This window comes from Polyodon spathula, chromosome 8, assembly GCF_017654505.1.
Source record: "Polyodon spathula isolate WHYD16114869_AA chromosome 8, ASM1765450v1, whole genome shotgun sequence".
NCBI classification, from domain to species: domain Eukaryota; kingdom Metazoa; phylum Chordata; class Actinopteri; order Acipenseriformes; family Polyodontidae; genus Polyodon; species Polyodon spathula.
This window is the reverse complement of record NC_054541.1, coordinates 14,575,348-14,719,526: the sequence shown is the minus strand read 5'-3', so window position 1 is coordinate 14,719,526 and position 144,179 is coordinate 14,575,348. Positions and strand designations below refer to the sequence as shown.

The 144,179-nt window shown below is 41.3% G+C and overlaps 3 protein-coding genes across 14 annotated transcripts in view; all 3 read right to left on the bottom strand.

The window, feature by feature from the left end:
• Nucleotides 1–39,459: 39,459 nt before the first annotated feature.
• On the bottom strand, nt 39,460–105,293 carry LOC121319497 (non-muscle caldesmon-like). Of its 7 annotated transcripts, none has more exons than XM_041256966.1 (20): nt 105,096–105,293; nt 83,476–83,552; nt 74,124–74,236; nt 62,808–62,957; nt 58,316–58,694; nt 56,821–56,865; nt 56,596–56,640; nt 56,449–56,490; nt 55,802–55,926; nt 55,195–55,465; nt 54,024–54,170; nt 47,066–47,109; nt 46,341–46,425; nt 46,075–46,212; nt 45,633–45,725; nt 44,574–44,673; nt 43,873–43,959; nt 43,134–43,183; nt 41,571–41,608; nt 39,460–40,690 (listed from the first exon to the last, which is right to left on the bottom strand). In XM_041256966.1, the coding sequence occupies exons 3-17, from the start codon at nt 74,192–74,194 to the stop codon at nt 43,931–43,933; spliced, it is 1,764 nt and encodes a 587-aa protein (XP_041112900.1). In that variant the 5' UTR covers nt 74,195–74,236; nt 83,476–83,552; nt 105,096–105,293; the 3' UTR covers nt 39,460–40,690; nt 41,571–41,608; nt 43,134–43,183; nt 43,873–43,930. The 7 variants fall into 7 exon arrangements, with proteins under 7 accessions (XP_041112900.1, XP_041112903.1, XP_041112906.1 ...); XM_041256969.1 differs by having other exon boundaries at nt 46,341–46,422; XM_041256972.1 differs by lacking the exon at nt 56,821–56,865.
• A 28,962-nt stretch (nt 105,294–134,255) lies between these two features.
• LOC121319494 (bisphosphoglycerate mutase-like) lies at nt 134,256–139,525 on the bottom strand. Of its 2 annotated transcripts, XR_005950706.1 has the most exons (4): nt 139,419–139,525; nt 137,744–138,357; nt 135,326–135,444; nt 134,351–134,436 (listed from the first exon to the last, which is right to left on the bottom strand). XR_005950706.1 is itself a non-coding variant. In XM_041256960.1 (3 exons), the coding sequence occupies exons 2-3, from the start codon at nt 138,342–138,344 to the stop codon at nt 134,258–134,260; spliced, it is 780 nt and encodes a 259-aa protein (XP_041112894.1). In that variant the 5' UTR covers nt 138,345–138,357; nt 139,419–139,525; the 3' UTR covers nt 134,256–134,257. The 2 variants fall into 2 exon arrangements, 1 of the variants encoding a protein (XP_041112894.1); XM_041256960.1 differs by lacking the exon at nt 135,326–135,444 and having other exon boundaries at nt 134,256–134,436.
• Nucleotides 139,526–140,038: 513 nt separating this feature from the next.
• The window catches only part of LOC121319495 (troponin I, slow skeletal muscle-like), a 13,194-nt gene continuing 9,053 nt past the window's right edge, over nt 140,039–144,179 (bottom strand). For all 5 annotated transcript variants that reach the window (XM_041256961.1, XM_041256963.1, XM_041256965.1 and 2 more), the window contains exons 7-9: nt 143,468–143,641; nt 141,687–141,783; nt 140,039–140,995 (exon numbers count right to left, since the gene is read on the bottom strand). In XM_041256961.1, coding sequence (XP_041112895.1) covers nt 141,688–141,783; nt 143,468–143,641 — 270 coding nt within the window. In that variant the 3' untranslated portion in view covers nt 140,039–140,995; nt 141,687. The remainder of the gene's footprint in view (nt 140,996–141,686; nt 141,784–143,467; nt 143,642–144,179) is intronic.

The following is a 144,179-nucleotide window of genomic DNA, read 5'->3' as shown; positions in this document are numbered from 1 at the left end:
GTAGAGTTTCAACCATTAAAAAGCTACAGTTGACACCCGCACATTATCTGTGATTGGAGGACAGTTGGTTATCTTGTGTGTGTGTGTGTGTGACTCAGGGTTACTGTCTGTTCTGTTTGAATTGAGATTTTATTAGTCCTCTATTGAGCATTTTTCCCAGTTCTCTTAGAAAATGAAGCCTGTTTCTGTCTTGTCCTTAGCACAGGGGAGGGAAAACCCATCTGAAATCCTTTTCCATTCGACTCAGGCCTCCCCATCATCGTTCTAATCCCATTTCCCATTCTTTTCATCTTCCTAGTCCCGTTGACACCAAGTTGCGCTTCGTTATGCAAATGCCCTGTTTCAAGGACTGGCCTTGGTAGGTGCCTGGTGTGTCCTAATTAGGACTATCTGTATCTCAAAGCAAAGTCAAACAGTGCCTGCTGACAGGGGCATTTTATAATACAGCTGATAGTCCTATAATGCATCTAGTGTCCATTTCCATTCCTCTGTCCACTGAAAGAAGTTTAAGTAATCTTGCTGCAGATTTTTTGCAAGATCAGTGTTGTGTCTGCAGATGAACACAGGCTCTAAAACAGATTTCCTCCTCTTTGTCTAGCCTGCCTGGTTAAACACTTTGCCATGTCATCGCTGTGAAAGCTCTCTGTGTCAGGCACTACAGTGTGTAATATGAGCTATGCAGAACTGTTGGGAGTTGCTGGTGATTAGAATCTGTTTCACAAACCTGTTCCCATGTTAGCAGGGCTTATGCTCTAGTACTTAAGCACTAGAATCCTGGACATTGACTGTATGGAACAGGTGGCTCGGACAAAACCGAAAAGACAAGGTCATTTCATTCTGTGAGTTACAGGATTATTGACTTACAGGATTTGCAGTTAACTATTGAGTGATAGTGCTCTGTAAAGGTTTTTTTTTTTTTTTTTTTTTTTTTTAAATATAAATTTAGTCGTCTCCAATTTTTTACCCCGGTTTTCTCCCCAATTTAGTCTGCCCAATTATTATGTGTATCCTCAGCTCACTGCTCGCAACCCCCCTGCCAAATCGGGGAATGGAGGCTGGAGCGCGCGTCCTCCGAAACGCGCTCCTGCCAATCTGTCATTTTACACGCTGCGGATCCACACCGAGGCCGCCAGACCTATAGGACCGGAGAAAAACACAGACCTGGCGGCTCCACTGCAGAACCACAGGCGGCGTATCAGCTATTATATAATATATAATAATTATATAATATTGGCTATTCCCCTGCCAACCTAGGCCCTCCTTACCCGGGCAGCGCTCAGCCAATCGTGCGCTGCCCCCTAGGAACTCCCGGTCATGGTCAGCTGTGACATAGCCTGGACTCGAACCTGCGATCCTTGGACTATAGGGCACATCCTGCACTCCAAGTGGAGCGCCCGTAAAGGTAATTTTTTATAATAATAATAATAATAATAATATACACAAACCTCTGGTGGCCTGAGTTCGAATCCAGCTTAACCCCTAGTGGGAATTAGCGTATTCCTCATCGCAAAACAAACACCACACAGTTCGTCAATAAGAACTGAATAGCAGGCAGGGTGGTGCTCAGGCCAGGGCTGAGGGGTGTACTCTCTCCCTTCCAGAGCTGTGAGGATAGACTATGCCATTACCTCTCAAAAGCCTTGAAATTAGTCTCTTAAGCTGAGGGAACGCAAAACTAGCTCCCCTGGTGTGCCTTGCAGTGGCATAATAGTAATTAAATTAGAAAATGTAGAAAAAAATAACAGATTTGTGAAATTGATCTTTCTTTTACTGGACAGAGCAATCTTTAGTAGAAATATTTCTGATTGTTAATGCAGCTTGGTTGTGTTCAATCATTTACTGCAAGCAAACTAAACAGGCTATCAGGTCCCTGAACAGGTAGTGCGTCAATAAGACAAACGTCTGTTGTGTTTATTTTTAAGTGAAACAAACCTGTTTATTTATACTGTTCGTTCAGAAATGAAAATGTTTATAACCATGATAGCCTAGTTCTGAGTTTTTAAAGGCAGCGGTACTGTAGTTAAACCCAACATGGTTCATATCATAAAGCTCAGAGCCTGTATGGCTCACAGATTCCATGCCTGGAAATACATTATGTAAAATGTGAAAAAAATATTTAATGAACCATGCCAGGTTTTCAGGCTGCAGGGGTCTGATTTACATTTAGCAGGAGCAAGATGGATACAAGACTAAAAAGCTGGAACCAATCGGCTGAGATTGACTCCTTTTTTTTCTTCCAAACCATAAAGCCTGAAGTGGTTAACGCTGCCTGCCAACACTCAGTAAGAAATATAGCTCTCTGTATTACAACTTAAGGAAATCAACGTGGGAAAGCCTCATTAAAAATACAGCACTTGGTGGAGCGCCAAGGATCAAAGACGGTGCATTTGAAGATTAAAGGATTAGGCAATAAGAGAGTTGGGAAAAACAAAGCCAGGAGATGGACTTCCATTTCAGTCCGGACACCGAAAGTTCAAGCCCGTTAGTGCATCTGTGAGACTCTGACCATCTGAGTAGGACAGGCATTTTTTCTCCCTCTGTCATTTGTGTTGTTTTAGAGTAGATGTTTATGGAAGGGCTTTAGGTCAGCATTGGTGATGAATCAGTGAATAGTCAGACCATGCTTCAAAGCATAATTGAGAATTTAAAAGAAACAGGTAATTGAAATACAAAATAGACAGCTGTACCTTTAAATCTGAGCGCTCTTGCAATCGCTGTGTTCACAGAGGCGCCTATCCCCAACATGGTTCCCTTCCCTGGATTCTGCTGTCCTACAATCTCTGACATTGTTGGATCACACAGATTGAACCGCTTGTCAAATGATTTCTCAGGTATTTCAAACTGACCAATACATACCGTCGCACACCAGGGGTTCATTTGTGCTGGACTGCACCAAGAATTATACAGTTTGCAAATGGTAAACCGTATGAAAAAAACCAAACAAACATAATAATCACTTCTTTTTTGTTGCAAAAATAACGCTATATGCAAAACATGTACAATGAAAAAAACTCTTTCCTGATCCATGAATTGAATGACAAACCCTGTAAAGATTTATTTATTTATACACAAAACAGCAAGACACTAGTACTCTTAACAGCAGTGTCTTACTCTCCTCTTCATCAGATTAGTCGGCGCACCACTGATATTTTTCATCAATAAGGCACCCTGCGATCCACAAGCAGATGAGAACTTGAAGTATATAAGGGAGCTACTGGAAGTCAAGGTCATTATATTAGGTCTAGAAACAAAAATGCTCTTCATTAATTGTAAGGTGTGGTATCTTTTTGTTTACAAAGTAAGCTTTGCAGGTGGCATGGTGGTGTGGTGATTAGCGTTGCTGCCTCATAGCCCAGAGTCCTGGGTTCAATTCTAGCCTAGGGGTCTGTCTGTGTGGAGTTTGCATGATCTCCCTGTGTGTTCATACAGGTTTTGTCCAGGTACTCCAGTTTCCTGCCACAGTCCAAAGCCATGCTGATTGGTCACTCTAACTTGCCTGTGTGTGGGTATGGTGCCCTGTGATAGACTGGCATCCCATCCATAGTGTAGTCCTGCCTTGCACCCTATGTCTGCCAGGTTAGGCTCCAGATCACCACAACCCTGTAAAGCAATGGCTCTTAACCCTGGTCCTGCTGGTTTTTGTTCCAACCAAGCACTCAATTACATAATTGAACTAATAATTTGCCTAATCTGAGCTTTTTAAATACAGTAGCTTATAAAAAGTTTAAGAATTTATGTTCATTATACAATTTTATACCAAAAGTGAAATCTCCATCTATTTAAAAAAATTAAAAAGCTCAGATTAGGCAAATTATTAGTTCAATTAAGGGTTCAATTATGTAATTGAGTGCTTGGTTGGAACAAAAAACAGCAGGGCAGTGTTCCTCCAGGACCAGGGTTGAGAACCACTGCTGTAAAGGATTAAACAGTTAATGATAATGGATGGATGGAATTAAGCCTTGCCCTACACAGTAATCAAAAATAAAACTAAAACATCTAACAAAAGCAGCAATAAATTGGTAACTGTCACAATGAACAGGTCTTAAAAAATCAGTGTGGAACTATTCTGTCTCTGTCTGTTTATTCACTTTTCTCTCTGCTTCCCCTGTCTCACCCAATTAGTCCCACCCCGTGACACTTCACGGCCAATCACCAGCAGCTCCTGTGGTCCATGGCTGTACCTCATAGGCTGTTCGACCGATGTGACACACAGCCATTCCTACAATTCAGAGATCTCACATAGTATACGTTACAATATTATCTCTTTTGTATTTGTATTTGGGGTCCAGGGGCAGGTTCGTTATAATGAAGGGCGTTTTAACGAGGGTGTGCTGTACTTCAAAATATTAAACAACTGACAGCTAGCTACAATGCAATTATGCTAAATTGGTTAAAACGGCCATTAAATGGGCCTATTTATAACATTGATGTTCTTTTGATTTTCCATTCTGTTTGTTAATGTGTTTCAGTCTTGATTTGGCCGTTACATTATTTAATTTTTTTAGGAAAGGGGTGTGTGACAGCACATGGTTTTGACTTTGCGTATCTTTTTTGGTGGGCTGGCGATCGTTGCTTGTATTTACAGTTCTGTTAAAATATACAACAAAAATGTCCTGTGTGCTTTAAAATGCATTTATCTTTTTTTTATTTGCTGTTTTTCATTTGTATTTCTTATTTGCAAAATTATATATTGTTTATGTAACGAGTCCAGGGCCAGTGCTAGGATCCACTGGGCCCTGGTGCCAGAGAGTGAAGTAGACCCCCCCCCCCCCCCCCCCCCCCCCCCCCCAAAAAAAAACAAAAAACCTCAAACTAAAACATATCTAATTGAAATTTTACTCCAGAAATGTGTACAAATCAAGTGTGATTTTTGGGGAATTCAACGGCAGTTTATTTAGCTGCACAGGTTTATGTTTCATGATTTCAACTCTTAGCTCATTGGTACAGAAGTCAGGCCAAGCAGCTAAAAGAAGCTAAAAATCACATAAAGATGCATGACTGGGTACCAGGTTTACAATACATGATTCAGTACCTTGTATTTGCTGTTGTTGTACATTTCCAAAATCTGATGCCTCTGATTCACGTCTTTCCTCTGGCTCAACTGTTGTTTTTTTTTTCCTGTAAGGAGGAGGTTGGCAGTTCCTCTGCTGAACTATACATCCATCTGCTGTTGTCGGCCCACTTTTAAACCATTTACTGCACACTTTTTTTTCTTTTTTTAGCATTTTCTGCTTCTTTTTGGGAAATTTATAGCTGTCTTCTCTTTTCGCTTTGAACTATCCGACTTGTGTTTTGATGGCATATTCGATATACCGTACGTTATGTACTTAGTACCACAACTGTGGAAAAGTTAGCTTACTTCCACCAAGCGCTTTTTTTTAATTTACCAGACAAGTCTATTATGGAAAATTGGGGTGTGATGTAGGATTTTGCACAGAGAATTAAAGTTGGCTGATAGGCCTATGTGTTTATTTTTTTCAGAAGTATTTGTGATTATATACCTTGTTAGTAAACTTTTTGTTATAATCTCTATAAACAGCAGCTGTAAATGGCACAGTCTGTTGTTTTTTTAATCGACATTGACTTATTATAAAGTTTCACGCTGAGTCTCGCCTACGTAGCTCTGATTTGATAATATGTGTTTTGACTGACAGTACAACTTTACCACGGTTTTTGAACCACTGGGACACACACATAATCTTTGGGGCATGTTTCCAATAATATTGTTGTGGCTGAAGAATCTACTGTACATATCTGGATAAAAAGCAAACACAAGATCCTCTGCATAAGAGAGGGAAGGGGGTGGGGGGTGGGGGCCAGTGATAATGATCCCAGTGTTACAGGGTGGAGACTGGGCGTGAACCAGTTGCCTTGATTCCTGCAAGCGAGAGTCCAAACCACAATGCAAAAGAGCCATGGCTGCCTGTTTTCTCCCCGTAACCTCGCCAATCGTTAGCAAGTGTTTAATAAACCAGTCAGTAATTAGATGGGTGCCAGTGCACCAGTTATAAAGGGGCCCCTTAAAGTTTTGTTCCCTATATGATCTTGATCAGGCATCCTGACAAATATTCTAGACTTTGATGTAACTAAATTACTGTAACTTGCTTTGGACCCTAAAACTGAGGGAACACAAAGTCACTCTGTGGCGTCGAACTTGATTTCAGGAGACAAGGTTTCAGGACACTGCACGGCACACCAGAGGAGGCTTGGGTTGATACAACAAAGTTGTCTCCTGGAACCAGGTTTCAAGCCACTGGTACTGAAAAAGTGGCTTTGTGTTCCTTCAGTTTAAGACTATCAATAAACCTATGATACACAAAACACAGCTGACAACCATGACCTCAGCTTCTCGCCTAAGGACAATATTTTGTGTGCTTTTGTATGATTGTGAATTGTACTGACAGAATTCACTACATCAACAGTTTATCCTCATCTTATACAGTGACAGAGTTCCTGCAAAGAGGAGAATTAGCTATAACAAGAGGCAAGAAATTAGAAAAAAAGGCATTGTTTAAAAGAGCTTTGTTTTTAATCAAAAACTCAGAAATGTCCTAAAGTGCCTTCGTGACTTGGAAGGGGAGAGGAGAAGGAGGGAGAGTGGGGGTAAAGAATTGTAAAAAATTTGTCAAACGATTCTAGAGCATGATAAATACATGGTATTATATATATATATATATATATATATATATATATATATATATATATATATATATACTGCACATGCAGAGACTGTAATCAAGTGATACTGCGATGCACTGACAGGGCTAATCGGTGCAGTAGCCCCAGCTCCCGCAGGTGGGCTATCGTCACGCAAGACCTTGATGAATTACCACTCAGGAATTTACATGAACTGCTAAGCACTGGAACAGCAGTACAGCAGTACGAAACTATTAGTGCCACAAATAACTAAGAGCCGGCTATCAGCACTGTCGGGGGCTCAGTGTAAATGGTCCTCGTCCAGCTGGTATTTTGCAAAATCAGCGCAGGGACTAGAGTGCCCCGTTAATTAAACCCCATTCCTCACACTGTTACCATTGCAAAACAAATATACAAACTGCAATATTAATATTACAGATATCTAACAGACCACCAACCCCCACCCCACCCAAATAATCTATTTCACAATGATGAGAATAGTGGTAATATTTTAACACCAAACCAGCTGGGACAAGACCCTGCCTGTGCAGTTTAGCAGTCTGTTCGCAATCTGTGCCGTTCTGAGAAGCATGGTTCAGTCTTTGGTTTATGTTTTTAATACTTCTGTTTCATCAAATTATAACCCACTGAATAAGATGGTTGTAAATGTTTTTCAACACTCCTCATAGAACTATGACAGAGAAGTTTGTTTTTTATGATGTTTCATTATGAGGGCATGGTTTGGAGCAGGGGTTCATTATGAGGGCATGGTTTGGAGCAGGGGTTCACTTGAGGGCATGGTTTGGAGCAGGGGTTCATTATGAGGGCATGGTTTGGAGCAGGGGTTCATTATGAGGGCATGGTTTGCAGCAGGGGTTCATTATGAGGGCATGGTTTGGAGCAGGGGTTCATTTGAGGGGATGGTTTGGGGCAGGGGTTCATTTGAGGGCATGGTTTGGAGCAGGGGTTCATTTGAGGGCATGGTTTGGAGCAGGGGTTCATTATGAGGGCATGGTTTGGAGCAGGGGTTCATTATGAGGGCATGGTTTGGAGCAGGGGTTCATTTGTGCCGGATCCCAGATCCGGTGGTACCTTTTTGTCTGACAGCTATACAGTTTTCAAATTATCAAATTGTATTTGTTGTTGCAAAAATGAACTCTATATACATAATATGTATAATAATAATAATAAAAAAACTGAATTGAAAAATATTGCAGGATACTCCAGCTATGAGTAAGAAAATTACTAGTTTTTTTACACCCCAAATGCCGAAACACCAAAAAAAGGATCTCTCATAACAACAGTGTCGTCGCTCCTGTTCATCAGATTAGCCAGCCCACCACTGGTATTATTCAAGCCTGAATATTAAAACATGGCTAGACAAAGGTGGGCATGCAGCTACTGACATCAACAATAAGACACAAGCAGAGGAGAACTTGAAGCATATACAGGAGCTGCTGTAAATCAAGGGCTGGACATTAGGACTAGAAACAAATGCTACCCCTCTTTCTTTTTTATAGTATCCTGTACCGCTGATTTGGATAATGGTTCAGTTCAGACTTGCAGGGTTTGAATCAGGTAAAGGCATCTATACCTGAATCGGTAACACTTTTTGCACAATATATGTATATGTAAGTAGGCCTACACAACTGTATCAGAAAAGGGATAGGATTCAGTTCAGGTTAAGGTTGGGGATAGGGATAGGGCTATATCATGCAAAACAAGTTACACATTAAGTACATTGTAACTACACACTTGCCAACATTTGTAAACTGTTCAGCGGGATGCTCATCTCCGGGGGGTGGGGGGGTGGGTCATGCACATCATACACAAAGGAGGAGTCATACACAAAAAACACTCATCATATAATAGACGTATCCCCTAACTCAACACAACCATCATGACAGTAAAAATAGACATAATGAAGCATTCTTACCTTTGTATAAGTTATTGATCAGTAGATGTGTCAGTTGTATGAACAGCACAGCGTGTGTTTATCACTAACTCTACTGTGCAGAATATATTTATTTTCTATGGGCAAATATTGGGACTTTCTTCCTATGCATCGGGATGCTGGCCATTTGCTAGGAAATCGGGACTGTCCCGACCATATAGGGACTGTTGGCATGTATGCAACACTGCATAATAACATTTTAATTATGTGTAAGAGCACATGTATTTACTAAGTACCTACTATGTAAATATTCAGTAATTAGAGAGTTAAATTAGAGTGAAATTAGAGTTGCCACATTTTCTTACCTCTTACTAGCGATTCTGCCTCCTCTTTAAAATGAACTTCTTTGCTTATTCATAATTGAAGTATGGAAACACAGTCCGATACTAAGCTCAGAGCAAAGGTCCTGCTGCTGCTTCCTGGTACCACATCACTTCCTGCTCTGTACTTCAAACTCACTCCAGTGGTCTGGCTGCAACGAGTGTCATGGAAGTTCTATTGAGAGGAAGACTAGGGCAGGGGTGTCCAACGTCAGCCCTGTCACTCCTGGTCTTTGTTCCAACCCTGTATTAAATGATTTAATTGAACCCAATAAACTTCTATCCAGACCCTGAAGTAGTTAATTATCTCATGATCCTTGTTAAATCTGGAGTGGACTACCTCTCCAGGACTGGGATTGGACAGCCCTGATCTATAGTCCTGTGTTTGAAGTGTTTGCAAATATGAATTCATGTAAAAAAAAATAGATAAATAAAAAATAAAGGAATGATTCTCAGCACAAAAAAAAAACTGTAAAAATGTTAAGGGTACATTTTTTTTGTGTCTATAACTTTAAGCTCATCTGGAAAATCTTAAATGCCAAGACAGTCTTCCTCATTTCATCTAAATCGGCAAAGGCAAATTTAGATACAAATGGTAGGTATTCAATTTGGGAGAAACAGAACCCAGACCCACTCTGCATGATTGCAAACATGCATCCTGGCTGTGTGAAGCCATTAGTCTTCGCTGGGGATTCCTGAGGGAACGTTGTATTGTCTCTGGCGCTCCTGCAGGTTAGGGAGGCAAAACTGGTAGGGACTGTTTCTCCTCATCGCTCTACAGCGGCCCAGTGACCTCACAGTGGACACCTGCAGGGCTGGCCTTTGTCCTCCAGAGGCCGGTAGCTCGCTGACATCTGCTCTCGAGTTCCTGGGTGTAGAAGAGGAAGCTGGCTTGGTCATGGGATCGGAGGACGCCCACTGAACCTTCAGTTCTCCTGTGTGGGGAACTGCGAACTGCGAATTGCTGCGGTGAGGGGAAAATAATAATTGGAGAGTTTAAACTGGGGAGAAAATGGGGGGTAAACTCTTTAATAAAAACAATGAAGCACAACATTAAAAACAGTGACCTAATTTCTTCATATTAACCAATCCATCTTGCACGTCCCATTGACTTACCATAAATAATCTTCAATAACCACATACAGGGGTTTGTGAACTGAATCACTTGGAACCAGGGCACTTGGAACCAGAGTCTTTCTGAAATGCTGGCAAAAGATCACCTCAGTTATAACCAGGAGCCCCCCCCCCCCCCCCCCCCCCCCCCCCCCCCCCCCCCTGAAGAACCAGGACCCGTGACTGGAGAATTACAGTGGACAGTCAAGCAACTGTGAAAAAGGCACAGATCAGGGGATGGGTATAAAAAATATCAAAGACCTTGAATATCCCTTGGAGCACGGTTAAGATGATTATTAAAAAGTGGAAGGAGTTTGGCACCACTAAGACCCTGCCTAGATCAGGCCATCCCTCCAAACTAGTTGACCGAGCAAGAAGGAGACTGATCAGAGTGGCTACCAAGAGGCCAATGGCAACTTTGCAAGAGCTACAGGCTTTTATGGCCAAGACTGGTCAAAGTGTGCATGTGACAGCAATATCCCAGCACTCCACAAATCTGGCCTGTATGGTAGGGTGGCAAGAAGGAAGCCATTACTCAAGAAAGCCCACCTTGAATCCTGTTTGAAGTATGCAAAAAAAACACTCTGTAGATTCTGTAGCCATGTGGTAAAAAGTTTTGTGGTCTGATGAAACTAAAATGGAACTTTTTGGCCTAAATGCAAAGCTTATTGCTTGGCGCAAACCCAACACAGCGCATCACCCAAAGAACACCATCCCTACTGTGAAGCATGGTGATGGCAGCATCATGTTATGGGGATGTTTCTCATCGGCAGGGACTGGGGCACTTGTCAGGATAGAAGGGTAAATGAATGGAGCAAAGTAGAGAACTCCTTGAGGAAAACCTGCTGCCCTCTGCAAAAAAGTTGAAACTGGGACGGAAGTTCACCTTTCAGCATGACAATAACTCAAAGCACACAGCCAAAGCTACACTAGAGTGGCTAAGGAACAAAAAGGTAAATGTCCTTGAGTGGCCCAGTCAGAGCCCCGACCTAAATCCAATCGAAAATTTGTGGCATGACTTGAAGATTGCTGTCCATCAAATCTCCCCAAGGAATTTGACAGCGCTTGATCAGTTTTGTTAAGAAGAATGGTCAAATATTGCCAAATCTAGGTGTGCAAAGTTGATAGAGACCTATCCCAAAAGACTCATAGCTGTACTTGCTGCCAAAGGTGCTTCCACCAAGTATTAACTCAGGGGGGTGAAGACTTATTAAATTATGATCTTTCAGTTTTGTATTTTTAATATATAATTTTTTTCTCAATAAAAACTTTTTTCCCCTTAACAGTGTGGAATATGACGTGTAGATAAGTGGAAAAAAAATCCTCATTTAATGCATGAAACTCTGAGGCACTGACACAACAAAATGTGAAAAAAGTTCAAGGGGGTGTAGACTTTAGGCACTGTATGTAACTAGATTCCATTTCTTGAGTAAGACACTTTGTTATTTGTCCTATCTGGCAACACAATGACGTGCATATAAAATTTTTGGTCTTGTGAGAGTGGTTTAAAAAACAATAATAACACAGAAGGGAGGCCATTCGGCCCATCTTGCTTGTTTAGTTGTTAGTAGTTTTTAGATCCCAGAATCTCATCAAGAAGCTTCTTGAAGGATCCCAGGGTGTCAGCTTCAACAACATTATTGGGGAGTTGATTCCAGACCCTCACGATTTTCTGTGTAAAAAAGTGCCTCCTATTTTCTGTTCTGAATGCACCTTTGTCTAATCTCCATTTGTGACCCCTGGTCCTTGTTTCCTTTTTCAGGTCAAAAAAAAGTCCCTTGGATTGACATTGTCAATACCTTTTAGAATTTTGAATGCTTGAATTAGGTTGCTGCGTAGTCTTCTTTGTTCAAGACTGAATAGATTCAATTCTTTTAGCCTGTCTGCATATGACATGCCTTTTAAACCCGGAATAATTCTAGTCACTCTTCTTTGCACTCTTTCAAGAGCAGCAATATCCTTTTTGTAGCGGGGTGACCAGAATTGAACACAATATTCAAGATGAGGTCTTACTAATGCATTGTACGGTTTTAACAAAAACTTTAAGCAACAACTCCTAGGTCTTTTTCATAGAGTCCTTTTTTAATTTCAGTATCTCCCATATGATATTTATAACGTACATTTTTATTTCCTGCGTGCAGTACCTTACACTTTTCTCTATTAAATGCCATTTGCCACGTGTCTGCCCAGTTCTGAATCTTGTCTAGATCATTTTGAATGACCTTTGCTGCTGCAACAGTGTTTGCCACTCCTCCTATTTTTGTGTCGGCTGTGAATTTAACAAGTTTGCTTACTATACCAGAATCTAAATCATTAATGTATATTAAGAATAGCAGAGGACCTAATACTGATCCCTGTGGTACTCCACTGGTTACCACACTCCATTCTGAGGTTTCTCCTACAATCAGTGGCACAGAAATGGACATTGCAAGGTTAAAAATAGTACATTCTAAACTAGCATGTTGATCACATGATTTGATAACCCGATCCCACCTTGTTTAATGGTGAAGTACAGTTTATATGTCCACCTGCTGTCCGTTTCCCTAACCTGTCATTAATGTAACCTTAATTCTTATACGTTCTTTCCGACATGTTCCAAGTTTGTATTGTAATTATTGAATTTCTAAAAAATAAATAATTCAAAAGTGAATTGTTAGAAGTGAATTGCCATAGATTGCTACTCCAGTGCAAAGGTGAGGGAAGGACAGCTTATCTGGTTTTGAAATCAACACATTAGTGAATGGATTAATGTAATTAATTTTAATTCTTACCGATAAGTACTCCTGAAAGGAAATTACAATTACATCAGCACGCCCAAGACTTCAGACTGATGTCAGTCCAATGCGAGTGTGTCTGTTAGTCCAGTAATAGAAGAATATCCCTCATAACACAATAATAATTCTTGTAAGGGCTGGCTATCCAGTCTCGGAGCCAAAATAAATAAACTCTGCTTCAAGTTTGGAGGAATCTGAGGACTGGAAATAAATCTGTCCATTTCTAAGCACCAGAAATGGCTTTTCAGTTAATGCCCTAAAATGGAGAACCGCAAGAGTGAGATTGCATTTTGTGGTTAGTAGCAGGGCATTGTTTTAAAGTCTTAGGAATTGGAGACTGGCTGTACGCTGAAGTTGATAAATCTGGGGCTGTGGATCAAAGCTACTTATCCCCAGTGCATTCCGAGGTATACATTCTGTGGGTATGTGGGATATGAAAGAACCAAAAGGCTTGGATCTTCACAGATCCAAGTGTAAATCTCTCTCCCGCAGGCTCTGTTAGTTTTTGGCTGGCATAATCTGGATGAATGAGTGTAAATTCATTGTAAATCAAAGGCACTTTTGCCAGTTTAAATCTATAAGTAACACCATGTCTGCTCTGTCGATCTGGCATTGAAAGAATTTATATCCACTTTGTACCAGCGATTTAAAAAATGTGAAGCCTTGCCATTTGCTGTCAGCCTTTTGTTTTATTTCTCTTTTGCTCAGTTGAAGCTTACAGGTTCTTTCCCCATGAAACAGCAAGGCTAGCTGCATGATACAATGAGCTAGTACAAAATGTTAATGAAGATGCACTGAATGATGTACAGTCAAGATGTTTCTTTAATAAAATGTATGTAATCCCAGTTTTTTTATGATCCAGTATGCCTTCTACTTTCGGTTTAAATGTGAATGTGGAAATGTGTTGATAATGGTAAGCCAGTTTTCTGGAGATGACTTTGCCATAAGTAGTTGTAAATGTAACGTATGCTTAGAATGATTGAAGTGATAAAGTAAGTGCAAAAATGTACAGGAAAGGAGAAAATATGGTAAAGAATTAACCGCAATAACCTTGTAAACTAGGGTACCAGCAGGCACATCTGCCAGCCAATCCACACCTTCCCATCAGCTCACGCTGGGCGAGCGTCCCGCGTCCCAGCTGCACACATTTGCGCAGGAACCCTCTCCAGGGGTTCAGGTGATCAATTGCCTGTCTCTGTTAATACTAGCGGCACGTATTGTATCCAAACAATAAAGTTCAGTGTAGAATGCAATGTGGGGATTTGCAACTAATAAATTTTAAACATTGTTAAGATTTGAAACATGGTCTGGTCTCATCCTTATATCATATGTAGGTAATTCCTGAATTCAGAAACCTTACACTGTGATATCCACACAGCTTCCCCTTTTATAAACACTTTATTAATGTTTATAGATGCTTACCAGATGAGAGAAACCACAAAGATTTACAAGAACCTTGAAGAAACTTTATAGCAAGGTTGTAATGGGTACAAATCGCTTGCTTTTTAATCAGCGTCAATCTAAATCTTGGCTGAAAAAAAACAAATATAGAGCTAAGTTTGTGACGGATAGAAGCAATCAGCCATTTGGAAACTATTCTCGGAACAATCCTGCATTGCTGTGAGGAATTATTTCACATCTGAATGAAGTTTTTAGAGTAAACATGACAAGTGTGCACGCATACCTAATTAAATAATGTAGTAAAGGAAGTGCAAACCATCTCAGTTTACAGAAAGGCTTTCAAAAATGGAATCCCTGTAGATTACAGTTTTAAACAAAGATGACTTTTTCTGTCACACTATTAACAGAGTTGTCTTGTTCAGAGCAATCATTGGCTTAACTTTTCTTTCAACAGTGCAGACGCAGTGTCAGGTCTAGGAATGATAACTGTGAAAGTATTGGAAAGGTAAGTACACTGAAAACAACTGTATCTAAGCCTCCTCTATGTTTATTTCTTTTTATGAAAGACTTAACCCATTCAGTGCCATGTCTTCAAAAATATATATTTTTTTTAGTTTTTTTAACTGGCATCTACCTGTTATTTTAATTTTCTTTTTAACTATACTGTTATATTTACTCTAATTGTATTAACTGCAAAAAGTCAAGTCTAAAAGCCCTTCACATGCTTTTATGAGGCCTCAATATAAAGTAAGAACCTGAAGCCTCAAAGTCATCCATTTCCTTGTGGTTTTTTCCCTCCCCACAGTGATGATAAAGTGGCTCCATTTCTTATGTGCTGAGCTTCACAGCCAGTGTGAAATGTCACTGCTCTGATTAAGGGAATGTCTAACCTGACTGTCCTCAAAACAGGACATAGCAGTTTGTAGCCAAAACAAGGATTTCTTTTTTTTTGTCTTTTTTTTTTTTTTTTTTAAAATATTGATTTAGAATGTAGCAAATACATAAATATAGCTTGTGTTTAGATTTTTTTCAAATAATTTTATTTGGTACTTTACTGTGGGGAACATTTAGAAGGGTTAGTTTACTATGGTTTGTTTATTAATATGATTTCCCATAGCTCTCTGTGCTTTACAATGCTTCCCTATGCTTTACCATACCTCTCTGTGCTTTACAATGATTCACTGTGTTTTAACATACTTCCCTATGCTTTACAATGCTTCCCTATGCTTTACCATCCCTCTCTGTGCTTTACAATGCTTCCCTATGCTTTACCACACCTCTCTGTGCTTTATCATGCTTCCTGTGTGTTATTATATCTTGGCCTCTCTGTTAAGCAATGACTGCCCATGATAAACAAAGATGGATTAGGAGCCAGCAACCAGGGCAATTGCCCGGTGCCACCACTGGGCTAAATTAGGCCATATCTACAGAGTAGTGAAGTACATATGTTTAACGCAAAAATCCATAATATAGCACCACATATCTCACCTGAAAGTCTCCCAAGAAACACTTCTTAATTTGTGGCCATTAGAGTTTCTGACTGAGATAAAAGACTAATTAGTTGATACCTGGTGGAGCAGTCACGTTCCCCCAGTGAACAAGCTTAGCTTTCAGAGAGGTCTAACACCCTTAGAACTGCAAAAGATATTTGTCAAATCTCAAATAGTATGAATCAGATATAAAAGAGCCATTTATCATCGTTCCGGCTTGTTAAAACAAAAAACACTTAGGAGGCAGCTGTTGTAGGAGTAATGGATTGGTATAATGGTTCTGTGATGGATTAGCGCTCCACTCGGTTGCCAGGAGAAACTGATCACCCACCACGACGGCTATTCAAGCCAGAGGTTCTCAAACTGTTTGGAGAACCTTTATTTTAGAAACAATTTGGACCAGAACCCCAACCGAAAACTGGGGAAATGCCAAATCGTAAATGAGAAAGATGCACTGTACTGAAGTGAATGTAAATTATACTATAAACAGACAGATAGACAGATACAGACAGACAGACATATACAGTGCCGTGAAAAAGTATTTGCCCCGTCTAATCTTCTGCATTTTTGCACATTTTTCACATTGAATTTGGTCAGATCTTTTTAGGGTTGTAGTAGTATGTAGAGGGAGTCTGAGAGAAAAAAATGACACCAAAGTTTGGTGCTTCTTTCATTTGTTTGGTGTGCAAGGTAATCAAACATGCACGCTTCAGGTGTGAAAAAGTTATTGCTCCCCTAGTTAACTAAACCCAATTAAGTGGAGAAAGTTTGGGACATCAGTGAGTCTTCCCAGGAATGGTTGTCCTGCCAAAATCTCTCCAAGAGCAAGGCATAAAATCGTCCAGAAAATCACAAAGAACCCTAGAACAACATCCAGGGATCTGCAGGCCTCTCTCGCCTCAGCTGAGGTCAGTGTTCGTGACTCCACCTTCAGAAAGCCACTGGGCAAAAATGGGATTCATTGCAGAGTAGCAAGGCGGAAACCACTGCTCAGTAAGAAGAACATGAATGCTCCTCTCAAGTTTGCTAAAAAGCACCTGGATGATCCTCAGGAGTTCTGGAACAATGCTCTATGGACAGATGAGTCAAAAGTGGAACTTTTTGGCCAACATGGGCCCTGTTATGTCTGGCGAAAAACAAACACTGCATACCAAGAACATCATACTAACGGTCAAGCATGGTGGTGGTGGTGTCATGATTTGGGGATGCTTTCCTGCATCAGGACCTGGACGACTGGCCATCATTGAAGGAACCATTAATTCTGCTCTGTAGCAGAGAATTCTACAGGAGAATGTCAGGCCATCCGTCCGTGAGCAAGCGCAGCTGGGTCATGCAGCAAGACAATGATCCGAAACACACAAGTAAGTCTACATCAGAATGATTGAAGAACAAGAAATTTGAAGTTTTGGAATGGCCTAGTCAAAGTCCAGACCTAAACCCCATTGAGACGAAGCTCACTGAGTTGAAGCAGTTCTGCATGAAGGAGTGGCCAAAATTCCTCCACGGCGCTGTGAGAGACTGATCAACAACTACAGGAAGCGTTTGGTTGCAGTTATTGCTGCTAAAGGTGGCGTAACCAGTTACTGAGTCTAAGGGGGCGATTACTTTTTCACACGGGGGTATTGGGTTTTGCATAACTTTCTTTAATAAATAAATGAAATAAGTACCAAAATGTTGTGTATTTTTGTGTTAGATAGATAGATAGATAGATAGATAGATAGATAGATAGATAGATAGATAGATAGATAGATAGATAGATAGACAGACAGAAGTTGCACAAACCCTTCAGAAAGATTAAACAAATACAGAATACATGACTTAGCTTTGCACGCTGTTTAGGGTGAAATTAACTTTTACGTTTTAAAGATCATTTGTAATTTTAACCGCACCTTACCAATGGTATAAGTGTGGTGGTATATGCTTTATGGACACCCCCCATAGCCCCTGCAGCTGTCATTTCTGAACTCAACTCTAGGGATATTATTACCCTTACTTAGACCCCCTGGAACACATAGCAGCTTGTGGGGTCTTTTGGCCACAGAGAGCTGCTGGAGTCTGGATATCAATACAGATAACACAAGTAGCTGGATACTGACTCGACTCTGCTTTTGTTTATACTAGAGTAAAGGGAACACTAAAGTAATTTTCCAAACACAGATTATATTAGATATTGAGCTACTAAAAGCTTTACAAGACATTGTCATAACTGGGCAAATGCTGATGAGGTACAGGAGTGTGGTGAGCCAGACGAGAGAACAGTGATGACACGACCCCCCCCACCGGCCGGCTCAGGCAGAGACCAGGTCTACAAGATACAAGGCAAAAAGGAAATAATCACTGACTAACTACGCAAAACCAAATCAAGAAAATATAAGGTGAATAGAAATAGAAAAAACAATCCACGGGGACACTACACCCGTGCAAAATAAGGAGAACTAATTTAAAGCCCCACTGCCCACAACCCGGCACCATCAGCACAGAGGTGTGTTGGTAGATACTGTTCAAGTCAGTATGCATATAATTACAGCTATGTAATCGAGGGTTAAAATAAAATATTTAAAATAATCAGCACACAGGGGAGATGTTCAGTGATCACATATGCACTAAAAATAAAAGAAAACACGTTTAAAGCCAACCACTGAAAAATAGATTACTGTAGCGAAGAAAGAAAACTCAAAAAAGAAAACAGTAATCCTTTAGATGAGTCAAATCTTTTTTTGTCGACCCAAGTTAGAATCTAAACAGCTCCCTGTGCAAATACTCAATATGAAGATAACACATAAATAAATGAAACAGATAGGTACCAGTTAATATGAGGCTGTAATAATACGATGTAATCCGCTTCTTTTCCCCTTCTCGTACTACACTAGGGATCTTCTTTAAACCGATAAAAACAGCAACACGTGAAGTTTCTGTCTTTTCTTCTCTTTCTCACACTGGGGAAACCTGCAATCCCTCTGCTAACAGCTGGCTTCCTACTATCAAACTTTATACACTTGTTAATTTACGTTGATAATTACCGCACCAGATTACACAGTTAACTCATTTAGCTTTCCCAGGCTTTCACAGTCCCACCTGCTAGAATACTATCGATTAGGGCAAAGCCAACAACACAAGTGACACAAGACTGGGTGATGACAGACCTCTTGGTCTCTTAAGGCACTTCCAGGAAAAACACAGATTCTGTTTCAGTTCCTCTGCCTGAAAACTGCCGAACACACTGTGAAGTAGGAACCAACCTGCAGGGTTTTGCTTTATTTCATTTCCCTACCTCTCCCAGGGTGTGTTTAGAAACTTAGCCCAGATGATTTCAACACAGGCACGGGACAAAACAAGCAGAAACTTTTGCTGCAAGGTCTGTGGCCCACTTTTAATTTAACAGAGATGTCCCCTTCTAACTGTACCTTGCACACTGTTTAGTACATTTATAGTATTGATTGACTACTGATTGAACAGCACTACATTTATTGATTCCAAGTCTGAAAGCACACATGCATAAGAAGAGATTGGGAGTCACGTTGGGCATACCTCAGCATGATGTTCCAGGGGGAGAATGGAAGCTCTGACATGCGTGTCTCTGAGTGCTTGTGTGACTCCCAATTTATACAGACAGCTAAACAAGCTTGCAAGCTGTGCTAAAATGACCTCCTATGTCTACACTTTACTTCCTCTTTTCTCTGCACTCGTACCACCAGTTATTCCATTGCCTGCTGTCTCAAGCTCACAATATGCTCACAACATAGATTTTGTGCTTTCTAGCTAATGCAGCAGCACTGACCTCACAATATCAAGTCCGTTACTGTCGTAGGGATTTTGCAGTGTTTCTGGAACCACTGTTTTATATAGCATTAGCTTTTTAGGGTTGTGTGAGAATTCCCTTAAAAAAGATGCTTTCTAAATGCGAGATTTTTAAAAGTGTCTCTTCAATAAAGACATTCTTCAGCTGGAAATATTGAGCGTGCAGTGGTTTTATTCTGATCTAGTGGTTTTAGACTCAGCGAGTTTGGGAAACACTTTAGATGAAGTGTCTCTCTGGCAGCCAAACCTGGGGCGAGCCCATTTCCTCTTCCCCTTGCCCGACTTGCTCTCCTTCTTGCACTTGGTTTGCTTGTCTGTCGCTTCAAACTGAACTCTCGACCGCTGTTTAGCCAGGCCCAGTGGTGCAACCAGCATTACATTTTGGGGGGGGGGGGGGGGGGGGTGAAGACTAGGCAAGTCTGTCTGAAACGTAACTGAAAAAAATAAATAAAATAACCTTAGTCAGGTTTATAGACATGTGTGTTATACAAATTTAATAATAATAATAATAATAATAATAATAATAATAATAATAATAATAATAATAATTATTATTATTTTGGTTTACTTTTGCCAGTCTTACTTGACTTGAAAAACGTCTTAAATGGTGCAAGTAAATTCCTACTTGGTTTGATTGATTGAGCACAAAAAGCTTAATATGAAATCTTAATAAATTTTAATAAAGAACAACACGCTTTTAATAATAAAACCATTATAGCATACTTCACTAAAGTAAAACCATGATTTTGTTATTTTGAAATACCACTGCTTCAGATCTTAATAACAGTAACGTTAGTTTACCTACCATAAACCTGGTTTCCTGAAACATCATTATGGGATTTAACGGGTACCAGAGCCTTCGCGAGGGAGAGAAGAACGGCAGCATACGAGGGACGACCAACGGTCAGCAGTGAGAGCGTTCAACCTCAAGGACCCTTGTGCCCATTGAAGACAATGAGGGATCTATCACGGTTAGGCGATAGAACCTGGAAAAAGTAGTGCGGGGTAACCCAGCTAGCTGTATCACAAATCTCAGCCATGGAGGCAACTCGAAAGAGGGCCCATGATGTAGCCACACCTCTCGTGGAATGTGCGGCTACCCGCCCAGGTGGGGGTAAACCAGCACCATCATACGCAGTCTGGACTGTGTAGGCAATCCAATGCGACAGCCGCTACTTTGAAAGGGGCTGTCCCAGGGTCCGTGTCCCATGGCAGACGAAGAGCTGGTCAGACTTATGCAGCACTTTCATCCTATCCACATAACATCTCAATGCCCGAACCGGGCAGAGGAAGTTCAACTTCTTATCCTCCTCCAAAGTAAACGGTGGAGGATGAAAGGACTCCAGTTCCACAGATTGATTCATGTGGAAGGCTGTAACCACCTTGGGAAGGAAAGCAGGATTTGCACGCAGTGACACTCTGCTACTATCGTCCCAGCACGCATGCAGGAGCTATGCACAGACTTCAGCTCACTAACCAACTTTGCGGAGGTGATAGCCAATAGGAAGGCTGTCTTCATGGACAGATACTTCAACTCAATGGAGTATATAGGCTCAAATGGGGCCTGCGTGAGAGCCTCCAGTATAATCTCAAGGCTCCATTCGGGGAGAGTAGCCCTCCTAGGAGGGAGCAATCGCTGAGCGCCTCGGAGAAATCGGGTAGCCAGAAAATGCGTGCCTGGGGACACTCAGTATTCCTTCAGTGTGGAAGATGATCTACCAACCTCAAGCAGATCTTGCAGAAACTGCAAGATGACAGGCATGGGACAAGAGATTGGATCATGACCGCGAGTATGGCACCAATCTTGGAAATATTTCCACTTATAGATGTACAGCGTCCTGGTGGAATGTGCCCTTGCATTCTGCAATGCACCCACAACTGCGTCTAAGGCTGACCGGTGGTCCCTTCCAGGGGCCAGACCCATAAATGGAGCCTGCCTGGCTCCGGGTGCCAAAGCATGCCTCTCGTCTGACTGAGGAGAACCCGGTGAAGCGGGATCTCCCACGGCGGGCCGTTCAATAGCTGGCACAGGGTCGAGAACCAGATTCTCCTGGGCCACCTGGGGGCCACTAGGAGAACTGATGCCTTCTCTGACTTGACATTTTTCAGAAAGGCCAGGAGTAATGGCAGAGGCGGGAATGCAGAAAGGAGCGCTCTGGGCCATACGTGGGCTAGGGCGTCGACAGATGTGGACCGTCTAAGATGTGGAGGGAGTACCACAGGGGGCAATGAGTCGTCTCCCCAGAGGCGAAGAGATCAACCTGCGCCTTCCCGAACCATTTCCAAATGCGTTCCACCACCTGCGGGTGGAGCCGCCACTCCGACGGATGCGGACCCTCACTCGAGAGAAGGTCCGCAGCTCGATTGTCCACGCCTGAAGGGACAGCAAGTACCGCTGGGCCCAAGTCAGAAGCCTAGTGAGGCGGTGCAACCCTGGGGATCGAAGGCCACCCTGGTGGTTGACATACGCCACCACTGATGTGTTGTCCGTGGGGATCAACACATGCTTGTTCTGCACTACGGGTTGAGGGCTAAGCGCTGGAGGGCAAGGAACACCTCCTGCAGCTCCAGCATACTGATATGCAGGGACGTCCAGCAGCCCAAACAGGGCCCGCTGACTCCTCTGCCTTCACAGACTGTGCCCCAACCAAAGTTGGAGGCGTCAGTCGTCACCACCCTGTGGTTGTAGACCACTCCCATTTAGACTCCTTGGTGCAGGTGAGAGGGAATCCTCCACCAGCGCAGGGTCGCCGCACACAGGAGGCACACTGTCAGCCGACGGTGCCTGTAGCATTTGGGATGTAACCGGAACGCATTGAGCCACGCCTGTATCGGGTGCATGTGCAATAAACCCAGCTCGATGGCTGATACTGCTGCTGCCATCAGACCGAGTAGTTGCTGGCACAAAACAAGGGGCACCCTGTCAGCTGCTGCTACCCTGTCATCCGACAGGTATGCGAGCATTGTAGTGGACTCCAGCCGGAGCCCCACAGGCGATGTTGATGGTGAGGCCCAGCCTCACTAGATGCTCTGTCAATGGCACCGTGTGGGCCCCCGCTCCTTCCCACGACTGGGAAAAAACAGATCAACCAGTCGTCGAGGTAGTTCATCACTCTGACTCCTTGCAGCCGCAAGGGGGCGAGGATAGCGTCTACGTACTTTGAAAATGTACAGCGAGCTAGGGAGAGGCCAAACAACAGCATGGTAAACTCGTACACGCTGCCCTGAAAGGTGAAGCTCTGGACGAATGGGAATGTGAAAATACTCGTCCTGTAAGTCCACCGTGATAAACCAGTCACCCGGCCGGACAGACTGGAGTATGTGACGATGAGTCAGCATGTGGAACCCTTTCTGTTTCAGAAACCGGTTGAGAAAACGCAGGTACAGGATGGGGCGAAAGCCATCCCTCTTCGGTACCAGGAAGTATCTCGAGTAGAACCCCTCTCCGAGAGAGGCGGAATCTACGAGACGAATGGCACGCTTGTCCAGCAAGGCTGCCACTTCGGTCTGGAGCACCGAGGCCTGAAGTGGATCCGTCACGAAAGTAGTCGTGACGCCACAAAAAGGAGGGGGTCCCAAGCGAAACTGAAGCACGTAATCGTATTGTACTGTTGCAAGCACCCAACATAGGAGGTGCACTCATGCGAGTAGTGCAGCTGTTGTGCTGTAAATTGGGTCGGAGGCTGCCAGCCAGGGGCCCTGCTGGGGCAGCTGAGGCTTAGGCGGGGCTAGTGGTGGCGGTTGTCTAGGGCATAAACCCTGGAACCGCCTTCTAGGTTGTTGTTGCGTGGGCTGGCTACAGCCACATGCACCACGCTGAGGGAGGATCCTGCCTCTTGTCTGAGATGAGGCCTGTAGGCGATGCCTAAGCTCATCTGGCGGGGCTGTGGGAACTAGCACCGTCCGGGTGACTGTTTGCGTCGGGGTACAGTGCCAGCGGCTCGACCTGCCCCACGATGGAGTGGGGGGAGTGAGCAACGTGGCTACCTGTCACAACGCCTTACGTTCCTGATGAGACCGCTGCAGGATCTCCTCCACTGCCAGGCCAAAGGTGTGGCCTGGTGATATGGGCACGTCCAACAGCACGGCCTTATCAGTATCAGGCACCCGCTACTGCGACAGCCACAGCTGTCTGCACGTGACCGCTAGACCCGCCAGACTCCGGCTCACAGTCTGACACTGCAGGCCGGAGATCTGGAGCAGCATATGTGATAGCAATCACAACTCCATGGCCACAGGCTCTGGGATCAGGGCGTCAAGCAAAATCCCATCCAAGTATGCAACCAGCTTACTGGATGTATTTGCTAAGCAGGTACCCTGGGCTCCCGCCATGTAAGCCCTCCGGATGTGTGTCTCCGTCACCCTGCACTGCAGGTTCAGGCACACAGGGTCCCTGGGCAATCCTCCCACTGGAGGACCCTTAACCAAGGCTGAGATGGTGGAGTCCACTAGGGGATATCCAGCCAGGCCCAGCTTCTCTGCCCCCTCCAGCGAGGCCAGAGGAGAACTATGTCTCAACCTCGCCGGTGTTGTGGCTGGGTGGTTCCAAGAGGAACGCACCTCCTCTATAAAATCGGGGAAAACTGGGAAGGGTTGAACTCGGGGAGCCACGTCATGTGGTCAAAAAACGCTCTGCCTGCGCTGTCCAAGGGACCTGCAGGTACGCCGCCGCGCATACCATAAGCATGGGCACAGACCCTGCCAGTGGCGTCGCGCTAGTAACTGAGCCTCGGAACTAGGGGCCGTATCAGCCGGGAATTCAGGCTCCGCCTCGACCTCCACATCCGGAGGGAAAGCGGACCCCCCAAGAAGCGCTGATGGAGAGTGGCCTTCTCTCCCATCCGCTGGTCCTGCTCTCCTATGGAGAGGTTAGTGAGCAGTACAGAGACTGTGACCGGCACAGAGTGCGGGGTGGGGGACGCCACACGGGGGCCCATGCCGGGAGACAGTGGAGCCTGCCTCTCCAAAATCTCCATGATTCGAACAATCTGAGCTTTCATATCCATGATGTCCCGCGCCTGCTGGGACTTCTTCACCCGTCTAGCCGGAGGCGATGGGGAGCGGCTGCGGGTGGATACAGATGCCTGTGCACAGGGGATCTCCCTGAAGGGGCTCTGTGACGGTGTCGGGAGGTATAGCTGAGATGGGCCCACTGAGGGGGACGAGGAACGCCCCTGTGTGACTACACGCGGAACTGAAAAGCCGCACAGATGTCGCAGGAGCCTTTCAGGTCTGAAGGGGCGTGATCGGGGCATAGGCACTGAGTGCACGTCCGGATATTGGTCCCACAGGCCTCACAGGCATGGAAGCTAGCCCTGCCCGTCATAGCGCGGGGTAGAATGACCACCGTGAGCACCGAGCACCGTATGCACCGCATGCACCGAGCACCATGGTCATTAAGTGTCGTGTAGCACTGGGTCTAAGGAGCACCGAGTACCGCGTGCACCACGTTTACCGAGTATCGTACAACAATAGATACCGTGCACACCACGTGCACCGAGCACCGTGCTCACCGCTTGCACCGGGCACCGCGTGTACCGTGCAGCACCGGTGTAATATGCACCGATTGCACCGAGTACCGCGTGCACCAAGCACTGGGCAATCGCTTGCACCGAGTACAGTGCAGCACCGGCGCGCTAGCCTGTATTGGTACAGCAAGTCAATGAGCACCGTGTGCACCGTGGTACCAAAGTAGCACGGGCAGAGTCTTACGCACTGCAGTTTTAAAAAACACCGGGGCAGCTAGGCACGGTGCCTACCCTAACTGCGTGGTCACACACCTGAGCAGCACGTAATGTACAACAGGGGAACAGGGCAGAAGCTGCGGTGGGCGTTTGACTTTCACACACAGTAATACAAAACAGTCTTTAAATACAAAAAACAGGGGGAAAGCACACTGTCTGTTGATTGAGAGGCCTACACCAGAAGTGAAGGCCCGCAGCCCGCGTACATCTCAACCCAACAACGAGGGAAGCCTCGGTGAGGAGTATACAGCTGGCCCGGTTGAAGCAGCCATGCTGCAGCTAGTCCTCTGCGCAAGCATGGGGACGCGTAGCTACAATCAAAACAAAGCCCGACCTGCGGCCGGCAGATGGCTGGTGGGCTAACTCGACAACAGGGACAAGGCAAGCCCAGTCGCGTGGAATAACAGCACTCTCCGAAGCAAGAAAGGATGAAAAACACACACAATTCTTAACACTAATACTTACCGTACTAAGACAGACAAACAGAGAGAAGCAGTCTGACACTCGGAGCGAGCAGGTGCTGATAGTTAGAAAAAGAATAAATAGACTATGAATGTAAAACTACTGATTCTGGGAAAAGCTGCAAAGGCCGGCTTTCAGCACGAAATGCAGGGGAACCAGCAGTAACTTATGCAGCACTTTTTAGAAGAAAAAGGCTCAATGCAGCACAGAGAGGTCTTAATGAGAGGGTCACCGAGGGGAGAAGGCCTATCGTCAGCTTTGATGGAAAGAGCTCAGTGACACCTACCAATAGGCAGGAGTGTATCCCATAACAATGTTTTGGTGGCCATCTTCGAACTGAAAGGGAACGTATTATATCTCCAAACGTTTCTGCAACCCTGGGTCTACTGATGGTTTCAGTGGAGAAAAATGCATTTAAAAATGTGATGCGCCACAAAGACCATTCTGGTAGTTCTAGTGTTAATACATAATAACAACAAACTAAACTAACAGTTACCTAGCCTATATTATTTACTATATATCTGTTTTGTAGTCTCCAAACCAAAACTGCCCATCATCTTATCAGAGACACGCTGCTGCTTACGTCGCTGTAAACAGTGCAGTGCAGACTTGGGCCAAACCAATGTTTGTGCAGGGTGAGTTTGTTTTTTTTTTTTGTTTTTTTTTTTTTTATATCAATGTCAGACTTCTGGCGTCTTCTGAATGACTTTCAGTTTTTAGTTTTTTATTACATTTTAAGCCTTTTAAAAGGCATAACCAGAACGAAATAATAGTGTCTACTGAACAAAAAAAATAAAAGGGCAAAATGTATACCGGTATTGCCGCCTCTGTGCTCTATTGGTTAGGCGCCTACGGTCTCAATCAAGTTACAGCTACAAAAATCAAGTGCCTGCAAAAACATTTTTACAGTTTTCCACGACAAAAAATATATACCCCCTTCGCTTTTCTGGCAATGGCTAAGCAATGACATATATGCCTTCGGTGCCTAATTCTTTACTTAGCAATCACAGAAAATACAAATAAAACCCGCGGAAACAGCCAAGGAAAAAAACAGACAGAAAAAAACAAAACGGTAGTCATAAACATCACATAGTGTTATATTTTAGTCAGATGTGTGTTGTTACGTGTCCAGCGGCACCCCCCACTCCTCTCTCGTTTATAACGCTCTTCGGTTATAACTTTCATATTGTGTCCCCCCGTCCCCCCCGTCCCCCATAATTACAGTGATATTATGCATAGTTACTAGCTACTTAATGTGTACACTTTTTTGCATGACATAACCCTAATCCTGAACCTAAACCTAACCCTAACTCTAACTGTAACTATCTGCAACTCTAAACCTAACCCTTTTCTGATACAGTTGCGTACTTACATATATTGTGCAAAAAAAAAGAAAAAGAGAAACGTGTTAAGTGCATTGTAACTGTACATAATAATATTGCAATTATGGGTTAATGCACGTGTATTTACTAAGTAACCACCATGTAAATACACAGAAATTAGAGACACTCAATGTAAAGTGTTGCCTGAGTTTGATTTGATCCATTGTAAAGTTTGTATAAAAGAAAGCGGTGAGATACCTGACCTTCAAAGTAAAGCTGTTTAAAGTAGCTGATGCAGACTGACTTGAGCACGAGTTTATAGTAGCCCTGTACGTTAGCTACAGTACCACACTGCATCAAACATGGAATTAAAGGGCTTGGTATTAGGATATTACTTACAGTAGAAGCCCTATATAAAACAAAAAACAAACAAACAAAAACAATTAAACATGAAAGAGTACTGTTTAAATTAAGAAGCGATCCCGACTTCTGTCTGCCGACTGAAATGTCTGCTGTTTCTTGTTAAAGTGTTGCTCGTTGGCAGAGGCAGCATATCACACATAAACACTGCAGAGGGGAGAGCTGTGCCCTCCAATCACATCGCAAGAATGTATCGGAGCCCATCTGAGCGCGGGTAAAAAAGAGTGTAGCAATGGTGAATCCTTAAACATTAGCAGATGCAAAGAACAAAAGGTCCAAAAATCCTTTTAGAATAATTTTTTAGACTCTGTGTGTGTGTAAATAATATAATGGGTCAGAGTATATTACCACACAATAATGTCTTTAGTGGTTTTTGGCCGTAATACACGAGTGTCGCGTTTCTGCTACCTAAAAAAATATCCTGCTAATGACAATTTCCAGTAAATGTTTTTAGAATCCTTCCCTTTGTTACTTACAGGCGGCCCTGCTTGACTTCTGTGCTGTTAATCTGAGTTTTAATTCCGGAGATTACAGTGAACTAACATCCAAATAGTTTGTGAAATTCAAAATTAAACCGTGGTCGTCAGTCACACGAACTAGGAGCAAGCTACTGACCCCTAGTGGAAGACCTGAGTAACTGCAGGTTCAGTATCCCTAGTACTGAATCTGGGGTTGGTTATTTGATCACGGTAACCATGGCTATACCATGGTTTTCCCATAGTTCACAAGGGCTTGACATGTTTTTGTTGTTGTTCTCTTTTAATATGCATTGCCATACTTCTCTGGGCATTATAATTATTATGCTTTATCGTGCTTTCACCATGCCTTACTTACTACACTTTAATGCGCTTTTACTGTGGTAAACTTTTGTAAGGGCTGTAATGAAAAAGGAATGCAGTCTCTCACTAAACCATGGCCGAGGGTTAGGCTTCCCTTGTTGTTGGGTTCAGACGTAAACGGGCTGCGAGGGCCTTCACCTTGGTGTAGGTCGCTCAAATCAATAGACAGAGTGCTCTCCCCCATCTGTAATATTGAACTGCTTTTTGTATTTTAAAAACTGTTTTTATTACTGTGTGTGTAAGTCAATCGCCCGCTGCAGCTTCGGCCCTGTCCCCCTGTTGTACGCGATGCGCTACCTGCAGAAGGTGCTCCACTCCTGGTCGTGTGACTGCACACAGTCCAGGCTAGACACCCCTGTCCAGCCACTATGCTGTGTTACTCTTTTTCCATGTAACAGCCTGCATCGCTTTGAGATTTCAGCCTACTTAAACCTCACAGCGCTTGCTGTTTCCTCTGCTATTGCAGTTTAAAAGAAAGACACACATGATCCTTCATCGAACCCCAGCTCTGCCGTGCTCCGCTGTAAAGTTGACTCTGCTGGACTGCCTCAGTTGCCTACTCAGCGTGCCATTTTAATTGAGTGTGTATATATGTGTTTTCTTTACTGCTTTGCAGTTTAAAGAGAACATGTCATATGGTTTCCACCGGGATTCAGCTTTCCTACACCCGTTGTTGCATACGCCAGCTTTTTCAGCCCGTCTACTTGGCCTGCTGTCTACAAAACAAAACAGTCTCACGCGCGGCTGTGGTGACCTGTTATTTTACACTCACATCTGTTGTTGTGTACCATGACCCAGCTCTGCTGTTTTCCCATTGTTGAGTTGAATCTGCCAGCTTTTTCCACCCACCTACTCGGCGCACTGTTTATAAAACAAAATGGAACAGTCACACGCTCTGCCGTGCTGACCTGTTATTTTACATTCACATTTGTTGTTGTGTATATGAGTTTTTCTTCACCGCCTTGCAGTTGGAAAGAAAAAGTAACGGCTTGACTCCTCTACCGGGACCCAGCTCTGCTGTCCCACTGTTGAGTTGAACCCACCAGCTTATTCAAGCCTGCCCACACTGCGCTACCGTGGTGACCGTTATTTTACCCTCACAATTGCTACTGTGTGTATGTATATATGTTTTTCTTTACTGCCTTGCAGTTTGAAAAGAAAAAGTAGTAGCAGCGTGATTCCTCTACTGGGACCCAGCTCTGCAGGGTCCCGCTGTTGAGTTCAATCAACAGGTTTATTTTAGCCCGCCTATTGGCATGCTTGGTCACCCACCTGGCATGGGGACTGTATCACTTTGTTCCTGCATAACATGCTGCAGCTCCTTGAGCCTTTGCTCCACTCTGGCATGCGTTATACGCTGCCATGTGGTGTGGTTGCATGTGGACCAGGACCAGGTTATCGCCGTCCTGCACCATGGAGCAGCACCATGCGCTCCCCTATATTGCTCTCCTGATTGCCTACCTCAGTCACTCGAGCTATGTATCCACCCCGGTGTATGTTATGCGCTCCCCTAGGTTGTGTTGACTTCAAGTCCTTGCCTCGGTGCTTGGCGCCACAGCATGTTGATAACACACCGTGTCCCCGATGCTCTGTGCACCAGTAGTGTATTCTACCTCACTCAGTGCCCTCGGTGTGTTTGCACCCTTGGGGCCTAAGTGATTCAATACACGGCTGAGCCGTATGGTGGCTCGCCAGGCTGTTGGCTCCTTACCCCTGCATGTTTCAAGTGCATGGATGCCACCCTTACTCCCTTGTGGCGGCAAGTGATCAGGTTGATGGATTGCCTATATGACTGGTTGATATGCCCTGTCACAGGAAGGAGTGGTGGCCCACACAGCTATTTAATGACCCTACAGCCAATTAATAGTAAGCTCACCTGTCGGACCACAGAGTAGCAGCTCTCCAGCAACAACTCTCCCTGTTTTGACATGGATCGATGGCGCCCCTTGTGCCGTAGCAATATCAGCATGGGTTTACTGTGCATGTGCCCGCTGCAAGCGTGGCTCGATGCATTCAATCTGTATCCCAAGTGCGACAGACACCGTCAGCTGACAGTGTGTCTTGCTTGCTCGGCGGCCCGCGCTGGTGGAGGGTTACCTCTCCCCTGTGCCAAAGAGTCCCAATGGGGGCAGTTTACACCCGCAGGGTAGTGACGATGGACACATCCAAGTTGGGTTGGAGCAGAGGAGTCAAAGGAACCTGGTCGGGCCGCAGGTCGTCCCTGCATATCAACATGTTGGAGTTGCAAGTGGTGTTTCTTGCCCTTCGGTACTTCATACCCATGGTGCGGAACAGACATGTGCTGATCCGCGCAGACAATACATCAGTGGTGGCATATGTCAACCACCAGGGTGGCCTAAGGTCCCCATGGTTGCACCGCCTAGCCTTCAGGCTGCTGATTTGGGCCCAATAGAACTTGCTGTCCCTTCAGGCGATGCATGTTGCAGGCGTGGAGAATCGAGCGGAGGACCTCCTCTCGAGGGAGGGTCCGCACCCATCGGAGTGGCGGCTCCATGCTCAGGTGGCGGAGCGCATTTAGGAATGTTTCGGGAAGGCGCAGATCAATCTCTTCGTCTCGGCGGAGAGGACAGACTGAACCCTGTGGTACTCCCTCCACCGCTGCGGCGGTCCACTCGGCGTTGACGCCCTAGCCCATGTATGGCCCAGAGCGCTTCTTTACGTGTTCCCGCCTTTGCCATTGCTCCCAGCCTTACTCGAGAAGGTCTGGTCAGAGAAGGCGTCAGTTCTCCTTGTGGCCCCCAGGTGGCCTAGGAGAATCTGATTTTCATCCCTGTGCCAGCTATTGAACGGCCCGCCCTGGAAATCCCGCTTTGCCGGGATCTCCTCAGTCAGACGAGAGGCACACTTTGGCACCCGGAGCCGGACAGGCTCCCATTATAAGTCTGGCCCCTGAAAGGGACTGCCGGTCTGCCTTAGGGCTGTCAGACGCGGTCGTGGGTACACTGCAGAATGCTAGGGCGCATTCCACTAGGTCACTGTATGCCTGTAAGTGGAAACTGTTTCAAGATTGGTGCCATTCTAATGGTCATGATCTAATCTCCTGTCCCATGCCTGCCATCTTGCAGTTTCTGCAAGATCTGCTTGAGGCTGATAGATCACCTTCCGCAGAAGGTTTACCTAGTGGCTATTTTTCTCCCTCGCGTTGGCTCTGGCACACGTTTCCGATAACAATGTTTGGTGGTCATTTTCGAATTGAAAGGGAACGCTAGTTTACCCTCTGTAAACCTGGTTCCCTGAAAGAGAAGATGGTCACCAACTGCAACGTCGCTTCGGTCGAGATCAAGGTTTCGTCACGAAGAGGGTGGCTCTTCCCCTACGTGACGATTAAGTACCCGCGGAAGGCGGGACCGAGGATGTCACTGGGGGAAGGGGGCCTATTGGCAGCTTTGACATAGGAGCTCAGTGACACCAGGAGTGTATCCCATAACGATGTTTGGTGGCAATTCTTCTCTTTCAGGGAACCAGGTTTACGGTAGGTCTTTGATTATATGATGTTAAATAAAAACGTGTGTGTTTATATATATATATATATATATATATATATATATATATATATATATATATATATATATATATATATATAGACTGAAGCTTACAATTCGAGAGGAGGCAAAACTTTTGCATAGCTGTATATTTGACACCTTTGTACTTGAGTAATCAGCACGATTTTAAAGCACCCAATTGCCGGCATCTCAACAAAAGAGATGAGTTTCATCATGGTAATAGAAAAAGAAAATACTAAAAGATATGAGTAACGTTTTTCATATCGCTACATATATTATTTCTTGTATGGTTATTATTCATGGTAATGTGTCTTGTACACATGCTTGTTATACATTAGTCATTACAGTAATCATACAGCTGACTTGATTCAAAATGTTGTTGATGGAGTATTCAAATCTACTAATCCAACTAAACAGAAAAAAAGAAGGCAGCCCTGCCATTAAACACGTCAGTCAGTTTCAAAATGATGAATGCGGTGGAGAAGATTATTTGAATATAACAGCTCTTCTTTTACTGAGTGTTTTGGTACAGACTATTACAGCAGACTTTCTAATCTGAACCGTGCAACATGCAAGCGGATGACAGTATTTACAGTCATTACTTAGTAAATACATGTGTTTTTATACAAAGTTGCAATGTACTTAGTGTGTAATTTGTTTTGCATGATATAACCCTAATCCTTTTCTGATACAGCTGTGTTCTTACATATATCCTGCAAAACGATTTACACATTAAATGCATTGTAACTATGCATAATAACATTGTATTTATGTGTAAGCACACTGTATTTACAAAGTTGCTACAATATAAATACACAGTAATTAGAGACACAGTGTTAAGTGTTACCAAAAATTATATACTAATTAAAAATAATAATAATAATTATAAATAAAATAAGTATCAAAAACATAAAGCAAAAACTGATCAAGGCATTTTTAGACTGGTACAGATCTCAAACTGAGCAAATCTCAAATGTTTCCTGGGAGGGAAGGTAGGGGTGTTCATACTTGCTCTCTTTAAAGATATAAACATTAATTTCATGAAATTAATGATTTCCCGTCGTCAAGCACTGGCCTTGTTAATGAGCTGTCTGACTCTCATGCTTTAGGCCCAGTCAGTACCAGCACCTCCCTTTGAAGGAGCTGTTCAGTGGTGCATAGCTGCACTCGTGTCGTCCCTGTAAAGAGTAAAGGTTATAAGAACACTGCTACGATTGAGGGTGCAGCTGCATGTGGGCATGGCGTGCTGTTAGAATGCTTTATTGCCTGGGAAAGGGGCAAAACCATGAGCAGAACTGGGAGTCTGGGAGGCAGGGGGGCTGGGAGGCAAGGAGGTTGTGAGTCAGGGCAGCAGGGAATCAGGGAGGCTGGGAGGCCTAGATTCAGGGAGGCATGGATGCTGGATGGCAAGGAGAAAAGGAGGCTGCAGTGCAGGTAGGCTGGGATTCAGAGAGACCGGGAGGCTGGGATTCAGAGAGGCTGGGAGGCTCGGGGGCAGTCAGGGGTGCTGGGAGGCTGGGTGCAGGGGGTTGGGATACAGAGAGGCTGGGGGGCAGATAGGGAAGCTGGGAGGCTGGTGGACTTGGAGGCTGGGATACAGAAAAGCTGGGGGGCAGGGAGGCTGGGATACTGGGGGGCTGGGGGTTAGGCAGGGAGTCTGGGGGCTGCGAGGCTGGGAGGCAGGGAGGCTGCGATACTGGGAGGCTGGGGGTTACGTAGGGAGTTTGGGGTGCTGGGATACAGAGAGGCTGGGAGGCTGGGGGCAGGAAGGGAGCCTGGCACCCACAACTATTCAAATTATTTTATTTTTTTCAATTCTGGGATTAAAAGACATCAGAATCAGATTACACAAAAGCAGCAGCAAACAATCACAGATGTTTTACTTACAATTTTGTCATCGATGCCGTACCTTATTGGTTGGTTTTCAAAAACTTCAATTTAACTAGAAAGCCACCTTTTAAAATCCCAAACTGAGATCTAATATGGGCCAATGTGCATCCCATTTTTGTATCTGCTTGCCTTTGAACATAAAAACTCTTCACAATGCCTTTTTAAATCACTAAGAATATTTATTTTGAAATCTGACCTGGGTTGTAAATCCTGTAAAGGTTGACTAAACCAGGATCATTTATGATGGAATTTTAATTTTTTTTTTTTTTTTGTACACTTATTTTGTGACTATTTGTCACAAAGACGGCTGCAGTGGATGACGTCAGACCAGAAACAGGAACCAACACAAAATAAACAGAGAGGTGGAGTTTGGTGAAGCTGAGTGATTGTTTTAAACAGAGCAGAAAATAAAAACAAAACACAGGACACGGCACTTGAGGTCAAAATGAACAGACAAACAAAACAGACTAACACTACACGAAACAGACACTAACAAACAGTGGACAAACAGACAAACACGGTGAGTTTAAATCAAATCATTTACTTTACTTTTTTATTTTCTCCTCTCCACACTCGTTCTTCACTCCTGAACACACAACCCCGAGTGGGTGAAAACATGTTGTTTTTATGCAGCTGTACCGAGACTCGATTGCTAATCAATCATTCAATTGGAGTCTCGGTACAACTGTACTTGACTTAATAAGCGCAATTCCCCGTGCTCACATATTATTACATTTTACCTGCACGTGAAGTGCTGTGCAATCCTCATGCCTATATACAAATATACATTTTAAACCACTTGTGTTACACAGACCCATTTTTATCCCGTGTACCAATGACTATACACCAACAATAACACACTACACGTAACATACAACACAAATAAATAACCCAAGGACGGGGCACTTTGCCACATATACCCCCCCTTGTGCAAAGCACACCTGGCCTCAACAACCACTTCCCCCTTTAAAAACCCATCAGTCCAGGTCAAAGTCTTGGGCCGGGAAGGGAGGCTTCACTGGGCCCATGGCTGAAAATGGTGTCAACTCCCCTGCCGGTAGTGGCACGGCTGACAGCATGGTAGTCCACTCCCGCCAGAGCAGTGATCGGTTTTTGCGCTGTTTTGCATCTTTCATTTTTTCTTAACGGCAATTCTGATTTTTTCATTGGATTCTTGGTTTTTGAAATATTATTTTATGGAACTTTTCTTTTTGGATTTGTTTTTCATCAAGGGAACTGAGCTATGGTTGAAAATTATTATATTTGAACTAAGCTTAACTCTTTGTTTCATTGACAATCAATGTGTACCAGGTTGATGTACGTGGTTTGTTTTCTGCACTGTGCAATATGTTCAGTGGTATGCCTGTATCTCTTGATTTGAAAACCTGTTGTTTGGGTTAATTATCTTTACCTGCTTACACCTTATTGTAAATTGCTGGTTAAACTAATTTACAATATGTGATCCTCAGTGTCGACAGGATTGTTTGCTGATATACTGCTTCGTGTATCAATGCTCATAAGGTTTCAATATCCCTTTCACGTTCCACATTTCTAATAAACGTTTTAAATCCCTTTTATGCTGTAACTTATTACTTGCTGCTTCCAGTTTTTTTTGAATGCTTGCTTCTGTAATCAGTATACGCTTATGGACTAAGTGTCTAGTAGTAATACTAAAAGTTTGTTACAATGGGTCGTTGTTTTCCTGCTTCTCCCTGCAAAAGTACCACCCCCAGACCAACCCCTGAAGCGTCAGTCTGAACTGTAAAAGGCTGATCAAAATCTGGACTTGGGAATGCTTGAAGAACGGGTTCTTGGCACAAACACCCTTTCAAATCCTGAAAGGTTATCTCACAAGGTTCAGTTCAGTGTACCTTATTGGGATGAGATTTCCTGGTCAGATTGGCAAGTATTGCAGCGCGTTTGGAAAAATCTGGAATGAACCGCCTATACCAGTAGACCAATCCCAGAAAGGACCTGACTTGCTGCTTTGTGGTTGGGACTGGACTGTTCTGAATGGCAGTTACCTTCCCTACTTGTGGCTTGATGACTCCACCTCCTATAACATAGCGCAGATATTTCAGAGTTCATCAATCCTTGGCATGGGATATCGGGGCATTTAGATTTTAACTACTGACCCCTCAGGGCCACTGAGCTAGTGTTTTTACTGGCTCGGGTGCAATTTTATCTGGCCCAATATATTTATATATTTTTTCATGATGGTTTTTATTTTCAGTATGTTTCTAACTGTGTATGGTAACCAAAGAGAGCCCACGTCTCAAAAGAAAGTGGCTAAACGAAGCCTTTCAACATGTTACTTCAGCCACTTAATATAGCAAGTGTTCCCTGTTTTGAATTATTTACAGGTTTTTGAATAAACAGAGTAACTTGACTGCGATTCACCTGATGTCAGTACTTGATGGCTAGTTGTAATTAGTAATGTTAAACTGTTGGAATGTATTTTCTATTTTGGCCAGGTAACAATATTTACACTAAGATTGTTATAAATATTATTTGTTAGAATTAAGCAGATGTAGAATATTTATGCTATATGATAGGTGTTATTTTATTCTGAGTACACTACAGCAAAAAATATTATTTGGTGGTTTGCACAATATTATGCTACTGTTGCTTTAATTGGAAGAGATATGCGCTGTGACGTTGCTGCTCATTGAGTTCTGTGTAAATTCAGTAAGCAAAAGAAAATAAACTTGTGCCTAAGGAAATAGTGTACAGAGCAAAGAAATCTCATCTTGGACATTGTTTGAACACTTTGTGAACCCGGCTAAACTTTACCAGCTTATGCCATTATGCCATCTGCTTTTGCACGCACATTTGCCTTTCACTCTTGGTAGTGTAAGGGACCAGAGTTCGGGTAATCGAACACACAAAAAGGTTGCACCCTGTGTATTCAAATAGGAAACTATTCGAAATTCCCATCCCTATAATAATAAACACTATTAAAACAATATTCATAATACAAAATAATAACAATCCCACTTAGAGCATTGTTGCTTGTGTAGCCTCTCCCAAGTCAGAGCCAAGCGAGTCCTGGAAAGATTCTGAACGGCATTTTTGACCTGAACACATCGGATCCCAAAACAAAAAGTTAGACAATTCGATTGCATATCTGGGTATCCATCGGGACCTCTTACTGTGTTAACTGGATATGACAAAACCTACCTTATGAAGACCAAGTCCTTGTAGTGTTTAAACAGATATAAGACAGTGATTATTGTTTTTTAAAACAAACTAAAAGTGCCCAAATATTTAGTTTGTTGACTTTCACTCTGTGTGGAGTTTTGTTTTACTGGAGTTAGGAATAGAAAATACAAATATAGTGAGAGTCAATGCAAAGTACTCATAAACACTGTAAACAAACTGTAAACATGGCTGTAATTGCTGCCAAAGGTGCCTCTACCAAATATTGACTCAAGGAGGTGAATACTTATGCAATCAATTATTTTCTGTTTTGTATTTGTAATTTGATTTAGAACAATTTGTAGATTTTATTTTTCACTTTGACATTATGGACTTTGTGTTGATCAGTGGCAAAAACTCCTAATTAAATCCATTTTGATTCCATGTTGTAACACAATAAAATGTGGAAAAGTCCAAGGGTGGGGTGGGGTGGGTGAATACTTTTGAGAGCCACTGTACATATTGTACAAAATACTGTGCATAACATGTTACATAATGTCAAAAGTGTGTGATGTGTGCATGCAGAAAACACCGGGAAACCATGCACTAAATAATACAGAAAAGAATGTGGATTACATTGTCAATTAGAAAATATTGAAGTACAAAATGATGTGGGAAATTGTGCACAAATACTGAGGAAAAAATAAGCAAATTATGTATAAATACTGTAGTAGATTTACCACAGTATGTTTACACAAAGTGCAGAAAAAATTAATACATGTAAATTGTGCTGAAAACATTGTAGCAATGCAGCTCAATGCTGTAGGACAGTACAGAAAACATAATTGTCATAAATTGTGTAGAAAATACTGATATAAACAACTTGAATTGGGCAGACTGCAGAAAATTATGTAGAATATACATGTAGAATATATGCATAATGTAGAATAAGTAGAATATACACTGCTTAGCAAACATGGGACACACTGCAGCCGTGAATTACACAATAATGTGGTAGTTTGCACAGAACACATAATAAAGAATGAAAAACTACATCCAGGGCAATCTTACAAGCCAACTAATAATAATAATGGTTTTCCCATGTGAAAGTGTTAAATCTGCCCGACTTTAACATACTGTACCCCATAAGTGTCCCTAATGACACCTTGTTGCTTTGTAATAATATAGCATTTACTCAGATGGCTTTGTGGTTACAGTACATTCACCCTCTTACTCGCTCACCAGGGGATTGGAAGAAGTGTTTGTTTTTTTATGAATGCAGGTCATATACATGTGATCAGCATCATGTGTTACAAAGAGACATGGAATGAATTCAGGTGATTCAATCCACAATGATTGACAGGGGGCTGCATTCAAAATGAATGACTTCAGAACTCCCAGGAAGTGCAGAAGATATTCAGGTGTTATTCCCGTGGGATTCAATTGGAATTAATTATGAAATTGCAGCCACTGTTTTAAAGTGTTCCTAATTAGTGTAAGTAAAGAGTCATGCTTATTTATATAAACAATTGAAACATCTTGCATTGATAAATCTAAGCGCCACTGCAGAACAAATGAACACACACTCTTCTTGGACAAAATCTATTTATTGTGGTGGCTGTTTTCACGATACATTGCTTAAACAAATATGTGCATGAAGCGATCCACCACACTACAAATACCCAGTTTACAAAAATGGCAGAATTTGCAGACGATGCAAAGACAAAGGCTTGCATAGTTTTCAGCCCTCTATAATATTTCGAGTGCAGTCGTGTTTTTATAGGAAACCCAAAAAACAGAAGTACAAATAAAAAGAAAACAACATCACTTCAAAAAACAACAACTTTGGACTCTGTGTCTTTCAGTTTCCCTTTCCTTGTCTAGGCATAGGTTGAAATGACAACTAGCCACACTACTATAGTCACTGGATTCACTTGTGATCCACAGTTGAGGCCTTGCCCATACAAATGTTCCTACTGTCAGGAATTGCTCAGGCCCCCATTTAAAAAACAGTTGCTATACGCGAACCAGTTTTTAATCTTGTGTAGGTAGATTTTTTATTTGTTTAACCTTAAAAGTGTGCTGCTATGGAGAGTGGCTCTTCAGGCAACCAAAGTGACATTAAAAGCTGCAGACCCACGACAGTCATTGTACAACCCACAAGACAAAACCACTGTGTTGTAAGATTACGTTTTTCGTTATCATTATGGGTTCTTAATTCAAGTTGCAAATGAACCAATGCTGTTGTTTTCTTTTTCTTTTATTGATTCGAAATGTACTTTGAATAATTTAGGACAGATTAATCCGTCCCCAAAAGTTTCTTGAGGATGGGTAGTCCGGTACGCTTGTGCGATATTACTTTGTAGTTTCTTTGATTACATGATGTTAAATAAAACATTATGTTTGTATAGTTTAAAAACAAATAATAATTGTCACAATCCTAAAATACTAGGTGATACAAAATGTTTGGCCATCTCCCCCTCCCCCCTCTCCCTCTCCCTCTCCCTCTCCCTCTCCCTCTCTCTCCCCTCCCTCCTCTCCCTCTCTCTCTGATCTTCCTTGATTACAAGCACACTTTGCAAGGATGGCTTGTTACCCCATTAAGCATTGCCCCCCTCCCCATCCCCCATTTTATTGTATTTATTTCTGCAGTGTTTTCTCATGTATAAAGCCAACCCAACACGTAACAATGAGCAAGGATGTGAAATGTGTTTTGTAGTGCTGCTTTAGCGTTATATGTAGACGCAGACATCGGTGTGGTGAGTGTATCCCTGCACATGTATTTAAAGAGGCAAAGGACAAGAAACGTGCCTCTCGCAATGAACTGTATCTAGCGCACTGTCCACTTCTCCGCTAGAGTGTGCCACAGTTACAGGTTAGAGTTTGAATTAAGACGCTGCAAGAATTGCAATGTGCTAAACAGACTAGTCTTTTTTTAGAGCAGGGTTTAAATCTAATCATTGCCTGCTCCTATGTATAACCGCATAATGCATGCCATGAAAGTTGCGGCACAAACTAGGGCTGCTTTTATTTTATTTTTATATATATATAAAAAATATTTTATTCAAAATGCTTAATCCCACCCACCCACACCCCACTGATAGCTTCAGGTATGTGTCTTTGTTACAGCAAAACGTGACATCTGAAATATCAAGCTGTGAAATAGACTATTGTGTAAATATTTATTACTAGATATATGTCCTAACATACAATGGAGCATTCTACTGCCAATAAAAAGTGCCGTTTAAACTAACCCTCTCAAAGCAATGTGTGCATGTGTGTTGAAACCGCTAATCGCCTCTTGTGTCTTATAATCTTTACCATTGTAATCAGTACCACGATCAGCATTTTACTTTGCTAGAAAGGTAAACTCGCTGTATTAAAAGCTATTCCTAACTGCAGAAAGGAACGAGGAACAATCTCCCTGCTCAATAGAGAATCGGATCAGCATTCAAATGCCTGTCTGTCTGACACCGCAGTGAAAAAAACGGCCCATTTTGATTTAAAAAATGGAAAAGCGCGCCACACGTTAACGATTGCTGTCTTTCCTTTCTGCAGTTCACAACATGAAATAAAATACAAACAATAAAAAAATGACTTGATATCTATATAAACGTTTCAAATTTCACAGCATATTTTTCTAAAGAAATTAAAAAGGGCTTGTGCAAAGGCTGTATACTTTAAACATGACTATAAAACTGTGGCCGTTTTGTGCTAATATTTTTTTTTCTTTTTTCCTGGGCTATTGCAAATTTTTTTTTGGTATTAAAATATAAATAGAAAAAAAAGGAGTTGAGCACTTTGACGTATGTTTCTTCCCTTCTCCTCAAACATCTCTCGATGTCTTAGGTTCGGTGTCCCATTCCTGCAAAAACAAACAGAAACCGTCAATGACCTGAAAACAGACAAAGTGTTACCAGAGTGAGAGACCCTCAATCTTTATTACACTTTGCTATGCTTTTTCTGTGGGAAGCTTGTATAAGGGCACTGGCTAGTTGGAGCCCCCCCAGATTCAAGTGACCTGAGCTGGAACTGAACTCCAGTCTCTAAGAGGCTAGCGAATTAGCCCCTTTATTAAAGCAACAGGGGAGGCCAGTTTAACAATGGGTTATGAAAAGGGATCTCTGTGCCACTTGAGCTCAGCCAAGCAGAATAGTTCCAAGGTCCACTTGCTTTTCATGTCTCCTATCCTGGAAGCCAACACTCTCCAGTTATCATGCCCGTGATGTGCTGTTAATCCTCCTCAGAACAGGGCTGTAATGCGACAATGCAACAGCTGTTTGGCTGTGATGGGGTATAATGCGACAATGCAACAGCTGTTTGGCTGTGATGGGGTATTTCAGGATTTGAGGGAAGGTTACGCATTAACCTGACTTGGCTGGCATCACACAGGCATAGCAGATTATGTAGTCTTAGTCTTAGCCCTGCTGCGTGGTTATAAATACAGAGAGTGGTTTGCCAGTGGCATTTAAAAAAGCCATGCCAAAAAGAACGAACAGCAGAGATTGAAGGGCGATGGAAATCACAGGTGTGAGACACATGCACTGCCCATCAATCACTGCGTGACGGCCGGGGAGGGGGGTGGTCTGTCATATCCTCTATAACTGGATATGAAAAGGACATGATATGACGGGGTGGTATTAGAGGCCACAGCTGCCCTGCTGCATGAGTTATACCTGCCCCCCTCCGTGTTTTAAAATAGCCCACCCCCCAGCGAGCTTGCCGTCCCACTGCATCTCACTCACCGTTGGTGTCTGATTTTTTTCTTTCCTCCAGCCATTACCTGTAAAGACACACCCATGAGAGAGAATATGTTTGTTTTTTAAAGTGCACAATAAAGTTTGGGGATTCAAACTAAATAAAACAAAACACATATTCTGACAATTGTGGTCCTGGGGGGGGAGTGGTGTAATACAGCTGAGTAAACATGGTTTCAGGACACTGCACGGCACACCAGGAGAGACTTGGGGTTTGATACAGCGAAGTTGCCTCAAACCAGGTCTCCTGGAACCAGGTTTCAAGCCGCTGTTCCTGAGAAAATGTCTTTGTGTTCCTCAGCTTAAGGAAATAAAGATTTTGTAAATTCAGGATTATTATAAAAAAAACAACCCGACTGCATTGTGTCCATTTGTGTCATTGCAGTTACTCTCGTCACACTGCTACATTCAAGGCATTGTTGGTCTAATTATGGCTCTGATTCATATAAAGCGGAGTGCAAATTTATTAGAACACCCCATTACTTCAGTAGCTTAGAATTGTTGTCTAACTAAAAATCTTGAATTGTCATATTTGTCTAATTTAATGGATAACTTTAAAATTGACCACACATTCATTTCAAATAGTCAGAGAAAAGGAAGACAGACCACAGATGGTAAAATGCATGACTTTTTAGAAGTTGTTTGTTAAAGATGCCTAATTAAAACACAAAGGGGTCTAACATTTTCACGCACGAGTGCTTCTGTTTCTATATCACTGATTACTGAAAAGTTCTTTTACATGAGATACACTTTCTAAGCTGTCTGTATAATAATGCAGGGTCCAGCCTGACAGGAACCAGACACAATCACAGAGTGAACAATGAGTTCAGAACTCTGAATTCTCTCTTTATTTAGGGTTAGGTTAAGGTTAGGGTTAGGGATGTGTTAGGTTAAGGGTTGGGTTAGGGTTAGTTTTGAGGCTAGAATTAAAGAAATAACATACAATGATACACAGTGATTTAAGGTACTTGATGCCCAGTTAAAAATAAATAAAAAAGCATGACCATTTGTACTTTCTCCAAAACATGCATACACTGTACTAAACTCTGTTTATTCATCAGCTTCGATATTCGCCAAATACTTTAGGGAACAAAGTTAAACAAATATCTGGATATTGAAACTTATGGTAACTGTTCGTAAATGGTGCACAGTGCTTCGGTTGGGAAGTTTTTAGATTATATTTATATTAGGGTTATATTAGGGTTAGCACATGACTCTGTGTTCACTGGGACAGTTCAGGCTTTTCAACTCACACCCCAATGCATTCTGGTATGTTTGACCTCTCGTTTCTTTTTTTTAACAGAAGCAGGACTACACTTACCAGAATGCATTGCAATGGGAGTTAAAAAGCTGGAGCTGTGCCAACCTGTCTGTGGATTTCGTGCAGATTAAACGTGCGGTGCAATGGCACAGGCTTCAGACAGGTGGCGCTGCTCAGCACCTGCTGCAGAAGGAAGTGAATCTGCAGTGTGGTTAACAGCATGAGAATGGACTGGCGACCAAGGCCTTCATTCAGGGGCTCAGGAACAGGAATGCATTGGAAATGTTTACCTCTTCCGCACATCATGAGACAGGGATGAAGCCAACTAGCTAAGAGAAATCTTTAAACAGAAACAACAAACAAAATGAATTGTTATTTACTGACTCATCACACAGCACAGATTTCATTTAACCAGGCAGCATACCCGGCATGCATCCGCTCATATCTGTACCGCACTATTGCTTCTGTATTTCAGCGACTTATTGTGGTTTTTGTGTTTTATCTATCATTCTTATTGACTGTTTTCTTCAGTTGTTTTATTTCAATTTTTTATTGTTATTGTTATGGATAATATTATTATAATGTTTTTGTAATTAACACTTTTGTTCTGTTTAAAACAACATGTAAAGCGCTTTGAGATGATATAAATAAAATACATTGAAATTACTATACTTCTTCTATACACACACACACACACACACTGTCTACACTGATTGAAGTGGATATAACAGGTTACATCAACAAGGGATCGTAGCTTTCACCTGGATTCACCTCATCAGTCTGTTTCATGGAAAGAGCAGGTGTTCCTAGTTTTTTGTACACTCAGTATGTGTGTGTATAATATGTATATATATATATATATATATATATATATATATATATATATATATATATATATATATATATATATATATATATATATATATATATATGTGTGTGTGTGTGTGTGTGTGTGTATGTATGTATATGTGCGGTGCAGCCTGGCATTGAGGCTGCACTGTGAAAGCATGAGTTTCTCTTTGTGTTCACCTTGGCGGGGGCGCTTGATTTATCTGGGGAGGAAGCTTTGTTTTCCCATAAGCTGCGCTTATTGGTTACATCTCCAGGCTTCAGATCCTGCAAGAGGAACAAAGTTAACAGATGAGAAAGACTTCAGTGCTGGTACCATGCAGTTGATACAGCTGGGGGGATGTGAAGAGACCACTCACAATGATGGATATCCTAATAATGTTTTGGTATTGAATGTGTAAGTCTTGGAAAGCGCTTTTGATATAAAAACTGAATTCTCCATGTCAGCACGGCTGACCAGGTCACCTGCTTGATAAAATGGTACCTGAGGCACCTCTCGGAATCCCATTTAACTGCAGTCTGTTCAAAACAGTGACGTCACAATGGGCCACATACCTTGTCCCTCTTTTCAATGAGATTGACAATGGACTAAAATGATTATAAAACAAATATAGCTGGATTTAATAGAGTTATAAGAATGGGAGCGTCTGTGTAGGGGTTATAAGGACACTCTTAGCGCTTAAACAGACCTCTTCTTTCAGCCTCAATCCGATCACTTCTACTGCTGATATTCTGTCATACACAGACGTTCTCTGTCCTCTAGCCCTGTATCAGCAATGTCCCGAATAACGAAAGGGTTTTGCGTAATTGTAAAAACAAGTAAAAAGGCCTGTGTTGGTTTGGTTTTCAGTTTGAATTCCCTAGAGTCGAGGTCACTGCACCTTGAGGGAAGCAGGCCGTGATCAGCTCTGTTCGGGACCCAGTCCAGCACGAAAGAGACAAATCTGCAGCAGACAGCAGGAAGGAAAGAGGGGCCTGGCTCTGCAGGAAGACAGGGATGCAAGAATGAACACCAGGAAGAAGGAAAGGGATCAGCTAGGGGAAACAGAGAAACATACAGGAGATTAGCAGAGGAAAGATGATGGGAGATGCAGACTGCTGGTGAAACAGATATGCTCTTAAAGCAGGTGTCTCCAGCTGAGTACTCTTAAAGCAATACTATCTGGTGCCACGCTAAATTAAAGAAAGTACTCTATTTACGTACTTTACTTGCAGAGAGGTTTGCACTTCCTGAGTAATTTCACCAAGAGAGTGAAAGTCTTCCCACCCATTCAACTTCTCCTTTCCCATCATTAACCAACTTCCCCAGAGACGTCTGGCCGAAATAAGCTCTTCCACTCCTGGTCTTTGTTCCAACCCTGTTCTAAATTGTTTAAATGAACCAACAGACCTGCACCCAGACACTGAAGTTGTTCATCAGATAATAGGATATGGCACCACAGTCAAACTATGACAAACTCACATTAAGATTGACCAAAGGAAACAAGATCTATCACTCTGTCTCACCAAGTTCAAAGCATAAAGCAACAGAAAATAGAACTATGGGCAAGCTGATCTGAAACTGAGGTGCATTTTTTTTCTCTTTTCAGGAACTTTGTTTTCCCCCCCCTAACACAGCGTTTAGGTTAAATCGGGAATCAGGGGCCACATTACAAAACTTAAAATCTTGTATATTGGGTGGTGTATCTGACAGGGCCAGAGCTTGAGCTGTAACCTCTATCCAAACTCGATTAATCGTTTAGATAATATTGGCATTAGATGAAATTTCATACGTAAAGCTAGAAATTCCTAACTAATGTTGGGAGAGGATGAGACACTTAGGCAACTGTAGATGCTACCGACTTAGCAGATAATTGTGTAATACAACCCCGGGACTTAGAAGCCTCCAGCACTGGAGGGAGCATGGCAATGAGAAGCAGCAGGTCCAGAACCACACTTACCACGGGCTTCCCTCCTGCCGTTTTGCTCTCCGGAGTCTTGTTGAGCCAATCGTTAATCCGACTGGCCACCCCGACCTTCAGACCAGCTGTCTCCTGGAGCAAGGGGCAGAGAATGGGGCACACAATTAATTCATTTTGTATTAGAGATATTAAGATTTCTGCTGGTGCGTGAGAAAGTATGATGAGTTTTAAAGCTTTGATTAGCACTCATTTAAAATTGGGGGCAGTGGTATTATTGCTAGTTCTAATAAGAGGTAAGAAAATGGACTGGTTAAATAGAGCCAGTGATCATTTGGATTCTTTAGCACCTTGAACCTTGCTTTAAATAGGGCCGGTGATAATGTTGCTAGTGATAGAGATATTAAGCCTTGTTCAGCGCTCATTTAGAGAGGGGCTGCAGTTGTGCTAATAAGAGGTGCTCTGGTATCCTGTGCTGCGTTACCTTGTTGGGGGCTCCAGGGCTCCCTGGGGAGCTGAAGACGTTCCCTTTCTCCCACATGCTCTTGATGTTACGGACGCCCTCCCCCACCACAGAAAGGTCGGACGCCCCCGGCTTGTGGGGCTTGATCTCTTTGTTGGTCTGGTGAAAGAGAACAGCATACAGTGTGGTCTCTCGGCCAGGAGGGGGCAGACACAGGACACAGGAGGGGGCAGGCCCAGGACACAGGAGTCACCAGGGACCGCAGTAAGGCTCAGCACTGCTCGTACCTGCACAGCGGAGGTGTACAGCTCCAGCTTGTTGTCAATCTTGGAGACCTGCAGAGCTGGGTGCGAACTCTTAACACTGCTGCTGCTAGTCACAGAAACACAGCGTCAGTATTGTTGAGTGTTAACAGGGGGGTTGAACTGCCTCCTCATAGAGAGTAATATACTGAAGATGCTCGTTACTGTTTTAACATGGACTTTACTTAGGCTCTACTGAAACATGTAACTGCCTTTAAGAAGTATTTGTTGGTTTGTATTAAATAAATCCATTCATTAATGTGTTGATTTCAAAACAAGAAAGGCTGTCCTTCCCTCACCTTTACAATGGAATGCCACTCAATAGCGATTAACTTCAAAAGTTGACTGGAAGCGAAATTTTCCTCTCAGTACGGTAGTGAAAATGTCAGCACCCCGGATGACAGGAAAATTAGCTTCATGTGGGCTGTATACGTTAATAGCCATTGATTAGTATTAGTACAGCCGTGGCCAAACATTTTGCATCCCCCTACAGAATTAACAAACTTTGCATCATAAAGTCAAATGAAACCTGTTGAATAATGTTACGTTAACATAATGAATTACACACCGCTTTGTAGTTGTCCATATACTTAATGAAAAGCTGGCAAAAACTGAAATATGTGACATTTGGAAATCTAACATGCAATCTAAACTTTTGGCCAGAGCTGTAACCTGATTTTAAGCAGCAGTAAGCAAGGTAACTAACTTACCTTTTCTGGACTGATATGTTCAAAAACTCTGCCCTCTCGCCAATCTGTAAATACATTATTATTATTATTATGCATTTAAAGTTCTGCATTGATAAGAGAGCACACTGCATGCACCGACCACACACAAAATAAACCCAAATATCATGCAGACACTGAAAAAAAATCATATATATATATATATATATATATATATATATATATATATATATATATATATATATATATATATATATATATAACACACACACACACCGCGCTCACAAAAGTTTTCACCCCCTTTTCCACATTTTATTGTGTTACAACATGGAATCAAAATAGATTTAATTAGGAGTTTTTGCCACTGATCAACACAAAAAAAGTCCATAATGTCAAAGTGAAAAATAAAATCTACAAATTGTTCTAAATTAATTACAAATATAAAACAGAAAATAATTGATTGCATAAGTATTCACCCCCGTTGGTAGGACACACCTAAATAAGCTCTGGTGCAACCAATCTTCTTTAGAAGTCACATAATTAGTTGAATGGAGTCCACCTGTGTGCAATTAAGGTGTTTCACATGACTTCAGGTTAAATACACCCATCTCTGGGAGGTCCCACAGTTGGTTAGTACATTTCCTAACAAAAACTACATCATGAAGACGAAGGAACATTTCAAAGCAAATCCAGAATAAGGTTCTTCAAAAGCACCAATCAGGGGTAGGATATAAGAACATTTCCAAGGCATTGAATATCTCCCGGAGTACAGTAAAGTCCATTATTAAGAATTAAGAAATGGAGAGAATATAGCACAACTGTGAATCTGTCTAGAACAGGCTGTCCTCAAAAACTGAGTAGCCGGGCAAGAAGGGCACTAATCAGGGAGGCCACCAACAGGCCTATGCCAACTCTAAAGGAGTTACAGTCTTTCACGGCTGAGCTGGGAGACACTGTGCATATGGCAACAATAGCCCTGGTGCTTCGAAAAACTGGACTTTATGGGAGAGTGGCAAAAAGAAAGCTATTGTTGAAAAAAACTTGCATCAAATCTCGGCTAGAGACTCTGAGACCAAGTGGAAGAAGATTCTATTGTCTGATGAGACCAAAATAGAGCTATTTGGTCTCAACGCTAAGCGCTATGTTTGGCGCAAGCCTAACACCGCACATCATCCTGAGAACACCATCCCTACTGTGAAGCATGGTGGTGGCAGCATCATGCTATGGGGATGCTTCTCCGCGTCAGGGCCTGGAAAGTTCGGGAAGATAGAGGGCAAAATGGATGCAGCAAAGTACAGAGAAATCCTGGAGGAAAACTTGCTGAAGTCTGCAAGAGACTTGGGAGAAGATTCATCTTCCAGCAGGAGAATGACCCCAAACATATAGCCAAAGCCACACTGGAGTGGCTTAAAAAGAAAAAGGTCAATGTCCTAGAGTGGCCCAGTCAAAGCCCAGACCTCAATCCAATTGAGAATATGTAGAAAGAGTTGAAAATTGCTATTCACCAAAGGTCCCCATCCAACTTGACGGAGCTTGAGCAATTTTGCCAATGAGAAACATCCCCATAACATGATGCTGCTAACACCATGCTTCAGGGTAGGGATGGTGTTCTTTGGGTGATGTCCTCGAGTGGCCCAGTAGGAGCCCCGACCTAAATACAATTGAAATTGGCATGACTTGAAGATTGCTCTCCATCAACACTCCCCAAGGAACTTGACAGAGCTTGAACAGTTTTGTAAAGAATGGTCAAATATTGCCAAATCTAGGTGTGCAAAGTTGGTAGAGACCTATTCCAACAGACCCACAGCTGTAATTGTTGCCAAAGGTGCTTCCACCAAGTATTAACTTATCCAGTTCTGATCTTTTAGTTTTGTATTTTTTTCTCAATAAAAAACTTTTTTCCCCTTAACAGTGTGGAGTATGGTGTGTAGATAAGTGGAAAAAAATCATCATTTAAATGCATGAAACTCTGAGGCACTGACACAACAAAATGTGAAAAAAGTTCAAGGGGGTGTAGACTTTCTACAGGCACTGTACATCTTAAGGTTACTTTTAATCAAGGGTTTTGTGTATTGAGCAACGCAGGAGGCGGAGTGTCCTGTAGAAAATCAGTGGTGTTAAACATGCTTTTTTGTTTTGCTGCAGAATTAATTTGGTCGTTTTCAATATTTGTTGCAAACTGCAGCAGAACTCAATGGAGTTCTTGAGAACACAGCGGGATTTGGGCACAGGAATATCGCGGATCAGCATCCAGCTTTGAAAAACTGCATCTGTACAGGCATGGAATCATGCGGGAATACAGAAATCTGCATAACACTGGCAATGTCTTGCTTTGAGACGGTCAAAGCGGAGAAACAGAAAATAATGAACTGAAAACAAATATGTGTTTGTTCACCTTTATCCCCCTCTGGTTTATTTTGAAGGTACTCTGGTATTGAAATGTTGGCTAAATATAAATGTGTTTCTTTTAAAGGGATTGCAAGTGTGCTGTTTATTTCTTTCTTCTTTTAAGAAACTTTAACCTTCCAGCTGCTTATCCGGCGATTTCGACATGATAAACATGCTAATTTTTTCAGGGCCGAAATAATTCAGTGTAATTCATGTGTTAAAAGAGCAACACTGTCTCTTGGGCGTTTTGGCAGTACAACATCACAGTGGAAAAAATACAGCACATCATGGGATTTTATACAGCACTGTCTATTCCTACAATGCACCTTTCTTGAGAAAGCAACACGTTTGGAATCGGAATAAAGGAAATGATTATGTAATACAGTTCACGTGCAGTCTTCTTTTGTCAAGTTGCATTTTCAGAATTATATCATTATGTACAGTATTACAACACCGTATGTTAAAATATTGCCCTTAATGCACAAAACCAACAAAATACATCCCATGTAGCCTATACTTGACATTTTACTTGTAGTGTTCTTTGGAACACGGGCAATTTTTTATCCTGGAAAAAATGTATTACAGTACCTGAAAGCAGATATATGCGTTTATCATGTTTCCCACACAGCACTACTTGTGGTCTGCTCTATTTATATTGTGATTTAGACAGACACCGCCTGGTTTCAATAAGCGGTAAACTAACACGCGCCGAGACACTTAGGAAAGTTAGCACCTTTAAGTAAATATGGTTTTTATGTCAAGTCCTTCCTTCACTGTATTAGGGGAGAGAATCTGAATACATTTCCATGGATTACCGTTATTAATTGTATGTAAATGACTCGCACGCAGTATCTTTTTCCAAGCGATTCATTTTGCGTGCAAAGTCATGTGCCGCTGCTCAGTGAATACAGCAGGTGTACAAAGCACACAGTAACACCCTGACTGCGTAATGAACTGGCTACCGCTGTTTAGTGTATGAGGCCCTATGCTGTTTATTTTTTGTTTTAAATTTGAATCTACAGTTTAACCCTTTAAACATTTACATCCCAATTACAAACAGATTTGAAGATTTCTTTCCGTAATCAGTGTTAGATTCTAATAACATTCCCACCGCAGAGCAGTCATAGCCAGTCCTTGTTTTACATTCCGCTTCATTCGCCACACAGGTTCTTAAACAACAGTTTGTGTGTCTGATTAATCTCTTAATAAAGCCTGCAACATCTTACACTGCCACCAAAATAAAATAAAAAAAAGGTGTTATTATGTGTATTATATTCGATTATTATTCATGATGCACTGAGCGGACCCTGCTTAAATGAACCAACCCTAAAACTACCACACTATACACTCACACATACACGCAATGACCCTGTGAGAACAACAGATGGCAGCAGTGCTGTAGTATTGAATGAGTGGGCTGTTTCCGACCTGCAGAGAGCTTGCATACGAAAGAGAGTGTTTGTTATCTATACAAGACTCGCACAGTAGATCTGCAGCTTGTTAGTCTGTGCAGAAATATAGACTCTGTCAAAATGAAAAAGCCAGCACTTGCGAGGATTGATTTTAAGTTTGATTCACAGTTGAAGCTGTGACGTTCCAGCGGGCATCTGCTGTCTGATAAAACCCCCCTAGAGCTGGAAGCTGATTGGCTGATGATACTGACTCATTTTCAAATACAACTGCATGTTGTAATCAGCCACTATTCTGCAATGTTTTGGGAATCTTACAATACATCACAAAACACTGACGACCATATTTTCTTTAATTTACTCCTGTTTTTTGAAAGAGGTAAAACGCCTGGTATTTGGACAAATCTAGAACCAAACACCTAAGTGATTTATTTCAGGTTCCTTTAAGTGTCTCAATGTGTTTTGTTTTTCATCTTGCAACATTAACATGCTTTTTTTTCCCCTTAAAGTTAAAGACTGAAGAAGAGGATTTACAAACCACCCAAGTGACCTGCAAATTGACATTAAAATGCAGACCCGCGACAGCCATTGTACAACCCGCAAAATAAAACCTCTATGTAAGATCAGTGTTTGGATGAAGTAAAAAAACTGAAGCTTGTCATTATCAGCATGTGATTGAATGTACACTCCATTCATTGATGGGTTCTTTGAAGACTGATGATACTGGCTGATGATACTGCGGAAACAGTGGAAAATATTTATGGTAGAGGGTCTGATCATTTCTTCAAAACGGTCCTAAAGGAAAACGTCAGCCATCGCCAAAGTAATGGGAGTTCTTTAAATAGCGCTCACAGGAAATGCTTGAGTTTCAAGCATATTTGTCCATGATCTCTCCCCCGTGTCCCTGCGTGTTTGAGTTTTCTGTGCAGCGCTAGGACTGGAGAGCAGGCACCCAGCAGAGCTGCACATCCTTTGTTTTGGCTTCCGTCTGTTCCACTGCTTTCACAATGGAAGAACTGGGTAGCGAACCCCTTAAATTAGGCTATTGTTCAAACGGCTGCTTCTTAAATTTGAGAGAGACTCAAGTAGCACGAGGAGGAAACTGACAATTTGGACGACGTCAGTAAAGTTTAAAGTTAAAGTTTCATGCACCTCATTTCAAAAATAAAGAAAGTTACCATAATGTATGTCACCTAATGTGTGGGGTTCTATTATTTAATTCCCATAGTAAAAGCATAGCAAAGTGTAATAAAGCACAGTGAATGCATGATAAAGTTCCCCATAGTAAAAGCATAGCAATGATAACGCATAGAAAAGCATTGTAAAGCACAGAAAGGTATGGTAAAGGTCAACTATGTCAAGTGTATAGTATAATCATGGGAAAAGCCAATGTTTGGATGGAATTCTGTTGTGGCAGGGTTAGGGTTAAGAGATGGGGGATGTAAACAAACTGGTCCAGAAATTGAAACAAGGAATGTCAGTACAAAGTTTCAACACAACTGGATGAGTCAGGAGTCCAGCTGACACAGTCACTGTAGTTTAAGCTACGATGGCACAGCCTGGAGCTTGAATCTGCATGTTTTATTCTCAGTACAGAACTAAGGGGCTGGTGATAATGTCGTGAATGCAAATAAGAAAACAGACATGCAAACACACTACAGGGCTACGTTCCAATAACCTCAAGTGTACACAGTTACCTACAGCAGCCTGCATCTCACAACCTCAATAAACATGCAGATCAACACATACAAAAGTGAAGCTACTGCATCTGAAAACACCGTGCACAGTGCATACAGTGAACAGCATGAAATCTGCGGAAAGGATCAAGAACACAGAGACACGTTAATCTGCTGCTGTTCGCTGCTTAGTGGCATTCTAATACATCCCTATCCGTTCCTCTCACAAGTACCAGCAATCGCAGCCCCTTTTCATTGATTAAAGAGCTTTTGCTTGTATTTGTCTTAGTTATGGATATGCTGATATATCAGTGATAACTAAAGATGTCTTTTTTCACAGTTATCAGTGATTTCATGATTTCCCTGAAATGTACTTATTGCCCTATTGCCTAGAGGTCACCGATCGGGTCCAGGCTATTCCACTGCCGGCCGTGGACAGGAGCTCCCAGGGGTCAGCACACAATTGGCAGCACGCCGCCTAGGGTGGGGAGGGCTTAGGTCGGCCAGGGTGTCCTCAGCTCACCGTGCACCAGCAACCCCTGTAGACTCGCCGGGTGCCTGCGGACCTGCCTGCAAGCGGCCCAGAGCTACGTGGTCCTCTGACGATGTAGCTCTGAAGGTAGCTGCATGGTGGGCCTGCAGAGTGAAAAGAAGCGGACGGCTGACGGCACACGTTTCGGAGGACATGTGTGTTCGTCCGAGTCAGCACAGGGGGTTGCAGCGGTGAGGCTTAAAATTGGGCATTTCAAGTTGGAGAGAAAATGGGGTAAAAAAAACAATTGCCGATTCCAAATTTATAAAATAAATAAATAAATACCGCAAATGTCTGTCTTATTGATGTACTCCCTGTTACACTGCAATTAGGAGCCTGGCAGCCGGTTTAGGTTGATTCTTGTAAATGATTGAACACACACTGCATAGAGCTGCAACATTTCTTAAAAACATCTTCAATGAAAAATACACAAGCTGCATCAAAGATCTGAAATATTTCTATTTGTATTTTGTTAATAATTCACTGATTATGAAAACAGAAGGTCTTTAAAAGGTGGATATAAAAAACTAAATTTCCACAATTTAGCTTTCACTGTTTTTCATGTAAGCATTTAAATATTTTTGTTGTATAATAACTCTCAAAATAATCAATTCTGAATGTGACAACGCCACCATTCTGCCCTAACGACAACTCTGTATAAACTGCTGCATCATGGTACCTTTGCTGTAGGTCACACGGTCTGTTTGCCACTGAGTTTGAAGCACTCCTTGTAAAGTCAACAGTCAACTGCACAGTCTAAAAACAGGCATTCATGATTAAACATACTAAAATATTTATTAAAGCAGAAAAAAATAGCATTGTCACATTAAAATTTTCTCTATCGTTACTATACAAGTGTTATAAATATTTATATGCTTACCTAAAAAACAGTGCATGCTAAGCTGTAGAATATTCAGTTTTTCACTGTCCCAGGCACATCGAGAAACAGAGCCCCCCCTTCCTCCAGTGGCTCTCACCTTCAGTAAAGACCCCCGGGGGCTGACACATTTGAATGGCTTCTTGCCTTCCCCGTCGGGGGAAACCTCCTCGGTGATCTTCTGTCTCTTCTCAGCTGCCTCTGCACGTCTTCTCTCAATCTCCTCCTTCATCCTCCTCTTCTCCTCCTGAGAGAGGGGGAGGGAGAGGGAGAGAGAGAGGAGGAGAGGATGACAGAGAGAAAGAGAATAGAGGGGGAAGGGAGATTGAGAAAGAAAGAGACAGAGGGAGATACAGAGAGATGGAGAGAGGGAGACAAAGGGGAGAGGATGATCGAGGGAGAGATACAGATAGCAGGAGGGGGAGAGGATGACAGAGGGAGATAGAGAGGAACAGGGATAGAGAGAGACACAGATGGAGAGAGAGGGAGATCTGCTGTGAGAGGCAGATCTGCTGCCCTCCAGTTCTGTGCTTTCGTCTCATTTAAACAAAAGCCGCTCAATATTTCTACAGGAATTTATATGCCAAGTCATTCCTAAGGGAAACCAGCCTTAGATTGCACTAAAAGCATCACTTCAAAAGGTTTTGTACAGGTGTCTTGCATGTTCATACAACTCATTCAAAACAATGCAATATCTGCACATGTATATGCATTCTAGCAGAATGTCACAGGAGTAGCTTCTGAATACCAGATACTCGACTCTGAAAGCACTTCTAAATCATGGTGTCAGTTCATGAAATGTACATGAAAAAACATGCAGCATGAATTATGACAACATCACATTGGAGAAAATAAATATCTAAAATAATGTATCACATAGATGTGTTTGGTTTTGTTTGAAATATACTGTATATTCTTATCGATGTTATTACCTGAGGCAAATGTCCTTAATTACCAGTTAATACAATGAATTACCTTTACCATTTTTACAAACACCCTCAGATGTGTTTCTGATGCTCTGTGCCATTCTTATTAAATTAACACTTCTGAATATCATTCTATGGCAGTATTATTTTAGAATTTTTTTTTTTTTTTATCATAACAGTTTGGGGAATGTTTCCCCTTAGAATCCCTAATCATTCTCATTTGTCACATCAGATTTGTAAAGCAGTCCAGTGGACCTCCAGAACAGTCCCGTCTGCTCTCCCTGAAATCCCCAGTCCTGTTTCTGCCCACCTATCTCTCCCCTGTGTCCTGCCCTGGCTCCTCACCTCCTCCTTGGCTTTCTTGTGGGATTCTTCCTGCTTCTTGAGCTGCTCCTCCTCCTCCAGCACCTTCCTCCTCTCCTCTCTCTTTCTCTTCAGCTCCTCCAGCTCCTGCTCTGCTTCCTGCTGTTTCAGCCTCATCCTGTGGAACTCCTCGCTCTCCGTCTCGTCCCGCCGCCGACGCAGCTCCTCCAGCTTGTGCTCCGCTTCCTGGCGCGCCGCGTCCGAGTCCTGCTCTGAGTCCATGGGATCCGGGTTCGAGCGCAGGCCACCGCGGCTGGGGGACAAGAGGTACAGCAGTCAGTCAGTAGGACACGCACACGTACACGAACACAAAGGCAGCCAAGCCCTGTATCAGGTAACAGCTCAGCTCACTGCAGCTGCCGCTGTGGTCAAAAGTTTAACATCACCTAGCATTTTATGATTGAGACATCTTTTACAAAAAAATAAAAAAATAAAACTATATGAACATAACTTAGATATTTTATTTAACATCATGTAATCAAAGAAACTACAAAATTACACGAATCCCTCCCGAGTCTCTGAGAACAGTAAAGCACTAATGGACCCCGGTGCTGAGAATCACTCCCGAGTTAATGACATCACCAGCTACCTGAGGCTCCGCTCGGGTTTCTTCTGCCTGTCAGGGGTGTCTTCGTGGAAGTCTCCCCCGTTCTGATGCTTAGGCTCTGGGGTGCTGATCACCTCAAACTCCCTGCGCTTCCTCTCCACCCGGACCTGAGCAGAGAAGACATTCCATTCACACAAGCTGAGCAGACACCTCAGCAAGCTGCACTGGGCTCATTGCAAAGGTCAATAAGCTAGATATGAACAACACAGTGATAAACAAACAGACTCCCTGCCTAAACATGATGCATTTGCTCTGGTAAATGCCTGTCAGAATTGCCAGGCAGTAGTTATTGATTTAACAGATGACAAGCCTTGATTAATCTCTCTCTTGATCAGTGTTTTAACCCCTTCAGGTGTGCAAGGAATTCAGTGCTTGTTTTTCCAAAGGATTCTTCTCTAATTTGAGAGTGACTCGGGTATCACGAGGAGGAAACTGACAGTTTGAATGACCAGATCCAACCTGTCAGTACATTTGCAACCCTGTTTTGTGCACCTCCTTGCAAAAATAAGAAAGCATCATTTTTATTTGCGGGACACATATGTCCCTTGTACCTTAAAGGGTTAAAGCACTCCTAGAACAGATCTCAGATTTCTCTGTCTCAAAAAAAAATAAAACAAACTCATGTATACCTCTTCTTCCTTGTAAGATCTAGGCTTTTCTTCGATCACTTCCTGTTGGGTTGAAATAAAAATCGGATTAAAACGGCGTTGCTAGGGATACAGCACAGCTCCCGCTTCTTTGTGTGTCTGTTTGTTTTTTCTCTGTGTTTTTCGTACCTCCGCTCTCTCGTATGACCTCTTTGGTTTATCCTCAATCACTTCCTGCCAAACGGAAATAAACAAAACGTGTCAGCTTCTGTTACCCTTCAAATGACTTTTCCAATGCTCAAATCAGGAGCTTGCCGTTTGAACGCTTGAACAAAAACCATTGGAACAACGGTTAATAATGACTTAAGAGATGATAAAAGAGACGACAGCATTAACAGTGTGACAGCCACACACCTCATCTCTCCTGGAAAACTGTTTTGGTTTCTCTTCAATGACGTCCTGCAAAAAATGAACAGACCAGTCAGTGACATTCTCCCCCTTCACTGCTGACACAAAACCATAGCAATTATATTAAAAACAAATAAAAATAAATGTTTAAATGATTTATTTGAACATGAAAGTGTGTATAATGCACAGCAGAATTAGTATCTAATTGTAACAGGGAGAGATCTGTGCTGACTCTGCTGGCGTGTTCACGGGCTGCAGGAAGAGGGCGGCAGTCGTCCAACAACCGCCTGTGAGTCATGGCAGTGACACGGGGAGGTGGGAAAGTGGGTGTGTGGACTTTCCCCCTATCTGAATGGCTGAGAGGAGCATCTTGGGAGATTGTTAGCCCTATAAATTAATGCTCTGTTGTTTCCTCAGGTCTGCCCACTTAGACGCAACGAGAGTGCGGAAGCTCTGATCCAGGACCGGGAATCAGGCGAAACAAAGAGTTTCATAGCGAGACAGAGAGAGCGAGGAACCCTTGGGCAGACCCTGGCGTATTGTGAAAAAACAGGCTAGTTAGCCTACAGAGTAGGACGGTGATCCGGGTCGTGCGGGTAGCGGCGACCGGGATAACGCTGCAGAGTGCAGCACCTTTTATTTGTAGTTTTATTACTGTTTTATTTTCCATTGTTCTTTTCGCCTTCTGTTTTCACTATTATTTCTTTGAGCACCTGCGAGTGCACTTGCTGTTCACGTACCAGCTGTGGTATTTCCGTGGTGCCGTCTATCATCGTTGATAGGCAGCCCACGGTCAACAGTGCCCTCTGCCGGAAAAAGCAAGAACTGTTTGCAAATAAAACTGGGCACCTGTGTGGTGTTTTCAAGTACACCTGTCTGTCTCCTAGTCAGTGAATTACCCACACCCCTTCCACACTAATACTAAACATATTTTATTCCATTGAATTAATACCCAACAGCTTCACATTTCTTAAAGGTAATTACTCTGAAAATATTGGCACATCTCAAATCAGTAACATGAAAGAGCAGATCACCTGCATTCACAGTATCCACCTGGTGGACAGATGGACAGGTGAATCCAGACATCCACAGATTCGGATGCTCTTAATTCTAATGAATGATCTTTTCAATTTTCATCATAACTGGGTAAGCGGTTCTCTAGATACAGAATGCAAAAATATAACAGATCAACAAGGGTTCAAATTACTTCAGAACTTTAGCTACCTGACACATCAAAAATAATGAAATATTAAAAAAACAAACAAAAACAAACAGTGGATTAGTGAAGGGCCTTTAAACAGTAAAGTACATGTACACTTTTACACCAATATGCACGTGTCCAAAAAACAAACCGCTTGAAATTGTTTCATTAATCTGTGCATTTCACCCTACTGTGTGTCCATGTTCAGAAATAAGGCCTTTTTTTTCCCCAAGCTCAAGAATAAAACTGGTCAACCCCGACTCCTAATTGTATGGGTGTGGGTGTAAAACAGTAGCGTACCTCCGGAGTCATGTAAGATCGTCTCGGTTTCTCCACTATCACCTCTGGCTCCTCTTGCGGTTCCTCTGGCCCCTCCTCCTGGGCTGGCTCTGCCTTCTCTTCCTCCTCATTGTCCTTCCAGGCGTTGAGCTGATTGTTTTTCTCCTCCTCTTGCTGGTACCGGCCCCTCCTTTCCTCCTCCTCCTCCTCCTCCTCACGGTGGTTCGCCTTGGGGAGGCTGATGGTGGGGTCGAACTCTTTCTGCCTCTCTAGCGCCTCCTGCAGTCTCTTCTGGCGCCGCTCCTCACGCTTGTCCAGCTTTTCCTGGAGAGCAGACTCGTCTTGGGTTTGGGGGGGAGGGGGGCTCACAGCAGTACTCTGCCGCTCTTCCTCTGCCATACTTAACAGACAAACACAAACACATCTTGTGTCCCAGCAATGATGCAGTAGAGGGCACTCAATTTCAGAGTCATTCCTCTCATCCTTCTAACAAAAAACATTCATGCATTTGACACACACACACACACTCTGCTAATAAGATATAACACTGCAAGAGATTGCAGCGCACAGTCATCCTCAATATTCCATACTTTAATAAGCAATGTCTTAGCAGCAACTTCCACAAGCTTGCCTTTACATTGAAAACTTACAAAATTACAACAGAAGATACAGAAAATGCATAGCAACACGCTCTTACATGTAATTATTTATTGTGCTTGCTATGTTTTGCTCTTATTTGAATTTGACCTTTTGCTACTGATTTTATTGAACTTTGCAACTGCTCTTATCTGTAATGTGATTCTGAAATGTAATACTTTACAATGTCGCCATGGATAAGGGCTTCTGCTAAGAAAGAAATAATAATAATAATAATAATAATAATAATAATAATAATAATAATAATACAGTGAACTCCAAAAGTATTTGGACAGTGACACATTTTTTGTTGCTTTACCTCTGTACTCTATTTGAAATGATACTATGGGGTTAAAGTGCAGACTGCCAGCTTTAATTTGAGGGTATTATCATCATTATCGGATCAACCGTTTAGAATTTACAGCACATTTTGTACATAGTCCCCCCCATTTTAGGGTACCAAAAGTATTTGGACAATTGGCTTCACGGTTGCTTCTTATTAGGCCGGTGCGCTTGTTTGCATCGCTAGTGCATGCAAAAGAGAGCTGTCAATGTCTAGTCTTGATTATAGGCTTTGCATTTGCCTTTGGAGTCTGTTGCTGGTGTCTCACAACATGAAAACCAAAGAAGTGTCAATGCAAGTAAAGCTGGCCATCAGGAGGCAGAAAAATCTGAATAAATCAATCAAAGACATAGCTAAAACATTAGGCGTGTCAAAATCAACTGTTTGGTACATCATTAAGAAGAAAGAAAGCACTGGTGAGCTCAGCAGTGTCAAATGACCTGGTAGACCAAGGAAGACCACAATAGTGGATGACCAAAGATTACTTTCAGTGGTGAAGAAAAACCCCTAACAGTCAAACAGATCAGGAACACTCTCCAGGAGGTAGGCATAGATGTGTCAAAGACTACCATACGCAGAAGAGCACACCAGCAGAACTTCAGACGGTACACCACTAGATGCAAACACTAGTTAGCCTCGAACAGAACGGCCAGGTTACAGTTTGCTAAAAAGTACCTAAAAGAGCCTAACAGATGAGCGGACAGATGAGACAAAGATTAACCTGTACCAGAGTGATGGAAAGAGGAAGTGTGGAGAAAAAAAGGAACTGCCCATGATCCAAAGTATACCACCTCATCTGTGAAACATGGTGGGGGTAGTGTTGCGGCTTGGGCATGTATGGCTGCTACTGGAACTGGCTCACTTGTCTTCATTGATGATGTGACTGCTGATGGCAGCAGCAGGATGAATTCTGAAGTGTACAGAAACATCTTGTCTGCTCAGATACAACCAAATGCCTCATCAATCACTAGAAATACTGAATGGAAACTAACTGAAACTGAAAACTCACTATTTGAATAAGTACCATTTTAATAGTGAGCGTTTATGAATTACTTCATTATATACTGTATACACACACACACACACACAGATGTACAGACAGATTCATTTTTTGTATGATCTTTGTAAGGTTTTGTTACCCGAGTTCAGAGGCTGCTCTTTGATTCCAGTTTTCACAATGTCTTTCTACAGTACGGTAAGTCTATTGTAGTGCCAGCAGTACCGAAGCTGCACGAGGAGTGTGACTGTCTCCTGGTGAAATTATACTGGAACCACACAGCTAATGAGAGCTTCCACTAACCAGGGAGTCTGTGTCTCTGTGAAGAGAGTCCTTATACAGATGCATTACTGACAGGCTGGCTGGCGTCTCCTGCTCCCCTCTAGTCCTGGAGCTGGGATTGTCAGCAGGATATGTCCAGACATTCACCAGACCCACAGCAGCCAAGCCACAGACTTCTACAAGAGAACTGACCACTACATTGGAACCAGTCACCCAGACATTCACCAGACAAGTCACAGACTTCTACAAGGGAACTGACCACTACACTGGAACCAGTGGTTAACCAGAGGTGGTTAAATTGGGTCAATTTAGTAATTTGGGACTAGTAAAGTAAAGGACCAGCAAGGGTCTGGATATCTATACCTTTACCTGATTGCAGATGACCTGGTCCTGCTGTCACCCACAGAGCAGGGTCTGCAGCAGAGCCTGTCACTGCTAGAGCAGTAGTGTCAGAAACTGGGCTCTGGCAGTAAACATGAACAAGACCAGAGCCATGATATTTCAGAAGAAAGCATTAAATATTAAGCATTAAGTATTAAGTACCACTTCACTCTAGATACCACCACCCTAGAGCACACCAGCAGCCACACATACCTGGGTCTGACCATCAGTGGCTCGGGCAGCTTTAACCTGGCAGTGAAAGCATTAAAGGAGAAGCACGCAGGGCTTTTTATGAAATACACAGGAGGCTCTATAACATAAATCCCCTGTCAAAATATGGCTAAAAAATTTTGAAAGTGTGCTTCAGCCAATTGCTATCTATGGCAGTAAAGTGTGGGGTCCAATCACCAACCAGGACTACACAAAATGGGACAAACACCCGACAGAATCCCTGCATGCAGAGTTCTGCAAAAACATCATGAAATTACAAAGAAAAACACCAAACAATGCATGCAGGGCTGAATTAGGCCTTTATCCAATTGATTATTAATATCCAAAAAAGAGCATTAAAATACTGGATTTATCTAAAAATAATGACCCAAACTCACTCCATCATAATGCCCTGCAATACCAAGACCGCAGCCGAGAAGAGAGTCCCCTCAGCCAGCCGGTCCTGAAGCTGAGCAACACTGACATCAGTCAGCTTCAGGACAGCACTGCAAAAACAATTCCAATTAGTGTCAACCAAATTATAAAACACCTGAAACACTCCTATCTGTACCACTGAGATACAAACACTAAAACACAAAACAAACTGGAGGGCTATTGGACCAAATAGAAATGACACCCTGGCAGAATACCTGGTAACTGTGAGAAACAGAAAGCAGAGGCAGATCCGGCTCAGTGACCACAACCTGGCCATAGAAAAACAGACACAGGCAAACCTGGCTGGCCAGAGAGAACAGGCTCTGTGGTCACTGCCAGACAGGAGAGGACGAGACAGAGATTTACTTCCTAACACACTGTGAAAAATATAAAAACGTAAGGGACATTTTCTTCCCCAAATTTGACAATTAGTCCCAGAATTCACCAAAATGCACGATACCCAGAAGCTGTCAATTCTGCTGGGGGAAGACAAACACACGGCCACTGGCCGATCAATACGTGGAGACCTGTCATAGCTTGGGGGACAAACCGTGAACACGTCACACTACAGAAGGAAAAGAGAGAGGGAGGGAGGGAGGGATTCTGTTTAATATACAGGGAGGGAGGGGGGTAGTGTTTAATATAGAGGAAGGAGGGATACTGTTTAGTATTAAAAGACGTGTTTTCTTTGTCTATATATTTTAGTTGGTTATGCAACGTATTTGCTTTGGCAACACAATTCATTTTTACTGTTATGCCAATAATTTGAGAGAGAGAGAGAGAGAGAGGTGGGAACAGGGAGTGGGTGAGGGGAGGAGGAGAGAATGGAGAGGAGAGGGGGAACAGGGAAAGGGTAGAGGAGAGGGGGGGAGAGTAGGGTTGCCACCCGGTCTGGTTTTGCCTGGATTTTTCTCTTTTTGAAGTAGCTGTCCTGGGAAATCTGTAAGTGTATGATTTATTTATTTATTTATTTATTGTACAAAATGACTCTGGTGTCCTGGTTTTTTGTAAATCAGAGGTGGGAACCCTAGTGGGGAGAATGGAGAGGGAAGAAGGGAAATGGGAGCGATTGGAGAGGAGAAGAGAGGGGAGGGGGGAACAGGGAGAGGGTGAGGGGAAAAGGAAGAGAGGAACAGGGAGAGAGAGGGTCAGGGGAGAAGGAGAGAGGGGAAAGAGTGGAGAGGAGAGGGGAAGGGGGAACAGGGAGAAAGAAAGAGAGATCAGGCTACCTGTTCTGTTTGTTGATCTCCACCTTGTCACACCTCACGCTGCTCATCTCCTCCTCTTCCTCCTTGTTGCGCAGGCGGTCCTGACGGGCTCGGCGCCGACGCTCACGGGCAGCTTCCTCATCATCTTCATCAGTCCTCTGAAATGCCAGCCTGGGACACAAACAGAAGCACAGCTATGGTCATGGCTCCCATTTGCCCCATAATGCCAGCACACAAACACCAGTAGTCTCATTATAAGGCAGCAAACAAACAGCATGGTCTCTTAATTATGGCCCCCGGACTACAGTGTTATAAAGGAGCAGAACAGTATGTGTGTGTGTGTGTGTATATATATATATATATATATATATATATATATATATATATATATATATATATATATATATAGCTCTGGAAAAAATTAAGAGACCACTGCAAAATTATCAGTTTCTCTGGTTTTACTATTTATAGGTATGTGTTTGGGTAAAATGAACATTTTTGTTTTATTCTATAAACTACTGACAACATTTCTCCCAAATTCCAAATAAAAATATTGTCATTTAGAGCATTTATTTGCAGAAAATGACAACTGGTCAAAATAACAAAAAAGAAGCATTGTTGTCAAACCTCAAATAATGCAAAGAAAATAAGTTCATATTCATTTTTAAACAACACAATACTAATGTTTTAACTTAGGAAGAGTTCAGAAATCAATATTTGGTGGAATAACCCTGATTTTCAATCACAGCTTTCATGCATCTTGGCATGCTCTCCACCAGTCTTTCACATTGATGTTGGGTGACTTTATGCCACTCCTGGCGCAAAAATTCAAGCAGCTCGGCTTTGTTTGATGGCTTGTGACCATCCATCTTCCTCTTGATCACATTCCAGAGGTATTCAATGGGGTTCAGGTCTGGAGATTGGGCTGGCCATGACAGGGTCTTGATCTGGTGGTCCTCCATCCACACCTTGATTGACCTGGCTGTGTGGCATGGAGCATTGTCCCGCTGGAAAAAAACAATCCTCAGAGTTGGGGAACATTGTCAGAGCAGAAGGAAGCAAGTTTTCTTCCAGGACAACCTTGTACTTGGCTTGATTCATGCCAAAGCTGCCCGATTCCAGCCTTGCTGAAGCACCCCCAGATCATCACCGATCCTCCACCACATTTCACAGTGGGTGCGAGACACTGTGGCTTGTAGGCCTCTCCAGGTCTCCGTCTAACCATTAGATGACCAGGTGTTGGGCAAAGCTGAAAATTGGACTCATCAGAGAAGATGACCTTACTCCAGTCCTCTACGGTCCAATCCTTATGGTCTTTTGCAAACCTCAGCCTGGCTCTTCTTTGCTTCTCATTGATGAAGGGCTTTTTTCTAGCTTTGCACAACTTCAGCCCTGCCCCTAGGAGCCTGTTTCGAACCGTCCTCGCCGTGCACTTCACCCCAGCTGCCGTTTGCCATTCTTTTTGTAGGTCACTTGATGTCATCCTACGGTTGCTGAGTGACATTCGAATGAGTTGGCGGTCATCCCGGTCAGTGGAGAGTCGTTTTCGCCCTCTGCCGGTCTGTAGCTTTGTTGTCCCCAATGTGTGCTGCTTGACCTTGTTCTTATGAACCGCCGTCTTTGAAATTTTAAGGATGGAAGCAACCCGACGCTCACTGTATCCCTCTGCCAGTAAAGCCAGAATTGAACCCTTCTTTTCCTCACTCAAAACTTTCCTTTTCAACTCTTTGGGCATGGTCAATAGTTATTTTTTGATTCCAATTACTTTTGAGGTACTACTAGCACTGTTTTGCCATCCAGCTGGTCCTATTGCAAGAGGATAGTGATGACCACAGGAGTGGTTTTTATACTTTTCCTCGTTAAATAAGATTTGGTTCAGGTGATCCCCTAATCAGTACCTCATTCAGTAGAATGAGGTGTGCCTGTGTTGGAATTCAACAGACACTGGAATGGAATGGCTGCCATACATGTAGAGATGCTGATTTAAGAAAAATCTGCAGTGGTCTCTTAATTTTTTCCAGAGCTATATATATATATATATATATATATATATATATATATATATATATATATATATATATATATATATATATATATATATATATATATACATACACACACACACACACACACACACACACACACACACACACAGCTGTGGCCAAAAAGTTTGCATCACCTCGAATTTTATGATTGAGACATAAAAAAATTACAATTATATACAAGACCATAATTTAGATCTTTTATTTAATATCATGTAAATCAAAGAAACTACAAAAATGATATCGCAAAAGTCTACCAGAAGCAATAATAGTACAATATTTCATGTAAGACTTCAAAATGTCACATTTTTGTCAGTTTTTCGTTACGGATATGTAAAAGTACAAAGTGGTGTGTAATTTAATATGTTATTCTTTCATTTGACTATGAAGAAAAATGAGTTAATTCTTTAGGGTGATACAAAACTTTGCGCATTGCTGTACATTAGAAATTATTTTATTTTTTCAAATAAATAATTTGTAATTTTTTAATATAACTGCAGTGTACACAACAACAAAAAAAATGTGGATGTACACAAAAGGTTTAAATAATTAAAAAAATGTTTTTCAAGATGTTTCAGGTAAAAACCCTTTTAGTATTTCAGATAATACTCGGAGGATATTCTATACACAGCTGCGCTCTCAGTACATACATGCAAGCTGAACTCTATCAGCACTTTATGAGCATTCTGGAACCACTGAAAGAAAAAACAGCAGCAACCAATTACACAAGCACGGGGCTAGTGCTGATAGACTGCATGCAACTGGGGGTGTATTCAACCACAGGCAGTGCTGCCTATAAGGGAAGAGGGATCGAGTCACATAACTCTGAGCTCCTGAATTCCCTCGCTGCACTGAGGTGAATGGTACAGACCTCAGAGCTGGGAAGCAGTAAACTTTGTAACTGTGTCTCTTCTCGTTTTGGTATTGCTGTCCAGACCTCAGAGCTGGGAAACAGTAAACTTTGTAACTGTGTCTCTTCTGGTTTTCACGTTGCTGTCTTCAGTTCTTCCATAAAGGTGTTCCAACCAAGGCTTTAAAATGCACACTTCTTATTTCAGTCAGGAAACTCATGTGACAGATTACACTGTGTAATAATTTATTTTTTTTTTGTTCCTGGGTAGTAAGTGTTATTTCCTAATTGCTTATGCCTCAAAAGTATAGAAAATGGCTATTATTCACCACAAACTTTGCTTTTGTGACCAGGACAGTGATATTTCAAAATATCACTATTTCCAATGGGAAAACGGGCAAATGTGTGTCTTTTCGTTCACATAAATACAGTATAATCGTAAATCTCGAAAAACTAATGTTGTTTTTTTCTGACTTTATGTGAACAGAGCTGCACAAAGCCATTATTCCATTATTCAGATCAAGCTAATTCCCAGTGAAACAAGTGACGAAACAGCTGCTTGGGTTTGTGTGGAACGCTGTTCTCCAGAGTCTAAGAAAAGCAGCAATCACAAACCCCAGCAGCTGTTTCTTCCCTTGTTTCAATCTGAATGGTAAATCGTCTCGACCCTCCCGATTGTCACACCTGATTTCTGTGGACAGCTTGATCCCAGTAATCGTACAATGGGCTTGCACAGCTCGCTCTACTGAAAGTGCAGCGTAGACGTCCAAAGCATAGGCAATCTGTTTTCTTTGTTGTTTTTTGGCAGAGCTTAAGAGTCCCTTTTAAATCAAGGGGTGTGAAGAATTAATAAGAGAAAGCTAGCACCTTCCCAGCTGTATTAATCCCTTTTTATTTTAACAGCATTGTAATAAACATGTTCACTGTGAGTCAGAGCATTTTGGAAGTGATCAGTTGCTATGAAACCATACAGCTATTAAAAACTCTCATGATTTGCTTCCATCATAAGCATTTCCATTTGTTCTTTCATTACAAGTGCAGTGAAACCATTTTGCAATTGTAAATAAAAATAATTCTTGAAGGTGAAAGCTGTTTTTCAGCTCTATAGAGCATTTGCAGTGTGGCATTTCAAGCAATGAAGAGCGCCAAGATTGAAATCACTATCCATCTATCTACACACACACACACACACACACAGCCAAGAAAAAGTTTGTGAACCACAATGATAAATATGGAAACTCCATAGTTTTACTATGATAACCTTCTTGAATCAAAAACAGTATTTTCTTAAATATCCAATAGGGTTTGTTATTAACCAATTCCATGTCTTTTGAAACAAAATGATGTATAAATTAGACAAACAATGAGTAATTAAGAGTCAGGGTATGTGAACCCCTGGAAACAAGTCATGCCACGATCAAAAGAAATCTCTGAGGACTTCAGAAAAACAACTATTGATGCTCATCAGTCTAGAAACCATTTCTAAAGATTTCAGGCTCCACCAATCCACTGTCAGTCCACAGATGGAGAAAGTTCAAGACCACAGTCACTACTAGCGGTCGTCCTACCAAGAACAAACAAGAAAATCATCAAGGAAGTCACAAAGAACCCCAGAGTAACATCCAAGGATCTGCTAATGCAAGTGTTCTTTACACAACTATCAATAAAAGACTGAACAAGAATGGTGTTCATGGAAGGATAGCCAGAAGGAGACCACTTCTCTCTAAAAAGAAAATTGCTGCCCGTCTGAAGTTTGCCAAAGAGCACATAAATGATCCATAAGACTTCTGGAACAATGTTCCCTGGACAGACGAGTCAAAGGTAGAACTTTTTCGCCTCAATAAGAAACATTACGTTTGGCGAAAACCAAACACTGCGTTTGAACAGAAGAACCTCATCCCAACCGTCAAGCATGCTGGTGGGAGTGTGATGGTTTGGGGCTGCTTTGCTGCCTCAGGACCTGGATGGCTTGCCATCATTGACACAACCATGAATTCTGCATTGTATCAGAAGATTCTAGAGAGAGGAGAATGTCAGGCCATCTGTCCATGAGCTGAAGCTGATCCGAAAGTGGGTCATGCAGCAAGACAATGTTCCTAAACATACAAGCAGATCTACAAAAGAATGGCTGCAGAAGACATTCCGCATTTTAGAATGGCCTAGTCAAAGTCCTGACCTAAACCCCATTCAAATGTTGTGGCAGGACCTGAAGTGAGCTGTCCATGCAAGTAAGCCCTCAAATGTTACACAGTTGAAGCGGTTCTGTAAGGAGGAATGGGCCACAATTCCTCAAAAACAATGTGAGAGACTGACCAACAGTTACAGGAAATGCTTAGTTGAAGCCATTGTTGCTCAAGGGGGTGCCACCAGTTACTGAATCTAAAGGTCCACATACTTTTTCACACATGGATATTGAATGTTGAATTATTTGTGGATAAACATATGTTGAAAATTAATGAGAATAAATAAATGTGTCATTTGTTTAATCAGGTTGTCTTTACCTATTATTAGGACTTAGACTAAGACCTAATAACATTTTAGGTTTGAAATATGTAAAATATGTGAAAATCCTAAGGGGTTCACAAACTTTTTCTCGGCACTGTATGCGAATAAAGTTGACCAGACGTACAGTATACAACTGGTAGCCACAACTGAAATGTACATGTAAGGTATTTTCTGACATTCTTTGTCATTGTGGCAATTTACAAGCAACTGAAACAAAAAACTGAAACAAAAGATCTCTTGCACTTTTAATGTCATGACAGTTCTGCTTCCACGTTTACATGAGAGTTTATTTTAGAGAGAGAATTTAGTCGTCCAAATGCAAACAAACAACCTCATTAATAATACAATAATGGGAGGGTTTATTCACCAAATGCGCTGAAAAGAGATGATGTGCGATAAAGGATATTGTTCAAATAATGCATAAGGGTTTACATGAGGTTTTACGCGCTAGGCAGAGATGAAGAGAAGGTTACCCTCCATCTGTCTAGAATGCAAAGGGCTTGCAGTTAAAACGGTTCATACTGCCAAGAAGAAGAACACAATAATATCGATTTCCATATTTTACAATTGCAGCATATTTTAGTTTAGAAAAGTAAACGATGGCTGGCGCAATTAATGGGGCTGGTATTTCACAGGACGTCTGGGAGGGTGATGATTCCAGCAAATGGTCCGATGCCACTGCCACTGGCCGGTCATCCATTAACCGGTGCATTTCATCCCAGAACCGAAATTGGGACCTCAAGCTTTGACCGGAGGACTGCAGGCGTTATCTGTACCTGCAGGAGACATTTCAGTTTCTTGAATTTATCTTGTACCTGCAGGAGCGTTCTGTTTAATACAAGTTCAGCCAGAGCACCGGTAACTGTCTGCTGCTGCCTTCCCCCACTGTACGAAGCCTTGGTGTACTTCTGGATAGAAACCTCTCCTTTGATGCTTAAATCTGCTCTCTGGTCAAATCTTCCTTCTACCACCTCTGAAGCATCTCAAAGGTATGTCCCTACCTTTCCCTTCCAGATGCAGAGATACTCTGTCATGCATTCATCTCCTCTCGACTCGACTACTGCAACTCTCTCGATGGTGGTCTTCCATCAAGCGCCATAAACCGATTACAGCTGGTTCAAAATGCAGCTGCTAGGATCCTTACCAGATGTAAAGAACATGATCACATTACTCCCTGTCTTGCCCAGCTGCACCGGCTACCTGTAAAGTTCAGGATTACTTTCAAAATTCTCCTGCTTGCCTACAAGACCCTTCATGACACAGGTCCAGAGTATCTCTTCAACCTGCTGACCCGCTATGTCCCTGCCCGCAAGCTGAGGTCCTTTGACTCAGGCTTGCTTGTTATCCCCAAGCAAAAGTGCACCACACTCAGAAAGCGCTCTTTTAACTTCATGGCCACCGACTCTCTGGCACTCTCTCCAAGCTTTAGTGCATGCAGCTCCCACAGTCGCTCGCTTCAAATCAACTCCCAAGACCCTTGTTCTCTCTTGCTTTCAATGCTCTTTAGCCTGATGTCTGTTGTTAGCTGTTGTCTAAATTGCTATTTCAGGTTTTCCCCTCCATCTTAATGGTATGACACACGCATCCACAATGTCTAGAATTCACATCTTAGCCTTGTATTTAATGTAGTATGTCTGTATAATGTATTTGCACTGTTTTTTTACTGTTTGTATTTAATATACTATACCCTGGATTTCACTGTATTTAATGTATTATGCATTGTTCCTTACTATCTTATAAAGTGCTTTGTGATGGTGGTCCACTATGAAAGGCGCTACATAAAATAAATATTGATTGACTGATTGATTTAATTAGGCATCTTTCTAAAAAGGCTCATGCATTTTACCATTTGTGGCTGCGCGTTCCTTTTCTTAATATTTTAAATGAATTGCATGTGTGGCCTGTTATAGTCATCCATTAAATTATACAATCAACAATTTGCCTACTCTGACAATCATCGAAGATTTGAATTCCATATGCACCGCAAATCAAAACTCCAGAAGCATTGTGGTGTTCTAATACATGTGCACACTGCTGTACTTTAAACAGGGTTACTTGCCAATAAAGTGAGAAAAGTATATCTGCCTGTGAGCTCTGTGTGTCAGTATTCTTCACCCTTTCAGCAGTACGTTTTCAATGTGAGCCCCATCATTACAGAATGGTGCGCTGCCCAAGCACTTTGCCTGAGATACACGCCAAGCCTACCCGCGCCCGCTCTGATCTCTGTGCTCTGCAGTGTTTGCATCACCGAGACAGACGTTCATCTGCCAGCTTTACCCAAAATAATAGTTTAGATATCAGATTCAAAAGGAGAACCCATTACAGATGTGCACAGTATTTTTGCTCTTATGTTTCCCATGCTTTCCTATACATTGCTAATGCATGGATCAGGCAGCTATGCCTTAAAGAGTAAAATGTTATTGTTATGTGATGGGGTGTTTATGACTAAAATACTGTTGCAGTGTACTGTCTACTAAGATGCAACATACATCACATTGCAATAGGTAAAAGCATAAGAAATCTGTGTGTGTGTGTGTGTGTATACATACACATACATATATATATATATACATACATAATATATATATATATATATATATATATATTATATATATCTATATATATATATATTATATATATGTATAAATATATATATATATCATATATATATATATATATATATTATATATTATATATATATACACATATATATACACACATATATATATATATATATATATATATATATATATATATATATATATATATATATATATATATATATATATATATCTATATATATATATACACACACACATATATATGAACATAATTTAGATCTTATTTTGTGATATTTGGGGGATGTAAATCAGTTGCTCTTTCAGATAAACCATGCATGTCAAATTAAGTCTAGAATGTAAACAAACTGTTAAGTCAACGAAGCCCCCTATATGGCGAAGTTAACAGGACGTCAAAACTATGGTATTAAACATTCACACAGCAGTCTTACTTTATGGTAGCATTTAAACAGGGATACAAACATTACTACACAAAAACTGCTGTAGAGTCTACAGTATACTGACGAAGGCACAAGCTAAAAACTTCATCTAAAAAACTTTATCTTTACCTGAAACATTTATTCTAAATAACTCTACAGCCTGGAGTGCTTGGTTCCAACAGGGAAGGGTTCTGGTGGTTCCGTAATGTTGTGGGACGCATTGTCCTGGCATGGTTTGGGTGCACTCATTCCCTTAGATGGCAAGGCCAATGCTAATCGCTACTTAGTGGTACAGAGTGATCATCTTCACCCCATGTTGCAGCATTTCTTTCCTGCCGGGGGGGTTGTCTTCCAGGATGACAATGCCCCCATCCATACAACAGGTGTGGTCGCCCAATGGTTTATGAGCATGACACGGACGTTATCTATATGTCATGGCCTTCTCAGTCAGCAGATCTGAACCCAATCAAGCATTTATGGGATATCCTGGAACGACGCCTAAGATGGTGTTTTCAACCAGGCATGAGTTGATTGACTCTCGTGGAAGAATGGTGCCGCATCCCTCCTACAGAATTCCAGAGGCATACAGGCCATACGTGGTGGCCCAACGCCCTATTAAGTGTCTTTACATTGTTGTTTCTATTTTACCTATTCTACCTGTACACACACACACACACACACACACATTTTATATATATATATAGATATATATATATATATCATCCATATATATGATATATATATAATATATATATATATATATATATATATATATATATATATATATATATATATATATATATATATATATATATATCTCAATCCTAAAATTCTAGGTGATGTTAACTTTTGGCCACACACACACCTACATCAGTGAATGAATGATGACATGATTACTGTTGATTGCAATATTCGCTTAGGATGTGGTTACACAGGGTACTTTTAAGCCTACTGATACAGTAGTTCCTCTTTCAATTGGTGTATCTCTGGGTCTCTGTTAAAGACTCATGCTGCACTGTGGCCTCAGACTGTGTGGTCCCAGAAATGTTTTCATTCTTTTGTCAGCCTGCTTTGCATGAACTGGGGGGGGGAGGAGGAGTCGAGGAAGCTCAGCCAACACAAAACTGCTAATCTGCAAAGTAAATGGAGAGGGTCCGTCCAGCTGGCTCCTCTCTAACACGTGCTGGCACAATATTTGCGCTGGCGGCTGCGTTTCCGAAAGCCAGCGAGTGCTCAGTGCTCAGAGCCAAAGGATTTTGTTTTCTGACGGGAGGGAATTAAGAAACCCATATATATTAACCCTGTATATGCCCAAGCATATTTTAAATAAGAAAAGCTACTTTACTTATGGAACTAGATTCATAACATAGCATACAAATTAATTCCATATACCAAAAAACTGGTTTCTGCTGGTTCACTAATCGAACGTCCCGAGCCAAAGGCAAGGTCGCTAACGAGGTCAACTATCGCACGGTACAGCCTTCAATCGATGGGCACTACCACTGTTAGAAAACAATTTGTGTCATTGTCAGAGCTGCTTACAGTTTATCTGAACAGTGCCAGATTTTGTAGTTGAAAAGTATTGATTGGCTGGTTAGGGTGGATAATAAAATACATTTGGATCAATTGTGTCAATTTAGTATTTGCTGTACAATTGATGTAAACTGAGCTTTCAAATCAGCATAAATTAAAATGGAAAAGACAACACTTGCGTGGATTGATTTGAAGTTTGATTCACAGTTGATGCTGTGACGTCCTAGAGGACATCTGCTGTCTGACAGAAGCCAGCTAGAGCTGAACTGAATCGTTTCTAATAAAAGGCATATCACCGAGACCTGCATCCACTGTATGCAAGTGTGACAAGCAGACAGACAGGCATAATCATCTATTCCTAGATCACACTCAATAAAGTGCTAAAGAATGTCCCGACCAAGACCAAGTCATTGCTTTTAAAAAAATAAATACAGGCACTGTCACCAGGGATATGCACCCCTTGTGTAGGGCTATAAGTCAAATATACTAGGGACAATTATCTTCTACATGTTATTATTCCCTGCTGATATCTTCTACATGTTCTTATTGGATGCTGTCATGTTCTGTGTATTCTTATTGGATGCTATCATGTTCTGTTGGTTCTTATAGGATGTTGTCACGTTCCATGTGTTCTTATTGGATGCTGTCATGTTTTGTGTCTTCTTATTGGATGCTGTTATGTTCTGTGTGTTCTTATTGGATGCTGTGATGTTCTGCATGTTCTTGTTCGATACTTTTAGAAGAGGTCAGCCTCTGGCTGCATGTTAATCTGATCCTGAGCTCTCGTGGGCGTTGAAAGAATCTAAAAAATGAACAACAGAATCGAGACGGAAGTCCAGAAGCACAAGGCCCCCCAAGCTCATTGCTTGAGTCCTGAACTTCTCACTGGTACCGAGACCAGCGAGAAGCATGCCCTCCCCGGGTAGAGTAGAGAAAGAGCGGATACACAAGGCAGCAGCACGAATATTACACACACTATTAGCTTACTTGCCTCATTTTCCTTAGAAAGCCTTACACACCCATATGTTCAGGGAAAGATAAAATGGCTAATTTTAGTGAAGACCGACTTATGATGATAATAAAGTTTGGGCTAAGCACACACAGGAAATCTATCCGCTTGTTAAATTAGAAACTGTCTCATGAGGCTCTTGAAAAGAAAGGAGGAAAGAAAGAACAAAACAATAAACAAAGACAGACAGACAGAAGTGTACCACTCTGTACTGCACTGCACAACCACAAGGAGAATCTGACTACAAAGCCTACTGGGGGGGGGGGGGGGGGGGGGGGGGGGGGGGGGGGGGGGGGGGGGGGGGGGGGGGGGGGGGGGGGGAACATGTGGGGGGTGCTGGGATGGTTATGAAGCAGGGGATGCTGGGATGGTTATGAAGCAGGGGAGAACAGGTGCCTACCTTTCAGCCTCGATCCTCATTTCTTCGCGCTTTTGCCTCCTCAGTTCTCTGCGGCGTTCAAAGTCATCCATGACAGGTCCTGGGATGTGCGGTTACTGTCTGAAATGCAGGCCCTGAAAGGAAAGAGGAAAAGACTCAGGGCTAGATTCTCAAAGCTATTTACTCCAAAACGTCATCAGCACAGACTATCAGTGCACTAAACTAAAATACGCTGAGCTCACTGTAGGCTTCGGCACACTCAAGCTGTTATCACAATCATACAGGACAGTATAAACATGACTAACTCAATGTAAACTTTGTGCTATTGGTTTTCATAAGTCTCACACCTGCTGGAGAAACACTATTTCTTTAGTAATCTGTGAGAAACCAGTTTCTAGTCAGATAGCGCCCTCTGGTGTACAGTCAATGCAGGACATGGCTAACTAAACTATTTCGATTTGGACTACTGGAGATCGTTTCATCATATTTGGGCCAATGCTTTCAGCTTTCACAAGCCCTTCCGGTCTGGATTCAACCTAGTCCACAGACAGACAGCGGACACTAGTGCAATCCCCATCACAACACAAGCAACACCCAGTTTAACAGCAGCAAGCCTCTGCTTGAGAGGGGCCCGGGAGCAAAGGCAGCTTTAGAGATATCTTTACATTCTGATCATGTGGCTGTTCCCAGGGTTCGAACGCGGCCGGGAGAATTGTCTATTGCACGTCAGTCCCCAAAGACGTGGAACTGTTTCCATCGTAGTCTGAAGATTTGATCATCTTTCTTTCTCTGGTTTTAAAGATCGGATTTGGGAATTGAACCTCTGGCCAATCTCCTTCAGTGCACATTAATAGATAAATACGGGTCAATGTTATTTACTCTGTTCTTTGATCTCTATGCTGCTGATTAAGTTTCAACCACACGTCTTTTGTATTGTTTTCGGGGGCCCCTTGCAAATGAGACCTCTTTCTCTATGGGTAAATCTCCTGGTTAAATAAATAAATCAGAAAGTGTTTGATTGAAGAGAAAAGCAAACATTGTATTATTATTATTATTATTATTATTATTATTATTATTATTATTATTATTATGCAGGCACCTTCATCCTAGGCAATTCAAATGCAGTATAATTTACAGTAAGTAATCTTAATTATCTATATATCCCTGTCTGTGCTCATTGGTGACCCCTCAAGGATTTTCCAATAATACGAGGGCAGACAGACAAATCATCCGGCTAATGCTCTCATCAGTGTTGTGACAAATGCCTTCATCGGTATAGCAGTGTCTTCTGTAATATCTAAAAGCCAAGGTGAAACTATAAGAAAGAAAGAAAGGATATATACAGAAAGAAAGCAGACAAAAAGAAAGAAAAAGTGACAGAGAAAGAAAACTTTTTTTAAAGACAAAATTAGCATTTAAAAAAAGGAACAGAAAAAGACTATAACAGACCACCCAAGAGCAGAGGGAGAAGAGAATATCGCTGTACCTTTCCTCTACTGTGCTCTAGTCCATGGACTGATTCCCTTCTTCTTTAGCCCCCCACCACCAAGCAACCAAACACACGGCTGTCTGGGTTATATCCCACCGGCAGAGCAGCACAAATAATTCACAAAACTACCGACTAGCAGAAAAGGGAACGCCCGTCTCTGCCCAGCCTCTCTCCCTTTCCTTTCCTTTCCCTCCTCCTCCTCCTCCTCCTCCTCCTCCTCCTCCTCCTCCTCCTCCCTGGGCCCTGCTGCTGACGGTTTCCTGTACAGTGCTGGAGGTCTCCTCCACTCCCTGTGGAATCCAAGTGTAGTCTTATTCAGCTGTTCAAAGTCAGCTCTGCAGATGGGACGCTTTCCTTTTAGACAGGGGGATGGTGAAGCCGCTGTCATCCAAACTCACCGAGGGTGTTCAGAGAATGGCCGTCGCAGCAGAGTGCAAGTGCTGAATGGTTTAGATGACTTTCCCAAGCAAGAAGCCCTCAAGAAAAGATATGATAAAAATACACAGTACAGAACGGAACAGTACTGCAAATACCACAGATGGAAATCTGGGTAGCATGCTTACTATTTCAACAGCAAGAGCTGTTCGGATGACAGAGATGTTCGGATAATCAAGGTTTTAACCCTTTCAAGTCCTGAATTGTTTTATTGAGTACCCACGAGAACAGGACAAAATAACATTGTTTGTATAGGTTTATATACACGCCCTCAGGACGGGGACCAAGGAGTCCCGTGAGGTTCCAACATGATTTCTGATGGCATGTGGTAACAGGACTGAAAGGGTTAATGTACAAAACACGAAACCTGATATCATTCTCCAACCACGGTTATCAATCTTTTACATTATGATTGTAAGAGAATCTCGCAGCTTTTTCATTTCTAGGTACAATGATCAGGTCCTGGGTTTGGATTAGGGAGGGTATACTGCCTTAAATACTGTACGAAATGCCAGACCTGAAAGATGTTCTGGTATGCGAGGAGAACACGCCAAGAGCATGCCAACAGACCCATATTAAAATGCAATTTATTCAGAAAACTCTGAAGCAATCATTTCCCACTAGGCACAGAGTTTTAGTATGTCCTGTGGGAGAACCTCTTGTTTTTATATAGGGACGCTGTCCTATGCTGATGAAGTTTCTTATGTAAATACCTACTGCACAATTTTTTAAATGAAGCCGTATGGGTAGCTACACTTACACCAAAACTTTCTTTTCTTCTTAATTTCTGTGAAGACCACCCAGGTGTGACAGGTCTGGGAATGAATGGCAGCCCCTCCCTCTTCTTTTCAGCTGTATTACTCCTCCCACCTCCCCTCCTCTCGCTCAGGCCTTGGGATCACCTGCTGTGCAGAACTCAGACCCTCTGCTGGGTTATTATCCCAAATAACCATTTACAGGAGACACAGGCAGATCAGACCGGCTTATTTTTGGCACTGTACACCAAGTTTTGGTCTCTTTAGGAATGAGTATTCCCATAGATGTGGAGATAGTGATGGTGCCAGTATGCCTGTACACACGCAATTACATGCCTATACAGAACAACTTCTGACACTGACACTAGGTGAAACTTTGTCAGGACATTCTGTAACCCTATGAAATACCTACATATCTACAATAAAAATACCAGTACAAAGAACCAAAAGATCTTCTATAAAAGACATTGAAAAAGGGATCAGCGACAGGGTTAGACACTCACACTAGCACTGTACCCAGACCTTGGTTTCTAAAAACTACCACTAGCCAGGGCCCATATATTCAGTGCTCGATATATTCGTACGCACAGATTTTTGGAATTGTCGCATGCATACATAGATCCTGACATATCTTTCTCACGCTGAGCCTTCGCATGCACACTGTCAATAAATCTCAATGCTACAGGAGGTTTGCACAGCCTCTCTTGGCTGGTTATTATCACTGTCTCAGAGTCGCTGGACCATGTACTCTCACTGCTTCCGTGGGAGGGCTCTTTCATCAGCGCAGTGAAAAAACTAACAGCGATCGCTTCACACTGTCATCACATCTGTGTCTACGAACAGGCACATCCCTTAGTGAAAGCATCCCACTTCCCACAGTGAAAGCATGACAAAGCACAGGTATTGTAAAGAACAGCAAGTTATGGTAAAGCATATTAATAACATGGCAAACCAGAGCAAACTATTAAATGCAGAGTATAACCCTGGGAAAAGCATGGCAAAGCTGCAAAAATACAGTGGCAAACTGTGTTTAGACTGTTGCTCTATATAACATTTTGAGAATGTAGTCGAACTCTACACATCCCCTGTGTGTACAGAATCGACTGTCCCAAGTTCTCATGTCTAGGGTAATCGTCATTTGATCTGAACTGCTTCCAGGAATCCTCCCACGCAGTACATAGGAATTCAAATCCAATGAACACTGAGTTACAGCTTATCAGCATCCTGAAAAACCAGATCACCATAACAGGCATACACCACATGTAGATAAGGGGACAGAAATAAGGCTCCTTTTCCATAGCAGTTTCACCCATTCCAGGTTTTACTACGAGCTTGATTAGCCGTAGTGTACAGGTATCAAGCTCAGGTGTGTCTTATTAAACTCATAGCAAAAGCAGGAATGGATCAAACCACGATGCCATGGAAGTCTTATTCCAATCCCTGTGAAAAGAAGAAAAGTGAATTTCTATAGCATTTTGCCTTGTAAAAAGGGTTAATTTGAAACGCAGTGGAAATAAAGTAAGAGACAGACAGACAGACACCTCTGTAGAATTCCAAACTACAGTGCCCATAAAACTTGTGCTAAAAAATGTTATAACCAGGTTTCAATACAATTGAAAAAAATTATCCAAAAGCTGTAACAATGTACAGTGTGGAGAAACGTACTGTCCACAAAGACGAGCTGTCAGTGGCTAGTCCCAATAAGAGCCTAGTAAAAGTGTACCACCGTAAATTAGCACCTTATTTCTGTAGTGTTCCCATGCTTTCATTTGCCATGTTTGTTTGGGGGGGGGGGGGGGGGGGGGGGGGGGGTAATGTTTATCAGACCTCTCTGTTTTACAATGCTTTCCTATGCTTCACCATACCTCTCTGTGCTTTAAAATGCTTCCCTATGCTATACCATCCCACTCTGAACTTTACAATGCTTCCCTATGCTTTACCAGACCTCTCTGTGCTTTGCAATGCTTCCCTATGCTTTTTACCAGACCTCTCTGTGCTTTACAATGCTTCCCTGTGCTTTACAATGCTTTCCTATAATTTACCAGACCTATCTGTGCTATACAATGCTTCCCTGTGCTTTACCAGACCTCTCTGTGCTTTACAATGCTTAGCCGTGCTTTTATTGTGGGGCCCTTTTCTAAAAGACTCCCAAGACATCAGACGGGCGACAGCATTAAAACCTCCTGACGTCTCCCTGAGAAGACAGCCCATCTTCAGATCAAACTGTGGATGGGTTTTATTTGATTTCACATTTTTCAAAAGCTTTTTTTTCCTTTAATTTTTTTTGTTATCACCACAGATGTGTCCATCGTTGTACATCTCGCCGAGCGACACTAGACAGTGAACTTTTGTACTATGCTTTTATGAAGTTACTTGGTTCTTCCCCCACAAGAATAGCTTGTTATGGAATGCAGATAAAATAAACATAAGGGTCATGTGAACTCACAAATATTTAATGCGGGATAAGTCCAAGTTTATATCTTTCGCAACATTAACAACCCAAAATTCTATCCAATATTAGTCCTGTTCATATTCCCTAGCCTCTGTAAGCCACTTTGGATAAAAGTGTCTGCTAATGTCTGCTATAATTATTAACAATAATAATAATAATAATAATAAAAAATGATGATTTACTGTATAGCTTCCTATTGCTACAAGTTTTCAAGGAAGCATGTCTATGTATCGCAGTGTAATTGCGTTCTGATTGACGGCACAGAAGAAAAACTATTTAAGAATGTACTGTAATTAATAGACACTAATACTGTATTGTATCTTTCAGTATAAACCTCAAAGAGATCAAGGAATGCTAAAGCTCTCGGGAATTTTATTAGGATTTATGTTTCTGACAAATGTTGCATACCAGTTATTTTTAAACCTGAACTGCATCCAAACTAAACAAAATTATCAAATACCAGTATTTGAAAAATGAGCTAAAACAGTATACACACTCACATCAACATTTCTGTTTTGCCATTATTAAAAAATTAAAAATAAAAAGTGTTGACCTAGCCCAAGTTTAATAAGATAAAATAATATAACACAACACTGAACCAAAAAAAAAATCTGGCTTGATTTGAAAGATCACGTTAAATTATACAACTTCTGCTTTTAAAATACAACATATGGCACTCTTCTAGTTATTAACTTTTGGCTCATAAAACCCAGAAGATGTTAGCAGAAGGATCTTGAATTTGAATGCAACTTCTGTTTTAGGGTTATGCAAACAAATGTCCACATTCAACTACACTGAAACTGTGCATAATATCACTGTAAGTACACATGTATTTACTAAGTAACTACTGTGTAAATACACCGTAATTAGAGACACAATGTAAAATGTTACTGCAAAACAAAATGCCTTCTGAAAGACCTCCTCAAGGCTGATTGTGGGGAAGCATACTGGGGTTGCACAGGATTTAGTTCACCTGTGAGCTTCAGCAAAGCGGTGGTTCAGACAGGGAACTCTCTTTAACCACAGATCATATCCTGTAAACATCAAGCTTATTTTAGGCGCTTCCAATACCAGATGAAATCATCAATCGAATAGCTAGTATCTTAATTATCCTTCGACAAACAAGTCCAGTGATCAGCAAGGAAGAGATTTAAATCTCACCACACTCCACTAAGTCCCGACTATGTGTCAGAGTTCACCTCCTCCTCCCCAGCCTCCACCTGCTTCTTGGCTTGTTTAAACGCGGAGGGCTGCTATCCTGCCCCCCCTGCCCATGGCTTCCCTATAGTCAGCCTCTCCACTTATCTATCCTAATCTTATCTGTGAGCTAATTTATCGGCAGGGATGCCTTGGAACACTAGGCCAATGCTAATGAATCAAGTGTAAAATATATATAGATGTCTATGTTTTTCATTGAGTATAATAAAGGGTTCAGTGGCATTTCAATTAGATTATAATATTGGCTCTGTGGGATTTCAATTAGATTACAGTAAGGGTTCTGTGGGATTTTTCATACTGCTATATATGGATATTGTTTTGTAACAATTATTTTTCTGCCATGAACAAAACATTTTACAGGCATCCCGCTTCTCTAAATGAACACATGGGAAATGAGTAATAATACAACCCCTCCCTTACACAAGTTTCCCACAGTAACAGCATAGCAAAGCGTAATAAAGCACAGTGAAAGCATGGTAAAGCATAGGCGAGCATTGCAAATGACAGTATAGAGAGGTACGTAAAGCATAATAATAAATGTTGTAATAAATGTGCACACTGCTGCATGTATGCTTGAATCTGCACTCCCCTCCAACAAGACCACACCCAGACCCCTTGCTTGCTGACTGAATATCCCTCAATTGATATACTAATCATTCCCCTCTTCAAATCTAGGTTCAATATTTTAGCAAGCAACCGTCCTGCACATGCACATGTGGAAAAGGCAAAATATTGCCAAAACAAATGTTTTTGTTCAGCTTGCATATTTATTTATACGTAATCCGCAAAAAAAAAAAAAAAAAAAAAAAAAGATTGCGACCCTCCTGATTTCTGAGATTTCATTAACAATACGTTCTCCATTAAGCATAATTACAGTACGAGGAACTGGCCACGGACCCAGCTGCTCTTCGTACAAACTGTTCTTTTAGAGGATAATGGAAGAAAGATGTGAGCACAAAAGGCAACGTGCTCCAGTCTCAGTGAAGCGAGTGTGCTGGAGTGACCCTGCAAACAAAGCCACAGGGCAGGCTGGGATATGTGTGCTGTGTCATGTAACCCCTGCAGAGCCCAAGGGCAGGCTAGGATATGTGTGCTGCGTCATGTAACCCCTGCAGAGCCCGAGGGCAGGCTGGGATATGTGTGCTGTGTCATGTAACCTCTGCAGAGCCCAAGGGCAGGCTGGGATATGTGTGCTGCGTCATGTAACCCCTGCAGAGCCCAAGGTCAGGCTGGGATATGTGTGCTGCGTCATGTAACCCCTGCAGAGCCCGAGGGCAGGCTGGGATATGTGTGCTGTGTCATGTAATCCCTGCAGAACCCGAGGGCAGGCTGGGATATGTGTGCTGCGTCATGTAATCCCTGCAGAGCCCGAGGGCAGGCTGGGATATGTGTGAAATGTCCGGCTTGAAATGTCACTGCTCCGATTATGGGCACGTCTAACTTGACTGTCCTCAAAACAGGACGCAGCTTTTTGTAGCTAAATTGAAGAATTTACATTTTTTTTCCTGTGAAGAAATATTCATTTAGAATGTATCAAATTTCATAAATACAGCTTGTGTTCAGATTTTTGTATTTAATGGTTTAAGTACCCACTCCTGTCCTTCGAAAAGGGAATTCACGACCGCAAAGCTGCCAATCTGAATGAAATACATGTTTATTTTGAATGTTACTGCCTCCGCCCCCCACACTTCTATAACCAAAGTTACACCACTGAATATGTTTAATAAATCCCATTTCAAAGCAGAAATAAGCATTTCTTTATGACACTGATTTCAGGATCACATACAATATCATGTACATGTGTACAAACACTTATCACAGATCCCTAAACTAAAGTGTTTACCATTTTCAATGATAAGAGCTATTGATACTGATGAATAAGTACAACTGCTTACTCCACGAGTCTATTTTTCAAACAAACAAAATCACTGCGTACATATTATCTTCACTTTTGCATTAGAAATGATTTCTGAAATAATTCTTTTAACATTAAAATGAATGCATAGCAAGCAAAACACAGCTTGTATGAAGCGCAGGTATTCTGTAGCTCTGGGACCTTGCATTCTGCAGACTGCATTCCGCTTGTATTTAAGTGATGATTGACCACAATCAGCTCTGACATTTGGAAGCAAGGATCACGTGCCCTCGCGAAATCCTGAAGAAGAATAAGTTCACTCTGTCTCAAAGATAACAGCAGATTTTCCACAGTTAAAGCCAAAACGAGAACGCAATTATGAAGCCATGCTAAAACCTCCTTCCCCCATTACAAAAGACATTTTATCACAATGTAGGACTTCTCAAATGATTTAGAGCTGTAAGCCCTCAGGTACTCATCCAAACACACAATGCAATACAATACACATTTACTCTCTCTTGAGCACTGTGGCAGGGTGAGGCTGCCTTGTAAATACATATGTATTGGTGGTTGAGTTAAAGAAATGTGGTTTTGTATTTAAAGTTTGGCTGGTGGGCTTAAAAGTCATCCTGCCAACTCAATGCAAGCGTGTGGCTTGGGGGTGTTGACTGAATGATTAATGATCATGCCCCCAGCCACATGCTATCTAAGACTCGGCTTCTCCATGCTAGGGGAGAGGAGTATGGAGAGAAGCCATTAAGAGTGAGTGAGTGAGTGAGTGAGTAGAGTTATTTTTGTCTCTGTAAAGTTAAGTGAAGGCTCTGTCCAGCCAGGACAGTTTTGTTAGGTTTTGTTTAAACTGTTTGTTTTGACCGCTGTGCCTTTTTCTTTGTGTTTTGTTTATTAAAACTGTGCAGCACTACTAAAACATAAGCAATTCTGTGTCTGAGTCTCTCTCCCTGCTGATAACACCTGGGCCGAGGCACTGACCTATTCACAATAACTAATCACATCTTGCAGATAAGATAATACCTACAGTCCTTAACTAGAAGTTTAAATTCATTAAATTAAGACTCCCAGGTGTCCAGCGAAGGCATTGAGCACTGGAGTACGTAGAAATGATTATTTGTAGGTTTTTATTTTTCCCCGATCTTTCTCTTTGAACTCACCTGATCAAACTCACAGCTCTCCAGTCCTGTGTCGATCACTCACTGCAGCTGTCGCGACTCTTACACTGCAGGGATATCTAAGGTTAAGCAGACAAGACATAGGTTACAAAAGAGTTCCGGACTAGGAATTGGAACCTGCTCAAATTAGGGTTCAGAAGTTCAGGACAAACACCCAAAACACAGAATGCACAGCAAGCTAGATCACAGGCTGAAGAATATGCACACCGAGTTGTACTACAGCTGCATGATTTTTTTGTTTGTTCAATTAAAACGAGGACTAGCTGCTTCCCAGTCGTTAACTGTATTGCAATTAAAAAAGAAAATAAACACTTTAACTGGATACTGGTTAGAATCTCATGAGCACACCATGCTGCCAGATTCCTGTGAAATATTAATAACCACAAAGAACGTGTGAATCCCTCAGGGCCTGATTTGAAAGCTCAACCCCATCCAGACACGCACTCACCCGCAGCGCAGTTTGTTTTTAACGATGGAAAAATAGCTACAACACTGTAGTAATCAAGCTCAGCACTTATAAAACAACAATCTGAAATGATCACACACAAACCAACCAGCCCCCACAAAAAACATGTCTGATGTCATAATTACATTTGAATGTGAAGTACGTTTACAGAAATATAACTTCAATATATCTAATTAAAATATAACTTCAATATATCTAAAAATAGTTATATTATATATATATATATATCATATATATAAATCTATATATATATAATCTATATATCTATTATTATATACTATATATATATATTATATATATATATATTACACACAAACACACACACACACACACACTTGAGCCCTGAACTACATGAAATTACAATGGTGGTTTCACATAACGAACCATTATTACTTTGTAACATGCCACAGCAACGCGGTCCCCCATTAAATAAACTAGTTATTTCTCTGTGGCCTCACGTTTGGAGAGGAATGTTGTGAGAAAGCCTTGCCCTACTTTCAAGACTGCAAACTCTCCTCAAGCTAAATCTCCCTCATTACCGTGCTGCTGTTTGCATGGTAATAATTATGGTACCAGTGCCATAAAGAGGGTTCTGTTTCTTGCAGTGCTCTGACTGAGATGATGTGGTGAGCGCTGCAGGCCAGCTAGCTGATAATGTACATGTCTGATGGTTGTTGTTCCTGGAGCTGTGCTGTATTCATTGGCAGAGGGCCAGCTGCTCTGTTAGCAACAGCAGCCCTCTGCTTAGATGGGAAAAGTTCCACATTAGCATTGCTAAGGAGCTCCCATTCCAACGACTGAGGCAGAGGGCTGCGTTTGCTATGTGCTCAAGAGAGACTGTTGCGTCTGTCATGGACAGGACACTGGTAAGACTATACACAGAGATATTACAGGGATGGCTCAAATTGCATAGCGGTTTGATCCATTCCTAGTTTTATTAAGAGTTTTGCAAGACACACATGCTTTTCAGTGGATTACACCGACATCCTCTGTCTGGGGGATAGCTTGAGCCTCCAAACACATTTCACTTGTATCGGATTTAAACCAGAGAGGCACATTTTTTCACTACAGGGGGTTGTGGGCCAGTTTCGTTCCTTTCTCATTTGAGTGTTCAACTTCAACCACATGGCCATAACCACTGGCAATGACTAAGTAGCTTTGAGATTCTATTAATTCTCTCTGATTGACTATAAAGGTAACAGGGCTAACCAGAGATTGGATGTTTTGTTGGGTGGGTTTTTTCTAATGTACGGTTGCCTAGTAACTGAAGACATGGGGTTCTGGGAAATGTAGTTTAGTGGAAATCTCCACTGAACCCAGGTATCCAAGGGGAAAGGCTTGAATGAGAGGCTAGTGAAACCTGCCCTCCTCTATTTCATACTCAGTCTAATACAATACTTTAATTATATAGCATGTTTAATTACCTAAAGTTGTCTTAAAATAAAATAAAAATCAATAACTCTGCTCATTTCTTTCGTCTCAAAGTCTTTCTGAATCTATACTGTGTGAAGCTGGAGGAATGTGTACTGGGAGACAGTGCACAAAGAAACCAGGGCTCCATTTCATTTCATTGTGGGAGCTCTGCCAAGCATGGCTCTGCTCCGAACACAATCTCAAAAACATCTGCTGAAGGGCCTGCTGAAAGAATGAAAAAGCAGAGCTTGTCTGCAGGACCGCTGCTCCGCTGTCTTACAAGAAAACCTTATTCCTTGAAATAAATGAAAGGAAAAATACTAGAAACGGCTCTTCTGGTGTGTCATATTGGAACTTACAGAGCAGCTCCTAGGATTCAGGGGAACAGATGATATGATCAGGAGTGTGAAGGAGAGTGGAGAAGTTGGACAGGTGCCTGTGGTGTCTACAGGGGAGGAAATAACGAGGCAGCAACCGTTGTGTTGTTCTCTCCGGTTGAGACAAAGAAAGGGACTTGCATTCCCAGACACTCTGTCACATTCCCAGACAAGGAGGTTCAACAAATCAGGTTTTTAAATAATATTTCTCAGCCCTTTCTGCTCAGAACTGATTTCCAGCCCTAGCGCTTAATAGCTCCTAAATCGCATGCCGTTATTGTTCAGGACTGAATGTGGAGCCTGTGTACAGTGTGCCCAGGTCACAACCCTTGTAAAACATGCATCTTTTGTATGCTGCCCTAACAACAATAAATAGGACATATCATGCACAATCTTTAAAACAGTACATGTTGCATGCTAGAAATTACAGCATGTGATTTTGAAGCGCCACTTGTTGCACATGTGGACTTTTGCAGCCGTTTGCACAGAAGTAGAGCAGGGTTATACTTTCACGCGATCAGCTCAAGAAATATCTGTCTACTTGAAATTGTCCGACATTTACATCTTTTAACTCAAAACGCAGGATTCAGTGTTGGAAGTTATGGGTTAATTAGTGAAACCTCAAGATCCGTGGCTTGTGGATCCATTCCTGGTCAATTCCTCCGTTCTGTAAAAAGCTTTAATCCAATACTTAGTTCCTTACATGTTTACCACTGATGAATTGGTTAAGTCTCCTGCAAATGCCTTTGAGCGCTTTGTCTTTCTATGTCCTGTAGTATTTTATCAGAATCCTGGGTTGACTGTCGGAAGTTCCGAGAAATCAGACTTTTAAACAGATCCCACAGCCCCACAATCCAGGCAAGTCAGCCAATGGAGGAGCTACAGGGAAATCTCAAACTGATTGCTTGACGTATCCTTTCAACCCCGACCACCTACCCCACAAATATGACCAAAACATAGGACCCAACAAATAAAGCCTTCGAGTAACCCTTAGAGGAGCAGAACTCTCTCCCAGGAGGCAATGTGACCTGTGAATCACTGTAGAGGATCAGTGCTCTCACAAGCACTACTGACCTATTTAAATGAGCTGCTCATGAATCAGTGTAAAAAACAGCTGCCGTAATTAATTTCCAATTACACACAGCTCAATGAATGATTAAACAGCATAGGTAATCTCACTATGACATTATGTCCATCTGGTACAAACGAGAGAGACATTGCGGCATAGCATAGAAAGACGGGCCAGACTGAGAGAACTCGGATACTGAGTTTAGATTTAAATCAGTTCTTAATTCCAACACACACACACACACACACATCTCTGCCTTAACATTAGGGTTAGGGTCTCGAGTACAAACAGCAGATCAAAAGGGAAAGTTTCACGTGTTGGAAAGAAGGCAGTACAGTTTTGGCCCATTTTTCTGCACCAGCTAAAGAACATGGTCCTTTCTTTCTGCACCTGTGCACAATTTCAGATGGCTGTACCGCATGAATATCTACTCATATAATATAATCCCAAAAGTTTTCAGCCTTTTCTATAAGACCAGGTATAGTACAGCATGCAACCAATTACCAGTGGAATGCACTTTAAGCAGAGACATAGGATACTGCCACTAGGGTATGGCTCCTCAGTCTTTTCCTACATGTTGTACACTGTAAACATCCAGACAGGACCAAGCAAATACTTCGGACAGCTGGCTTCAGCATACAGGGCATCAGTAAGGATTTGAGATCACACCGTGTGCAGTATGACGCTCAAAGTTACTTCCTGTTTGCAGGGAGTAGCCCAGAGATATTTATTTGTATTCCCACTGCTGTAAAGATAAGACACTGCACGGTTTCATTTTTCACAATATGTGCAAACGAAGGGCCCAGTTCAGATTGGTTTAGGAAAATAATACTGACTAAGCTGCTGAGGTATGGATATCGCTGCACCAGGGCAATCTAAGCCCGGTCCTGGAGGGCCATTCCACTCCAGGTTTAACAGATAAAATGATATAATGAACTACTTCAGGATCTGGAATGACGGGGGTTTAATTGGTTCAATTAAACTATTAAGAACAGGGTTCAAACAAAGACCAGTAGTGCCAGCTTTGGACACTCTTGTACTATAGAGTCACTATCAAATAGGGTTTAGCTGATAATTAAGGGAAAGGTGTGATGAAATAATGTCCAGTTTTTGCTATTCTACAAACTCTAAAGATGAGGTTAACAGTAAATCATTCTGTGTTAATTTTTTTAGCGCTCATGAGGTGACCATAGCACTGGCTACAGTCAGGCAGACAGTTCTGACCTGAACCCCCTCAACCTGCCATGCAGTCCTGGGCCCCTCTCATGCAGTGCGACAGCTGTGCAGAATCGGGGATGGTTGTTTTGTGATGGGACACTAATGTTGATTGGGCAGGTTGAGCTGCCGGATTCTAACCTAGGTCTTCCAGGACGTGGTGAGCTCCAGAGGGAGTCCACTGTACCATTTAGCCCCTTGTTTTGAGCTTCAGTGTGGCCACTCATACCTCATTCCCACTGTACCACTAAGCCGCGCCAGGGCTTAGGAGGACCCCGATTGTGTTTCCACTGCAGAGCCTGAGCCATTCGCTGATGTCACACACAATGACTGTGTCGAGTGGCATGTAGATAATGCTATATTAAGAGCTGCTGCGTTTGAGTGGAGAACGGTGGATCCACAGGTTATGCTTGTGTTTTTCACTGTATTCGTTCTTCATACATTACTGAAGACAACTAAATGCAATGACAGGCTGAATTTGCTTCTCGAAGAGAGCGGTAATTTGGATCTGATGATCAAGATAGCTGGCCTTAGGTGCTGCAACGTAATGATAAAAATCGTGATCCCGCCCCCTGCCCTGCTTGGCTCCGAGTCACATTCAGAGGTGTTGTGAGGCCAGAGTTTCATGGTTTGGTTCTGGCTTGGACAGTGGAAAAGCACCCTCAGGTAGAAGTCATGATGGGGCTCCAGAGCTCAGAAGCACGGTGACTGAGATTCTCTTCACCCTGTCTTAAACACCTGGCCCTGGAAACAATTAGCCAGGCATCCCGGGGTCAGAGAGAAAAGGGGCTCTCCTTTGCTCTCCAAACAGCTTCAAACTAAACACACAAACATATTCATAGATAAAGATGTGCCCAGTTGGTCTGGCTCTGTTTGCAAATAACAGAACGCCAGCTCTTTAAGGAGAGTGCACATGCCTGTACATCAAGACTACAGCTCCTTGGCTTCAGCTCACATTACCAAATAAGGGAAGAAAGCCTCTCTTCCCTGGAAGCCAGCTCCGAGTTTATTAAACAGTGGCATGGCGTTGTGTGGCTCCCAGCTCTCGGGCTCTCTGTGTGGATTTCCCACAGAACCGGGCCTGTTCATTGTAACGGAGGGTATCAGATGGAGCCATGAGTTAAGCTTTCACAAAGCATTCACTCAAGCATTGTTTAATAATGCTGCTGTTTTTGTTTTGTTTTTTTAAAGTCTGTTTTTTGGAAAACATTATAATTTTGTTCTCATGAAAAGTTTCTAGACTCTTCATAAAGATGCACCCTTATAAAAGTTTACCACTGTATTTGTGCAATTTCCCCCCATGGTTTTACTTGGCATTTACCATTTAATTGCTATTATTATTATTATTTATTTTTTTTTTTATTTTTTTATTTTTTTAAATATGCTTTACCTCACCTCTCTGTGCTTTACAATGCTTCCCTATGCTTTACCAGACCTCTCTGTGCTTTACAATGCTTCCCTATGCTTTACCATACCTTGTTGTGCATTGCAATGCTTCCACTGTGCTTTATGACAATTTCCTATGCTTTTATTTTAGGGGATTTTTATAAGGGTACGGGTGTTACTGGTCTGTACCCAGAATATCCACCTTTTATTTTAATTTTATTAATTTTATTTGCCTGCTTTGTTACCTTCTCAAACATTTGTAGTACTGTACAAGGAAACACAGACAAGGGGTCCAGTTTGACACAATGGGAAGGTTGCTCATGGCAGTCTTTTGATAATATTGCACCCCATAAACGTGCTGTACGTCTGCAAAGCGGCTTCATTCAACACACTTGAACAAATGCATTAAGAAAAATATTTCTCTCATGTATTAGTAAACCGTTCTTTTTTTAACAAGGGGATCGTGGCAGGCCACTTTCAAAAGGGTGCCATCTAGAAAATGTGTGTAAACCGCTGCAATTGATGAATCCCCCAGAGCGAAGGCAAGGGCCCGCACGGACAAACTAGCATCCACAATGTGTTAATTATCCCAGAATACATCACAGGGTGTTAACTGTGCCTCTCGTCAAGAACTGAACTTTCCAAACATTCTGTACTGATATTGATGAGATATAGCCCTCTGAAATGTCTTTATAATATATAGCACTGGACCCTGGTATTGATGAGATACAGCCCTCTGAAATGTCTTTATAATATATAGCACTAGACCCTGATATTGGTAGGAGTTGGGTATTTCAGGCAACAAACCAAAAACTTTGAGGAGAATGACTGTGGTTTCATTACAAAAGAAAGCACGCTGTTTTTAAAAAGGTTACAACACATTTTTTGCTGCTCAAGTTGTTTTTATTGATGTAAATTCCAGCTGTGTGGTAGCCCCAGTGTCTAACTGCAGTGCACATCTCAGAGATGTGTTCCTTTGTCAGAATCCCCCCCCCCCCCCTCTCCAATGTGAGACACTTCTCAATGAACTCTGCTCTGCCACTAGTACCCAGTTTACATGTATACCGCAACCCAGGTTCAAAACCCTGCTGCCCCTGATCCTGCATTTCCATGGTCATTCAGCCAACCCGCATTTGCTGCCAATTTCGACATGCCCCTGATTTTTTTCTGATCCTTCCCCAAAGCAGGCCAAAGTGGGATGGGTGCAACTACCACACAGCACGATCAATCAAGTAATGATTGGGCATTCACATTGACAGGCTTCTCTGTGCTTTAATATTCTGGAATTTTTTTTAGCAACAAAAAGCTCCAAAGAATTGAGAGGATTATCGGAAGCAAAGCAGAGTCGCGTCCAAACCAATGACTGCAACGTCAGCCGCAAGGCTTTCTGGGAAATAAACGAGCATTTCATGGAAACCGAGTCTTTTCTCTCAACTTGGGTAGAGCATCAGTGGGGGTTCAGGAGGAATGTGGGAGAACCAGGACCAGCTTGTACTGACAGTCAATCCCTGCTCATGGAAACGAAGTATAGGCTACTGTAAAAACAATGAGGAATTGATGCAAGATGGAAAAGAAGTAAAATACATACAATAAACACATGCTTTACCAGAAAAGAATAGAACTCAAAACCAGAAACTAATATTAATTAACAATGCAAAAATGCGTTACTTCAATATAATGAATTACTTCAATTTATTTCAATAATTTGTGAAGGAGTTAGTAAAGCTGGGGAGGGTATTTATTTTTATTGGGGGGGGGGGGGGGGGGGGGGGCGATGGGGGGGGCGATGACACACTAATCATGAAATGAGAGGGTTCAGGATGTCACCTACTGTTCGTCTCATGCAAACAGTATTCTGTCTTTGCTTTATACTATTTGTTAAAGAATTAAAACGTTGTACAAAAAGCAAAAATCCTGAATTGAAGCTGAACTTTTATTCAAAATCAATCTGAACTGAATCGTTTCAAAGTGCACCAAATCTTATTCCAACACGCAAGAATCCCAAACTGAACTTTCATTCCAAATCAACCCGGCATCAAAAGTTCATCAGATCCTCAAGTTTTTTTGGTTGTTGTTGTTTTTTCTTTAATCAATTTTGCTTTGCTGCATGTTGCTGAACAAGCCAAATTCAAACAATCAATAAAGTTTCCAGCTTTGTTGCAACATAAAAATTATTTTCGTTTTGGAGGCACAGTTACAAAGTGCGCGCTTTTTATTAAGACAAGAGTTGACTTCACTGCGGAGGTGGCATCCTGCGCATACAGACCAGGATGTTGACACTGTTTATATTATCTTTTTTTTTTTCTTATTTGGAGTCCAGGGGCCAGGTTCGTTATAACGAAGGCCGTTACAGCAAGGGTGTACTGCACTTGTGATAAAACACAATTTTAACTCTGCCTGTCAAAAGTCTAGCCTTAGACTACATGGGTACTCAAACATGTTTTTATCTGAAATTCCTAGCCCTAACTCTGATGTCACTTCCTGCCTGGAACTTCTGGAAGATGCAGCTTTTGAAACCCGACTGACTTGGCAAAAGAAACAGTGTGAGAGATCAAGAAAACAAGGAAATATTTACCCACAACAACACTGACAGGTCCTGACAAACCTCAGTTATGAGCACTAAAGAAACTCACTGCACCTCGACATTACTTGGAAACAGTGGTTATTTATTTGAAAGCATTTTGTGTTGTTACTTATGTTGTACCGGTAATGGTTTTGCCAAATTTAACCACATCAACAGCAGTACAATGATTATTTACTTCCTCATTTTTGGCAGGGGTGTCCAATTCCACTCCTGGAGGGCTGTTCCACTCCAGGTTTAACAAGTGCAATTATACAATGAACTACATCAGAGTCTGGGTGGAGGTTTAATTGGTTCAATTAAACAATTTCAAACAGGGTTGGAACAAAGACCTGGCTTAGATGAGCCAATTTTGTTAAATATTTCTTAAATGTGTGTATATCAATGATTAAATGTGTTTTAACTGAGGCAGGTGTATATAAAAGGCTGCCACTAGCCTGTGTGTTCAGTCTGTAGCAGCTGGAGCTGAGGAAGTAGCTCTAGTGGGTTGCTACCAAAAGCAGCTAGAAGTTTGCCTGTATATTGTTACCATTTGTTAAAAATAAGCAGTTTTCCTTTATTTTATATTTATAATTTGTTTTCCTATCCCTCACAGACCCCAATAAACCACACTAAAAGCAAAGTAAAGCATATAACAAAAACATGCATGGTGTAACCTTGGGAAAAGCATGAGAAAAATACAAACCGTGGAAATTTACTCTGGTAAACAGTTTTTTAAAGTGCTGTTAGGCTTTTTTCTGTGTGATTTACTCCACATAGCCATCCGATGGGCTTCTCCACTCCAAACCTGAGCAAGGTCAAAAGCATCTGCCTACGTTTGACTTTGTAACAATTTTGCCTCTTGTTAGTAATAACCCACACTGCTTTGCCATGACTCACACTCTCTCTTGACCAACATCTAACTGATGGCTACAGGGATGAGTTGATGAGACAATCTGATACATTTTCTGACAGATGCTACTGTGCTGCATTCTATTTTAGCAGATCCTTTCTCCAAGGAGACTATGGTGTAACTATGGTGTGATAAGCTGCAGAATCACTTACAACGTCTCACCTGAAAGACAGAGCACAAGGAGGTTCAGTGATTTGCTCAGGATCACAAAGTGAGTCAGTGAGTGAGCCAGGATTTGAACCAGGGACCTCCTGGTTAAAAGCCAGTTTCTTTAACCACTGGACCACACAGCTTTCTATTAGTGCTGCTGTGCCACATCCCTGCAGCCTCCCTTTCATTTCCTCTGTTGCCTTATATAGGCACAGAGCAGAAACTCCTGCAGGTCCCGAGCAGTCAACATGCAGGCATGGCTTCCATTAGAGGGCTGGGTACATATATACCGATTGAGAACTTTGTGGCATATTTGAATAATATCCAAGAAGTATTCCAGGAATAGATTACTTTTTTCCACTTTATAAACAAGGTAATTTCCCCATTTGTTTCTGATCAGGGAACGCCTATGTAGGGGAGTGCTGTAGAGTCCGGTGTCTGACTTCTCCACAACACTTTCAGCCGGCTGATAAACAGCTGAGATGGAAAGATGCTAATTGCACATAGTGGAAGACATCCAGAAGGCTGGTTGCTGGGTCAAGGGAAGTGCTGCCTCGTCTGGGCTGTGTATTGAAGGCTGGTTGCTGGGCCGAGGGAAGTGCGGTCTCGTTTGAGCTGTGTACTGAAGGTTGGTTGCTGGGCCGAGGGAAGTGCTGCCTCGTTTGAGCTGTGTATTGAAGGCTGGTTGCTGGGCTGTGTATTGAAGGGAGGATGGGGAGCAGCAGGGTGATTGCTTTGGAATTGCAGCTATGTTAGAAAAACAGGACCCAGGAATACCAGTATAATAATCTGTACTACTTTCTTTGGGGGAAGAAAAAAAAAAAATGGTATCCCAAGAACCAAACGATTGTCTTCCCAATGAAATGGGGACCAGTGATTGCCCTTGTAAAAGTTTACCACTGTATTTTTCCATGCATTTTTGCAGTTTTACCATGCCTTTCCCATGGTTATATTATGCATTTACCATAGTTTACCTTGGTTTGCCATATTAATTAACATGTGTAAACCGGAGCTTCCTCTCCGTGGTTCGTTTCCCCTTTAAAAATAGCCCAGCACAAAGAACTCAAGTTTTCAAAGTGCTGACGCGCTATTTTTAATAATACAAAGAAACAAAAAAACAAAAAACCTAACTGTTTTGGAGTGCTTCCCTATGCTTTACCATACCTCTCTGTGCTTTACAATGATTACCTTTTGCTTTACCATACTTCTCTGTACTTTGCAATGCTTGCCTATGCTTTACCATGCCTCTCTTTGTTTCACTCTATGATTGCTTTATTCCACTTTGCTGTGCTTTTACTATGGGAAGCTTTTATAAGGGTGCTTAAGCTAAAAAGAGGAAAGCAGAATGTGTTGAAAGCCCTGGTAAGCACTAACCTCAACACAGCAGTTTCACTTTATTTCATAAAGCCGAATTAAACCTGCTGAATAACGTTACGGTTGCCATGTTGAATTACATATGCTTTGTAATTTTCCATATAAAAATTGGCAAAAATTGAAAAATAAAATACTGTACTACTTTTATGGCTTCCAGTAGACTTTTGCGATATCATTTTGTAGTTTCTTTAATTACATGATGTCTCAATCCTAAAATTCTAGGCGATGCAAAACCTTTGTCCAGAGCTGTAGCTTTGAGAATAAAGCCCACTGTGTTTCATTAAATCAGACAGCAGTACAGCGTTGGAGACAGAAACCTGGTGTGTGGACACTTACACTGTTTAGTGAAGGATCTGTATGATCTGGAACAAGGAAAGTTTCTAATAAAGACTAGATTGAGAACGCTCGCTCCCCAGCTATTGAAACTGATTCAATCCATGCGGCCATGAATCGCATCAAAACTAAACCACCTCCAGAGTCAAACTACAGGGCCGTTAGTTAAAGGGGCAGTGTCCCGTGATTACACTCTGTGACTGTAGCTAACACAATAGTCCCATACATTTTACACTTTGTGCCCTTTAATCATCGTCTCAAATGTGCAGTTTTGAAAGAAAACTCATGTTTCAGCAAAGATGTATTTTCATTTTAAAACCTGACATCTGGTTCCACACTGAAAGAAATGTCTGTGTTTGCAAGTCATGCTTTCAGATGCCATCCTGCACTTCCTGGCTCATTTCATCTGGAGTGTGAAACTGTCTCCATCCTATTTGTGCCTCCTTTCCTTTCAGTAACCAATCAGCTTCTTCCCCTAATGAATGCATGCTTTGCAGCCAGTAAGATGCTTTTAACAATTTCCATTGTTTTAAAATGGAAAAACATGTTTGCTATAACATGTGTTTCTTTCAAAATTGCACATTCCAAACCTACTGTAGTGAATACAATTATTTTGTTAGCTGTTCAAATTTCTCAAGAGTTCTATATTAGACACCAAAATCTGTGGAAAATGAATGACAGCGATCACAAAAATAATAATTAACAGGTAAGAAATGAACTACAGTCGAACCTGTCCTATCCGATCCTGTAAGATAGAATCTCCTCTATTAACCGATGGACCGCTGGCCTGTGTCACTTACACAGGCTGCTACCAACTAAACGGTAGTGAAGAAAACTGATCAAAGCACTTTTTATTAGGGGTCTGATTGTCCAGTTACAAGCTCCTTCACCCAGGTCAAGGTGTGCTCCGATCACATGACCACACCTCTACTCCTTGGTGCCCTGAAGTGGCAGTCACAGAGTTCCCATCCTCTAGAGGTCAAAGGTTAGCCCTGTAAGTGTCTGCGTCTGATCACCAGGTAGTATGGGGGTCAGTGTAGTGCATTGAGATGTAACAGTCCTTGATGACTTTGACTCTCTCACCTGTGCCTAAGCTAATGCAGCACTCCCTGTAATCTGCAGCGAAGATCAACAACTTGGCACAGCCAGACTGCTCCCCTGATTGAATGACTCACTATGAGGTTTATGAATTCACCAAACCCAAGAGCTGACAGCTCTTCCGAACACCCCACTTTCAACTAGAATTATGCAATCACTCAAAGATACCAGATAAGCACTCTAATAAACAGCGTGCTGGTCACGAAAGTGGCAAAATTACTGGACCAACAAATGTTTCCAGACAGAGGAAGGCAGAGTTCAAATCAAGTATGGGCAAATTTTACTAGGAACATTTTAATTTTAAACAAAGCACAGGTTTTTTTTTTTTCAAACCAAAAGGAGGCAGAGTGACTGAGCAAGCTGCATGAATGCATTTTGTTTAAAATAAAATAAAAACAAGAACTACGTTAACCCATGCTTTCCTGGACATTAAAATCTGTGTTTTTTACTACAATAGTAATTTTAGTCTTTTTCCATTTACAGTACCCTTTTAAAGCCTTTCAACCCATAACACTATCACTGTGCTGTATCTTTGTATCATTCACCAGATTGAGGGTGTAGATAGTTGCACATTTATCAAAACCACTGAAACAAATTTTCAGAGTTACAGACATTTCTGACTTAAGAAGAACAGCCTCCATTCCCAAGGGGTTCGTAACTGTGATGGTCTACAGTATTTTATTTGACAGCAGTACCAGTCTTTCACCATGCAAGCCTGTACAGTATGAAGGATTTAAATCGACTATGCATGCAAAGAAAAACATGAGCTGGTTAGTAAGTGCATGAACAAGGAGAGTGGCTCAGTCCTCCAGGGTCGAAGTGGAACGGGATTAATACCTTTACATCAGGGTCATGAACACTACACTGAACAAAGAGCCCCATGCTCACTCAAACCCACTGCCTTGTAAATCAGCAAGCTGCAGGGACGTTTATTTTACCTCCACTGTGGTACAAAAGCAAACAGAAAAGACATTGTTTTTTTTTTTCTACAGGATGATTGTAGATCTCTTTGAGAAAAGGATATATCCTTTTCTCAAACTACATATAGTGGTTTGCAGAAGTATTCACCCCCTGCAAAGTTTTCATTTTTTGTTGGCACCTGAGCGTACTTCACAACGCTTTCAAAATTAGACTTTCCATGTAGAATCTACACAAACTACTCCACAATGATAAAGTTAAAAAATTCATATAGAATATAAATCAGCAAGAGTTACTGAGATTAATCTGTTTTTCTCTGTTGCATAAATCAGCTCAGGTGCAAATGATTTGTTTGAAAAGTCACAAAATTAGTGAAATGGTTTCAGCCTGTGTGTACTTAAAGTGGCTTATCTTGTAGATAATTTCCCTCAGGTATATAAAGACTTAAGATGCAACCCACATAGTGATCCAACAAAGCAACCACGAAGACCAAGGAGCTTTCAAAACAAGTGAGGGATAAAGTGGTAGAGAGGCACAGAGCAGGAGAAGGGTACAAGAAAATTTCAAAAGGTTCTGATTATACCGTGTAACAAATTATTATTATTTTTTTTTTGTTCCTGGGTAGTAAGTGTTATTTCCTAATTGCTTATGCCTCAAAAGTATAGAAAATGGCTATTATTCACCACAAACTTTGCTTTTGTGACCAGGGCAGTGATATTTCAAAATATCACTATTTCCAATGGGCGAACGGGCAAATGTGTGTCTTTTTGTTCACATAAAGTCAGAAAAAAACAACATATGAATCCAAATTAACATGTATTTATACTAAAGTAATACAAAAATGACTACAAAAGATTTAGAAGCGAGTAGTTTGGAGATTTACGATTATACTGTATATACAAAAATTTCACCATCCTATTGTGCAAAGCTAGTAGAGACCTATCCAAAAAGACTCATAGCAGTAATTGCTGCAAAAGGTGCTTCTACCAAGTACTGACTTAAGGGGCTGAATATTTATGCAACCAGTAACTTTCATTTTGTACATTTTCTTTGCAAGTTTTGTTGACATTTAACCTCCTCCTCATATAACAGTGTTCAGTTTAACTGTACCACTGATGGAGCTCAGCTGTGGCCAGCTCAGTTTGCATTACCCTATAGAAGTAACATTTTGCTTCATGAAGTCGAATGAAACCTGCTGAATAATGTTATGTCCAACCCCCTACTAGAAGTCTGATCTCTTTCTTCCAAATTAATTTACATTTTAATTTCATGTAAGATTGTGATCTTGTGAGATGTTGCGTAGCTACGGGAGTTATACGGAGACAGGGTTATGGAGCAGATGATAAGAAGAAGGGAACTGCAATGCCTGATCTGGGAAGCTTTTCTTCAGCAGTCCGATTCAGAAAACTGATGGCAGTATAGTATAACCCTTCAATACATTAAGGATGGAGGTATTGAGATGAATTGAATAGACCCACGTGTGTTATATTTAGTTATTTTTTCAATTTCTTTGGCAGTGTGTAGTCAGGTTTTTTTAGTTTCAGTGATCTAAACATATTTTACATTAGTTTTTGATTAAACCTTTTATTTGCGGTGTTCAGGCTTTTTACAAGGCAACTAGCCAGCTTTGACTTACTCTCTCAAACAATTGTTTGAAAGTTTCATTCATTTGCTTTCATTCTTTGATGGAGTGAACAGGAATTTCTACCTGCATCAGAAGAAGTCAAGAGCCTTTAATAAAATGTCAGTTCTGTATTCCCTTATCCGAGCAGCGCCAATCACATAAAAGCACTCCCTCATTCTCAGTTCCAGGTGTAAGACTGTCTAAAACTCAAGGAATGGGATGAGAAGGGAGATCCACCACTGAATCCACATACAGGAAACTCACGTGACTAAGTGCAGCTGCTTCTGAACTGTGTTCAACTCGAGCAGTCAATGCAGGTGTGTGAAATGTGTCAATGATGATAACCATTCCAGAAAATGGATTTCTTCCAGCCTTCAAAATGACAGAGCACTGTGGTATTGCCAAACATCTTTTTTTTTCTGACCGTTACAATGCTTTACAAGGTGAGGAGTTCTCCCTGTGAGTTATGGGGATGGCACGGCCCTGCTTTGTGTCTGTGAAGGAGGGTTTGGATTGAGTTCACAGTTGGCACTATTCCACTGCTGGATTATTAAAAAAGGGCCCGAACCTTAAAAATAAAACCCTTTGGTCATGTATCACGTTCGTTACTTCCCTATTATGTATAGGTGCTTTTATTATAACTTGAGGGACAATCAATTAGATCAATCTGTTTCATGTCCATGTACAGACAGACGTGTCCACCACAGACCCACATTCTGATATGTGTAATAGTTAGGGCAGAGTGTTTTTCACTGTAAAAATGGCTTATTTCACAGCGTGGCACGCTCTACAAATAGGTATTATACTGCAATGGGTAAAATCCATGGAAACCATGAAATCTGTGATAACTAGCAATAGCTCGTTCTAAAGATTGTTTCATCACAACTGGACAGCTGGCTTCACAACTAGGAGGCCAGTGTAGAACTGTAACAATCCAGTCAGGGGAGGGCGTGGGAGTTAAACAGAAAAACTTCCAACCATTTTAGGCTTTTGATCAGCAAATTTAATTACTCTGACCCGTAGATCGAGACTCCAAGCCGGGAGAGAAAAAGCCCAGGAGCATTCCAGTGCTGCTGGTAATACATTCCTGAAGCACGTTGCAGCCTCGGAGGTTATGGGCATGCTTTTGATTAGATAGCTGAACGCTAAAATAAAATAAACAAGGGTTGATGGCGTGAGCTGCAAAAACAAGCTCCTCATTTCAACTGAAAATCATTGTTATAATGCTGGGTGTCTGGAGGGGACCGTGTGCTGGGAGTCGGTCACTGAAAAGGCTGCAGAGTGGTCTGGAGTTTGATGTGGTCATCTTTACAACAAAGATGTCATGATTGCGTGCAACACTAACACGGCACTAGATATATCAACCTTTTGTTTGTTTTATTTTGTACGGTTTAAAAAACACAGTAAATAAAGCAGCACCACAATTAAAATGTAATCCTAGTGATAGTCTCTCCTGTACAGGATAAAGCATCTGTAAAAGTACAGGCAGTCTAATACCTACTGGACACCGGTGATTGTCTTGAGTGATTAATTCTTTTCCCTCTCATAAGACATTTGTTAAAAGCAATCTTTATACAAACTACATGAAATTTCAACATCAAGATTAGGCTGTTAATGATTTCAAGGTGACTTGCAAGTAAATGAATATCTGCCATATGGCTGGAAATATTTATCATGCATAAAAACGTGCAACCCTTAACAAGGGGATGAAAGAAGGACAGAAGAGCTCAAATGAAAGGAAGTAGAAAGATAATAAGCCCCGGTATTTATTTGACTTGCACAATAAAATCAGCAGTTAAACCACAGCCATGTGCTTTTGTATTCCTCTCATGTGTTCAGCTCACGCGAACCCAAGCTAGCGATCTGCTGTGCGAGACTGGTAGTGCAAAAATAAATAAATAAATAAATAAATAAATAAATAAATAAAAACATGCAACTGCCCAGATGTAATCCATTTGCTGAAGGAATTATGTTTAACAACTGTGCTGGGCTAAACAGAAACTGGTAGCACATGATCCTGTGCAAATCTTTCTCATGACAAATACTGAAGCATTCCTCAAGCAATCGAAATTTTTATTTGCCCGCAGCCCAGATGAGTCAACTGAGAACAAATCCTCATTTCCAATGACAACCTGGCAAGAGGGTCACACCACCACTGCAAACATCAAACACAAAAAATAAGGAGTACAAAAAATAAATAAATAAATAAAACAGGCAATCATATAACATAAAACTCAGCAGCAGCTTATCAGGTACAGATGTCAGTCAGCAATGAGCCGACTCTACACTTCAAATCATTCTCAGATATGAACTGTTCTCATTTGAACTTGTGTTGAAACTCATTCCAGTCATTGGCTGCTGCAAACTGACATGAGTGACGACCAGAAACTGTTGACCCCTGGGAACAAGCAGTTTAATAAAATTCCAGCTGTATTCCATACTATATAAAAGCTGCATCTCCCTGATGTGTCTCAAAAGCGAGGACCGCCTTTGGAAACTATAACTTGGCAAGTAGGGAGATTCACATGCTCACAATAATAATAATGCCGGTTGTGCAACTAACTAGGGCTGTAATGGTTCACTGTGTATCTATGCATGGTGATGCTTGCTTTACATGTCATAGCGTATCGTAATAGAGGTCTGAATCGTCTGGATGGTGATTCAAGACCACAAGCACAGCAAGTTCTAGAATGAAGAACACATGGGCTGTATAGTTGGTAATTGGTACATTTTGTCCCTGTCTCATTTAATGTTTGCCCTGATTACCAAATTGTATCTACGTGTTCATACGATTGGAATGTCAAAATGTTCTCACAGTAGTACGGTTCCATTGAGGGATAACTCATCCCATTGTACCTGCCCTTGTGCTACCACTGCCTCTTACTGCATTACAGAACCATTGCATTGCCACTGCAGTTTTAGTGCAGAATTGCCATTGAAGACCATTTGGTGTAGCATAAACTGTACTGCATTTAAAAAGCTGGGTTCCTCTATTGGGAGCGCTTTCTTTCTCACTCACTCCCTCCCTCCCTCCCTCCTCCAGGATCATCAGTGAATCAATGTGATTGAGGTTCTCTCCAGGGGTTCAGGTAATCTGATCAATTGCCCGTCTCTGTTAATACTAGCGGCACGTATTGTATATTAACAATAACATTCAGTGTAGAATGCAATGTGGGGATTTGGAACAAACAAACAGTAAACATTGTTAATTTTAAACATCTAATGTTTAATGATCTAATCCTTATAGCGTCACAATGTAGGTAATTCCATGTTTCCCTGAATTCCTAACCCTTATATGTGGACCTAGTGCCAGTCGAAAAACTACATTCATCCCCCTGATGAAGCCTGACACCTAGATCTTCCACTTAAGGAATTTAAAACCATTTAGCTTGGCATCAGCCTGGCACCACAGCACCAGAATTGTCTCCTTGACGTCCTCTGGGGTCAGCTTCAATGTAAAAAAACACCAGGGAAATGATGACATTTTATATTACTATGAAAACTTCACTGCATATTTGTAAGGCCCGGTGCAGCAGCAACACATACTGGGTGGCTTTACAATGCTAAAATGAAAGCTAGAGATATGACACACAGACAGACAAACAGACAGACAGCATCCAGAATACAAAGACAGACAGAGACAGCTTCCAGAAACCCCCGGATTATAAAAACGCTCCAGAACTTGAGGTAAACAATGTTCTTCATCACAATAAGACAAGTGGTTCTCAAGACAGCTAGCTAAACAGAGAGACTCCATACACTCCCAGATTATACTCAATAATGTGTACTAAAGAAGGTCCCTGTCTGATAAACAGATAGACAGACAGTCAAGATAGTTGGGCTCCAGATACCTGGGCAGTATGATACATTCAATAATTATAATAATATCTTTACCCTGTTATGTTACACAACTTTTTGGAGTGTATGCTGCACATGTCATACTGTATTCCCTATTAAATGTATTGCTTTGAACATACAGAATACAGTCTATTGACTAACTGATTAATGAATGTTTAACTAAGGCAATGTAAAATCCATTGGGATCAACAATCAGATAATGGATTCGCTAGGTTCGTCAAGTTGCATTCACGCATTGTATGTTTTTTTTTCTCTTTAACAGAAACCATTTGACAATGTGTGAATGCTATAAATTGAACATTAAATGTCATTAAATTGCACAATCATTCACCATCTCAACAGCAAAGCTTTGTATAGCTGCACTGAAAGAAATGTCTCAGGGCAGAGGGGGGAGGCATAACCAGTATCTGGGATACTGGTTATGCCTCCATAATACATCACCAATCTGCGAAGTCACTTGACAAGCATAAGTTCCTATTATTATTAATATTTTAGTACAAGTCAAATGTGACTGATATCCTGCTTGGAACGGTGAATGTTAGATAAAACTTTGTTTTGCCAAAGGCCGCTGCAGTTGGTGCTGCTGCAATGCAAGCAGCACCAATTTGAAACCCTATTCCGTGACCCTCATTGCCAAAATAAGAAAGTTAGCATCATTTTAAATTGTGGGACACATACACATGTCCCTTGTACCTTAAAGGGTGAATATCTCTTTTCAAAACTAGAGGCTTGCTTCCTTTTACTGGAATGCAGAACTGTGCAACCTGCAGGTCAAAAAGACCACATGCCCCAAAACAAAACCGCTGTCAATATTCCCAGCTACTGTCCACAGTGCTATAAATCCATCAGAAAGAGGGTCCTGTACACTCCCTGGCACTGTGTCCAACGTCTGTGTTCATTGTGAACGCAGGGTTAGCTTCCAGATGCCTGAGCCCACTCTGGAAGCTGCTCTGCATTCCTCAGCTCAGGCCAGTCTCCCATCACCATCTCCAAGCTGCTCCTTATAAGGCCTATGCATTCAGGGCATTCTAGTCATTTTTACCCCCTTGGCCAGTTCTCTTATCAGATCAGATTCCACAGAAGGCGTTGGCTTAGCACACCATTAAAAGTTGACTTCTTTATCATTTTCTATTATACCGCAAAAAATTTTATTTCAATTAAAAAGGACTAGAGTCTGACAAGTTGTTTCACCTTTAACGGAACCACCATAGGGTATATTTGGCAATAGATCATTTCATTTCTGCAAATATCCCCTATGGTACCATTGTACCTGCCGCTGCTTGTTAGTACGTTACAGAACGATTGCATTGCCACTGCAGACCATTTGGTTTAGCATAAACTGCACTGCATTTAAAAAGCTGGTTTCCAGTATTGGTTGCATTGTACATTGTACACCAAGAATGTTCTTAGTTGACAATTGCACACTACCCCTATTATAAAAGAAAGAACTACAGTGCTGAGCCTGAGCAAATATTCCAATCCCAAGAAAAAGATGCAAATGCCTGCTAGCAGCTTGTACTGTATTCACAGCATCCCATTAGATAGATATCTGGTGTAAAAACAACAGCTTGACTTGTATTTGCCAGAACTTTGTAATATATTGTATGAACCAGGCAACCAGTGGTTTAAAAGTGTGAAACAGCACAGTGACAGCATGGTAAACTACAGGCAAGCACTGTAAAGCCCAGAGAGGTATGGTAAATTATATAACCTGAAAACCATGGTACTCTATAATAAGGGAATGATTTGAAGGCTTGTAAAGTGGTCATTGTTATGACGAACTACACAAACATCAAACCAGTCCAGTTACTCAAATAACGGGGAGCCACCAACCTTGTGTGACATAATGACATATCACTAAATGTCCTTATAGTAAATGAATTTATATTTAATACTTGTGGAATGTCTGCGTTAGCGTACTCGCTATGCATAAGTAGCTTACGCAGCACCGTTGCTTCTATGGAAAATAAAACAAGCATTTCTGAAATTAAAAACAAGCACTCGTCAGACCGCTATCCCATCACATATCGTCCTATAATAATATACAGCGCCAGTCTGTGCATTCCACTGTGGGGTAGATAAAACAAAAAAGTTCGTATCTCAACTAGTGTCATTCTTGAGCATTATGCTTTTGCCTCTGCTTGCCCGGGACCGCCCGCTGCGCAGAAAAAGCCCGTTTCCTGTCTTGGGAACATTAGTCTGATAAGCATCTGAGCCACACGTTTACGTACTACGTGCTAGATTCCTATATGTGTATCATAGAACACAGCAATGCAAAATACTGAAGCACAGCGGATAAAATTGTGTACTCACGTTATCGAGGTGAGATATACTAGCTGACAAATACCACACAGGAAACAAATCAGTGCCTTAAATCCAATACATTGCATTCATGCAAGTGTCTCCCCCAGCGCCACGCACAACGGACGTCCAACGCCCAATGATGAAAATACTGCAGTGTAAATTAGCTGCAGCAGGTAACAGTTTAACAGAGGCACCGTTCAAGAAAAGTGACCGTTATATTGAAAAGAGCAACCAGTCGGCTACAGTACAGTATAGCAGTAAACTTATCCAGTCAGCAGCTAATGTACTACGTTAAACTCAGTCAACACACCCCATTCCTTAAAAAAAGTAAATTATATATTTATTTATTTATTTTTGTTTTTAATAGACAAGCACAAAAACAATTTTTCTAGAATGCACTCTACTGCCAAAGTTCACAAAAACAAAAATTCAGCCAATTTCCCCAAATTGCTACTCACCACACCCCAAGTGGAAATAAAAACAAACAAAAAAACAATTGTAAAGGTCTGCAGAATGAACCAGTTAGGACATTAGTTATTCTTACCTGTGAACTGCCGACGACTTCAAAACCGATTTTACTTTGTTATATTATTTTGTAAGCAGCGACCAAAGGACCAGAACAGAAAAATCAACACGTCCGAATACTAAGACAAGCAGCGGTCTTTAAGAGAGTCAGCCCTTCTCATATTCAATTAAACCAAGAGCCTGCCTTAGCCCCTCCTTCTCTCAATAAACTCCATCTCCCCTATGTTAACAATCAGCAGCCAATGTATGCATTGTCCGTGGCCTATTATAATAATCTAATAGTAGCCAATTGCAGCCCTTCCTCGAAGGTGGGTTCGGTTTCGCTCGGGCGGCGTGGGCGGGGTTGAGTGAGTTGAGAGAGAAAGAGAGGGGGGGGGGGGGAGACCTGAAAAGTTCTAAAAATTGGAGTGTGCTGCCAAACGTTCTTGCAAAATGCCCTTTTTTGGTTATCCTTTTCACGGCCTCTACAAGTAAATCTTCTGTCAGAACAATCTTATGGAAAAAACGAAGACGGAGGGCTGCAGCGCAGTCTCCATCCCTCCCTTTCTCTTTCCCTCGGTCCGTCCCTCCCTCCCTCTCCCCAAGGCAGTCGAGGAAAGAAAAAAGTTAACTGTGCTGACTTTGTGTTGATACATTTTCCACGACTTTACTTTAAACACTCGATTAGAAATTGAAATACATGGTAAACCAAAGTAGACAAACGTTTCTGTTCAAGCTGTATCCTCAGCACCAGTACGTGTTGTTCAGGTTAGCCCAGTTCATTTATAACAGCTGCTGTATGGATCAAAATTATAATCCTGAAACATTATATTTGATCAGCACTTATTGTCATTTTAAATATATTCTTAACTCTGGATACACGTGTAAAATGTGTTTGAAGAATATATTCCAGGACTATTATGACTGGTGGTGTAAGGATGTTTGGGCAATAGTTCAATCTATTTTTAGTCCTATTTTTACTACTATTAGTTTTACAAGTAAATCTCGCCTTTAAAACACATTTATTTAGATTGGCATTCTTTTAGATTTTTTGTTGTTTTTATTTTCTTGATATTTAATGTTGTTGGTAGTTTGTATACAATTCTATGTAGGTCAGAACAAGTCTTTCCTTGCCCTGTTAAGCCGTTTGTGCTAATCCTTTATGGAAGGTGTTATATTATAATAATAATAATAATAATAATAATAATACTTATTATTATTATTATTATTATTATTATTATTATTATATTATTATTATTATTATTATTATTATATATTTAAATCATTGAATTGAACTGCATTTAGAGTAGCCCTTAACATTGTTATCTATACAGTATACACACACAGCTCAGTATTTCACTAGGCCTGTATAATATATACCTCTGCATGCCTCATCCTCTGGGATGCAGGTTTGTAGTTGAACAGTAGCCCAGTTGTCCACCAAGTCCTTCATAAAATGATCCCTGGGACAAGTCTCGACATGAGAGAATATTGCAGCTTATGGAGGGATGGAGCGAATCTTCTTTTGTGTTTTGTTCGTTAGCTTCCCACTTTCTTGAGTAAATAAAGAACACCTGCACACTTCGACTCGCTTCAGCGGCTGCCAGTCTTTACTCGTTCATTAGAGATGCGTTCTGGGGTACCGTTGCATTTTGTAGGAAGGTTTGCTTGTTAAGGTAATTTGGATATAGCTAAAGAGCAGACAATGATCTATTCAGGGATACAAAGATATTTAGTGAGCAGGTCTGAGTTGGGTAGAACAGTCAACGAATATCCCCACTAGGGTTACAGTTCAGAACAGGTTTTTCAGAACAGTTCAGTATTTGCCTTGTATTCAAAAAGGTTTTTGAATACAATATAACTTAAACAACAACATTGGTCTACCTAGCTATTTCAGACAGGTACAGCATTATATTAAAGAACACAGAATCACCTCAAATAAAAATAGATCAACGCTTTACAAAAAATGAACATAACATGAATGACCTGCAGTGTGTATATCATCATATATATAGATATATATATATATATATCTATATATATATATATATAATATATATATATATATATATATATATATTATATATATATATATATGTTTGAGCTTCATCATTTAGTAACACTAGTGTGTATTACCACAGGTAAAGTGTCCATTCTAGTGGAGTGTCAACTGGCACTTAATAGACAATACATGTACTTCTTGCTCTTGATAGAAAATAATCAAACTTGTGTCCAGCTCTTCTCTGTAGTACTGTGCTTGAAGCTTGGAAAGGCAAGCTTGCTTTAACACAGGCTCCAAAGGGCAGAATGTCCTCTAGAAATTCACATCGATATTTAGACTTTTCCTGAAATTTCAACCAAGCCCTGTAGAATTGCAGAACTGGCAGGATTCTTGGCAGTCAGATTTCACAGGATAAGAAAATACTCTTCACTGAGAAAATGCTCTTCACTCATCAAAACAGTTTTGAGTTATCGCTGTCTGAAGTTTGAAATATATACAGTGCCGTGAAAAAATACTTGCCCTCTGTCTGATTTTCTGCATTTTTGCACATTTTTCACATTGAATTTGGTCAGATCTTTTTGTGGGTTGTAGAGGTTTATAGAGAGAGTCTGAGAGAAAAAATGACACCAAAGTTTGGTGCTTCTTTCTTTTGTTTGGTGTGCAAGGTAATCAAACATGCAATCTTCAGGTGTGAAAAAGTTATTGCCCCCCTAGTTAACTCAACCTAATTAAAGAGTTAGTTAGGGTCAGCTGTTTGAATACTTTGGCTAACAATCAGGCCTGATTTGGGCCAGCCCTGCCCAATATAAATCTGACTAACTTTGACCCTTACCATCAGAGTGAAAGTGTCAGCACCCATGTTCTAGAGGCACATCATGCGACGATCAAAAGAAATTCCTGAAGACCTCCGGAAAAAAAGTTGTTGGTGCCTATCAGACGGGAAAGGGTTACAAAGCCATTTCTAAGGCTCCACCAAACCACAGTCGGAGTCATATTGTTCAAATGGAGAAAGTTTTGAACAGTAGTGAATCTTCCCAGGAGTGGCCATCCTGCCAAAATCTCTCCAAGAGCAAGGCGTAAAATCGACCAGGAAGTCACAAAGAACGTTAGAACAACATCCAGGGATCTGCAGGCCTCTCTCGCCTTAGCTAAGGTCAGTGTTCATGACTCCACCATCAGAAAGACACTGGGCAAAAATGGGATTCATGGCAGAGTAGCAAGGCGGAAACCACTGCTCACTAAGAAGAACATGAATGCTCGTCTCAAGTTTGCCAACAATTCTGGAACGATGTTCTTTGGACAGATGTGTCAAAAGTGGAACTTTTTGGCCAACATGGGCCCCGTTATGTCTGGCGAAAACCAAACACTGCATTCCACAGTAACAACCTTATACCAACACTCAAGCATGGTGGTGGTAGTGTCATGATTTGGGGTTGCTTTGCTGCATCAGGACCTGGACAACTTGCCATAATTGAAGGAACCATGAATTCTGCTCTGTATCAGAGAATTCTACATGAGAATGTCAGGCCATCTGTCCGTGAGCTGAGGCTGAAGCTGAAGTGCAGCTGGGTCTGCAGCAAGACAATGATCCGAAACACACAAGCAAGTCTACATAAATCAGAATGGTTGAAGAACAAGAAATTTAAAGTTTTGGAATGGTCTAGTCAAAGTTCAGACCTAAACCCCATTGAGATGTTGTGGCAGGACCTGAAACAAGCTGTTTATGCTCGAAAACCCACAAATGTCATTGAGTTGAAGCAGTTCTGCATGAAGGAGTGCCAAAATTCCTCCACGGCACTGTGAGAGACTGATCAATGACTACAGGAAGCGTTTGGTTTCGATTATTGCTGCTAAAGGTGGCGTAACCAGTTACTGAGTCTAAGGGGGTGATTAGTTTTTCATACGGAGGCATTGAGTGTTGCATAACCTTCTTTAATAAATAAATAAAATAAGTATCAACGTTTTGTGTTATTTATCCACTCAGGGTCCCTTTTATCTAATCTAATCTAATATTAGATTTTGGTTGAAGATCTGATAACATTCAGTGTCAAAAATATGCAATAATGCATAAAATCAGACAGGGGGAAGATACTTTTTCACAGCACTGAATGTGTGTGTGTGTGTGTGTGTGTGTGTGTGTGTGTGTGTGTATATATATATATACACACACAGCTCTGGAAAAAATTAAGAGACCACTGCAAAATTATCAGTTTATATATAAATATATATATATATATATATATATATATATATATTATATATATATATATATATATATATATATATATATCAGGGCCGGACATCCTCCCAAAGGCGCCGTTGTGTCAACAACTGTTTCGACGCAGACTTTTAACGTCTGTTTTCCTTTCCTCTTTTAAAGTGATCTGGTGCTTGTGAATTTATTGCTCATGAAAAGTAAGAGACAGGCGGCACTGGCATGAGGCAGGCAGACTGGCAGCTTGGGAGTTTCCCCAGAGAGAGAGAGAGGGGGAGAGAGATCGAGGGAGGGAGAAGGGGAGAGAGAGAGCGAGGGGGGGAGAACGAGGCCAATACTAGTCGGCCTGTCAGCCTGAGAGACAGTGTGGAGATGATCAGTCAGCACTGGTACTGACTATTGTTGCTGTTAAAGTAGACAGAAGGGGGAGTAGGGGGTTCTGTTTAGTTTTGTTTGGTATAGATGGAGGGAGGGAGCAGGAGTGTATGGTTGATATACTGGAGGAATGGAGGGGTCCAACTGTCTATATTTGGAATGGGAGAGTTATATGTTATAGGGCTGGGTTGGGCAAGGATGGGATGGGATGGGCATAGCTGGGCAGTGATGGGCTGGGCTGGGATGGAATGGGATGCAATGGACAGGGCTCGGATGGGATGGGATGGCTGGGCTGGGCTGTGCTGGGATGGGATGAGCTGGGCTCGCCTGATTCTCCTGGCTGTAGGAAAGCTGGTGCAGTTCCCTGGCTGGTATGATGATTTTCCTTCCTGCACTTTTGATATGACCTAAGCTTCTTGCAAAGTACATGCTTTGATAGATGTATCTGATATGACAAAGCTTCACTTGTGAATTCATATAGTTGTGTGCAAATTTATTATCTGTAGATTTGATTTGTTGTGCAAATCAAACTCTGGAACTGAAAATCTTGGAAAATTGTAGGCACATTCTTGCTTGTATAATTTAATGGATGACTTTAATAGGCCACACATGCAATTCATTTAAAATAGTAAGAGTAAAGGAACACATAGCCACAAATGGTAAAATGTATGAGGCTTTTTTAGAAGTTGTTTAAGATGCCTGATTAAAGCATGGAGTGATCTAACATTTTCACACAAGTGCCTATTGTTTCTGTACCACTGATTGCTGAGCAGAAATTGAAATTCTCACTCACCAGACTTAGCTAACAGAACATACTGCTTGGAATCTTATCAAGTTTGTCAAAATAAATTAAAGGAAACCTTGCAAATCACATTTAAAAAAAAAAAACATTAAAAACAGTTGTGTTTCAGCTTAGCATAGCCTTAGTCAGTGTACAAAGCAGACAAAGGACTGGCAAGTCTGTATCTATTGCCACAACAAGCAAATTAGCAATCAATTACATAATAAAGATACATAGACAGTCAGTTATTACAATGTTTTTTTGCTTTTTTTTTAATTACATTAGAAAAAGTTGCATAATTAAGGATTATTACACCCACACAAACAAAAAAACAAAACAGAAAACAAACCTCACAAAAAATCTGTTCAACTAAACTCTTAATTTTAACCTCTTGGTTTGCACGGAATGAGGAAGAGCCAAAAAGCATTGTTGGATAAGTTAGATTTTTTTTTTAACCTATTATTATAGGAGGTTGTGTGGTCCAGCGGTTAAAGAAACAGGCTTGTAACCATTGACAGTCCCTTGTCGAAATCCCAGCTCAGCCATTGACTCATTGTGTGACCTTGAGCAAGTCACTTAACCTTCTTGTGCTCTGTCTTTTGGGTGAGACATTTTTGTAAGTGGCTCTGCAGCTGATGCATAATTCACAGACCCTAGTTTTGTATCTTGTAAAGTGCTTTGTAATGGTGGTCCACTATGAAAGGCGCTATATAAAAGTAAAGATTATTAGTATTAAAAAAAACAAAACAAAACAAAAAAAAAAACATGATATCCCTTTTTATTTTACTCCAGTGTAATTGGAAAACTAAAGCTAATTTAAAATAAAACAGAGAATAGTCAAACAAAAAAAACAAAAATAACTTAGACAATTTAAAACAGACATATAAAACTTGAACCGCAGTGGTGTGTTAATAGCATGCACACACTCACCCTGTGAGTTATAGCTCTCCTAGCTGGTCCCACACTGGCTCGATGGCTGATACGAGGGTCACATCATCAAATACTCTGTCCTCTGGAACCTTGCTGCTGGTGTTTTACACTGTGCTTCCCAGTCTCCAGTGGTGAGTTGAGAGAGCTGTTACCCCAGAGCAATGTTTCTGCTGGAATTGGAAACTTTTCTTTTCCCAGACTTCAGCTGACATTCCCAGACAGGGTCAATGTACGTGAAATTTCTATGAAAAGTCCTGTAGAAAATGTTTTACCCTCACAATAAACTCAGAACTGGGTGTCACTGTGTTTTAAACTGACGGAATGTGAAGCCACTTTTTAAGGATCACTGGCTTAAAACACGGTTCCAGGAAACTGGGAAACCTAGTTTGAGGCAACTTTGCAGCATCAAACCCCAAGCCCCCCCTGGTGTGACGTGCAGTGGCCTGAAGCCTACTCTCTTGAAACCAAGTTCCGAGCCACAGAGTGTCTTCATGTTCCCCCAGCTTTACTCTCTGTGCTTTACAATGCTTCCTTACGCTTTACCATACCTATCTGTGCTTTACAATGCTTTCCTATGCTTTACCATACCTCTCTGTGTTTACAATGCTTATCTATGCTTTACCATACCTCTCTGTGCTTTATAATGCTTCCCTATGCTTTACCATACCTCTCTGTGTTTACCATGCTTCCCTATGCTTTACCACACCCTCACTGTGCTTTATTATACTGTGCTGTGTTTTTAATCAAGTAAACTTTACAGTATTGAAAGGTTCTACCATATAAAGTAACAGTAAGTAGCACACAATACAGTGCAATGTGTGGAGAACCTTGTGCTCTTCAAGCCCCTCACATCAAGCATATGTGTTTTGTGGCAAAGTGGTGGGTGGATACAGGTGAGTGCAGTGCAGTGCAGGAAAGAATCACGCAGACCATTATGAACAGGTGCAAGGGTGTTTATTCAAATTACTACAATGTCCAGAGCCTTGTGGCAAACACCTGCAAATAATAAATGATGGAAGTGAATACAGCGGCGTGTAGAAACTTTGTTTGTAAGAACCCCATGGGTTTGACCCGCAACCAAAAGTCCAGTTTAACACACCAACACTAAACACAAAACACAAACACAGTTCTTAGTGAATAAGTGCTTGTGGTGTATTACAGTTCTCCATGAAATGCAGGGGTGAAAGTAATGTCTGGGTTTATGCTGGCTTTTGCTACAGCTCTGGAACGTGCTACTGATAGTCTATTAAAAAAAAAAAAAAACAGACAACAGTTAACAAACACTAACAAACACAAGACAAAACTCACAGTTCACAACACGGCAACACAGACTCCTTGTAGGTTTTAACACTAACCATTTACCAAGGAACAGATCACTTACACTACACCCCTTATTTATACCCTCGCTCATGACCCCTAGGTTAACGAGCGCATACGCTCATCCAATCCTCGGATGCCACGCCGTTTCCCATCCGAGTCATTGAGTTTGGGTGCCGTAGCTCCGCCCCCCTCGTAAATGACCGACTTCCACCTACCCTAAGGAATAAATTGCCATGTCATTTAATTAAGGGTAATCTGTTCCTTTTACACAGTGCCCTCACAGGTCGGGAAGGAGATCTAACACCAAGAATCATTTGATCTCTGTCAAGGTTTCTATACATCTCAGTAAACCACACTCACACACACACACTCTCACACACACACACACACACACTCACACACACACACACACAGACACTCACACAGACACACTGACACACACACACACTCACAGACACAGAGGCCCACACAGGCACACTCTCACACACACACACAGAGACTCTCACACACACACGCAGACACAGAGATGCACACAGACACACCCTGACACACACACACAAGCACACTCTCTCACGCACACACACTCACATACACACACACACACACACACACACACACACACACATACACACACACACACACACACACACACACACACACACACACACACACACACACACACACACACACACACACACACACACACAAACACACACTCTCACACACACACACACACACACACACACACACACACAGACACACTCTCACACACACACACAGGCACACTCTCGCTCACACACACACACAGATACACTCTCACACAGACACACACACAAAGACACACTCTCACACGCACACACACTCACACACAGACGCACACAGACACACTCACACACAGACACACACACACACTCACACACACACACACACACAGACACACTCTCTCACACACACACTCACACACATACACACACATTATTAAGGCTCTGTTGTGTGGAGATGTTCAGTTCCTAATGAGAAGCAGCCTGCTGAGCGCTGGCCAACCACAATAAAACTGATCTTGAGATGGATTCCGACTCAGATTAACATCACAACTCTCTTTTGAACCTGAAGCCCAGCCATTAAAATGATTTACAGCAAGCTAGTTTTTACGTCCAGTTATAGGCTCCTCGTTAGACTACCTGGAGATTTTCACAAGACGGACGAAGATCACTGGGGAACTATAAGCAAGAAGGACGGAGAGACTATATTACTCACAGAGAGCAATGGTGATACATGACAGTATTGCAACTCACTCTGGTCCATAGGGGGTGATGTGCGTTCCTTAAAATGCCTTAAAAGGGATATTTTATATTCCTACCTGTTAAATACCCTATCACCCTCTCCATAATTCTCCATTATTTTACTAACTAATGCTTCTGAAAATTTTTAAAAGCTGCTGTTTTTTGACCGAGGTGGTTTGAAAGCTGCGTCACAGCGTGTCGTCTGCAGAGAACAACCTTGAAAAGCTCGTTTTAACTGGCCTGTAATTACTGTACACTGTAACACTGTAACTGCTGCCCTGGGATGTAATGGTTAGCCTTGCAGATCCTGCACATTATAATTCCATTTTATTTGACAATCCTTTTATTTACTCCACCCAAACAGTGATCTTAAGTTTTATTTTGTGGGTTGGACAATGACTGTTAATGTCAATGTGTGGGTCACTGGTGGGTGAGTATGAGTGTAACCCTTACACATGTGATCAACACCATTTGTCACAAAGAAACATGGAATGAATACGGCTGACAAAAGCGGCCTCTGTGACAGGTGTGTCCCTGTGCCTGCTAGGTTTCTGCTAAGTTTTATATTTCACGATTTGTGATTGATTATCTTTTTACTTTTTCATTTTTTGCGTTTGATGTTGTTTGCTGTGATGGTGGTGGGAGCCTCATGTCACGTCATTGTAAATGAGAATTGGATAAATTAGGGTTTTGATTGGTTGGTTCTAGCGTCTGTCTAAGTCATATTTTTTGCTGTTGTTTTTGTAACAGTCAAGTATGAATACAAACCCTATTTTTTCTTTAAGCACATTTTTCTGCTCTATTTTTAAAACCAGACCATGCGGCCAGCGGATCTTTAAGAATGGAAAAACAGACTTGCGGCGCACAGCTGGTTTACACCTGCATTGAGCACAACAATCATGTACTCTTGTAGACATATTTGGCAAACACAGCCCACTCTTGGATTGCAATAGTTTTTATTAATGTAAATAGCACTGCTGAGCCAAGAGCCGAGTAAACCTTCTGTCATTGTCTATGCAAGGACTCAGAGTCAGGGACTACTTTCAGAGCAGTCTGGGGGTCCAGCTGGACTTTGACAAAGAGCTCCAACATATGGAATGAACTTGAGAAGCAGCGTTTGCTGTTTGTATAAATGAGAGAGCACAGGTCAGTACATCCACTATAACAGCTCCTGTGATTTAAAACAGCTTTCCACAATCCTGACATTTATTATATAGCTGTCTGCCTCCAATATACAACCGCTATCTACAGAACTAGATGTAATTCAATAGGATCATAATGCTGGGCTCAGGACTCACAGCTGCTGTCAAATGCTGGCCAAACAAGGTAAAGGATTGTCTTTGGCAGGGCAACACAACATCCAAACACATCATGCATTCCTCGGCTTCTCCGCTAACCACTTAACTCTTTATTCCAGTGCAATAAACAGCATTTTTATGGTAATCCGCCTGTTAACACATTCATAGGCACGTGTGCAACCGCAGGCAATTTAATCCTTCATTTATCATAATTAGAACATCTAATTAAAATGATTGTGTAAAAAAATAAAAACACAGGTTACCTCCAGTGTTGTCAAGTTATTCCTTTGTTTTATAGTTTTGTTTTAAAACATGGTGAAGTATATCTACTGTACAAACTAAGACAGATAAATAAGCCACTGTGTCCCACAGTTACATCATTCTGATTCACAATAGCATGACATTCCTTGGCTCCAGTTTACTGCATTCTTCCCCAGTATGCTCTGCTTCATCTACAAAAGAAACTGGGCTATCTTTTCAAAGCAGTTTACTCCTAATCAGCATTACTGGGGGAGAAGGGTTTCGGGGTGCTCCCCCTTCCTCGAGAACATCTTGGACAATCATTAATCTCACCTAAATGATTAAAATTACAATTCGAATTAATAAAAGAAAACAACAAAATTGGTTAATTTGAAACAATATAATTTGCAGCTTGAATTAAGAACCCATCAATGAATGGAATGTACATACAATCACATGCTGATAATGACAAGCTATAGTTTTATACTTCAGTGGTTTTGTCTTGTGGGTTGTACAATGATTGTCGCGGGTCTGCGGATTTTAATGTCAATGTGCGGGTCTAATCTGTGAAATGAGGGTCACTGGGGTGGTCTGTATTGAACCTATAAGACTTACAGAATGTAAAAGATTTTTAGAGTTAATCCTTACCTGGGATTTTACCCAAACAGTGCACAACACTGGGTCCACTGTCATAACTGGCATCTGAGCACATTGAATAGAATGGGAAGGAAAGGGCTGGACACAAATCGCTATCTATACGATTCAAAGACGAACGCCTTACAATTCAACTGAACAGCAAGCTCTGAAGCAGAGAGGTAAGTACGGGACTGATGCTGATGTCAGTGTTAATAATTTCGCTATTATTAAAATGTGCAGTCTCTGTTTTGTTCTTTAAGAGCGTGATAATAAAATAGAGGTGGTATGCAGGTTAATTCATTCAGTCAGGGAAGTGCAGGTTTGCATCTTGGCTGCGCCAGGTTGCTTAGCTGCTTAGCATTGGCTCTGGCGCTCCCTCGGTTTGGGAGGCCATAGTGGCAGGTACTGTTTCTCCTCATCGCGCTACAGTGGACCCTGCTGGCCAACAGACACCTGCAGGGCTGGCCTTCATCCTCCAGGGACCGGTATGATAAAATAAAAACAGATTGTGCACACTTTACTGTGTGTGTGTGTGTGAGTGAGTGCTAAAGTGAATCCAACATTTTTCTGTTTATTTCTAGTGATTTCTTTTGGAAATCGTAATAAATATAATATGTGTCAGCTGTCAGGGGTGCACGGATTTTCTCCAAATGTTTCAGCATGTGCTTATAAGGTAACAGCTGTTTTAAAGTGTTTTCTAATCCATGACACACATTTCAACGATTTAAGGAAGGCGTGTGGGGAGTGATGTTATGATAAGAAAGCAAAGCATCATTTCAATACTGTACAAGGAAACCCCTTCTTAAATGTGTCAAATAAATAAATGTTTAATTATGTCAATGGCCTAAAAAATGGGTCTATAAAAAAGTCCTGGAATGATCGCCGCAATCAATAAAATTGTGTGTGCGTGTGTGTAGACAATACCCAGCTGTGGCCAAAAGTTTTGTATCACCTAGAATTTTAGGATTGAGACATAACTAAAAACCATATGAACATAATTTAGATATTTTATTTAATATGTAATTAAAGAAACTACAAAATGACAACGCAAAAGTCTACTGGAAGCCATAAAAGTAGTACAGTATTTCATTTTAGATTTCAAAATGTCACATTTTTCAATTTTTGTCAGTTTTTGGTTAAGTATCTGGAAGCCTACAAAGGTAGTGTAATTCAATATGTTAACGTAACATTATTCAGCAGGTTTCATTCTACTTTATCAAGCAAAAGGTGACAATTCTATAGGGTGATGCTAAACTTTTGGCCACAGCTGTGTGTGTGTGTGTGTGTATGTACACCGGCTTGAAACTAAGCTTTTCATGATTATTTATGCTTTTAACTGTATAAACTTGTCTATAAACACTTAATATTTCATTATATGATATGTATACTTATATAAGCTGATAATCATAAGTCACTTGCATTCAAAAATTAAATTTTAAATCTTGTCAATTTAAATGAAATGGTCACCCAAAGCAAGGGTGTTAATAGTCAGTTAAAAGTTTGAAATGTGTATAACACGGTGTTAGAACACTGGCCTAAGTATAAAAGTGTGTTTGTTAGATGTTCTCTGAGTTAACTAGCATGTTACCTAATTAACCTTTTGTCACCAATTATTGTTAACAGGCGAGGGTCCATGATTACTATAAATATAGGTAGCATAGGCACAAGTCTGTCATTCCTGAATGTAAGGGAGCAGAAAATGGGAAAAAACGCTCAGTTAAGCAAAGAAAAAAAAGAAATGAAGGTCAATCTTTAAGACAAATCACAAGAACTTTGCAATTGTCTGTAACTGCTGTGGCCAAGACCATCAAACGATTTGAAGAAACTGGCACTCATGAGGACCAAACAAGGTCAGGCAGGCCAAGGGTGACGTCAGAATCAGAGAACAAGTTCATTCGAGTCACAAGTCTGTGAAAGCGATGATTAACTGCCCCTGAAATACAAGCTCAGCTAAATGCTACTAGAAGTACAGATGTTTCAACATCAACTGTTCAGAGGATATTGTGTGAAGCTGGCCTAACTGGAAGAATTGCTGCAAAGAAACCATTGTTAAGAGTGCAGAATAAGAGGAAGAGACTTGCCTAGGCCAAAAACACAGAAACTGGACATTTGAGGAGTGGAAGTCGATGGGCCGATGAGTCAAAATTTGAAATATTTGGGTCCAACCGTCGAGTATTTGTAAAATGCAGAGAGGGTGAGTGCATGAGTTCTGCATGTATGGTTCCCACTATCAAGCATGGAGGAGGCAGTGTTAAGGCCTGGGGTTGCTTTGCTGGTGACAGAGTTTGTGATCTTTACCAAGTCAACCAGCATGGCTATCATAACATATTTCAGAGACATGCCATTCCATCAGAAAAATGGCTAGTTGGGCAGTCCTTCATTCTTCAGCAAGATAATGACCCGAAACACACCTTAAAGTTGTGCAACAACTATCTGGCGAAGAAGGAAAGTGAAGGACAACTCAATCTAATGACCTGGCCTGCCCAGTCTCCAGACCTCAATCCCTGGACAGAAGAGTCAAAGCAAAGCTATCCACAAGTGCCCTACATCTCTGGGAATTGCTGCAGAAGAGCTGGGAAAACATGTCAGGTGATTTCCTGCTGAAACATGTTAACCGAATGCCCTGTGTTTGTAAAGCTGTTATTAAGGCAAAGGGTGGCTATTTTGAGGAATCCAATGTTTAGAGACAATTTTCAATTTTCTTGAACATTGCTTTGATACTCCTTATGTTTTGTTTTGTATATTGTAATGTGTTTTCATTTTCATTTTTTTTACAGAAATGTATATGATGTAAAACATTGTCAATTATGAAAAAAAACCATTTCCAGCAAGTGTACTCAAACTTTTGACTGGTACTGTCTCTATATGTATATATATTGTATATATATATATATATATATATATATATATAATATATGTTGTATTGTTTATTATTGAGTCTGGTCTACTCAGGTCTCTCTTTATATTCATGCTACATTATTGAATGAGATGTACCTGTGCTGGCCCTGTGGCCAAAAAGTGAATCAGCTAAACTAAACTAAACTAAACAGAAGTGACCCACAATGTCAATACCTACAGCAGCTTCCCGAGCCACACTCTCTGGGTCTGATCTGGTACTCTGGTGCTGGAACTGGCTGCCAGCACTGTGTATTGTTCATAACTGTAATGCCATTGGGGCATCAGTGAAAGATCTCTCAGAATCGTGTCTGACATCCCAGTAAGTCAGGTAACACTGCAGCATGTTGCCCCTAGTAGACAAGAAATATGACATATATTGATTCTTACTAGCTTTAGAATTATTCAATTTCAGAAACAATTACAGTAATTACAATAAATTGCTTTGAGAATTTAACCTGTTTCACGTTATACCCTCATAGGGTTATATAGTACATACAAGACTGTTATCAAGCAGACCTGTTTAGTTCCTTCCTCATCTGCATTTTAAATGCTTCTCAGGCACTGAAAAGGTGACCATCCTTCTGCTGTGAATGCAAAGTCAGGGCTATCAGTAGCAGGACAATGTAAATTGCTAGTGCTGCCAAAAGCTGTGTAACTTTCATTTTTAAATCAGGAAAATGAAAATAAAATATTTGAACTTTGCGACTTGTCCAACGCAAATCCAGGAGCCGAAAGTTTGCGGACGTTCCTACTGTACTAGTACTTATATAAGATACGTGTTTTAATGCAAACGGGCAACCAGGTTCTAATTTGATGCATCGACTCACCAATATATTATCGATGCTCTGGAAATTGAAGGATAGCTGATCAATAACTGATACATCAATTAGTTGTTGCAACTCTGAATCACCATGACCTGCATGCACAGTTTGTACATCGTGGCTGTCCAATCCCGGTCCTGGAGAACTCCACTCCAGGTTTAACAGGTAAAAAGACATCATGAAGACTTCAGGGTCTGGAATGATGGAAATCGGTTCAATTAAACAATTTAGAACAGGGTTGGAACAAAGACCAGGAGTGGATCTTTGGAAACTCTTGATGTACGTGGAAGGGATCTGAGACAAGGAGCCTCCACACCCAGGATTGTGATCCTCTTCACAGCTGATGAATGTTCCTGGAAAGTTCTATCACTGAACTGCCTTCCCAGTGGGGTGCAATAAAACCGATGAATCAGGAAAGCACCTGTGCTGTTAACTGCAGCAGGATGAGGCACTCAGGAACTCATTATCCTCAGGATCCATGACAATCCCTGCTTCTGCCACAGCAGTTGCCAAGCTGTGTCATGGGTGGCGACCTCCATTTATTACATGAAAATACTGCCTGGCCGGAAGACTCGCAGCAGGGATTATTTATTCTTTAATAATACAAAGAAACAAAAATCAAATCAGCAATATGATGCTGTTTCGTGTTGATTGAGGAGCTAATTTTCTAGGGTGTATCGTTCGTTTCCTTCCCCAAGCGGGGCAGTGTGACTGGAATAGAACAATGGAGGCTTCACCTCCTGCAAAACAAACAGGGCTCCTGGCATCGCCTGCCGAAGCCATAGAGGCCATAGTGTGCAAGAGAAGCATTATAAAACAGGGCTGTCCCTCGCATGACTCCTGGGTGATAGAAAAGCTTCCCACAGTGAAAGCACAGCACAGTGTAACAAAGCACAGTGAAAGCAGGGTAAAGCAAGGGTAAGCATTGTAAAGCACAGAGATGTTTGGTCAACCACATTAAAAAACAAACCCTGATAAATTAACCCTAATTAAAGTTTCCCATAGTAAAAGCATAGCATAGCGGAATAAAATACAGTGAAAGCATAGGGAGGTTTCACATAATAAAAGCATAGCAAAGCGCAATAAAGCTAGGGTGACCAAACTAAGATTTTCAATTCACTGACACTGTAGCAACTCTGATGCTATTAAAATAACCGTATATAAACAAATTAAAAATAAAACATTGGGTGTGTTTATTGCAGATCATAAAAGCACTTTGCTTTCTTTCTTGTCCCATCTAATCCCATCTAATCAAAACATGTTAAATGTACAAAAAGATTAGAGAAAATAGATCAGCTGTTACCATTTTAACATCTGATAAACACAAAATCAAAATGATTAAACACATAGTCCGTAAGATTATTTATTTTACTTTTGAATGGTGCCAAAACAAACCAGGGAAAGCTATGTTAAATGCATAGTATAGCATAGTGGAAATATTGTGCAAAAATACTGTGCAGAAATACTGTGCAAAAATACTGTGCAAAAATATTGTCGTACTCTTTATACGGGACTGAGCTACACAAAATGGCACTTAAGAGAATCCCATTTGAATGGGTTTGAAAAGGACGATCTGTAGTCTTAGGTAAAGACTAGCATTGTACTGTCACAATGCAGCAAAATGAAAGTTTTTAAACGTGATACATGTTCATTTAGCAGACAGCTAGGACCCTTTTAACAATGGACTTGAGGTTAACGGACTGTGAAAAGGTGTGAAGCCTTGACTGGTTCTAATGCCAGGTTGAACTGTATAGGAATGTTGTATGCATGACACCCCAGGCCAGGGATATAAGCACAGGAGAGGTTTTAGAATCCTTGCAGTATTAAATAGCGAATGGATAAAAGCCAAAGTGAGCTGATGCGAATGAGGCAGCAGTTCCAGTTTATCTATTAGAGGGAGCGAATGTGAGATATCATTTCTGTTTCTGACAGCCTGTCTCTGAGATTGCCGTATTAGTTTTACTGACATACTGAAATGAGAACCATTTAAAACTTAGGGTGTGAGGGAGGAAGTAATTCAGTCTCCATGCCTCAAGCCTGCCCTGCATTGGAGGGAGCACCCTTTCTCTTAGTGGGGTGAGGGAGCAGTTCAGTCTCCATGCCTCAAGCCTATCCTTGACTGGAGGGAGCACCATTTCTCTTAGAGGGTGAGGGAGCAGTTCAGTCTCCACGTCTCAAGCCTGTATTGGACTGGAGGGAGCACCCTTTCTCTTAGGGGGTGAGGGAGGAAGCAATTCAGTCTCCAAGGGTATTAGCCCACTGGCCCAATATCTCACAGATATTGTAATGGAAAAGGAATCTTAAAAAGATCAAATCTGGACAGTAATCTTCAGCAATAGGCTGCCAGTGTATGATCACACCAGCACAAGAAGAAAAACAGAGCTGTACCATAATAGGAAAGGGGTTTATTTATAAAACCTTGCGTCTCCAAATGAAGGTTTTTCAAAGCCTCATTTGGTGATGTTCTGTTAAAAAATATATATTAAATAACTGACATAAATGTTAACACATGTGGTTTTTATATATTTTTAAAGTGCAATAATTGGAGTCAGCACTTAAAGGCGAAGGATTAAATGCCTTGGGATGCAACCCAATCTCGTTAGTCTTTCATGCAGAATAAAAACAGCCACCGGTCATCAATCGCAATGGCAAAAAGGGTTTATTTTCTGCTCCTTTAAGCCTTGTATCATTTTCTGTCCCAGCTGTCACAGTTTGTGCCTTTGTATAAGTCAAAGCCCCCCCCCCCCACCCCCCCGCCTCCCCCACATCCGCTTTCACATAATTATGTCTAACCTCCAAATGCACCATAAGAAAAATGTTCCTATAGTAAAAGCACAGCATAGTATAATAAAGCACAGTGAAACCATCGTAAAGCATAGGCAAGCATTGTAAAGAATAACGAGGTATGGTAAAACATATTAATAAACATGGCAAACCAAGGCAAACAATGGTAAATGCAGAGTATAACCATGGGAAAAGCATGGGAAAACTAGAAAAAATACAGTGCAAAAATACCATGGGAAAATACCATGCAAAAAAAACATGCAAAAATACTATGTGAAAATACCATGGGAAAATACCATGCAAAAAAAACATGCAAAAGTACTATGTGAAAATACCATGGGTTTAGACATGAGCTGGACTTCTAACCCATGTTGTTGTCTCAGTGCAACCACACAGATCCATGTGTCATTATTACAGCATGTACTGTGCCAGAACGGAAACTGCATGTATTTACATTATATTAAAAAAATGTGTCATTGCAATCTTCGTAATCATACGTAGTTATGTACAGCAGACATATAGTCTCGTAATATATACAATCCAACCTCTACGGCAATATCAACGTCAATGCAAAGTATAAGCAGAGCTAATTTAAAAAAATACAAACGAACAAAAGACAGAAAAAGGGCTTGTGCCCTACAATGCACCTCTGTGAAGGCATGACACAGTCTTCTTGAGTCACTGATCTGCTCCTAGTGGCTGACGAGTTAATAACACTGACATCAGCATAAAGGCATGCCTGCTGAAATCCTGCCCTCCCTTTCCATTCAGTTCAATGGGCTGAAACTCCCAAGTGTCACTGTTACTGAAGTCAAGTATTGAAACCACAGCGCTGCTAGTGCTGCTTACTTACTGGGTCATGTTCACAAGCCTCTGCCATTAGCAATCTCCCTGGTGGGATAATTGCCCTTGTCATCAAATGCGTGCAGGAGATTATAATGGGTAATTTGTCCCACTAGTGAATGTGGGGGAAAATTTAAGGCTGCCATTTTGTAGCAGTTTGTGCCGTTCCAGGTTTTCCTGTGAGTCAGTTATATGTTCCCTGTACTAAGGCTTGGACAAAATGTCTGGGTTTAGGTTGGTTTCAATACAAAATACCAAAATACATATATACAAAAAAAAAACCTTAAAATACAAAACACAAACTACTTTGGAAACACTGTATTTTCAATATAAAATTTAAAGACATCATTATCTACTGGAATATTAGCACATGCTTGTTTATAAACTGTCTAATTTTTACTTCTTTATTGAACAAATGTTCCACCAAATATAAAAAAGGAGATCTCGGCAATAAAATAATTATCCTCCTTGAGCAATCTGTAGAAGAAAATACATATTACTTAATGGTACAACCAATTGAGCATTGCCCCCTGGGAGCTCCTGTCCACGGTCAGCAGAGGAATAGCCTGGACTCAAACCGGCGACCTCCAGGCTATAGGGCCCATCCAGCACTCCATGCAGAGGGCCTTTACCGGATGCACCGTTTTTTTTTTTTATCCTGTATGGTTCCACTAATTTGGAGAGCAGTTGTCCAATTCAGCTATGCAATTCAGTGCCCCATACGTGCTTTGTGATTATTGTAATATACATGCATTTGCTAGTATAAAATATTCAAAAAGTAATTTGAAATTGAACAGGCATGCCGTTGTGTAGTATGAAAGAATGAAGAATGAAACAGAAATATGTGAAGCGTGCTGTTTGTGTGAGGGAGGTCTTTTTCAGCAGTTAACAAAAACACAGTTGCATGCCTGCTCAATTACAAATTCATTGTTATTAAAATGTGGAATTCACAACTGCATGCCTGCTCGTGATTACATTCTTTTTATAATGTTTTATACTAACAAATGCTTGGATAGAATGATAATCACTAAAGGGGATGATGAATCGTATATGTGTATCTGTGTTACTAATATATAAACAGTGTCTAGCTAGCTGTCTCATGATCATGTTTCCACAATAGTGTGAGATTCATTCATTCAAAGTATGTTTATGTGTTTCTTGGGTTAAAACAAAGGCATTGTGGAACAGCATAAATAAGGAAGTGACTTGGCTGTTTCAGTGTACTGAACATGGACATAACAGCAAAGGTCTCTGGTGTTTCCTTTTATATAGGCTCAGAACTTTTCGAACCCCCCTCGTATGTATGTATGTATACAGCGGCAAAGTACAGTAAGCTTTTCCACGCTTCGGGACAGTTCACACTGTCTGCTTGTATAAAAAAGCCCCCTGGACCACAGATATTTTGGAAACAGGAAGGTACCTGTATATTTATTTATTCAAACAAAAACTAACTCCTTCTAGGACTGCTAAACTAAACTTTGTAAGTCAATAACTATAAACTGGATGGCTAAGCTACAGAATGACACCACAAAAGTCTACCCGAGGCAATAATAGCAGTACAGTATTTCATGTTAGATTTTGAAATGTCACATTGTTCAATTGTGGGTCAGTTTCTTTTTTTTTGTTAAATATATGGAAAACTACAAAGTGGTAAATATAATTCAAAATGTTAACGTAACATTATTCAGCAGGTTTCATTTGACTTTATTAAGCAAAATGAATTCATTCTATAGGGTGATGCAAAGCCTATGACCAGAGCTGTATACTCTGGAGGACTGTCAGTGTCCTCAGCTGAAGTAAAAGGAAGTGAGGAACAATAAGCTCTGTGCAGTCGTCCCATATTGCAGTGTCTGTCCCAATACTTGCTGGAGGGACTGAGCGGATCCTTTGTTAAACTGTAGCGGAAGCATTTTTCATAAAAAACGCAGGCTGACATTCAGAGCTCCTGGCAGGCAGGCAGTGACCTTGCAGTTTATTCGATCTGTGAGTGAAACACCCTGGGGATTGGCACTCGCTCCTCCTCCTCCCTTTTCCGTTTGTGGTCACAGGCTGGGGTCCCGACCCTACAGACTACAGACCCTAAATTGTTGCAGTTCATCCCGTTTAATTGTCATCTTGCATGTGAAATTGTTCTCCTCCCCACAAAACAATCTCTTCCATTTTTATTAGCTCTCTTTGTTGTGCAGGAAGCTGGCCACATTGAAGCAATCAGCCAGGGCAATTCCAACTGTGGTTGTGCCTCTCATTCAAGGGAGAATAGTTACAGCAAGCTCCCAGTCAAATATTATGATAATCAGTTCTAATAACTAAAAAGAGTAAATGCAGCTATTGCTGAAACATGTTTTCTGAATGAATGAATGGAGTGTACATTTCTCAATGAATGGGGTGTACATTCAATCACATGCTGATAATGATAACTTCAGTTTTTCACATCACCCAAACATCGATCTTACATAGAGGTTTGATCTTGCAGGCACTACAATGACTGTCGAGGAAACAGTTTTTATGTTTCCAACCAAAATACAATGTATTACAGGGATGGGGATAAGACTCCTATTGCACAGCAGTTTTAACATTGCAGGTTTTACTGCAAGTTTGATTAGCCACACTGTGTCTAGGTAACAAACTCAGGTGTGTCTTATTAAACATGTAAAACAAGGAATAGCTCCAACTGCTATGCAATGGGAGTCTTATTTCCACCTCTGTATTATACAAAGCCAAGGCTAACTAACTGCAGTAACACAGTGTGAATATTGGTGCCCATGTATGTTCATTCCCAAAACAAACAAACAAACAGATCTGGTACACACACACACACACACACACACACACACACACACACACACACACACACACGCACACACACACACACGCACACTCATCTCCTGATAACACAGCACACACCAGTCCAGACAGAAGCAATTAAACACATTCAATTAAACAAGACTCCACTTTCCCAGTAACTTACACAGATAAAAACAACCCTGTATTAATTAGCGATTAAACCATTTCAAACATCCCTGTCTTGTAAGTACATCATTCCCTTTCCTATGAACCCTACCACAGAATGAATTTAACATTGAAGTTAAATTCAATGGCATTGCAATCTTTATAATCTGATTAACTGACCCTCTCCACATCAAAGCGACTGACAGCAGCGACCTGTGTCCAGGTATCAGGTGTCCACGTGTACCTGCTAAGTTGCTGCTGAGTGTGATGTTTTATGTTTTAAGATTGAGGATGTGTTTTTGTACTCCTTATTTCTTGTGTTTGATGTTGTTTGCCATGGGGGGTGTGAGCCTCCTGCCAGCTCGTCATTGGAAATGAGGATTTGTTCTCAAATCAATCATCTGGATAAATAAAGGTTCTGATTGGTTGATTGAGAACACATCACAACATGACGGTACTGAAAACCTAATTCACCCAAAGACAGCCTTGTAGCCCCGGGTTAGCTAGACCTGCAACCCTGTCACTATAATGAATTTCTAGGCTATTTAATTGAATTGGACTGGCATTGTGTTTGATGGAAGACCCTGGTTCTCAGATCTCTGTGAGCAGTCTTCTCTGTGCTGCTCCTCGGTGCTCTCTCCTGCTTCATTTGCTCTTTCTTCTGCTTGTGTTACCAGAGTTGATTTGAGATGTTTCAATGCCTTTGAGTGCTTTGTACGGTCCCTCTTCCTGCACAATAATAATACAGACTGTAACAGTGTAATCTACATGACCAGACACTGGCCTCTTTATTAGGACCTGCAACTAATATCGAGTCGGCCCACCGCTGGTTATGATCACAGCCTTGACGTGACGTGGAATAATAATAATAATAATAATACACTCCACAATGTCCAGGAAGGTGTCACTAGGGATGTTGAGAGATTCAGTCATGAATATTTGTAGGCAGAAGATTGTGATGATGAATTGCGATGTCTAAAGTTCCCTCCTACAGGACAATACCTTCTTTCCAACTTATCTAGGTACACTTTACATATGGTTTGCTTTGAGGAAACTGCCTCCCTGCTCGCTTCACACTGTCCCCTGGTGCTGGGGTGTTGCAGCGTCGCGTTATTGGAACTCTGATCTGGTTGTCATGCAGCCAGCTGAGTGAGCCTGGCAGCAGAGGATGTGATTCTCTCCCTCCCTTCCTTCCGCTGGCTTCCTGAGAGAGAGAGAGAGAGAGAGAGAGAGAGAGAGAGAGAGAGAGAGAGAGAGAGAGAGAGAGAGGCCCCCTCCCTCCACACTCCCTCAGCACTGAAACCTGGAGCAGGGCCATCGATTTGATCTGAACAGGACTGAGCGAGAGCAGTACCCAAGAACACAGACCGTTCCCCTAAGGGTTACCACCCACAATGTTATACAGGACAATGTTTCCACCCACAAAGTTATAAAGGACAAAGTTTCCACCCACAATGTTATACAGGACAATGTTTCCACCCACAAAGTTATACAGGACAGCGTTTCCACCCACAAGCTGCTGTCGTCTTTGTTCTGCCTAGTCTGGGGAGACATTTAGCTGAGAGAAAGTGTTTGAGCCAAATAAAAATTAATGAAATAAACAGAGCGCTTATTGAATGTATTCATATATTTTCTGTTAACATTTTTTTTCCTACTACCGCATTAACTGAACAGAACAAAGGTGGTATCTTTTACATCCACTAGGGGCGCAGTCTTGGGGGGGGGGGGGGGGGGGGGGGGGCAGGTTAATTGTGACACGCAGCTGCAGCTGGACTTAACCCTTTAGGTACACAGTAAATGCGTCCCACAAATAAAAACGATGCTAACGTTCTTATTTTTGTAACGAGGTGCACAAAACATAACATGATCTAAAAAGTCCCCCTAAACAACAAGACAGACACCTGGGACTCAAACCCACAGTAACTTTGTCAAATGAAAAAAAAAAATAAGCTGGATTTTAAACAGTTTTGTCGATTCAAACTTGATTTTACTGCAATTGTTACACTGCAATACATTTTAATCAGGAGGTCCATTATTGAATCATTTCACAATAACAGATTCGAGGAGTTGATGCTGTTTTTTAAGTGTGATACACAAGCACCAGCTTTCAAACCTTCAAGTCCCCTCTGAAGAAGAGACTTTTGAGGTCTAGTGTTTGCATAGCCCAGTTTGTTGACTCTCCAAATCTACTATCATTATTACCTTAATGAACAGGGAAAAAACATCTTCTTCAGCAATCTAGGAATTCCTAATCCGAGGAGGTTATGATGAGGTTGTATAGTGCACTTGTGAGACCGCACTTGAAATGCCGTGTCTAGTTCTGGTTACCACAGCACCAAGTAGACATTGTGACCTTGGAGAGAGTCCAAAGCAGGGCTTAAAGACAGCTACAAAGATAGGCTGAAAGAACTGAATCTATTTAGCCTGGAACAAAAAGAACCAGGAGGGATATGAGCAGAGGACCCAGTTGGAAATTCAGAGAAGATAGATTTAGGACAGAGAGAAGGAGACACTTCTTCACACAGAGTGGTGAGGGGATGGAATAGGCTACCTAGGGTTAACAAGTCATGTCACTGATGCAGAATAACTGGGATCCTTTAAGACCCAACTTGAAATTTCTGAGATTAATCATCTGCTCCTGTCGTTGGGGAAGTTTGTTATGTTTGCACGTCCTCATGTTCTTATGAATTTAGATTCTTGCATGTCTATAAGAATCTATTTTGGAATTCAAGCATGTTTTTTAAGCTTTTTCTCAAAAATTTGGCACATTTTGGAGTCTTGACAGATTGGGGTTCATCGTGTGTTTGTGGGGTATAGAGTACTCTATATTGTCATTAGACCAATTGTTTTCTGTTATGAAAAAAAAACTATTACAAGTTTAAAACAAATACGAAACAGTGTAAGATTACTTGCAAGCACTTAGATGAAGTAGCTAAATTGCTTCTCTTGCTTTTCTCATGGTTATACTCTACATTTCTTCCCCTAGTTTGCCATGTCTATTAATATGCTTTGACTATTCTCTTTCAAAACAACACTGTGCTTCCGCAGGATTGCTTTTGGAAGCTGTTGGAATTGCTGTCCTCTTCCCACAGGAATCGGACTGTGAGCCTGCACACGTGGGAAACACACTGTACTGCTCTGCAGAGCTGCGTCTTCCAACATTCTCTACAAAGGAAAGTCTTACTGTATATTGGTGTTTAACATGAACACAGCAGCCCAGATGTTTAAGTGATCTTTCATGTTATGCTGGTGCGATTTTGTTTCACGTATCCACATTCCTTCTACAGCACCAGCACGTCTTTGCTCTAATAGAAAAAACATGCATGTTTGGCGCCTCCTGCTGGTCGTATGCAAAATGCCAAGCTCTGTAGGCAATTAAGACTGTATTAGCTTTGTTTGGAAGGCTGTGAATTGAAAATGAAAATCAACCGATCAGTTTAGGGTTTGTCAAAATTCCAGTAAATATGTTCCAGTGTATAGATGTATCCCTCATGAAAGTGTATCACTGTATTCTTGCAGTTTTACCATGCCTCTACCAGATTCGGCTGGTTTGCGATGCTTCTAAAATGCTTCACAATACTACTCTGTGCTTTACAATGCTTACATATGCTTAACCATGCTTTCACTGTGCTTTATTGCACTTTGATGTGTTTCACAATGGAAAACTATAAGAAGGGTTAGTTTACCTGCTTTGTGTTTTAAAATATGCTTTACCATACCTCTCTGTGCTTTGCAATGCTTCCTTATGCTTTACTATACCTCTGTGCTTTACAATGCTACCCTATGCTTTACCATACCTATCTGTGCTTTACAATGTTTCCCTATGCTTTACCATACCTCTCTGTGCTTTGCAATGCTACCCTAAACTTTACCATACCTATCTGTGCTTTACCATACCTATCTGTGCTTTACAATGCTACCCTACGCTTTACCATACCTATCTGTGCTTTACAATGTTTCCATGTGCTTTACCATGCTTTCACTGTGCTATATTACACTTTGCTGCACTTTCACTATGGGAAACTTTTATAAAGGTTAGTTTACCATGGCTTGTTTTTCAGTGTGCTTAACTAGACCTCTCTGTGCTTTGCAATGCTTTCACTGTGCTTTATTACACTTTGCTGCACTTTCACTTTGGGAAACTTTTATAAGCGATTCCTTGCATAAAACATATAGCACAGGTCTACAGTTTATAAAACAAATTTTGTTTTTATGTTTGATAGTAGTTCATTTTTGGGACTCGTAATAAGTTAGTAAGTTGTTTGTAGGATGCATCTTATTGATATGATATGTCATTTTGCACTATTTTAGCAGCAAGATGAGCAGCATCCTACACACCACATACTAAAATTAAACAAAACACACAAAACACAGAAGAGGCACCAACAGGTCTTACTTTAATACAATCAACATTACAATATGGTACTTAGACAGCAACGACATTTTTATCTTTATCGACAAACATTGACGCAAAGTGCACACTCAGAAGGGTACAAGAAAATTTCTAAGGCGCTGATTATCCCTCTCAGCACAGTGAAGTCCATCATTATTCCTCTGTGGTCCTATGTCGGACCTGGTCCGACATTGTAATTTTCCCATTCCAGTCCGATGTTGGACCCTGCCCTACATCATCAAAAAGCCGGAAAAAGGAGAGAAAACCTTTCAATGGCTGAGTGAGACCGACAGGAGCCAAATGAAGCCGAAAAAAAGGGGGCCTATCTGAGCAATACACATAGATAACAGACCACAGAGATAACACAGACACAAAGAATATAGCTAGTTCTGCATCCAGCGCTCAAAGAATATCACAGACATTTGCAGAGCTTTTTGACGTGTTATAGTAATAAAATAATGACTTGTATCGCAAGGGTCCTTTTGCTATTTTAAACCTATTTTACTCTGGAAAAAAAAAAAAAGTAATGTAAAATAAAAGGTGTGAAAATAAATTAGACCTGACGTGCCTGACAAGTGCTGAATAGAAGTACTGCTAAGGGTTAAGAAGTGGAAGATGCATCATAACACCCAGACACTACCCAGATCAGGTCGCCCTCTCAAACTCTAAAGCCAACAATGACCTTGAGAGATCTGCAAAGTTCTGTGTCTGAGATGGGAGTCAGTGTTCACACACCAACAATAAGCCGGTCCCTACACAAAGCTAGCTTGTATGGACGGGTGGCAAGAAAGAAGCCATTACTCAAAAAGCCTCATCTTAAAGCATGTATGGAGTTTGTGAAAAAGCATGTAGATGATACTGCAGACATGTGGAAACAGGTTTTGTGGTTAGACAAGACAAAAATTTAACTTTTCAGTCTAAATTCGAAGCATTACGTCAGGTGCAAGACCAACACATTACATCATCCAGTCAACACCATCCCACCTGTCAAGCATGGTGGTGGCAGCAGCATGTTATGGGGATGCTTCTCTTCAGCAGGGACTGGGAAGCTTGTCAGGATAGAGGGGAAAATCGATGGTGCAAAGTACAGACGAATCCTTGATGAAAACCTGTTTGAGTCAGCCAAGACTGAAACTGGTGAGGAAATTCACATTTTAACAGGACAATGACCCGAAGCACAAAGCCAAAGCTACACTGGAGTGGTTGAACAAGAGAATTAATGCTCTTGAATGACCCAGTCAACGTCCTGACTTGAATCCAATCAAAAATGAATCTTGAAGATTGCAGTCCATCAACGATCAACAACAAACTTTCAGAACTGGAGCAATTTTCCCGTGAAGAATGGGCAAAAATTTCAACATCCTACCGTGGAAAGCCAGTAGAGACCTATCCAAAAAGGCTAAAAATAATAGTAATTGCTGCATAGGTGCTTCTACCAAGTACTGACTTAAGGGGATATTTATGCAACCAGTAAATTTCATTTTGTACATTTTCTTTGCAAGTTTTGCTGACATTTAACCTCCTCCTCATACAACAGTGTTCAGTTTAACCAAAAAAAACCTGTGCATAAATTATTTGTAATTCAACAAAATGTGAAATCATTGGTAGGGGGTGAATACTTCTGCAAACCACTGTATATATCTACATGTATTAAAACCTTGTCTAGTATTGCCACAGTGTCCAATTTATCTACATTCCTATCAGAATTCCTTAAAGATTACTTCATAACCAGAGGCACACGGATACACGTTTATTAAAAAACAATGACGTTAGCATAAAAAAATAGCACTTCACAAAATATTAGATTTGTTTTCTCCCAGGTTTTGTAACAGGTTGGTGCATGTTGTATAAATTAAACAGCGACACAGATGTGGTTTTGAATGAAAAGTAGAGTACCTTGGAAACCCATTCTGATACAAATATACCCGTCAAAATAACAAAAACAGGAAATAGGAAACATTTTTATTTATTTGCATCTTTGTTTTGCTTTCCTAACCTTCAGCCGAGCTTGCGGATTGTGTTCATAACCAGCCCCTGCTGCAAGCTAATACAATGAGCTTTATGGAAATTTGTGTGCATGTGGCTGAGAATGCCTGGGCTATACAATGAAAGAATACGGCAATCAATCAGCCAGGATCCAGTCATGAAAAACAGATCTTGTTGTCTTTTCTTTATATTCCCCAAAGCTAGTTTTAGCTGCAGTGACACCCCACTGAAAGCTGTTTGCCTCTGGCTCGCTCGAGCTCATGCTGCTACATGCAGCAGTAGGATGTTCAATTGGGCATGATACCTTCAAGTTTGGGTACAGCTTATAATGAAAAAAAATAAAATAAAATAAAATAAAATAAAAAAATGAGATGGTCTTTGTTCAACTTTGTATAATTAAAAGAAAAAAAAAATTAATAAAAAATAAAAATGTTGTTTAGTTTCAGCTTATTGTAGGAGGTACCAATTTTCTTAAGTGTTACAATTAAAAGGCAGCTGCACTCTTCATACTGTCTGGTTTAGGTCTGTTAAATTAAAAATGTCCCCACATAAAAACATTGCATATAATATTGTACTTCAATGACTCAGTGTCCTGCAATTAAATAAACCACCTCTCTACCTACAGAAATATACGTAACATACAGTAAGACTTTGTGAACACAACTTAGCTCTGAACAACTTCACCTTTTTTAGTAGCTTTTAAATTAAAATTAAACAAAGAAGCAATGGCTTCTGGTTTTGTAACTTCTTGAAAGTTTGTAAAACGTATTTTAATGTGCCTTCAATTAGGTTACAAGTTAAAATAGCAAAAGCAGTGATCAGCAATGATGACAAAAACCCCTGAACACTGAATACCAACATGAATTCCAGCAAGAAATGTAAGGCGAGTCTTATATCTTCATATAGGGGCACATTTTTTAATACTAAAACAAAGATTGCTAGTAATCAAATTTAGGAGGCATAAAAAAGTATTGGTTGTTATCTGTACCAAACCAAGCATGTTCTTCCATAGTCTTTGTTTTTGTTTTGACACTCTCCTGACTTGTAAAAGTTAGAATTGCATTGAAATCGTAAGCACTGGCACAATCTCCCTCCCGCCACATCCACCTAATCAGGGGTCTCGACAGATTATCTCACAAAACTTGCTTCAAATATGTGAAAAAGTAGCACATTCATCCTCAAATTACTATGCAACCAAAGGGATTTTTTAAGTGCTCTGTTTATTTTCATGTGTTACTTACGTGTCAGAGTCTCTGCTTTGTATTTGATCAATTATTACTGTATCCGTGTCAAGTAAAAAAAAACAAAACAAAAAAAAAAAAAATATATATATATATATATATATATATATATATATATATATATATATATATATATATATATATATATATAAAATAATATTTAATTAACAGCAAGAAAAAACCTGTCTGAGATACTTCTGCTGCATTCTATTGGGCTGGGACCACGACTTTTCCTTGATCCTCTACTCTCTTAATCGCTGCCTGAATCACCCCCTCGTCTCCCAGCAGCTTGTGAGGCTTGGTGGGGTGCAGGTTCTCATCCAGTTCCAACACAACAGGCACCCCGGTGGGCAGGGTAAGGCTGGCAATCTCCTCGTCTGAGATACCTAGACAAAATAACAGGACACTCAGTAAAGAGCCGGCCCCCGGCTTTATATTCCACTTCACTCTGGTGAATCCTACCCAATACCAATTAGCTTCAATCCATATGGTTTCAGATTTAATTACGTGACAAATGCCCACGGAATGGTAAATGTGTATTTTTTTTTTTTTACTCTATATGTTTCACAGCCCAAAGGTCTCCACCAGCCATACTCTACTGAGAAGTCACACAATGAGGGCAGAGACACTGAAAGCAAAGACTGCTTATTGAGGAGAGCCGCAGCTAGAGGACTCTCCTTCTCACTACACAACCGCTGTGTTTCCTGTCGAACAAGGGCCAGCAGAGAGGCTTTCAGTTAAGTGTGTGTGTGGGGGGGGTTTGACTCATGACTAGGTATTCCATTCTATACCCTCACGGCTAATGAGGTCAACAAAGTCAACCACAATCACTGCTTCAAATTAAAGATAGAGACCAGAACCAGAGGACACAGTTGGAAGTGCAGTAGATTGGGAATCTAGTCGAGGGTAACCGCGGGTTAACTGAGGTATCTATATGAGGAATATGGAGTTTACCCTCTTCTCATTTAAAGGAGACATCGTTTACTCACTCCTACTCTCCTGTGATAAGCAAATCCTGGCTACACCAAAGGTTAAAGCCGAGGCATATTCCAGTTTATTATATAAAGCGACTCGGTGTATTTAATGATGTGCATGAATCCCTCTGATTAACCTTGAACCCACAATCCTGCATGCTGCCACAGCTGACATGAGTGTAATCTAGAGTCATCTCTGCACACCCTCAGTGTCTGCTATGTCACTGCCTGGCCTGGAACACCAAGCAGGATTGTTTACCCACTTCTGTTTTTTACCACTACAACACGGGGTACCACTGACCTATGTTGTTACTGCTGCTGATTCTCTGGGATCCTTGATGCGGTTCTGGGATCAATTCGCTGACAGAAATCAGATGAGTGCCGATCAGAAACGATCCATAATTGTGTTTTTATGTTCTACTGTAAAAAATATTTGTTTAGGGGTTAAAATCATGGAGAAGTACTAAAACAAACTGAGGAGACTGTAGGGAAATTCCCACTGAAATGCAAAATCTGCTCAGTAATGAATCGTTATACTGATCAAGCAATCAGCATGTTAGGTAACCTGGAGCACACATTGCACTATATACAGGACAGAACCTCTTACTGTAAATGTCAGGGCAGATTCTGTTACAGGGCACACACTGTAACACAAACTGTCTGCCCTTTCTGTCTGGGTGTATGTGCCAAATCAAAAGCAGGGCTGCTGCTCAGCCTAACCAATCCCTTAATACGTTTAAATATGCTCTTGCGAACAAGCCAGAATTAAAACATGTTTGAGTGCTCCAGAACTGGAGTGATCAATTGCTAGTACAACAACAGTTGGGAGTAAAGCTTAGTGATTTTCCTTTTGTAGTGATGCTGCCAAGAATAACAGACTGCAATGCATAAAACTAAAAAGCGACATTGCTGTAAAAAAAGGTGGGAATTTTGAATAAAAACCATATGCAATGGTTAGTTCAATGCCAGGCAGATTTCTGGTGACTGAGTTGCTATTTGTAATTTTGCTAGCACTAATAAAAGGCTGCAATACACACTCCCTCCACACAAACTGCCCACTCAGTCAACGTCACCTGCTATACACATTCGATACTGAAGTAATGTATTTTTTTCTCACAATAATGAATATTTATTAAAGTACTTCAATAAAGGATTCAGCCCTAAAGCAAGCATGCAATTAGTGCCTCAACATGAATGCTCTGAATTATAACTGTGTAACACACAGAACACGTATTAAACAAGCAGTCACGAGACTATGCAGAAAACCTGATTGTAGTCCGTCCCCCCCGTCCCCCCACACACACACACTTTGACTGACGCCTGTTTAACTGCCACAACCCTATAAGTTTACTTCCTGTCTGTGTTACAGATAACAAGAACCCGCTTGAGGCACATACTCCCAGCTCAATACTAGGGGTGTAATGACACCCTAATGCCACGACATGATACATGTCGTGATGCATGCAATGGTCCTGGTGGGCTACTTGTCTGAAGCATGATAAGATCAAATGATCACTGCATGCCAGACTATTTTGTTAAAAGATAAAAATGAAAGGAGACCTTCCAACTGTAACTATAAAGCACACTTATTCTTGATTCAAGAACCACTCGGTTATGCTTATGGTCTTGTACTGAGATACAAATGATGCACACCTCTATTACAATAAGAAAGCATCACGGTTCATCAATGCACAGTGTATTGTTACACTGAGTCCATACTGCCCACAGAAAGCTATGCAGGTACATCAGCTTTCTGTATTGTGCCTGCAGGACAAATTCCTCCGAAAGAAGACTAAAGGAATCTGGAAAACAAATACCTAAATACAATTCTGCTAATGACAGCTAAGAATGTCTTACAATACCGCTTTGCAAGGATACAGGGGTTGTCCCACAGCAAGAGTACTGCTGTGATTGGAAGAATGGGGAAGCAGAAACTGAGGATGGTTCATCACCACATGTTTAAATAGCTAAAGTGCTGTATAATAGGATAATTTTCATGGCTTGCATTTGCTATGATAAATATTTCCAATACATCCACTGTTACCTCGGGTCATCGCGTTATAAACACAGACACATGTAGTGTCGGCTCTGGCAAAAGCTAAAATATCAAACACTGTTTCAAATTAGATGCCGTGTAAACCCAATTTCACCCATTACAAGCTTTAACACAAGCTTGATTAGCCACAGTGTACAGGTAACAAGCTCAGGTGTCTTATTAAAAACTCATGGCAAAACCAGGAATGGATCAAACTGCTACAATGGGTGTCTCATTTCCACCCCTGCTTTTAGTATATAATATTCAAAAAACACGAAAAAGGTCCACCAGTGAAATGTATCAAGTGCCAATGACAAGAGAAAATAGATTTTAAAGCTCTGGTTACCACTCCTTTAAAGGGATTGCAAGGTAGTTATTTGCACTATACTGAAATGAAAAGCAATGACTTATTACATCTAGCAAGATGGAAAAGTGATGCTATAATAATCAGCGTTCTACAACTTAAAACCTGTTTCAATTCCCTCTTAGATGACATTTATTTTCATACTGCATGTTCCTTAAACTTGGGTAGCTTAAATGAAGGGGAATTTTCTACACAATGTAATTCGTACAACGTAGTTCTGTAATTCCTTAAACCTAATGTCCTAGCTCACTCCTTTAAGCCCTAGGATTAGGCAGGATTGAGTCGAGTCTCCTTCAGACAGGCGTACACCAGCACTGTACCTTCCAGGTGCTTCAGCAGAGCCCGAGTGCTATTCCCGTGTGCCGAGATGAGCACCCTCCTCCCTTTTCTGATCTCCGGAGCGATCACCTCCTCCCAATAGGGCAGGAGCCTGTCCAGCACCTCCTTCAGGCTCTCTGTCCGGGGCAGCTTGTCCTTGGGTAGGTCACAGGTCTCATACCGCCGGTCGTTGTAGATCTCCAAAAAGTAAGGGTGCGATTGGTCAATGGGCGGGGGCATGACCCCGTAACTCCTCCTCCAGATCTTGACCTGTTCCTCGCCGTGATTCAGAGCCATCTCGGCCCTGTTGAGCCCGATGAGGGCGCCGTAGTGCCGCTCGTTCAACCTCCAGGACTTCTCCACTGTCACCCACTCCTGACCCATGGCCCCCAGAACCAGCCAGGCAGTCTGAATGGAGCGGCTCAGAATGGAGGTGAAGACCAGGTCGAACTCGTATCCCAGGTCCTTCAGCAGCTTGCCGCAGTCCTGGGCCTCCTTCACCCCAGTGCAGCTCAGCTTCTGATCCACCCAGCTGCAGAAGCGGTTCTCCTTGTTCCAAGCCCCCTCCCCATGCCTCAGCAGAACTAGCTTGCATTTCGCCATGTTGGCAGGCACCCTGTTGAAATATAAACAAGACGAAAGCAGTTTGTCAGTAGCGCTTGTGTCCCCCACCCAGCTGTCATTGCACAGTTTTAGGGTGATGTATGGAACAGCAATACCTCTGATTGTTTGATTACTATTGATTGGTAATCCTTTGCACTGTTTTCAACTCAGCATCCGGCTGATTTCAAGTGCTAGTGAAATTGAAAAAAATAATGATAAAATTGCAGCTACTGTCTGTATCACATGTAGACTATTTAAATAAAAGCAGATGGCTTTTGCTTTGTCTCATCTTGGATCTGATTAGCTCCCGTCTGCAGACTGACCTCTACCATTGGTATTTTGTGGGGAATTATGCATGATTTTATAAACATTTATTATATTCCAGTAATGTACCTATTTTTTTTTTTTTTTTTAAAGAGTGGTACACGTAGTTCACGATCTCATTTGACCTGTTAAACCGGGAGTGGAATAGCTCTCTCCTGGGCTGTCATTGGACGTTCAATGCAGAATGGTTGTAGTCTTTAATTGCTGAGTGTTGGGTACGTTTATTTTCATGCACTGACACGAAGAAAATACAACACAAAATCTACTGTACAATACCGACAACGTGCCCTTCCGTGCTGACAGTGCTCAGGTATAGACATGACACAAAATATGTTAATTATTATTATTATTATTATTATTATTATTATTATTATTATTACACAAACTAAACACCGCCACACAAGCTCAAAACGAATCGATTACATTATTATTAACATTACAGTTCTGGTAATTACACAGCGAACAGGGCGTAATGAATTAATATATTCAGAGGTATACTTTTACTTTTTAAATAACGTCAAAAAGAACCTCTGCCAATAAAAAGATGTCTTTTTACCCCTGGTTCACCTTTTTTTTTTTTGTTGGCTACCTTGGCGCACTGCGGTGCTTAATTAAAGTCTTGCCTACAACTGTATTATTATTATAATAAATAACCTCAGAAAATAAAAAATGAAACCGTAATTAGGCTGAATTCGAAAATATAAAACTGGTTTCGCTTTAAATTGCAACTGCCGCTATACTGTCACTCACCTTTCTTGTGTTTTCCGTATTTCGTGCGTTCGTCGCTTTGCTTTCTGTAAACACAAGAAACCGTGCCCAGCGCAGCAGAGTGATTGACACGGGGCCTGGCCAATAGGGACAAGGGTAATGCACAGTACAGAACGTGCCGCTTCAGCGAAGAGGCGGAACTAGTACACGATGTGGGTAGGGGGTGAGGAAGATGGTGACGCTGGTCAAAAAAATAAAACCACCTGCTGTATGTAGCATAAAATGGTTTGCAACGTCATGATTTGGTCCTTAAATGTAATTGGTTCTTTGACATCATTAAAGAAAGCTTTGTTAACTAATGCATACAAAACTGTGGTATTTTTGGATACTTTTGGGTTTCTGGATGATAAAGGCAAAAATTATTTGATATACTGGGTTCATGTTTGGTACCCAACTGTAAATTTGTAGGCACAAGGAAAGACAGCCCTTTAGATTTCTTCAATACTAAGTGAATGGTTTAGTATTTAAGATGTGTGTGAATCTGCTGAATATTATCATCAAACACTATTTTCTGTGAAGAGAGAACATCTTTAATGTGATGACCAGCATTTCTGCTATTTGAAATAAAAAATCACGCTAATGACACTTTACAGTACATGAGATGGAGTTCATTTGTTTGGAGAGCAAACAGTTCAGTTGCACCCAAATCTTTATTAAAGGAGCCAGTCTAATAAACAGGATAACAGCACGATTTCCAAATAATTATGCTTGTAGAGAACAAGGAATTAAAGCGTCTTACATTATACCACCCCAGGTCATCTGACAAAATGAAATAACACCCTGATCAATATGAAATCATTCACACTCACTCTTCTAGTGCCTTTATTCTAGAACACACTGCTGCACATAAACAGAAGCACTTGCAGCTCTAGAATTCCCCTAGTAATATTAATAATAATAATAATAATAATAATAATAATAATAATAAAAGAAACTACCAAATCATATCGCAAAAGCCAGAAAAGTAATAAAGTATTTCATGTTATATTTTTGAAATGTAAATTCATTGATGTAATTAAATTGTACTAACTGAAAAAGCATCCCCGTAAAAAGAATGGTGCCACATTGCAGGTAGTTTGCATAGACTCCCGTTGCACAGTATTTTGATCCGTTCCTGGTTTTACTAGGAGTTTAAGACACGTCTGAGGTTGTTACTTAAACACCAGGGTTAATAAGGCTCATTTTAAAACCTGGAATGGGTAAAACCTATATGTAATAAGAATTGTATTTCCATGCTGGATTGTGATGGTATAACAGTGCTGTATAATATCACAATTGAGCATTTAATTATCATTGTATCAGATAGGAAACACTTCCAATGCAATCAGCTGGCATAATCCCAAATGCTTACGAGAGGAAATAAATTAAAAAAAAACAAGAAACAATATGGTTGTTGAAAATGTACATAGTATGCAACAAAGCTAGACTAGTCATTGTGAAGAGTTGCCCATCTCTTTACATGCTGTCAGCTTTTCAATCCGCTGACCCTGAGAAGGACGGTAGAGAAGTTTCTCTTTGCAGGAAATTAATTTCAGAATCTTCAAACTGTACTGCCACACCTAAAGGAGAAATGAAGAAATGTGTTCTTTTATTTCAGAATACTGGACGCGTCCGCATTTCACTGGTTTATTATAACTGTGTAAACTAGAGCTATAAAAACTAGGAATAAAGCGCCATTGTCAACGATACAGTGCTGGGGCATCTCTCAAGTACTGTGCTGAATTGTGTGGTGTTTAGTATTGAGATGTATTACATTCTGGGGCTAAAATGTAACCTTATAAAAGTTTACCACAGTATATTTCCATGGTTTGCCATGGTTTTTTTAATATGCTTTATAGTGCTTACCTATGCTTTACCATGCTTTCACTGTGCTTTATTACACTTGGCTGTGCTTTTACTGTGGGAAACTTTTATAAGGGTAACCAAACTTACTCGCTGATTTGAGCAGCCGGATTTCAAATGGCTATAACGATTGTATTTGGGACTTGCTTAGTTGCCATTGTTTTTCCTTTAGTCCATATTAACATAGAGATCAAGTGTCTTATTTCTGTTGTTGTTTAGTGTAGGCTGCTAACAAAATTTGAAGCACACATATATTAAGCTAATAATTATGCAGCTGTGCTCCCTACAGGCTACTATTAGTAGTGCATGTTTTTGAGGCAGAGGGGCCCTCCCCTAACTCTTACTGTGCCCCCTGCAGGCTACTATTAGTAGTGCATGTTGTTTTTGAAGCAGAGGGGGCCTGCCTACCTTATTGTGCTGGTGCTCCAGCATCAAACTTCTTCTTCCTGCCCTCCATCCCGGACATGGCCTCCACATTCTTACGCCAGTCAGTCACCTCCTTCTCCTGCGAGGGAGGACACAGGGGTTAGCGCACACCGATGGGCATTTTCACTTTCATTTCAATGTATTTTAGAGAAGTATTTCAGGGATGCATTTAATATATCGGACTGATTAAGACCAGTAGAAAATCTCCTGGCAGCACTTTCTGGGGTTTCCTTTTGCCAGTGCAAATTCTATTGTCAGTAAGAAACCACAAAAAGACTGCTGCCAGTAGCTGAACACCATCAAGGCTGAAGAATGAGAAATACTTACAGTTTATTGACTAAGTTTAGAGAAAGTGAAACGGGTGATATGACAAATTTGTTTTGTGCAGCTATAGGCAACAGTGGAATCAGCTGCCTTAGTGCCAGTAAAAATATATATTGAATATATATTTTTATATATAAATAAAAAATATAATGTATAAGATATTATCACTGCATAAATGACGCAGTCAATCAAAAGGCCAGACTTCAGAACATTCAGTCACATCTTCCTTTGCTTTCAGTGTCTTCTATTAGATTCTAAAGACATGGACAGTATTACCTATGTCATGTGTTTTTGTTTTAATAAAAACATGATTTCTAATAAGTCAATATATACTGGTGGACCTTGTCTCTTATGGTATACAAACGTGTTCTCGTTTCTCACTTTGGCCAGACAAAAGATCACTGTGGCGGCATGTGGGAGAACAAAGAAACAGAGATTCTTTTAACAATCTGTTCTCTAAAATCCAGAAACAGGGAATAGCTGCTACCAAGAAAATAGCGACAAACGTTCTTTCAATTGCAGCATGCTTTGCACTGATTCAGGTTTCAAACACAGCACGACACTATCCCACAATCCCACAGTTAACTTTTGACGCAGGAGAAGAACTTCCGAAGTTGGCCACATTTGGAGAAAGCGCTGAAACATGCAGGGTTGCCTACACATATTCAAAGTGCTGAAACATGCAGGGTTGCCTATACATATTCAAAGTGCTGAAGCATGCAGGGTTGCCTATACATATTCATTTATAACTCGTCTCGCTTATCAGTTTACAAGTGAAATTTCATGCATTCTTTGCATGCAACGCCTGAGGCATCAAAGTCAAAGCTATTAAAAGTTGATACAAAATGTTTGTATTTGTATTTTATAAGTGAATGCGTCGTGTGTGGGGTTTCTCTTATGGTATAAGAGATGTCCTCTGTGAAGATGATGACTGTGAAGTGTAGCTAATTGACATTAAAACCTATAGGCCCACGAGATTCACTGCATAAACTGCAAAATAAACTGACAAGATCACTGTTTAGGTGATATAAAATACCTGAAGCTTGTCATTATCAGCATGTGATTGTACATACATTCCATTCATTGATAGGTTCCTAATTCCTGCTGCAAATGATATTGTTTTAAATGAACCAATGTTGTTGTTTTCTTTTTCTTTTATTGATTTTAAATGCAATTTTAATAATTTTGGTCAGATTAATTATTGTCCAAAATGTTCTCGAGGAAGGGGGGAGACACCCCGAGCCTCTCACCACCCGCTCACCCACAGCAAATACGCTAGACCAGCATTCCAGCTGATGAAACTCAAACTGTGTGACATACTTTACTGTGATTGGTTGATTTCTGATATGTCATTTGTAGCTCTTGCTAATCTCAAACTGAGACCGGACTTCCACAGTAAAGTCCAAGTGCTTCTCTACTGGTGCTGCTCAGGGCCGTACCTTTTCTTCTTCCTTCTTCACAGACTTGAGGTTGGCCCTGAGATCGAGAGAGGCCTTGTGTGTGGACCCCAGCAGGGCCCCCAGCATGGCATCGGCTGAGATGCGCACTCGCTTCAGGTTGGGCCTCTTGAACTTCCCTTTCAGGTCAAAGATCTTCTGAGCCAAACCCTCAATCTAGCACCAGAGAGACAACACATGGGTAGAGTTCACGATTACCGGAAGAAAACTAAACCGTTGTTTACAAACTAAACCATTGTAAAGCACAGAGGGGTATAGTAAAGCATAGGGAAGCATTGTAAAGCACAGAGAGGTATAGTAAAGCATAGGGAAGCATTGTAAAGCACAGAGGGGTATGGTAAAGCAGAAGGAAGCATTGTAAAGGACAGAAAGGTATAGTAAAGCAGAGGGAAGCATTGTAAAGCACAGAGATGTATGGTAAAGCATATTCAAAACACTGCAAACTATGGTAAACTGCAGTGAATGCATATTGCCATGGAAAGAAAGCATGGGAAAAGTGCACATTTACTGTGGTAAACTTTTATAAAGGCTGCATTTGTTATTGCTACTGATTTCACAGTTACGTTTATTACAGACCAAGCGGTCTCAGCACCATATGATTCTTTAGGATTTAGAAAGTACTCCAAATGAGCCGGCAAGTAAGATTCTGCAGGCACAGATAACGTCCGATGGGTTCTGCAGTCCAATATTGCAG

What these genes read in the sequence shown, in the direction of transcription:
- LOC121319497 (XM_041256966.1), bottom strand. Translation starts at nt 74,194, where the DNA reads ATGGATGACTTTGAACGCCGCAGAGAACTGAGGAGGCAAAAGCGCGAA. An exon ending in ATGAGGATCGAGGCTGAAAG is followed by an intron (nt 62,958 to 74,123) that starts GTAGGCACCTGT and finishes TTTGTGTCCCAG; the next exon opens with GCTGGCATTTCAGAGGACTG. An exon ending in CACGGCCTGCTTCCCTCAAG is followed by an intron (nt 43,960 to 44,573) that starts GTGCAGTGACCT and finishes TTCCTCTTGCAG; the next exon opens with GATCTGAAGCCTGGAGATGT.
- LOC121319494 (XM_041256960.1), bottom strand. Translation starts at nt 138,344, where the DNA reads ATGGCGAAATGCAAGCTAGTTCTGCTGAGGCATGGGGAGGGGGCTTGG. An exon ending in TCTGCTGAAGCACCTGGAAG is followed by an intron (nt 134,437 to 137,743) that starts GTACAGTGCTGG and finishes TATTTTGTCTAG; the next exon opens with GTATCTCAGACGAGGAGATT.